Genomic DNA, 144,179 nt, shown 5'->3' on the forward strand with positions numbered 1-144,179 from the left:
ATGAATAATTTTTACAGCAACAGTAGATAAGATGGCTTTGTTTTCTGCTGAAATAACAAAAAATTGTTTCAGTGCAATATTAAAGAAAGACGATGTAGTTGGGAGTTTGATGGGACTTAAACACATAATCAATGAACAAGTATATCTATAGCTAATATAAATAATAGACCATTTATAAAGTGCCCTTTCCTAATGCACACACAACACAAGGTTATTAATCAATGACAGGCAAAAAGGGAGCTTATTTTTTCCTATCTCAGTGATTAGAAAAGTGTTATCCTAGAGGATTTGAGATTGTTTCCTTTTTAAAGAAGGAACAATTTAGAGGAAGAAAATGATGAGAATGTAAAACTTAAGTATAGGTGTGGAAGGGGAGTCACATGAGTAAACTGATGCTCTAGCAAGATTAATCTTGAGGGAATAGAGGCTTGTATGAGAAAAGTAAGACCGGAAGCAGAAACATTTGGAAACCCATTACAATAGTGTAGACATTATGACTAGACATTAAATTAGGGGTAAGACAATGGAAATAAAAGGTATTGGTAATACAGCAAAAAAAAAAGTTAAGCAGACTTTGATGATTAATTAGGTTTGAGACATGATGGGACAATAGATGCAAAAATGTGTAAAGTTGGTATCTAGAAGAACAAAAATAAGAAAATCAGCAAGGGAAATTGGTTGAGTGTTGGGGGTAAAGATGGTGTGTTAATTTACTAGGGCTGATAACAAAGTATCAGACTGAATGGCTTGAACAAGGATTTATTTTCTCATAGTTCTGGAAGCTAGAAGTCTGAATCAAGGTTTTGACAGAGTTGACTTCTTCCAAGGACTTTCTCCTTGGCTTGTAGATGGCTGCCTTTCCTTGAATTTTCCTACGAGCCTCCTTCTGAAACTGTGTCCAAATTTCCTCTTCTTATGACACTGGTCATATCAGATTAGGGCCCAACCTAATAACCTCATTTTAATTTAATTATCTCTTTACAGGCCCTATCTCTGAATAGAGTCACATTTTGAGGTATCACGGTTAGAATTTCAACATGTGAATTTTGGGGGAAGGACCCAATTCACTCTATAACAGGTGGAGGTGGCAACTTTGGGTCAAGGTGATTCATCTAAGTGGGAGAGTCCTAAAGAAAATGTGGGGATCAGGACTGAGATACAAAACAAGGAATTCTGGAGTCACATTAATTAATGAGAGTTGAAAACCTAAGGATCTTATCAATAAACTTGAATAAATGAGTTGTCTCTGAAGAAGGGAAGATGGAATGAGAAACAAAGAACAAAGATAGAATTTTGTGTTATTTTCATAAACTTGGGAGGTGGAAGACAGAATAGCCAATGAGGTAAACCTGTATAATGTAGTGTGGAATAGGCAAAAGAAGGAAAGACTTCCAAGGATTGGGTGATTAACCTTCAAAGGTTAGTGGCAACAAAGACAGAGGGAGGCCATTGAATTTTCAATCAGAAAGTCATTGGTATAATTTAAGAAAAGAGATATGGAAAGTTGAAAGATAATTGATTCAAAGGGATTCAGGAGGGAATGAAGACAGTAAATACGTATTAACATCATAGGAAATAATGATGTTGACACAAAGGAGAGAAGTAGTCTGAATAGAGATAGGACTTTCCTCTCAAGATAAGATTTGTGCATATTTGATAGCCCAAGAGAGGAAATCATTAAAGAAAGTAAAACAAATGGTTCTGAACAGGAGATAAATGAATAGGACAATATATTAAAATGTGTTGTATTTAAACTGTATTCTACAGAACACTACAGCTCTCTCTCTCCACCCAACCACCCAATATAATTATACTAGAAAAGCTTTGCATTTATTGCTTGACATAGTCAGTTTCCATCAATTATTTAATTTGACTAAAGGCTTCTGGTACAAAATACATTTCAGATCCATTTTCCTAGAAGATGGAGAAGGAAAAGAGGGATGAAAGAGAGGATGTGTTATTTAGAGGCAGAAAAAGGAGGAAGAGGTTGGAATTTATTAATGATGTCTGTCTTCATCATTAAAATGTTCAATTAAATCATATGCCAAGAATCAGATGGGGAACTGAGAGTTTATAAGGAAGAATTTTGAAACAGTTATGGGGAGATTGTTAGAAAATCAATAAGACTTGAATATGGGCAAAAACATCACCTTGCTATTCTTGCACTACCTCATCTAGTTCTTTCTTTGTCTAAATGCAGTGGTTTTAAAATATGGTCCTCTGATTAGCAGACAGCATTGCCTGGAAATCCAGTAGAAATGAAAATTCTTTGACCCTACCCCAGACGTACTGAATTAGAAACTCTCAGGATGGGGACCCGTAATCTCAGTTTTAACAAGCCCTCCAAGTGATCCTGATGCATGCTGAATTTTGAGAATCATTGGTCTAAAATACTGGCTGTGTTTTCTGACTGTATTTTTTTCCCCATACTCCAATTTTAGTTGTAAGCATCTATGGAATATGGAATATTCCTTCTTCCTCTATAGCCCCAATACAGGGATTTATTCAGATGCTGTCATTTGGTAAGTGCACTCACTCTATGGCCAATAATAAGCATCTCCCAGAAGGCTTGAGTGCAGTAGGAATTGAAATCCTCATTTCTCACCTGGAGATGGAGATGGAGAGCCCCAATCAAACCACTGCTCAGGAGTTTATCTTCTCTGCTTTCCCTTATACCTGGGGAGATCCTGTCATCTGTTTTGTTCCACTGCTCTTCATTTATGCTTTCATTGTTGTTGGAAACCCAGTCATCATCACAGTGGTCCAGCTGAATACTCACCTCCACACTCCCATGTACTTTATTAGCGCCCTTTCTTTCCTGGAGATCTGGTAAACCACAGCTACCATACCAAAGGTGCTGTCTTGCCTGCTTAGTGACAAGAGTATTTCCTTAAGTGGTTGTCTCCTGCAGATGTATTTCTTCCATTCCACAGGCATGAGTGAGGTTTTGCCTCTTGACAGCTATGGCTTTTGACTGCTACCTGGCCATCTGTAGCCCTCTTCATTATCCCATTATCATAACCCCTAAACTATGTGCCCGGCTGACTTTAAGCTGCTGTATTTGTGGCTTTATCCTGCCCCTCACTGAGACTGCCTGGATCTCCACACTGCTATTCTGTGGCTCTAATCACCTTGAGCATATCTTTTGTGACTTCCTCCCAGTGCCAAGCCTGGCCTGCCTAGACACACAAGATATCGTCATGATTCAGGCAGTGGATGTTGTCCATGCAGTGGAGATCATTACAGGTGTGATGCTCATTTTCATGTCCTATGTTGGTATTGTGGCTGTAATTCTATGTATTCGTTCAGCTGAGGGTCATTGCAAGGCATTTTCCACATACGTCTCCCACCTCACTGTCTTTCTGGTTTTCTTTGGCAGTGTGGCTCTCATGTACCTACACTTCTCTGCCACCTACTCCTTATTCTGGGATATAGCCATTGCTCTGGCCTTTGTAGTTTTGTCTCCCTTTTTTTAACCTCATTATCTGTCTGAGGAATAAAGAGATAAAGGAAGCTATTAAAAAGCACATAAGTCAAGCTAACATCATTTTTCATAAGACCAGGGACTTCAAGTAAGATCTAGTAGTTGGGAGTCTATATAATTGTTGGAGCCTTTTTATCCTCAACTCTCTGCAATACATCTTTTCCTAACAGCCTTTTGCTGAAACTGGTCTCCCAAAAGTCACCAATAAAAAAAATTCACTAATAACTGAACTCGATAGTTTATTTCAACCTTTATTCAATTTGACATATTTTGGATCTGACTTTTTTGATTAAGTTTTCTGCCACTCAATTTATTCAAGGTAAATTTAATTTGTGGAAATAATCTGGGTAAAAATTTACTAATTTTAACAGAGTCGAGACTTCTGTTTGTAAGATGTGGTAATTGAAAACCATCTTCATAAGACAAAGTTCTCTCCATGGTATTCACAATGGATATACTTGAAGAATAACCCTAATTTCTAATTGAGTATTCATGTATTGATAAATAGCAGTCTAGATGTTTTTCAGCAGGTTCTATTATGAATCTCTTGTATGATTTATATCTTGGCAGTACTACACAATATTAATTCCATGTCTGTGTCAATAACAGGCACTAAGCCCTGTGTCTACCTGTATTGAGCCTGTGTGTGTCGAGTTAGTGGAGGGTGTTTTGCTGAACCCCAAATCAACTTCATTAATATCAATGACCACTAGAAATGAGGAGAATGGATAGGCCTCTTTAAAACTGACAGAGAGAGAAACCCCATAAAAGGGTTGGTTGCAGTTCTGTGGTAGTTAAGGACTATGGCAAAGAATCCCAGGCCAAGAAGGTCACTGAAGAATATTTTAAGTGCAATAAATGAACAAACAAAAACCTTGGCTCTAAAAAAAAGTGAAGTAATAAAACTAATCCATTCATTAGCTAATCAATATTTTTTCATGATAAATTGAAAAATGTAACCCTTGGTTTCACTGTAATCAAATGTATTGTACTTATTAATTAAGCAATAATATCAATAAATACCTAGTGAGTAAATAAACCAATATCACCATGCTGCATTCTGATTGTCCCAGACAACTGACCAACCATATTGGACAACAATGCTTCCCTTTCAATCTCTTCTCCCTTGGATTTCAGGATGCTGGACTCTTTATTTTTTTTAATCTTATTTTGTTTGAGGGCTCTTTCTCTTGTGGATTCTTCTCTTTATACATGCTTCATAAAAGGTGCTTTTCTCCAAGGCTCACACCTCATGGGGATGCAATAATAAAGCTGATTACTATGCAAATGTTAGTAGATTTTCACTCTTTCCTAGCCCACCTACAGGAATCCTATGGTAGTCAGCCTCACTTCCCCACCAGTGTGCCATAGTCATGCCCTCATCCACACCCTTAAGTCTTATGATACTTAAAAGTCAGATGCAAAGACAGAAGTAAAGGGAAATGTCTTATAAGAAGAGGATAATGTTATCTAATAAAGAATTCAGATAGAGAAGAGAGAAAATGTGAGAAAAATCATAGGTTGTGGGTGGAGAGGTCTTGGTAAAGGAATGTCTTCAGAAAGTATACTTAGTGTAAGAAAATAAGGGAAGGGGGAAAATGGATATGAGAAGTGTAACTGGGTTTAAATAGTGTATATATTTTTAATGTTCTTCATAAAACATGAGGAATGAAATTACTGATAGATTAATTATTTTAACTGTACTTTTCTAAGTGCTATATTGTTACAGAATTGATTTACATAAATCTCCATAAGAAAGGGTTACACAGTTTTCTTATGTTTTGTCTGTTTTAAGATTTTGTAGTATATAATCAATTTCTCAATAAAAGTCCAATTAACAATCAAGTTAAGAAGAATTAAAGGAACTTTATTTGAGCCAAACTGAGCATTACAACGAGGGAGGCAGGCTCTCAGAAAACTCTGAGAACTGTTCCTCCTGTTAGAGGTCAAAGGCACAGTCAGATACATTTTTGAGACGAAGTATCATGCATCAAAATGACATTGATATTTTACATAAAGTTCAACAAGGATAAATAGTCCAGGTAAACAGTTACAAAACAAGCATCAAGTCATCATGATTCCCTACAGAGTTGGGAAAGAACAATATTTTTTTTAAAGAAGTTACATTGCTAGGGTCAGAAGAAAGGAAAACAAAATAAAACAAAACGATCTTTATGGTCCAGCAGACACTCCCATCTTTGAGAAGTTCTTTTTGATGTGTAATGCAGATGCACACTGCACATTAAGGAGAGAGAGAGGAGGCCCAAATGGACACACAGAGAGAATTTTATGCTGAAAAGTTCTTGTCCTGCCTTAAAATATAAAATTTATTTATCATTTTCCTAGTCCCTCAAAATTTATCATTGTCCCTAAAAATGTATATAGCTGAAACTACCTTTTCACATCCGTACTTTCTCACCTTCTATCTGCTCTCCCAACTGAGACTACTTTATTTCTCAAAACTTAGATCTTATTGCTTTACTACACTGCTTAAAAGCATTCTAAGATTAAATACGCCCTCACTCCAAATTGTGAATGTAATTTTCCTAGCTAACCTGTGTATCTGTGCATGCGTGCGTGTGTCCATGTGTGTTGAATAAAGAAGATTCCAAACTGAGAGAAAAACAAAAGGAAAAGAAACAGCATACAGCAGTGTCTGATGATCAAAAGTAAGGACAACATTCAGAGGGGAGATCACGGCGCTAATCTACTGGTGGAATTTCTTACAGTGATTTTCTTTGAATTCACATTGCTGAGGGCTGAGCAGTGAGTTCTCTCACACTGCTTTCCACCTCACCAGCCTGCTTATTATATTTTATGACATTTGGGGGAGATTATATTAAATACATAAATAAATGAACGAAAGAATATATAATCACTTACTGAAAATCCTTCATAACTAATGAAGCATGTAATCTGAAGATGGCTATTTATCTTCCCTGTTAACTACTTTCCATCATTTTTTAAATGTCAGAAACCTTATCTGCATATTGAACAATTAATTACTGAGCAAATTTTACATGTCAAGCAGTGGGGTAAATTCTGGACAAACATAGAACCTCTACCTAAAAGAGTCTCCACTAAAGAATTGGAGAGGCCCATAAAAGTACAATATAAAAAGTAATAACAACAAAATTCATAAAATCATAGCAGAAGTAGTAACTGTGCTGGAAAATCAAGAAAAATTGCAAAGAGAAATTGTATTTGTTCTGAGACATGAAAAATATTTATCATATACTTACCTTTATTTTTTAATCTTTATTTATATACCTTTAGAACTCTACTTGCATTTAATTTAGGAAGACTTTTTGGTACAAACCAACATGGGCTTGAGGACTTGAGGCTGGTTTTAATAAGAACTATGGCCTATAAGCCAAGTTTTCACTGGATTAACTCACTTAATCCTCATAACAAACTCATGCAGTTGATATTATCACATCCATTATGCAGATCAAGAAAAGAAAAAAAAATTGAAGCAAACAGACTTTTTATGTTCACATAGTTGGCTAATGATAGAGCAAGTAACAAAAATGAGTCCAGACTTCAAACTGCCATGCTTTTCTCACCACAGCAATACTTAATAGTATTGTCTCAGCATTACTGACTGTGCTGTTCTTAAACTCTCCTAATAAGCATATTTTAACTTATTCATCCCTTTAACAAATGAGAATAAATAATTATTTTGATTATAACTAGCAATTTATTTTCTCTATGTGCCAAGTACATAGTGTTTCACATCTCTTACTTTATTTAATACTTACAATATGAGTCATCTCATCATTTCTAATTTGCAGTTGAAAATACTGAGACAAAGAGCAGGTAAGAATTTACCCATAAAAGTAGCCGAACAAGGACAGGAATCCCAACACTCGGACTCCAGAGACAATGGGCAGTAACTTCTCTGAAGTTTCATTGTACTTTATCTGTACCACTCTTATGACACTGCCTGCTTTCTACCTTGAATTATCATTAATACATCCAACTTGAAGCACGGTGTCATTGGTTTATATGTGCATTGCTCCCTGTGCCTAGCACTGGGCTCTACATAATAATGACCTCAATAAATAACTATTGAATTGCTTCATGACTTCTGATTTTCTGTACTGTCACATCTATGAAGGGTGCAAAAAGGAGGAGATGCTATGAGTTACCGTTCCATTGCTGACATTATTTTGCTTGTGTTAAGTTTCCTGCAGTTTGAATAATAGATTTTCAGAGTTTTGTCTATTGAAACAGAGCATCTAGATTCCTAGAAAAAGAGAGTGTTTGTTACTCTTTTAAATTCATTTACCTTAGGGCAAGTAGGTATGAACAATCTAAAACTTAATTGCAGGCTGAAGTTTTTAAAATGTTGATCATTATACAGCTAGGAAACAATTTCTTAGATATTTTACTTATAAGTTCAGAACTTCTCCTCCCGTCACTATTCTAACCTATTCATTTGCACATATTCATAGCCTGACACAATTAACACTTTCACCACTTTTCCTCCTTAATATGAGTATGGTTACCTAATTATATCTTTTCCATCAGCCATAGGGACTTTGAACTATCTCTGTCTTAGGCATTTCAAGAAACTTGCTCTGTATGTAACAGCAACCTGAGAGGAATAGAAACAGTATATATCATATAATTCTAAAGAGGGAATTACATGCCAACTCTGTACCAATTGCTGTTCTAGGCATTACATATAAAACTATTTTAAAAACAGAAAACAATCCTTGTACTCACGGAGTCTATATATGAAAGGATGGTGGACAATAATCTAAATAAAATGCAATTATATTTTAAATGGTAGTAAGAGATGGTAGGGAGAAAAAACAATAAGATACGGTTAGCGAATAAGGAGTTTGGGGGCTGGAATGTGATTAATTTTAAGTAAGGTAATCAGGAATGGCATCTCTCAGCAAGTATTATTTGAATTATGGCCAAAAGAAGTATAAGAAAATAAGTTCTAGGCATGTGAATATTTCAAGGAAGAATGTTCTAGGTAGAGGGCAGGGAAGTGCAAAGGCTCTAATGTAAGGGCGTTCCAGGTGGCACGTGGATAGAGTGATTGGGGTGGGTGTGGAGACATAGATGATGAAGTCAGAAAAAATTTTCTTGGGCCAGATTACATAAGAACTAAAAGACCATTGTAAAGGTTTTTGCTTTTCATTTGGAGTAAAGTGGGACCCATTGGAGGGCTTTTGGCAGAGAAGCAAAATTATTTCATTTACCTTTTAATAAGATTTATCTTAGTTTGGTGCTGAGGATAGACTGAAAGAGGGCAACGACAAAAGCAGACACTCTTGGAGGTTATGCAAAATCCAGGCAAGGGTTGATGGCTTGGGCCAGGGTTGCAGTATGAATGTTTTAAGAAGTAGTTGGTTCTAAAGAAGGCAACAACATACAATGGAGAAAAGACAGCCTCTTCAATAAGTGGTGCTGGGAAAAATGGACAGCTACATGTAAAAGAATGAAATTAGAACACTACCTAACACCATACACAAAAATAAGCTCAAAATGGATTAAAGACCTAAATGTAAGACCAAACACTATAAAACTCTTAGAGGAAAACATAGGCAGAACACTCTATGACATAAATCACAGCAAGATCATTTTTGACCCACCTCCTGAAGAAATGGAAATAAAAACAAACCAAAAAAACCAAATGGGACCTAATGAAACTTAAAAACTTTTACACAGCAAAGGAAACCATAAACAAGATGAAAAGACAACCCTCAGAATGGGAGAAAATATTTGCAAATGAAGCAACTGACAAAGGATTAATCTCCAAAATTTACAAGCAGCTCATGCAGCTCAATATCAAAAAAACAAACAACTCAATCCAAAAATGGGCAGAAGACCTAAATAGACGTTTCTGCAAAGAACATGTACAGATGGCCAAGAAGCACATGAAAAGCTGCTCAACATCATTAATCATTAGAGAAATGCAAATCAAAACCACAGTGTGGTATCACCTCACACCAGTCAGAATGGCCATCATCAAAAAATCTAGAAACAATAAATGCTGGAGAGGGTGTGGAGAAAAGGGAACCCTCTTGCACTGTTGGTGGGAATGTAAATTGATACAGCCACTATGGAGAACAGTATGGAGGTTCCTTAAAAAACTAAAACTAGAACTACCATATGACCCAGCAATCCCACTACTGGGCATATACCCTGAGAAAACTGTAATTCAAAAAGAGTCATGGGGCTTCCCTGGTGGTGCAGTGGTTGAGAGTCCGCCTGCCAATGCAGGGGACACGGGTTCGTGCCCTGGTCTGGGAAGATCCCACATGCTGCGGAGCGGCTGGGCCCGTGAGCCATGGCCGCTGAGCCTGCGCGTCCGGAGTCTGTGCTCCGCAACGGGAGAGGCCACAACAGTGAGAGGCCGGCGTACCGCAAAAAAAAAGAGTCATGTACCGCAGTGTTCATTGCAGCACTATTTACAATAGCCAGGACGTGCAAGCAACTTAAATGTCCATCGACAGATGAATGGATAAAGAAGATGTGGCACATATATACAATGGAATATTACTCAGACATAAAAAGAAACAAAACTGAGTTATTTGTAGTGAGGTGGATAGACCTAGAGTTTGTCATACATAGTGAAGTAAAAGAGAAGTGAGAGAGTAGCATTGACATATATACACTACCAAATCTAAAATAGATAGCTAGTGAGAAGCAGCTCCATAGCACAGGGAGATCAGCTCAGTACTGTGTGACTATCTAGAGGGATGGGATAGGGAGAGTGGGAGGGAGGCTCAAAAGGGAGGGGATATGGGGATATATGTATACATATAGCTGATTCATTTTGTTATACAGCAGAAACTAACACTACAATAAACATGTTAAAAAAATAAAGTATATGGGAGGAAGTGCATAGGTTATATGCAAAAAAATAAACACACCTCCACACATACACACACACACACACACACACACACACTATTTTAAATAAAAAGGATGAATCCTGTGGCCTGCCATTTCCAAATATTAAGTAGTACACATATGGGTAGTAATTTTAAAAGAGAGAAGATGGTAAATGAAATCAATGTATTTTTATGAGTTTTGTTTTTAAACCCAGGATTAAACCCGACATTAAAATAGGCTACATATAAAGCCTTCTAACCTTGTGGAGTTCCATGATACACTGCAGTGTCCTTTTCTCTGTACTAGCAAGAGAGCAATTCAGCAATTTGGCCTCCTTCTGACAATTAGAATGAGAAGTCCATTTGGTCATTACATCTGAACCCTAAGAATCAGATTCCTTCAAATGTCACCAGGCATCATGAGACCCTTGGTATTGCCTCGGCTCCTAAAACCTGAGTCCCTAAGTTCATGACTCAAAAACTACTATAATATCTCAAGACTATAGGGGACTCTCTCTAACAGTACCAGGAGTGCTGTTGTGACATTCCCAGGACTTTCAGTGGCCAAGGTGACTTCTCTCTGGTTCTGTTTGAAATAATTTCTGCCCAAAACATCCAGAGATCTCAAATCATATCACAATAAACTTTTAGGATATCTGCTATGCAAAGTGAAGAGACTCCTAAAGCAGTTATATTAGGTCTATTCTTGAGGAGAGGGATATAATTTATATTGTTTCTTACTTTAAAATGTTATCTGTTGTCCAATAAGAAATTACTAAAACTCTATATAATAAAGAAGTTGTAATTTAAAAAAAAAAGTAGTTGGTTCTAGAAATATTGTGAAGGTATCACTAATTGATTTGCTCACTGATTGAATATGGGGCGTGAGAGAGGAGACAAGCTTGACTCCAAAGAATTTGGTCTAAAGAACTGGAAGAATGAAGGTTCCATTAAGTGGGTTAAGGCATTTGTTTCATTTATATATTTATTCCCTATCTTCTTCCAAAAAGGATTGGAGATCAAGTAGTCAAACACTCTTTCCAACTCCAATTACATATATCATTTTCTTCCTCCATGTTATTTGTTTGCTCCACATAGGACATGCCAACTGAGAAGAACTGAATTTATTGCACTCATCTACAGGAAAAAGGGAGATGACAAACTTTTTCTCACTTTTCAAAATTCAGGTCAAAATTGCCATAGTTGTGAATTCAGCTTGCTCAGCCATATGCTACTTACCTCTCCACTTTCAATAAAATTCATTTCCATTCATATATTTTTTATTATGTAAGTTTCAAGTGGAAAGCCTTATAATTCAACATCTGTATACGCTACAAAGAGATCACCGCCACAAGTCTACTTACCATCCATCACCATTTTACCCCCTCCCCAACTAACCCGATTAGCATTTAGCCTTCCCCTCTGCTAACCACTAATCTGTTTTCTGTATTTGTTTTTTTTTGCTTTATTGTGTTTGCTTTTTAAGATTCCATATATGAGTGAAATCATATATTATTTGTCTTTCTCCATCTGACTCATTTCATTTAGCATAACACTTTCAAGTTTCCTTCATGTTGCTGCAAATGGCAGGATTTCGTTTTTTTTATGGCTGACTAATAATCCATTGTGTGTGTGTGTATCACATCTTCTTTATCCCTTTGTGCCTCAATGGACACAGGTTGCTTCCGTATCTTGGCTATTGTAGATAATGCTGCCATGAATGTAGGGGTGCAAATATATTTTCAAATTAGAGTTTTTGTGCTCTTTGGTTGAATATCCAGGAGTGGAATAGCTGGGTCATGTACTAGTTCTATTCTTAATTTTTTGAGAAATCTCCATACTGTTTTCCATAGTAGTTGCACCAATTTACAGTCTCACCAACAGCGTACGAGGATGTCTCCTATATGTGGGCTGTGTATGCCTTTCTATTGTGTTGGAGCCATGACTGCTTAAGTGTGCTGGTGGGCAAGCCTGCCTCCTCACATTCACACATGTTTACTGAGCACTTATTAGTGTAAAACATCTGATTAAAATAGAGTATAAAAAGGAATTGGAGAAGCAGACAAGGTATTGTATTATTAGCCATGATATAGAAAGTGCAAAATTAATTGCTATGGGAGTACCACAGAGAGAAAAATTTAATCTAACTAGAATAATTCATGGGAAGCATTATTTGAGCTGAACCCTGATTTATTCTTTATTCTGAGCAGGAGAGGGCTGATATGGACGAAAGAAGTGAAGGAAATATAAAGGGGACAATTCTGCTAATTATAAAGTTGTGCTCTTGGGTAACAGAGGCAATTGCCTATATAAGCTGAATCTTATGTTGTGGCTAGCTAGGAGAAATACAGCAATTTATGCATTTGGAATATTGGTTCTTTTTAAGTGATCCCTCTCATTCGACCATATTATATGGGACATAGTAAGCTCTGACCAAATACTTGAATGAACAAATAAAAATATAATAAATGAATGAATTGATTATCCAATTACTACTTCCTTTTTTCTATTTTTTTTTTCTGCCCCACATTGAGAAGATTTTAAGTAAAAATCAGACAGCAGTGATTGAATTCATATTCACTGGATTTTTTTTTTTCATTTGCAGGAAGATGAACTCTTATTTTTATCTCTTGCTCCTAATTTACCTGTTCATCATCACTGGGACCCTTATGGTCTTCTTTTTCATCAAACTGGATTCCCACCTCCACACTCCTATGTATTTCCTCATCAGTGTCCTGTCCTTCCTGGAGATCTGGTATACTACAACCATCATCCACAAGATACTCTCCAATCAAGTCAGTGAGCAGAAGACCATTTCTCTGACTGCCTCCTGAATATGTATTTATTTTACTCTCTTGTCATTTCTGAGCTTTACAAGCTCACCACCATGGCTACGGACAGATACCTGGCCATCTGCAACCCCTTTTATTACCCCACAATCATAACATCTCAGCCTTACACTCAGCTGACTGTAGGCTGTTGCTTCTGTGGCTTCTTCATGTCACTTCCTGAGATTGCTTGAATATCTACACTATTATTTTGTGGTCCAAATCAAATTCAAAATATCTTTTGCAACTTTGATCTCATCCTGAATCTGACATGCATGAACACTGATAGATTATTTTAATCAAGGTTGTAGAAATTGTACATGCTGTGGAGATCATCATGGCTATACTGCTTGTGGTTTTGGGTTATGTTTGTATCATTGCAGTAATCCTACATTATCTGCTCTGTTGGCTGAAACCAAAGGCCTTTTTTACATATGCTTCCCACCTTGCTATTTTCTTCATATTTTTTTGGAAATGTAGCCTTTATATCCCTGTGCTTCTCTACTAAGGATTCCTTTTCCTGGGACACAGCCATCAGCCCACTCTTTGCAGTGTTATGGCCATCCTTTAACTCAATTATCTAGTCTAAGGAGTAAAGAGATCAAGGAAGCAATAAAAGTGCACACATGCCGATCTACTATCAAATAAGACAAAAGACATACCCATTAGCAAAGTATATTTATGCCAGTATCTGTATTTATGTTTTCAGTGTGTTGCTGTTTTGTTTATTTTTTCTGTGCATTGACTCTAAGTGGGACATTTATCCATCCAATCTCTGTTCACTTAGGAAATGTCCTCAGAGGTTGATTAATAATAGAATACAAAGAAAATGGGGGTGAAGACTCACACAGTCCCGTTGTTTATTCTTTGAATCCAGAAGGACTCATAAAATTCTACCTCTGTCCTGACACTGTTGCAGCAAAAATAGAAATGAGACTTTTTTGATAAACAAGGAAAATAAGGAAACAATGAACAGGCTGGGGAAACAACATAAACAGGCCTGAAAGAGTTAAGCAATCTTGGTTATTCTTTAGCTGTTACTACTAACAAACACTTGTAGCTAGACTTGTCCTTCACAAAACTGATTATTCTCTGACTCCATATGAATTACCCTTGCACTTGGCATTTCTTCTTCCCTTACAACTCTCTTGTAGCACTCTTCATTTCAGAAAGAAAGTCACGACCCATAACTTCAGTGACAACAGAGCAGGTTGCTGAGCTGCCTGATGCCAGCTTTGGCCATGAATTTGCAGAAGAAAAGAAATGCAAGACCTTCACTACTTTGATCCTTGTCACCTACCCCAGACCATGAGCCCCACGTATAAAATCTTTTCCAATTCTTCAAGGAGGGGGGCACAGTTCTTGAGGCATTAGCCTACTGTGTCTTCCCTTTTCCTGGCAAAGAAAATAAAAAGCCTCTCTATTTCTTATCTTCCAGTTCTCTGTCTCTGTATTTTTATTTGGCATCGGTGCACAGGGAGCCAGATTTGGCAAAATATCTCCTGCTATAGTTAGCTGAAACAAGAAAGAAACATTCTTTGTTTTGTGTTTCTGTAACACATTTCTTGAGCTTCTACTTAGTATGGTTTTTATTCTATCCTGTGTCATGGTTTGCATGTCTTCTGTGAGCCCTCTAGTTTGTGAACTCTTTGAAAGTAGGTATCTTATTTTGTTCATCTCTATATTCCCCATGCCTGTTAGAATTCTTTGCCCAGAGAAATGCTCAATAATGCTTCACTAAAAGAGTAAATAAACAGAGGCATTCTTTGTCTCCTGACATAATTATAATTTATAAAAAAGCTATGTTATAGAAAACTCAGACTATTCACACATTCAACAGAGGATGGCAGGGGAGCCAGCGATAATGAATAAAGATAAGATACATAGTGTATTTACACTTAGAGTAAATTTTAATAGTTAAATGAAGCAATGTCACAGATAATCCACTTAAATTTCAATGACTGGCCTTTATTTACATGTTTAATGGGATTTTATTGATATCTTGGGAATCTAATCCCTTAAATATAAGAATTAAACTTCATAGTTTAGTCATGGTTATAAAGGAAATAATGTTTAGTCCTGGCTCCTACTTTCCTTTATTCTAATAAGAAATAATTTTTTTGGTTGTGCTCTTTCTTCCCTGAGTAGGACCGTGTCACCAAAAATGCCATTTTTATAAAGTTTGTAAAGATTTAAGTTTATATGGTTTCCTTAAGGGTTGCTGTGCTCAGAGATAATTAGTACTGGACGGAAACATTCAGCAATTTTACATAAGATTTTCTAATGATACATTGCAAATCATTCTTTAAAAAATAAGCACTCCAGATTTCTGATTCAGAACAAAATAGATGACTTGAAGTAAATGAAATATATGTGCTTGGCATTATTCATAACAATAAAAATTCTTTTTTTGTGTATATTTAAATAAAGTGCTTTTTAATCAACCATCTAAATTAAGTCATGTAAAAATTCTCTGGAATAAGTAGCCTTGTCATTACTATTCCCATTATATACTTAATAAAATTTAAGCAAATTTCCAATATTCATCTGATTATAAAATGGTAGAATTGAGTCTTCAGATTAGATGGTTTCCGTTTCAAATCCAGTGCACTTTCCATTATCCCAAGGTCTTTTCCAATTATAATTACATAGTTTGTTGTTAAAGGAGACATCATGGGTTTTGTTTTTTCTTATTCAATGCAGTAATACCAAATAAATAAAACAGAAAAATAATAAAATAATAGGGAGAGTGAGAGAAGATAATGGTAAGGGAAAAAAAAGAGTTTTATTTTTTACTATAGGATTGTAAACTTTAATTATGTAATTTTCCTTATAGAGTTAAGGGACAAATAACTTTAGAGGACCCGAAAAGGTAAGAGTTAAAGTGGATACAGTTCACTACAAAAAGGTCTTGCTATTTTTCTGAATGACAATATTTAATATTTTAACCCATTTAGGAGACAACCATTTGATACCTTTTTTTTTTTTTTTTTTGCGGTACGCGGGCCCCTCACCGATGCGGCCTCTCCCGCCGCGGAGCACAGGCTCCAGACGCGCAGGCCCAGCGGCCATGGCTCACGGGCCCAGCCGCTCTGCGGCATGTGGGATCTTTCTGGACCAGGGCACGAACCCGCGTCCCCTGCATTGGCAGGCGGACCCCCAACCACTGCGCCATCAGGGAAGCCCCATTTGAGACCTTTTAAAATGAGAACTAACTCTAGAGAAACAAAAACAAAATTTTAAAAATAAAATAATGATGACTTCTATTTCATGGGAAAACTTAGTTTTACGTTAAAGTTAACATAGTTTTCCTTGTTGGTAAATGGGCTGAGAAAGTTGAACTCCAAAATATCCACAGTAAGCGTATGAATTTTAGTGTTGCAATTTGGGGAGACTTTAGAGTTTGGGCATATAAAGCATCTCTTGGAGTTTCTGAGTCCAGGAAAAGAAGATCTGATAACTGAGAAGAGACTCAGGCAAGCTGGGCAGTGCTGATAAAACTAGTGTGTGAAATACAGTTCTGCCTAGAGCTGATAACCATGATCAAATAAAACAGCTCTCCAAATTACTCCCGCCCTGTAAAACTGAATATAAGACTTCTCTTTAATGAAGCTGTCTGTCATCAGCTCACGCTTTCCCTATAACCTCTTAGCACTCATTTATGTACATGGCTACATGCAATTTTAAAGATTATACATGATTCTAAATATCCACAGTGTCTCTCATACATTCTTTACCTGTGTCCCCTGTACTCAAGGCCTCCATGTCCTCAGAGCCAATAAACATTCTTGGAAAACTATAATAGTGGCAAGAAGGTCAGAGGTCCAAGTGTTAAGCTACCAGGGTTTAAGAGTTTTTCATCACACCCTTCCATCAATCCCAAGGAGACACCCTGATACTTGTACTAATAATGGTAAACATGCTCAGAGACTGAATAAACTCTGTCCATCTAAAGGGAGTGAGAAGATAGGGTGGGACTGAATTTAAAGTCAGCAGCAGCCAGAGTGGCAGCCAGGGTGTTGGCACAGAAACTATTAGCATGAATCTCTCTTGGGTGCAAACTGAAAACTCAAAGAACACTTCTGTCTTGATGTATAAATTCTCTTCCTTGTCTCCTGTGCACTTTCACATTGATACCTGCTCTAATGACTATTGTTCTGGTCCACTTTTATTCTATTTCATGATGACCAATCCTGCTAATTGAGTCCTAATATTTCTTTGGTTACAATGCTATCACATGGTTGACACTCTTGGTGAGAAGATCCTGGAATAAGTCAACCAGAAATATTGGTGGACTAAGAGAAGATTGACTAAAACAGATGAGGGGCATGATGGTCACACTCACATGGATTTTATCCTTTGTTTAAATAATTACAAACCAAACATCCATGGGATGAGACTACCTCTCAGAGACTACTTTTGTTTTCTCATATAAAAATGAGGTTGATAATATCTGCTTCACAGAATCTTCTAAAGAGTAGAAATTAATGTAAATTAATCATGTCAATATATAAATAAGACACGGTAGATTCGAATTGATTCTTATCTCTTGGATAAAGATTAAAAATATATTTCCTCCCTAACCAACTCCAGTCAGAGTTTCCCTGGTTCATGTGATATAATGCATTCTCTAAGACTTGTGTTCATGCCTTTAGTACCCAAATTTGATTTTAATATAAAGAAACTATGTGAAAAAGTAAATATTATACTTTCAAGAAGAGAATTTAAAGCTCTCTCAATTTCATTGGGTGAGATGATCCAGGAAGAAAAGAAACTAGAAATGTAGAACCTTGATCTACCCTAGTAGACCATGAAAGCTAGATTATTCAAATTGGATTTGTATTGGAATGAAGTTTGGCATGGATAGACCCACTGTTTTTTAGGAGGGTCTGAAACCATCCCACTATTTTCTTTTGGTTTGTTTCATTTTTGTAAAGTTGCCTTTACAAACTATATGTTTGCAGAAGGATTTCTGTTTCTTTTCTCTCCATTAAAAATAATACATAGATTAGGATGTCTTTTATCCTACAGTTTAGAACTCTGTCCAATTTTCAAATATTTTATGACTTCATTAGTTTGTCAAATGAAGTATCCTAATTTTTGTTTCACAAAATACAAATAAAAAAGCATATATCTTACTTCCTTTGTTCTTTTTATTTAAATGATTAAGGGTAAGGCTAAATCAGACTTTTAAAAACCCAATCTGTGAGGCAAAGAGTAAAATTTTCTATTTTAACAAAGGTTCTACAGCAAAAAAATAGGATGTATTGTTGCTTAAAGGCTGCTAAAAATCTGTAGTTGGGTTTTGATGGAGTCGTTGATTTGCATTTCCTAGAGATAGGTTAGAGCAAGAACATATGTATGCCCTGAGTTCTTATAATTCTTCACAGAGTGTGAAGAATGGGCATCCCAGAATTCCTTCCTGATTTACAATTCTCAGATATAAAATTTAAAACTAATCAAAGAAACAAAACATCATCATAACACTGACTCTATCTCACATCTATAACTGAGTTTTTTTCTAATTTTTCATCTAAAATTTTTGCTTTCATTTTTTATAAAGTCCTGTTGAGAAACTTTGAGAGCCATAGTCCCACAGGCCGCTGAGTCACCCAGCATCTGTGAAAGTTAGCAGCTGCCTCAGCTGAATCTGTCTCCTGAAGATAATGTAGATTGTAGCTGGCGGGATTCTGGCCCAAGTGAAGGGCTACTTTTTTTCTTTGTCTTGCCACATATGTAACGTTTCTCTCATCTCTATCTGAATTAGACTAGACAACTACATGTGAATTGTTTCTCTTTCTCTCCCTTTGTCTCTCTCTCTCTCCCTCTCTCTCTCTCTGTGTCTTTTGGATACATTTTATTTTGACAGGTTCTTGACCTTTAGGAAAAGCGTAACACTTTCCAAAGGAAACCGTGAGTACAGAATTCTTTACAGTACAATTTGCCACCAATATAATTAGGAAAGCTGTCTCCTTTGACTTTTCTGTACTATCTTTGACAGGATCAGCAAGAATTGTTTCTTGATTCTTAAGAGGTAAGGAAGTTTAATTTTAACTCTTTTTATGAATGTCTCACTGTAAACAATGACCTTGAGCTTTCCAGTATACAGCACCAAAATCTAGCAATGACCTGTTTCTATGGGTTCACATGGAGAGCAACCTAGTAACTTGGAGCAAAGTAACACACAGTAAAGGTTTGAGTCTCCATAGAAGGATTTAATTCTATAGCCAAACTTGTAAAGGCCATCCACAGAATAGCAATCATGTATAGCAGAAGGAGACTAAAATTTAAACTTTATATTGAATGTTTTCATTGTGGTAAGCTAGGAAAACTGTGCTTATATCCAGAAGAATGAAGATGGACCCTATGGAGATTTTGCTGGATGTTGTCACAAATAGGTTGGATTCCACTATAGGAAAATAATATTTTATGTTGTTTGATAGTAATACAATGTTTTATATAGCAAAAGCCAATTACCAAGATGTTAATAATTTGAAGTTTGTGATAATTAGGTTGCAAATGTGCCAAACTTTTGATTTGTAGTGTTTATAAATAAAGCAAATAAAAAGAGTAAACAATATATTAGCTATATTTTTATGTAAGAAGAATTCAACCTTTTCAAACTTTGGGGTATATCATTCATCAAGTTAATTGCAAGCCATTTTTATTTATTCATTAAACTAAGTTCATCATTATCAGTACATGTTAACACCTCTTCAGCCTTTGAAAGCAATAAAATTATATTTCTTTTTTATCAATCTGAAACTCTGTGATTTTTCTAATTTAAACTTGTCTTCGATTATTAGTGCAATAATAAGCATTTATCAAACTTTATTAAGTTTATTAAATTTATTAATGTTAGCACACATTTATGTGAAAAGTTGAAAAAGTGTTCTGAATGATCAAGAATTATTAGCCTAGGTTGTAGCTGTATATGGTTAAAATTATATAAATGTACTACCATCTTTCTAAAAACAGGCTTTTATAGGCTTAAAGATATCTGAACATAAGTCCAATATGAGTAAATGCCTTGAGACATATAAAAGGACAGTATACTAGAGATCTGAGAACCAACAACAGGTAAAAGATTTTTAACTTGCAGGCTATGGAGAGTGGTGGGCCAAAGGTGCTGGAAACAGCAGAAGAGATCCAGGAGAGGCGTCAGGAGGTGTTGACCCGGTACCGGAGGTTCAAGGAACTGGTTGCTGAGAGGGGTCAGAAGCTTGAAGATTCCTATTACTACCAGGTTTTCATACGAGATGCAGATGACCTCGAGAAATGGATCTTGGAGAAAATCAAGATTGCAGGCGATAAAAGCTATGAAGACCAAACTAACATACAGGTCATTTAGTTTCATTGACTTCCCCAGAGTAGACTCTAAGATCTCTAGGGAGGGAAACATTTTCATAATGTAGGTGTACATCTGGTAAACTGTAGAGGGATGATATAACAGAAAGATTAGACTTTGGGGACTGTAATTCTGTCTTTAAATAGCACATGTCTTCAACTCCTTAAGCCTCAATGTCTTATTTACAAAGGAAACTCATTCTAAATAATATTTTATAAACTCATTCTGAAGTTAACCCATGGGCAAAACACTGAGAATTCAAAGAATTTATGACACACTATGTGATTTCAATATTTTGTGACATTAAGGATGGAATTGAGGTGAAGAGACATCAATGTTTCTGAAACAATTGCTCTCCGCTCTCCTCAGAAAGATGTGATTGAACCAGGGTTTTTACCAAATGGCTATTCATGCCTCTTGTTAAGTTCAAATGAGAGGAGTCAGGTGGAGAGCTTTGGTGGAAGCTCCCACTCCTACTTGTACAATGTTATAGAAAGAGGCACAGTCAGGATCAGTAGAAAGGCTTGCATGCCTAAAATGTGCAATGGATATTGGAGAGGAAGCACCTGGAACAAGAACAAAGTGTTATCTACTAAATGGATCAATTTATATATGACAGCAAAAACATAATCTGGCATGCATAAACCTCTCAATTAAAAATAAAAAGCCATTGTTGCCATGATCATCTTCCTCATTGTTCACTACTTTCAGTAACATTTAGTTCCTCTTTTCTGAAGAGGAAAAACTTTGTGTTACATTATTTCATTTCCACAGAAGGCAATTGAGAATTTAAAATAATATTTACTGGAAATTCCCCGAAAGCAGTGGGGGCTGGAAAAAAACTTCCACTATGGTCCTGGACATTGAGCCTAGGACCCTTTGAAAACCTAAGTGCAGTGGTGCCACCACCGTTTCTTTTAGGATAGGACTCCTCCAGGTATGGTCATAGGTTATCACTTAATCTAGGTTGGGAAACAAGTAGTTCTGACTGCAAGAAAGAAGAGGAATAAAAGAACCTCCCTTCCAGAGAGACCAGGCTGCATTAGCCATAAACTCTGATTTCTAATTTTCAGGGGAAATATCAGAAGCATGAATCCTTTGAAGCAGAGGTGCAAGCAAAATCGAGGGTCATTCCTGAGCTGGAAGAAACCAGGAAAATTCGATTTCCTGAGGGGCATTTTGCCCATGAGGACACCAAGGTAAATTTATGGCAGGGCTCTGTGAGAGATGTTTCTAATTAAGTTATCATGTTGATTATGTTATCAGAGTTTTAATTGATTACAACAGGTATAAACCTTGATATAACTGGCTTGGAACCACGGTACTTCCTTATATCTTTTACTTGGGTTAGGGCAGGAAAAATGATGGGATGTCCTAGTGTTCCTTGGAGTGGGGAGAAAAGCTATGATACAAAGCTGTCATCAAATAACATCACATTCCTGCTTATGCCACCACAGTATAGGTGGCTCAAGATCAAACCCACTTCAACCCAGATGAATTGGTTTTCTGAAATGTCCTTTCTACTTAATTCTTCTAGCCTCAGAGTCCTTGTCCCTTAAACTCTCTAAACAAGGGATGCTCTTTCTTTGAATCTTCTCTGAAATCTTTCTCCCTTTGTCTATGATGCCTCTTTCTCTTCACAGCCCACATACTATGACTACTATTGTAGTTCTCCAAACCCTCTCATTTGTTCATTTTGGGGAAAAAAAACCTCCTAAAATCCCTTGTCTTCCCTAAACCCTGAAGACTGAAGATCACCACCACTATGGAACCCACTACTAATGTATCAGCTTTTTTTCTGACTTAATTCATATACTCTTCCAACAAGTTTGTGTTGATACAGTCAATTCAGGTTCTTTTTTGTATAAGTGAACTTTTTTTACTGTTTAAATATTTCAAAAAATTCAAAAAAAAATTTGTGTTGTATTTAAAAATTAGGGCTGTAGTTCCATATTTAGCGTACAAATTCTAGTTTGCTTTACTGTCAACAAAACATGGTCAGGCGATACAGACATTAACCAGAATAAACCTTATTAGAAAGAAGACTCTAACAAGAAAATCTCAAATTTTATTTATTGTCATAAAATAGAAATCACTTTGTATAATTTATACAAAAACCAATCCCTTACATTAATTAAAATATTTGAGAAATGTTTGAAACATCTTCACGTCTATCAGAATCACTGGGGCTGTATCAATCTGTACCATGGCAGGATTCAGAGATAAATGTGGTCTACATGCTACATGTTACCTTAGGACCATGAAGTAGTTGAAAAATACAAGAATCTTGAAGGCATAACATATATGACACCTTCAATTTTACAGTATATGTAAAATCTGGTCTTCTAAGCTAACTTGGCATTAGAGCCCTCAACTATATACTCTCAAATTCTCATTGCTTTGGTGCCACTATTTCCTTTATAAGTCAGAAAAACATTGTAACTCTTATCCTTTCTGACAAACAGTCCATGCTAAGTTTTTTCTATGTCTTTTTCAGTACTTTGAACACCCTCTGCCCATTGTCTACCTATCAAAATTCTACCTATCCCTCAAGGTCCAATTCAAATGAGCACTCTTTCATGAATTCTTATTCTATCCTGTCTTATTGTCTGTAATCACTTCATCCTCTAAAACACCAAAACATTATTCACTTTTTTCTATTATGGAAGATCATATGGTTTAATTGCTAGTCACATACATGTCCTATTTCCTCCTTTAAATATTTGTTGATCAATTAATGCACGAATGAATGGGAGGAGGGATTTTTATCCAGGCCCCTCTCTGCACAGGTCTCTGAGTCTATACCTGCTGCTCCACAGCAGGTACTGTGCCTGAGTTGTTTTACTTTCCCCATAGGTCCTTCTGGAAGAACTCAGCCACCTGTGGGACCTGCTTCTGGAGCTGACTCAAGAGAAGAGCACCCTGCTGCTGCAGGCTCTGAAGCTTCAGCAGTACTTACAGGAGTGTGCTGACATCTTGGAGTGGATTGGAGACAAGGTATAGGACCAAACAGTATGCATATAGGACTTCCCATCCATCTGCCCCAGACATCCCATAGCAATTTAATGCAGGCCTTTCATAAAGAAGTTAGGATGTCTCTTTCTGGGCTTAGTTCCTTGGAAGAAAGAGGAATGTTGGCAAAGATTTAGGGGTATTCTGGAGGTAGTTAACACTGTAGGGGGATAAGTCTAAATGTATGAATCTGAATATGAAGAAGGCAAGACTTACACAAAAACTGCATTGAAAGATGATCTAGGATTGTCCCCATTCTACCTTCCATGAGCCTTCACTCCTAGATTTTTGCTCTTACTCTGTGTCCAGCTGAGAGCATTGCAGTTCTTTCCCTAATTCTTTGTCTCTCAGTACCTATAACTAGGGAGGTTTTTATTTTCTACATACTTAAAGAATAATCCTGTGGTTAGGACTGAACATTTACACAAGCAATTGCCTAGCACAATACTTTTGTAAATGCTCAGTTTGTTGAATTGAGTAGAACCAGGATGAATTTATTTTTCAGGTTCCAATACACAAAAGGGTATTCCCAGGGGCTTTTGCCAACAATGTTCCTGGTCTCTCCAAAGAATTACCCCAAAGACCACTGTTCCCTGGGCCAGAACGCCACCTCAGGAAATACACTGCTGCTTCTGGCTCTTTCCTGAAGGGTTCTCCCAAGTTCCACCAATATCTCCTTCTGAGTTATCCTGGGAATGTGAGCAAGGGTTTTGGGCATTTGAACTGCAGGAATTCCTAAATGTTTACGGGTGACTTACCAGAGTTTTCTCTGTCTACAGGAGGCTATAGTGACATCAGTGGAGCTGGGTGAGGACTGGGAGCGCACAGAGGTTCTGCATAAGAAGTTTGAAGATTTCCAAGCAGATCTGGCAGTTCGAAAGGAGAGGTTGAATGGAGTGAACCAATATGCCAATGAGTGTGCTGAGGTGAGGTGGGGAACAAGAGAGCCAAGCCAGGGAAAGGGTCTGATCTGCAAGAAGACTCTCTGGCCATTAGTAGATGGGACATGAAAGATATAGGACATTGTGAGAAAGCAGAGGTATGCCTGTCCCTGGAGCAACATGCCCAGAGCAGTTTCCTCTCCTTTCTGAATGTATCCCTTGCCAGTCCACGGAAATGGAGATGAGAGTGGGTGAGTGTATGTGTGTTTACATAAAGGAATTCAATCCACAATGGGGTTACTCCTGCACCATGCAGTACATTGATTTCTCAAGTTTATGAAGCACTCTTTCTTCGTGAAGAAGAACCAGAATAAAGTGGCAAAGAATATAAAATAACGGTGGGCTATCATAATATACATGATATAATTAAACTAATTTTTTTATGTTTTGGGGGGAAGGGAAAAGGAGGCAGATTTATCTTCATTTTCTTAAGAAAGTGCTTAAATAAGTTTTTAATTTCTGGGCATGTAAAAACTCAGTGTGTGAATAAATAATCCTAACATATGTGAGAACTGGGAAGTCAGTCTGATTTTATATGTACATGAAGGAATTAGAAATTCTAACAGTTGGCTATCGTGCTTTTCCATTTAAGGTTTCATTATCACTGCAGCTTTATAATGGGAATGATGTTTCTGTGTTAATAGAACCAAGATTTCAGGATGAACGGGCACTGGAGTAGGGGAAAATAACATATTTCTCAATTTTTTTCCAGGCCACATTTCCAACAGTCCCAAATTTTCTCCCTCTATCACCTTTTTGTTATTGTGGAGATTTTTAAGTTATCTATTACTATCTACCAAACTACCACAAAACTGAAAACAACAAACAACCTATTTTTTTCAGTGAATCAGATTCATGATTCAGTGACTCAGCTGCTCAGCTGGGTTATTCTGCTGATATCACCTGGTATTCTTAAGTCACTGCAGTTATACAATGAGTCAGTTGGGGTGGAGTGTCTAAAATGGCCTTGCTCCCATGTATGGAGATTTAGCAAGGAAAATGAAGGTTTTCTCCATATGCTCTCTCATCTTTCAGTAAATCATGCTTTTTTTATGTGTTCCAAGAAGGTAAGAACAGAAGCTGAAAGGCCTCTTGATGCCTAAGTGCTGGGGCTCATAGAATATCATTTCTATTTATAAGCAAGGAAGGAGAAGTAGAAAATTCAGTCTGATGAGGCTTCAAAATAGAAATGGAAATGGGAATAAACAGGGATAGGAGGAGTAGGGAGACTTGGGTATTTGGGAACTACTCAAAATTGCCAAGTATCAAAATGGGCTGATGCTGCTAGCTTAATCTAGTATTCATAAATCTCATTGCTTCAGTTAGTTTGCAAAAATGCGTGGAGTTTTCTGCAAAATTAAGTTTATCTGCATGTCTGTATAATTCTGCAAAGAGGGAAATAGCTCTCATTAGCTTCTCAAAGGTATTAGGACCCCAAAAGAACCAAGACCCACAGTATTAGAGTTTTGAAAAATTAAGTCAGATTTCACAAAAGGAATTTTCTCTTCTTTTCCTTGGTTTCCAGGATCTTGAAGGGAGTTAGCAGCCATCAACATGATGGAGTTCTGAAAATAATGAGGTTGGGCAAGCCTGTGTTAGTAGGCTAGTCTGGAGCTGTGGGCAAAATATCTGGCGGTTTGGTTTTCTAGATTTTGGTGAGGTGGATCAAGTAAGAGTTAGAGAGCAGGGATAAAGTGAAGTGTGAAATAAGAAGTGTTTAAATGATTTTTTGCATTAGTCCATCATTGACTTTCTCCCACAGGAAAAGCATCCTGAGCTGCCCTTGATTCAGTCAAAGCAGGAGGAAGTGAATGCAGCCTGGGAGCGGCTCCATGGTCTGGCTCTCCAACGACAGAAAATACTGTCCAGTGCTGCAGACCTCCAGCGATTCAAAAGGTAGGAATCTCACCACTGAACTGTAGGAAACTGCAATAGCACCATGCTTGTTATTTGTGTTAGCCTCTGTCTACTGTTAGCAATTAGTGGCTAATACCTCTAAAAAAAGAAACTCATGTGCTTGCCTTTAAAGGCAACAAGGGAGAGAGTAGTTAAGAAAATTGTGACCCACTCTATAGCCAAGTATGTGTCTAATGGAGCTTAAAGCAATACAAATAGCACTGGTAAATTAGTGATGGAAGCTCTGCAGAGGCAAGAAAAGCAGGTTAAGAATCGGAAGGGAATGGAGGGTGAAGTTGGGAAGAAGGACATTCGTGAAGAGCTGACCCAGGTACAGGAAATATATCTGGAGGCTCAGTTGTCATGATGCCCAAGTCTCTAACTCTCAATGGAAACCATTAAAAGCAGTAAAGAACATTTTACATTATGTTTTTTGCTAGTGTGGGGGAAGATAGGGTAATTTCTGACTGAGTGAGCTAGACTGGTCCTTGCTGTGTGCTGTTTGCCCTGGAATGCCTGCCTTCTTCCTTTGCTGGAGCTCATGGAGATGTCTGACAGGGACGTGACTGAAGCCATCCAGTGGATTAAAGAGAAGGAGCCTCAAGTCACCTCTGAAGACTATGGCAAAGACCTTGTGAGCTCTGAGGCACTGTTTCACAGTCACAAGACACTTGAGAGGAACCTTGCAGTCATGAATGACAAGGTAAGCCTGTTGGAGGAATGGCTAATCCCTTGAGCTAGAAAAGGCATTTGGTGTTCATCTCATCTCCATAGGACACAGTAAATTCACTATTTCAATGAAGGAGAAATTTTGTGCCACTTGAATATACCTCCTTATTCTAGTTTATAACTTGTACATGAATCTTGGATATCTCTTAATTTATTTAATTATTTTTATTTAAATATACATATATGTTTTATATACACTCAAGCTTTTTGTAATATATTTCATAATTTAAACCAAAATAGGTAGCTTCAAGAATGGTTTCCTAACCTCACTCAGTACCCTATGGCCAGAGAGTCTTTTCTTTTATCTAACTACACTTTCTCCTGTTGGAGCTGAACCTTGTTTCTTCTTGTCCTTCACTCAGTCGAAGAGGGAGTAAGTTTCTTCTTCCCCTTTTATAATAAACTCAGACACTTAAAACACATTACTAGCTCATGCAGCTGAATATCAAAAAACAAACAACCCAATCCAAAAGTGGGCAGAAAACCTAAAGAGACATTTCTCCAAAGAAGACATACAGATGGCCAACAAACACATGAAGGGATGCTCAACATCACTAATCATTAGAGAAATGCAAATCAAAATTGCAATGAGGTATCACCTCACACCAGTCAGAATGGCCATCATCAAATAGTCTACAAACAATAAATGCTGGAGAGGGTGTGGAGAAAAGGGAACCCTCTTGCACTGTTGATGGGAATGTAAATTGATACAGCCACTATGGAGAACAGTATGGAGGGTCCTTAAAAAACTAAAAATAGAACTACCATATGACCCAGCAGTCCCACTACTGGGCATATACCCTGATGAAACCATAATTCAAAAAGAGTCATGTACCACAATGTTCATTGCAGCTCTATTTACAATAGCCTGGACATGGAAGCAACCTAAATGTCCATTGACAGATGAATGGATAAAGATGATGTGGCACATATATACAATGGAATATTACTCAGCCATAAAAAGAAATGAAATTGAGTTATCTGTAGTGAGGTGGATGGACCTAGAGTCTGTCATACAGAGTGAAGTAAGTCAGGAAGAGAAAAACAAATACCATATGCTAACACATATATATGGAATCTAAAAAGAACAATAAAAATAGCAAGAAATGGTTCTGAAGAACCTAGGGGCAGGACAAGAATAAAGATGCAGACGTAGAGAATGGACTTGAGGACACAGGGAGGGGTAAGGATAAGCTGGGGCAAAGTGAGAGAGTGGCATGGACTTACATATAATACCAAATGTAAAATAGACAGCTAGTGGGAAGCAGCTGCATAGCACAGGGAGATCAGCTCGGTGCTGTGTGACCACCTAGAAGGGTGGGATAGGGAGATGCAAGAGAGAGGAGATATGGTGATATATGTATATGTATAGCCGATTCACTTTGTTATAAAGCAGAAACTAACACACCATTGTAAAGTAATTATACTCCAATAAAGATGTTAAAACAACAACAACAACACATTACTAAACCCACCTTTGGGTTTTCTTCTGGAAATTGGAAAACCCCGGTTCCTATACCTACAGTAGGTATAGACACACTAGAAATTGGAGCAAGCCTGTTTTCTTGAATGATTCCCATTCTTACTTCTTCCCGTCACAATTTAACCATAACTTGAACTAATTACACCTGAGCTTCTACAGTGGAGTCAGCCCACAGGAAGATCCCTACTTGTTATGCTTTAATCATAGCTCTGTACCTGGGTCGTTTCTGAAAATGATTTCACCATTCTACTTCTTTTGTTCTTCCTCATTTTTTCTCTTTGGTCTTTTTTTTTTTTCTAATTATGGATGATAAAATACCATGATTTAATGAATAATGATAATGAAATCTCAAATCCTAGACAACACCTAATTATAGTTGGGTATAGTAGAAGAACTAATGGTAACATGTGGAATTTGCCCTAGTCAAATTCCTGCTCCTCAAGAATTGTGCTCAAAACAGCCTGGCATTACTGAAATTTTCTTGTCAGAAATTTTCCTTGGCAGAAATGTCTTTCTGGTTCCCACAATAATGTTTATGGAGTTAGTATAGAGGGTAATGAAGGACAGATGTATGTCTAAACATTGCTTCTGACATTGACTAGCTCAATGACCTTGGGCAAATAAAATACTCAACCTCTCAGTTTTCACATACAAGGAGAGCAAGAATAGTTTTGCCTCACAGTATTATTAAAGGAAGACTATAAAACAAGAAAATGCATATGAAGTGCTTAGCACAATGAGAGACAAAATGTAATCAGTAAATTATTATTGTTAATATAGTTACATGAGTATATTAATATAAATATATCAATATAAAAGCACTAATAAATTATTCTAATTCTTATGATTATTATGTTACATTCTTCCCATAAAACTTTGCCAAGAGGATCAGAATGCTTGGATTTCCCACTGTGTTTCTTTATCTTTTTTTTTTAATTATATAAGTTTCAGATGTACAGCGTTATAATTAGACATCCGTATATACTACAAAGTTGCCATCCATCACCATACGGTTGACTACCTTCACATACTAGGTTTCTTTTTTATCCCAAAGGTGAAGGAGTTATGTGTCAAAGCAGACAAGTTGAAGCTTTCCCATCCTTCAGATGCAGCGCAGATCCAGCAGATGAAAGAGGATCTGGTCTCCAACTGGGGGCACATTCGCACCTTGGCTACCAGCAGATATGAAAAGCTGCAGGCTTCTTATAGGTGAGAAATCCTTCTTCTCTATTGCTTTACCTATCTCTAGGTTAAAGTATAACATCAAAAGCAGAAATAAAAGAGTGAAAGGAGTAAAATAATGAGTGACCCAGCCCTCCTGCCTGCTCAGTAGAGGCAAAAGAAATTTTAATTTGCCAGGAGAAGTCCTTTGAAGGCTGATATAATCCTCAGCGTGACACCTCCTTTCACCTGTACCGTTCCTGTCTTCCTCTGTTTGTACAGTTGTAAGAAGCTATGAAGTGGTCCATGGAACTGAAAAATTAGCTGAAGACACATGTTAAAATCCTGGCCCTAGCTAAGGAACTGGAATTAATTTCCAAGCTGAAGAACACAAAATAAATCTAGAATTATTTCTGGAATGTAGGTCAGCTTACAAAAAATTTGGACAACATTTCAGTAGTTAATTTTTATGATTAGTTATTAAATCACCAGAAAATAGTGTTTATCTTATTGATATGATTTAAAATGAACTGGTGAGCTTTTGATTTTTTTGAATAGGTAATCTTTTTTTGTAGTTTTTGTTTTTACTGGTATGGTGAAGGGTGAACTAAAATACATGAGGGCTCCTAACCCTAACTCTAGTCGTCCCTTAGGGTTCCTGTTGGTTATGTTATGTCCTTATTTATTGGCCTCCTTGTGAGTGCTTTATTCTACTTCAAATGCATCTGGGATGTGACTTTGTGATGTTGGAGATGTCATGTCCAAGTGCTTCATCACACAATGACGTATCTGCCCTAGGAATATACAACCTGGAGTGAAGGATTTACAACCTGCACTGCTAAAGGAAAAGGAAGTACATCAGAGGAATGGGAGGTGTAGGATTAGGGCAAGGCACATGTTGTACATCTTAGCCCAACCCAACCCTGACTCTTTGTTCAAAGTCCATTTGTATCTGGTTCCTCCTTCCTGTCTTTTCCCTTACCTTTCCCTCAGGTACCAGCGGTTCTTATCTGACTATGATGAGCTCTCAGGCTGGATGAAGGAGAAGACTGCTTTGATCAATGCTGATGAGCTGCCCACAGATGTGACTGGTGGGGAAGCCCTACTGGACAGGCATCAGCAGCATAAGGTAGAGAGGAAAGGTCTCCCCAGTAGGAGGAAGAGGGCGGTTTCCAACAATGCCAGAAGGTTTCTTGCTGCATTTTAAAACATTTTGTCTCGTGACCACAGCATGAGATTGACTCTTATGATGACCGATTTCAATCTGCTAATGAGACTGGTCAAGCCCTGCTGGATGCCAGTCATGAAGCATCTGATGAAGTCATGGATAAGGTAATCCAGTTTAACAGAATTTGTGAAATTTTGATACCTATTAAGCCTTCACTTAATCTCATACTAATATGACAATCTCTGAAAGAGGACAGAAGACGTATAAACATCTTAATGTGGGCTCAAATATCACCCTGCTTCCTTCACATGTTGCTTTAGCTAATTTGAGGCATTTGAAGTTCTCAGGACTTGATGTGTGCTCCCTCACCTCTGAGACATTACTTCATCAACCTAACTAATTTCATCACCTACCTTCTACCTAATTTGAAGCCTCCATACCATCTTGCCTTGTCACATGTGCTCTGTTTTATCACTTTCCCATGCTCATCTCTAGATTGTTAATTCTTTGAGGACTGCACCTTATTCATCTTTGGGTTCCCTAAGGTACCTAGCATGGTTCCTGGCACATGGATCCCTTTCTTCTCTCCTCTATACAACCTCAAATCAAACTGATTTTCCTATATCTGTGTTTCTCAAATCTCCATTAAGCAACAGGAAAGCTTTAAACACTCAGAATTCCACTGAATGAAGATTAAGGTTTGCCATCGTCCTAACCTCCTAGATCCCAAGGGCTCACGTAAACTTCCTGATCCCTGAGACATTTTACTCCAGTCACAGAGTCACAGGAACTCCTTGGGATGATAACTGAAATAAGATTTGCAGGCTCTTTTCATATCATTAGATTCCAAGCACAACCCCGAGTGCTATATGATGAAGGTTGAGATGACCATATTTTCAGTTCATCAAGAACTCTATGGGAAAATTATACTACGGATTTTTATTTTTAACTATTTCCTGCCAAAGGAATAGTGGGACCCTAAATCCTTGAAAACTTACCTATTATCCTGGGATTCTGAGAATTGTTACTGTCTTTTTAATGGAGTTAACACAGCAGCTGTTTTAATAAGCTAGAATTTCTTGGGCAGATGCTTGGGCAGAAACAAAGGCTTTTATGAGTTTGAGAATGTCACTTTCACCGTGATGGTTCTTATTTGCTTTTGGAATAGAATGCAAACTTCTCAATCTGATCATTTAAGTGCCCTATAAATTTGAATTTCATTAAATGTTTATCTTTTTGAGACACTGCACTTTTCTCTGGAGCACTTCATATAATCTAATGATTACTTGGAGTAATTACTTGCTTGTGGTACTATGTCCTCCTACAATCCCGATCCACACCTCCCTGCCCTTCAAATCTTTGTTTGATACAATACTTTCTATACTTCTACTCCCTGCTTCTTCAAATCTGAATTAATCTTTCCTTCTTTATTTATACATATTAGGTGTGGTGTACCTCTGTTATGGTATTTATCCCATTTTTCCTATACTACGGTGATTCACTTAGATGTTGCAGCCTTAAGAGAAAATCCCATTTCCTATTCATTTTTGTATCCTTCAAAAAGCCTTGCATTTATTAGATGCTCAGTGAATATAGGATAAAATAAATTAATTAGTGTCTTCCTGGCACATTATCTCTTCCTTTCCAAAGATGGCAGTACTTACCTCCCATTGGGATGCTCTGCTGGAACTGTGGGACAAGCGTTGGCAGCAGTATGAGCAGTGCCTGGAACTACACCTCTTCTACCGTGACAGTGAGCAAGTGGACAGTTGGATGAGTAGACAAGAGGTAACAAAGGGGCTCAGAAAGTGTCCAGAAGCCATTTCTCCTTCTCCTTATTTACTACTATCAACACCCTTACAACCACTTCAGTTCACCTGGGAACTGGAGGGTGAGCCACAAGGAGGAGAAAAGATTGGCCCTCTCTGTGAGACTCTTGAAATTCCCTCATGGACAAACGCACAGAAAAATACCTAAATACAAAGCAGAGAGTCTTTAAGCTCTACTGAACATGAGGTGAAATGAATATCCAGTTGTTAAGAGTTCAGCAAGAGAAAATGTAATGAGTCAGGCAGGGTTAACGAGAGATTTCCTGGAGGAGGTGAGTGGTCCTCTTGAGTATTTGAGATCTCAGAATAGTGCCTAGATTGGTTGGTTCAGACACAGAGAAAAAAGTGATAAAGTTGTATGAGAAGATTGGGAAGGGACTCTGAACGTCCTGCTGCTAAATGTTAGCCTCTATTTCCTCTCCTACTTTGTGCTAATTCCCACCTTGCTCTCTATTCCCCTCACCTCCTTCCTTACTCCTTTCTCAGAGATATTCCAAAGGGAATGTTTCCCACCAGTGAGGTACAGCTGGGATGTATCTTTCTGTCTTCTATAGGCCTTCCTGGAAAATGAGGACTTGGGAAACTCCTTGGGCAGTGTTGAAGCCCTTCTTCAGAAGCATGATGACTTTGAGGAAGCCTTTACTGCCCAGGAGGAGAAGATCACAGTAAGAAATGGGCCCTGGTTTGGGTATTGGCTTCATGTTTGTACATATCATCTCATACAATACCAATCCTTAGAATCACTCATAACTATCAGACATAACATGAGGGTTGTTCTTTAAAGAGAAAACATCCAGAAAAATAATCATACCCATATTTTATCAATACATTTGTATTCCACAAAACATATTTAGAAAGTTTTAAAGATTTTGAGCCATTTATATTTTCTGATGAAGTGCATGATTGTCTTATTTTTTCTGCAGTATAAGTAGAAACTATTGGATCCATATCCAACATAGAATCATAACTTAAAAGTTTGAATGTATTATTTACTTTTTATATTTTTTCCCCTCCGATAATATCTCCATTTGGTTTTCTTTAGTAATATCTAGATATCTAAGTAGTATCTAATTTTTCCTGTATACCTTCATCTATGTGTTTCTCATTTAATGCTACTGTAGTCTTCCTGTGAACTGTAAGTACAATGTCCCAGAAAATGTCTTATGTCAATACATAAGCAAGTCTCAGAGAAGTGTGAGGAAGACTTTATTTGTCCAATCTACTGTATGTTCCCTAGGACAGTGCTGACTTTAACCTTGTACGTGTGCATGTATACCACCACCAGCAGCAACAACCACACTAAAAACAAAATTCCAAGTCTTCTCTGTTAATCTTCAGTCAGTACAGAGCTTAATATGGTCATTCCCAGTCCATATGCTTGTTAAGTTGATTTTCACTGGTAAAAGCTAACCGTGTAAAATAAATTACAGTTCATAAAATGCTATTGTTTATTTTAGATCATTTTCTTATTCCCAATCAATTAATCCATCCTGAGCCCTAGCAATTTTGGGAATCATGAATGAATATGAGTAAAAATTCATGTCTGTAATTTGTGACTCCATTCCCCATGTAGCTATAGATATAGATGTAGATAAAAGGATATATGATATATGATGGATGGAAGGATGAATAGATAGATAGATGATAGATAGAGAGAGACTGGTGGCACTGGATGTGACTATATCAATAATGCTTCCTCTTAAAATTTTAAGACTAGATCAGATATTCACCTCGTAGTGACATCAGGATTCATTTACTGTAAACTAGATTAAAAAAAAAATTGTGACATAGAGAAGGTAATTAACCTGCCTGAGATACAATACATTTTGAGATACAATTTATAACAGAAGTCAGAAGTAGAACCTAGATCTTCTGACCCTGAAACTTGTCTACTTCCGACATTGTCATGCTTCCTTTTTAAACAGTTAGCCAAACTGTGGCCACTTACTCAGTGGCCACTGAGGGAAAACCACTCCTTTTTTTTTCTTTTTCCAGACCTTAGACAAGACTGCAACCAAACTGATTGATAATAACCATTATGATTCAGAGAACATTGCTGCCATCCGGGATGGGGTATGTCCAAGGTCCCATATGTGCCTCTGCCTGCTTATGCACGGGATCAGGGAAAGTGTTAGAGCATGATAACCTTGGTGGGCAGTGAATCTCATGTATCCATATTTGATTTTGCTGACAGTGAGTTTGTTTATGTTTTTTGCAGCTGTTGGCCCGACAGAATGCTTTACGTGAAAGGGCTGCCACTCGACGCAGATTGCTGGAGGATTCATTGCTTCTGCAGCAACTGTATCAGGACTCAGATGACCTAAAGAACTGGATCAACAAGAAGAAAAAGTTGGCAGGTGATGAAGATTACAAGGTAGGCAGGATTTGCAAACTGCAGACCCTGGACCTACTCATTGGGACTGAATTTCATGGAATTAGTCTTGGAACTGCAAGGACAATAGCGTTCAGCTGGTGAGCCTCATTTTATAGATGGAGAGACAGATACTCAAAGAAGGGCAATGACTCCTCCAAGACTGTACATCAAGTTTCTGGTTTTCCTACACCCTGTTGCCCATCACCCCTTTTCTCTGGCACAATGTCCAGTGGTCCTTAACAGAATGGAGAAAAGGAGGAACTCTCCTTATTTAGCCCTCTGTTGCCCTCTGCACGCTTATAGTAGGAAAATGTTATGTCTAATCATAATGTACATTCAAGCTACCCGGAACTCAAAAGTAACCTAATGGTTTGATATAATATAGACTTATGTGGTTTTGTAGCTGGAAAGGAACAACTCCTTATTTTACAGATGAAGAAACCAAGGATCTGAATTGTGAAGTGAGTTGCCCAAGGTTAGCCAAGAATCAATGTTTAGAATGCAGTTTAACATAAGGGGTAGAAGCATGAATTCTTTTTGGAGAAGGTAAAAACTGGGCTTGAATTCTCTCCCTCTCCTGTCTTAGTTTGTATGACTTTAAAAATTTTCTGAATTATCTCTGAGCTATACATAGGTTTCTTTACCTTCTGCTTGTGTAAAACACATACTTTTCACTCACAATATAAACTATTATGCACACACATATATACTCACAAATTTTTGCATTTATAATCAGGGCTAGAATTAGTCTCTTGATTTCTAGGCCAATATCTATTCACAGTATTTACTTTCTAGATATCATTTAGTCTTAAATGTATACCTCTGATGCTTTTGTTCTCACTTTTTTTTATAGAACTTTGAGCATCTAATCTGTACCTTTCATTCTGTAAACCTCAGCGCTATGTGCTTGTGTTCTCTTGAGGAGTTATGGTTCCAGTGTATGCAGGGTAAACAGATCTTCTCTATATGGGACAAAAGGATGGATGTTTCATATACTAGGACAGGAATGGAAAATAATCTCCATCTTTCATGACAGCTCTGATGGATTGTTAGTGCTTGCATGGGGTGTCGTATTTAAAATGGTCTTCAGACTATATCCAGACTCAACAGAAATAAATTCAGGGGTTGATTAGCCACGTCTGTCATTTGTATAGAGGAGGGATTGGTCACACAGTTTCCTAAGCCTCTTCTGCCTCTATACTTGGACTAGGACAGTTCTGCCTTATATCCTCTTCTTAGTTCAGTTAGATTTATAGTGAAAAGAAATTCCTGTCCTCAGAATGTCTGCCCCTCATTCTTCAAGGAATGGTTTTCCTTAATTGTTTTCATTTTGTCTCAGGATACACAGAACTTGAAGAGCCAGGTTCAAAAGCAGAAAGTCTTTGAAGAAGAATTGGCAGCTAATGAGATCCAGCTCAATAACATACAGAAAACTGGCCAGGAGATGATTGAGAGCAATCATTATGCCTCTGAAAGTGTGGATGCTCGTTTGAGTGAAGTTGACAAACTCTGGACGGAATTGCTGGAGGCTACAGCACAGAAAGGTTAGAAGCAGAGTCTTGTTGAAAACGAATTCCTAAATTCTGAAACCCACCTTCTTCATCTTTACCACCCTGAGTTTACCTAGTGACTTCTATAAGAAGGGATGCTACTCATTTGTTTCCCTGTGTATTCCTGTATTGGTCAAGAAATTTAAAAGTCTAACCTAAATTTATCACACTATATATTAATATAATCACACTATATATTAGTGTGATTAATATATCACACTATATATTAACACAATTTTATGTTTTCTTCATGTATGTAAGTCTTTTCAACTGAAATTACTTTTGTTTTCTTCACTTTTTTCTTCCTCTTGAATAAATATTCAGATACCATGAATTCAGTATTGGCTATGCACCTAAAACTAGTGTCCTTAAATTATATTATACATATTTTGGTTCTATAGATGAAACAAGGTTTTCTGACCCAGGGTATAAAATTAGACATTAAAATATTGTTGTGCCCCATATGATGTTCCCATGATATTTTATTCTTATGAATAGGGCTTGATGACTTATTTTACCTATCTGAGCATGTTCAGGCTTTGTTGTAAGCTCTTAGAAAATTCCCATGTCTGCTTGAAGAGCCTCTACTTAAATTTAACTTCACCTTTTATTTTGGAAAATTAATCAATTGCCATAATTAACACCAATAATGAAGTTTCTCTGTCCATATCCCCCTTGTTATAAACATCACCTATAGACATGACTCTGCCCTGGTTATAGAAAAGATACATCATACTGATTTTGTCGGATGTCATCCTGAGTTTTGGTTTAGGAAAAAAAAATTCAACTTGATTGTAACAATAAGTTGCTGCTACTCTACATCATAGTAATTGCTTCACAGAAATAACACAAATAATTGCTATAAGATCATAGAATAAAGAATTTAGCTGAGAACAATGTGGATAATCAAGATATTCTCTGGAAGAAAAAATTGTAAGGCGTGGTTGGTGATGAAGGAGAGGCACTAAGAGAGGGGCCTAGCAAAGTTCTGAGAAAGATATTTAGGAAAAGACACTTCAAAATTTCAAACTGAGCCAACCCCAAGTTTTATACTTCTCTCAGAAAACGCAGTGTTTGTGTTTGAATCCCTTTGAAAAGGAGGTCTCAATAGAGAGTAACAAGTGACATGAAAATACCCAAGATAGTTAAAATCTAACATAGCAGCACTATACCTCAACAAGAAATGAACAAATCGTTTATCTTTGTTTTGCGAACACTACTATCTTCAAAAACAAATACCATCTGAATTCTACAAATTTATGATAATTTCTTATATAATCACATGTGAAACAGTTATACTTTTTCCCACTGGAGGGTCAAAATATTATATTGCTCCTTAAATTGATGTAACATGTATTAGCATATAATGAGGATCAGTTATGACAGTTATCAGTTATCTTATACTTGCTGTCTTTTCCTAGGGACTCAGTTATATGAAGCTAACAAGCAGCTGCAATTTGAAAATAATGCAGAAGACCTGAAGCACTGGCTGGAGGAGGTGGAATGGCAGGCTAGGTCTGAGGATTATGGGAAAGGTCTGGCTGATATACAGAATCTGCTCAGGAAACACGGCCTCCTGGAGTCTGCCATGGCTGCTCGTCAGGTTTGTTGCTAGCTCTTTGGCCAATTATAGGCCAACTCACCTGTATATGTTCTGAGCACACTGATCATAAGTAATTATTGTTTAAAAAAAACAGAGAGAGAGCAGGAAACCAAAGGTAAAAATTCAAAACTTTTAGTTGGTCAACTACCTCTTTCCAATATCTCCTTTAATCCAGCCTTTCTCCTGGGTGCCTTGTGTCTTTTTTCAGAACCCCATGGCTGATGTAAGACTTTATTGACTCTTCTAAATATAACACTGTACTCTCAATCCAAAAACCTGGGTTTTATATATAGCCTTATCACTTACTAGTTCTGTGATATTTGGTGTATATTTTCACATTTTCACACCTCTGTATCCTCACCTGTAAAATAAAAGCTTTTATAAAATTTCCACTTTCTATCCTGGCATCCTGCAACTCAAAGTTTGAAAATATTTTTAATTGTACCTTTTTTTTTTTCTTAAGAAAATTGAAACCCAGAGAAGTGAAGTAACTTCCCTAATGTCACAGAGAAAATTAATAGCAGGGCCAGGACTAAGAAGCAGATGTCTAGGCTCTTAGTTTCAGAGTTACCCACTGAAATCCCACCAGACTGTTAGTTTAAATAAATTTATCCAATACGTTTCTGGAGTATCAATACTGTATGTGAGTTTCTGGAGAACTCAGTGGAAATCCACTTCCAGCTGACTCAATCTCTCGTCCCAGGAATCCTAGCTTGTATTTAAAAATTATTCTGCTCTTCCCTACAAAGTCCCACTGATTTTTCCTGTTACAATACACTTTTATTATGTCTGCTTTTTGGTTACTCTTGGTTAAAAGGAAAAGATAGAATAATCTACAGAAAATAGAAATAAACAGAGCAAACCCAGTCACTTATATAGCTCTAGGTATGGCTTAATGGAGCTTGAAGTAAAAGGCTGGAGTTAGGAAAACCATATAAAGATAGCTTTGAAATCTACATGGAGGAAGAGAGTTTGGAACAGATTTTCAAAGAAGGGAAAAGAAAAGATTTGGTGAAAAGTAACTAAAAACATACAAAGAAGAGGAACAGCATCTGTAAACATGTAATAAGTAGGAGTATTTGACCCTAGTTTGGAATTTCAACCACCAGGAATTTGTTCTCCTGTTATGGAACACAAGCTCTTGTGCCCAACACACAGTGAGGCCCAACAAACTGAAATCTCGGAGTTTGGAGAAGCGAAAGGTTGATTGCAGGGCCATGAAAGAATGGGTGGCTTTGATTTTAGATGGTCTCAGCCTGTAGCAGCTTGGAGCAAGGTTTCAGTTCCCGGAGAGATGTTGAGGTCGGACTGAGGCAGTGAGAGCACTGAATCCTAGCCACTGGACAACCAGGGACCAGTGGCCAGTGACAAGGCCCTGGCCCATCAACTGTGTAGAAATGAATTTCCACAGAGAGACGGAAAGCAGTGAAACAAGTAAAGTGTTTATTAGGAGGAAAATGAGTATGTGTGGATAGATACACGGGTGGGCTGAGAGAGAGAGTCACGCCCTCGTGATAGTTTGAATCACTTATATGGGGCATTTCTTCCGGGTTTCCTTTGGCTAATCATCTTGCTTTTTCTGGTTCTGAGTCTATATTTGGTATATCTCAGTGTTCAACCTTGTGTGCATGCACATCTCTTAGCCAAGATGGATTTTAGCAAAGAGGCCTATGGGTAGGTTGACATCACCTACTACGGGGTGGCACCCTCTTCGTTTCTACTTTCAGGGAGCCTTTCTCCACATGTGTAGTTTGGAAGGTCTCCTTGACTTCAAGAATGAGGAATATGTGGTTTTTTAGCTCTTACCTAGGCAGGGTTCAACTCCTCTCTCCTGCTATTTTGGAGTATCTGTCCACAGGGGAGAAACTGTCCAGCCTGGGGGCCATCTATCTCCTGCCTCAGCTTGAGCCCCAAAAAAACAGAACTCCCCAAAGGGTTTCAGCAAAGCATTTTTTTTTTACATCTTTATTGGAGTATAATTGCTTTACAATGGTGTGCTAGTTTCTGCTTTATAACAAAGTGAATCAGTTATACATATACATATGTTCCCATATCTCTTCCCTCTTGTGTGTCCCTCCCTCCCATCCTCCCTATCCCACCCCTCTAGGTGGTCACAAACCACCGAGCTGATTTCCCTGTGCTATGTGGCTACTTCCCACTAGCTATCTATTTTATGTTCGGTAGTATATATATGTCCATGCCACTCTCTCACTTTGTCGCAGCTTACCCTTCCCCCTCCCCATATCCTCAAGTCCATTCTTTAGTACATCTGTGTCTTTATTCCTGTCTTACCCCTAGGTTTTTCATGACTTTTTTTTTCTTAGATTCCATATATATGTGTTAGCATACAGTATTTGTTTTTCTCTTTCTGGCTTCACTCTGTATGACAGACTCTAGGTCCATCCACCTCACTACAAATATCTCAATTTCATTTCTTTTCATGGCTGAGTAATATTCCATTGTATATATGTGCCACATCTTCTTTATCCATTCATCCGATAATGGACACTTTGGTTGCTTCCATGTCCTGGCTATTGTAAATAGAGCTGCAATGTACATTTTGGCACATGACTCTTTTTGAATTATGGTTTTCTCAGGGTACATGCCCAGTAGTGGGATTGCTGGGTCGTATGGTAGTTCTATTTTTAGTTTTTTAAGGAACCTCCATACTGTTCTCCATAGTGGATGTATCAATTTACATTCCCACCAACAGTGCAAGAAGGTTCCCTTTTCTCCACACCCTCTCCAGCATTTATGGTTTCTAGATTTTTTGATGATGGCCATTCTGATCAGTGTGAAATGATATCTCATTGTAGTTTTGATTTGCATTTCTCTAATGATTAATGATGTTGAGCATTCTTTCATGTGTTTGTTGGCAATCTATATATCTTCTTTGGAGAAATGTCTATTTAGGTCTTCTGCCCATTTTTGGATTGTGTTGTTTGTTTTTTTGTTATTGAGCTGCTTGTAAATCTTGGAGATTAATCCTTTGTCAGTTGCTTCATTTGCAAATATTTTCCCCCATTCTGAGGGTTGTCTTTTGGTCTTGTTTATGGTTTCCTTTGCTGTGCAAACGCTTTGAAGTTTCATTAGGTCCCATTTGTTTATTTTTGTTTTTATTTCCATTTCTCTAGGAGGTGGGTCAAAAAGGATCTTGCTGTGATTTATGTCATAGAGTGTTCTGCCTATGTTTTCCTCTAAGAGTTTGATAGTGTCTGGCCTTACATTTAGGTCTTTAATCCATTTTGAGTAGCAAAGCATTTTTAAAGGCCAGGAGAGGGAGGGGGCATCGTGGGGGTATGTGATCAGCTCCTGCACAATTCTCTGATTGGTTGATGCTGAGCTAACATGACAGTTAACATTATTAATCCTTCAGTTCCAGAAGGTGTGGGGGCTATGTGCTCATGATCATCAAGTATTCTAGTTAATTTCTTCCATTTGGTGCTGGTATTAGCATCTGAAGAAGTCAGGAAATATGCATCAGATACTATTACCTGGCAACTTCAAAGAGGAGCTAAAACAGAGGGTATGGGAGGGATCTGTCCCGGGAAGGCCCCATAGGATTCCCCTTGGTCACACTCCTAGTTGGAGTAGCGGCTAAGATATCATGCTTGCAAAAAAAAAATTTTAGCTACGGACTATTAAAGCTGGAAAAGATCATGAATATTCTCTAGCCCAAAGTCCTTATTATATCGAGGAGGAAACTATTATGAAAACAGGTGAAGAGCTGGATAAAATGGCAATTGAGGAGCAGTCAAGTCTATCTCTTTAGTCTGAAGCCTCTTGCACTACATTAGCTTTCAACTAGTACAGTGGAACCATAATCATGATAACAATTATGATGTTTGAAAATCACTCTGTTACACAATGATGTTTTTCAAAGTTAAAATGTCCTAAGAGATGAGAACCGTTGGCTAGTAGGAAATTTTAATTTTAAGTCTTTGTGGCGCCTTTATTTCTTTATGGAGACGTGAGTATACATTTTAAGAAGCTACTGATGATCAATGGTTTGTTCCAAATTAAGAAGAGATAGATCAAACCCTGTGTAGGTTGAACACTGGATGGCAAAATAGAATAAGTAAAACCAATACCTGCTGCTCATCCATTTTTTGAAGAACTTCTCTTCTCACCACCACCCCCATTCCAACAACAAAATGAAACAAGCAGACAAACAAAAATCCTGTGTTCTGTGCTCTTGCTAGACCAGTTACAGTTGACCTCATTAATAAAGATGAAACAAATCTCTCGTCTGTATTTTACCATATAGGAATACGATTAAAATTTTATTTCTAGGAAGATCCTTCAAACTTCTGTTTCTATTTTCCTCCTTTCTCAGATACGACCCAAATGGGGACCATTATTTACTTAAATTCATACAACTAGTTAGTGGCCAAAGAAAGGCCTTTAAATTTTTCTTTCTGAGGTCCGGACATTTGTTTCTGTAACGTCACATTTCATCTCATAGGCATGGTTCCTGCTACGCAACAAACTTAAGCCTCAGAAATTTCCTTGTTATTTACAGTTCCAGCTCATTTTAAAGGGTGAGAAAGAGGCTGGAAAGGGAACTGAGATAGAAGAAGCCTCCTGCTGTTTTCTTTGGGGCCTCAATTTATCACTACTCCCAAACAAGCAAGCTTTTGTGGTTCTGGTTTCCCTGATTTCTTTGGCACACTCTACACATATTTTGTCCTTTCTAACACGTGGTTTCAGAACTACTTTCTTATAAATAGCCTTTAGCTTGAAGAATTGGTTCTTAGTGTAGCAAACTTTCCCACTCTATTTCACTGATTTGATTAGAAGTTTAAACATGAGTACATATAGAGCTGATTCTCCTCATCACCACCCACCCCCCCATCCTGCCCTCCATGCCAGATACCAAACTCTCATCCTTTTCTATTGAATGATGGGATTTTCTGACACCAATTCTATTTCTTCCTCAGGATCAGGTGGACACCCTCACAGACCTGGCAGCATATATTGAAGAACTAGGCCATCCCAATGCTGGGGACGTACGGGCAAGGCAGGAGTCCCTGGTGTCTCAGTTTGAAGACCTGAAAAAGCAGCTGGCCAACCGGAAGAATAAGCTCATTGACCTTCTCCTCCTGCACCAGATCTACAGAGACACAGAGGATGAGGAGGCCTGGATCCAAGAGACTGAACCTTCTGCAGCTTCCACCTACCTTGGTTAGTACAGCCGTACAGCCCAAGCAGGCGGAGCCATAAGGAGAAGACCAAGGTCTGCAGAGAGTTTGAGGGATCTGGGATACAGTAGCAAAGTTTGCCCTTAGGTCTTTCTCCTTAGACTCTTGAACATTTTTCCTGCTTTCCAAAAAAAAAGATTTTTTAATAATTCATACTGAGAAGTTTTCCTCCTAAAACAAGACATGAAGAATGCCATGAATTTAAGGCCTCTGGGAAGAGCTAAAGTAACCAGCTTTTTGCTACTTGCTCTAAGTTATTGCCAAGGTCCTTGGCTGAGTGGTCATGGTTAGCGTTTGAGGTCACAAGTGTTTTTGTTTATATTGTCAGTGGCTCCCTTTTATAAGGGGAGCTATCACAAGGATATGTATGAGCTATTACAAGGATAGAAGGGGTGAAGCAGCAGATAAAGTACATAATTTCCTTTCCTTTGGAATCAATCAGTCCACCATTGTTAGTGCCAGGACACTTGCATTGAAATACAGAAAAAGTGCACATAAATATAATGCAAACTTAATATACATGTATTGGGTACATCTGTGAGAGGCTGGACCATATGACAACAGAGGGGCTAGTCTGGGAAAATATCCTAGAAGAGAAAATATCTCTTTGAGGGAGAGACGGGCATAGAGGGTTTCTGGAGACATTTAGTGTGAACTATATGGAAGAAAATTTTGGAGGAAAGAGAGTTGAAGTGTGGACGGGAGACAGGGAGGATGAAGTAGATAGCTGGAACTGGGGACTTTAGAAGCAGTAAATTAACGGTACATAGTATTTATTATGTGCTTGTTAGTGTTAACCAACGAGTGAGGCACTTTTTGTAAGTTATGTCTAATCTTTACAAAGAAAACTAAAAAACAGTTATTTTTAGTTTAGAGGACTTAATAACTTTCTGGCATCCATAGAAATAAGCAAATAGAAGATCCTGCTTTTTATACCACAGTATGTTGAAAGAAAATTGGTTGCATGAAATTATTGGAAGTTTGAGCTGAAGAGTTACGTGCCTTTCTACTTATCATCCAAAGAGAAGAGTGATTTATTCATTGTCTTTTGTAGAATAATGCATTTTCTTAGTACAAAGAGGCAAGGGGAAGAACAAAGCTGAGCAGAGTTAATTCAGACGAACAGCATAAATTTTAGGAAGCCCACTTAATGAACTTCAATGGGAAGAACTTGTAGGTCCAAGAGTTAAAAAGAAGTACAGTAGCTTCTTATTATTCTGTGCACTACAACAATGACCTTGAAATTATTTTTATCTCTAGGCAAGGACCTGATTGCCTCCAAGAATCTTCTGAACAGACACCAAGTCATCCAGGCTAATATTGCCAGCCATGAGCCACGCATCCAAGTGATAACAGAAAGGGGAAACAAAATGGTAGAGGAAGGTATGTATGATTCAGATTGAATTGACCTGTCATCACTGTGGCAAATTTATGAGTTTTTTTCAATTTTAGGGCTTCATTCCTTTGTCTACTTTGATACTTTTACCTGTATAATTTTCCTTCTACATGAAGTTCCTCTAACATTTCCTGTAGTGAAGTCCTGCTAATAATAAATTCTCTGGGCTTCTGTTTTGGTCTAAAAGACTTCCTTTTGCTTTCACTTTTGAAACACATTTTCACTGGATATAAAATTCTTGGCTGATATTGTCTTTCTCCGAGCATTTTAAAGATGCTGCTGCACTGTCTTCTGACTTGCAGAGTTTCTGGTGAGAAGTCTCTCATTACTATCTTTGCTCCTTTGTATGTAATGTCTTTTTTTCCTCTGACTCTTTTATCACTGGTTTTCACCAATTTGCGCCAATTTGATTACAGTATAACTTGGTGTAGTGGTCTTTGTTTCTTTAGCTTTGCAATCGTTGAGCTTCTTGGATCTGCTTTCTTATGGTTCTTCCAGGGAAGTTTTTATTCTGGAACTAATTTAGCGACTAGTCCACTACTAAGGTATAACCCTTCTGAGGATACTACCTCATGTATTATAAAATCTTTCCACTTTGGTGGGAGCTAATTTTAATTATTCACAGCCCTATGTGACCTTAGGAGTGTTTTGGCCTACTGCTTTCCAGTCTTCTTTTCCTTACCCTTGAAGAGTTTCCTGACATATGTGTGCAAAGGAGTAATCAGTCACATACTTCACGGGACCTCTATGTGTATCCCCAAAACTCCATCCCCCGTACAGCACCCTTCTCAGTACCCTGCTCCACAAGCTCTAGCTGTCTTGTCTTCCCCCAACTCTGATCTCTGTCTCCTCAGAATGGTGTGATTGCTAGTTCTATTTGGGCTAGTCCTCCCAGCACTGCAGTCTACAGACTGCCCCAGGCATAAACTGTGGCAGTCATAAGGCACAGCTCATTTCTTTCCCTTCTCTCGGGAGTCACACTCGTCTGCCTATCTTCTGAAAATCATTGTTTCTTATGCTGTGTCTGGTTTTCTAGTTGTTTAGGATGGGAGAACAATTCCTGCAGTAATAAATCTTTTATGGGTAAAAATGAAAATCTGCTTGTGGATTTTTGCTGACACTTCACTGTATCTTCTTGGTTTATCTGTAGAGGTGTTCACCAAATTCTAAAAAACATACTTAACACAATCCTAAGAATGAATTTTAATTCATTGATGTTAAAAAAAAATGAAAATCTGCTGAATTTTTTGCTTAAGCTAGAGAATACACGTTTTTGGAACTCTGAGCAGTACCCACACATAGGTATTTTGTTTTCAGTCCGTATATCAGAGATTGTACCACCCAATTCACCACCACACATATACCCTATCCCCCATTAGCATCTATTGATGCTTAATCTCACTTATGACATCCCAGTTCCCAGGAACTTAGGTGAAATGTCACATTGGCTACATGCAGCGTCATTCTCATGGCTCCCTTTCTCTCTCCCAGCTCACCAAAAGGATTAAAGTATAGTGGATATTAATGAGGGTAAAATTCTCCTTTTCTATAACTACTCCATAGGACACTTTGCTGCAGAAGATGTGGCCTCTAGGGTCAAGAGTTTGAATGAGAATATGGAATCTCTCCAGGCTCGAGCTGCTAGACGGCAGAATGATCTTGAAGCCAATGTCCAGTTCCAGCAATACCTAGCTGACCTGCATGAAGCAGAAGCATGGATTAGAGAGAGGGAACCTATAGTAGACAACACTAACTATGGGGCTGATGAAGAAGCAGCTGGGGTAAGGTGGGCACAGGGAAGGATATTGTCTAGTACTCACCAAATTAGTACCAAATTAGTACCTGATTAGATTGTGTGACAACTACAGGTTTTCTCAGATTTTTCAGAGTTTCCAGAGTGATAACCTTTGGCCTTCATCTGCTGGGATAACCTGAGTTAACAGAAATCCCAAAAGATACACCACATTTTCCTGACCCCACAGAGAGCCACATTTCTTAGAGATTATCTAAGCCCAAAAAGGCATGACCAGACATCTATGCCTGTCTTGGTCCCATCCTAAATTTCCCAGACTGAGCTTGGGATTTCACAAACCAACCATAGTTTTAACATATACTTAATTACTTTATTGTAATAAAGCCAGGCAGACACGGACATGTTGGGGCAAGAAGAACTTCTAAGGTTATAATTACTCTTTATATCCATTTCTTTGTTTTGCTCATTGTCCTGTGATCAGCCAGTATAGTATTTCACAAACCCTATGCACTAGAAATACTTGACATGGGCATCTAAAGTTATGCCAATATTTAATCCTACAAAGCAATGTTTTCAGCAGTATCCTCTTTCAGCTGTGATGTGCATTGAGAAAACACTTGTGCAATTTGACTTTATTTTGATTAAAGCAAATATATTGATATTGTTCATTTAACTCTTATTTTCTTGATACTTGCAAATTTAGAGTTAAAAAATTTATTATATGTGGAGAGTGCCTCTTACCAGGAATTAGGACAATAAGTATAACACAAAACAATAGTTGAAACACTCCCCAGGGATGCTTAGTGTTCTTCCTGTATTTGCTTCTGATGATCTTCCCATCAACAAATTCAGGCTCTTCTAAAGAAGCATGAGGCCTTTCTAGTGGATCTGAAGGCTTTTGGAAACAGTATACAAGCTCTTCGGGATCAGGCAGAAGCCTGCCAGGTAAGAAGGACTTAGGTATGACAAGAATCACATTCTCCACCACAGAGGAAAAGGAATTAGGAGATTCTCTTTGTTACCAGTTTTTACTTTACATGGTCCAGGAAGCAACTGCAATAGAAAATAGTAAGTCTTGCGATCTTTAGGCAGGCACTGTGGTATCTTTGTAGCACCTACAGAGATTTAGTTTATAAGAATTTCTCAGTAAGTATTATCATTTATTCACTGGTATATTATTTTTTTGCTTTCCTTTTTCATTTTATACTTTCATTCTCTGTCTTTTCCTATTTCTTTTATTTGCATCTCTCCTCTTATATTCCCTCCTGATTTATTTCCTCCCTTTCTTAGTTTTTTTTTATACTGACACTTATTAAATGTCTACCATGTGCACCCATGAATAAAAAATAATCCTGACTTAGTCTATTAGGTCATAAATTTTAACAAATAATTGCATATAATAGATATATGAACAGGAAAAAGAATCTCAAAGAAAGGAGTGTTTCATTCTCTTGAAATAAGAGTGCTGGAGGATAGGAAAATCTTCATAGCTGAGGCAAACCAGTTTATTTTTTTTAAGGGTAGTTTACTATGCAGATAATGAGAAGAAGGGCTCTTCTAGTGAATAAGCTATGAGAGCAAATGCACTGAAGCACAAAATAATCAAGTGTATTTGGGAAATGGGAAATGCAAAGGATTGAGAATGTGAGAATGGCTAGACTGCAAGGTGAAAATAAGTGTCCTGAAGAGTGATGGGAGCTGCAATCAACTAAATGATATGGGTATCTCCTAGTATAGTGGAAGCAACAGAGACACACTTCTCACATTCAAGGAATTCTGTCTTATGAGGGGCTCTGAATCCATACACTGGGAGTAGAAAAGACATAGACTCACTCTGTCAAGTCAATATATATTTACAGAGCTTTGGTGCTGTGCCTTCCTCAAGCTCTGCACAGTGAGTGCCTACACAAAAACAGGTGGATTTATGAATTGTAAGTTATGAGGAAGCAGTATTTGAAGGATACAAAATCAGAGGGATATGTAAGGGGAAGTACATCTTCAGCTCCAATCTGAAGAAGATGTGGGCCATTGCTTATGAAGAGGGATTATATTTTGTTCATTCTCTGAGAGATATGATATTTGGAAAAAATGAAAATCAGAGAAGACCATACCTTAGAGGACAGGTTAAAAAGGAGAGCGAGACAAGATATTTGATCTCAGTTTATGTTCTCAATTTTTAAAATTCTGTGGCCTTTCCTGTGCTGTAGATCACTCAACTCTAAAAAAGAAAGTCCACGGTTACTCGACAAAATGCTTTAAAGACCCAGGGAATGGAGAAGGTGATGAGAGATAGTGGGTCTCTCACTTTCTCAAACATGGATGCACACAACCCTTTATTGCCTGCTTAAGAACTGGTAGTTTAGAGCATTTAATATGTTTTTGAAAACTTACATTCTTACTTGCTCACTCTGTGTTCGTATTTCCCAGCCCACCCGTCCCCTGAGAAGTGTTAGGATGGAACGATATCTCTGAAGATGGCATATTGCAATAGCTCTGTTACTGGCAGCCATGTAAGAGATTTCAGCCAGGGGCCCCTCTCTCCTGCAAGGTGCAGGGACGGCCCACCATGGGTAGGCTGTACAGGGAAATCTTTCCTATGGGTGACTGGCTTGTTCTGCTTACTGTTTTTGTTCAGCAACAACAGGCTGCACCCGTGGAGGAAGCTGCTCGAGAAGAGAGGGTTGTGGCCTTATATGACTTCCAGGCCCTCAGCCCCCGAGAAGTCACCATGAAGAAAGATGATATCTTAACACTGCTCAGTTCCATCAACAAGGTGACCTTCCCTTCTACCTTTCTTCCCATCAACAGGGTGGCTCTTGCAGTCGACTCTCCCAACCCTGCCAGATACCCATATTTTAACCAGCCAATATTTTTCTATTTCTCTCTCTCTTAAATAACCATAATTTATTGAGCAGTATCTTTCCTTCAGATGCTGTGTAGGATCCTGTACATATCTTTTGAGTTTATAATACCAATTTTACAGTTAACAAAGTGAGGACTCAAAGAGCTTAAGTAACTAGCCCAAAGACATGTAAGCCATGAGTGACAATTCTGTAATATGTTTACAGGATTAAACTGCCTCTTTCTTCTCATCTTTCCTTGCTCTTCTGACCCAATGTTCCTAGTAATGGAACAAAAATAGCTGGTGTTAAGAGGAGCCTGTTCAAGGAGAAGTCTTTTGCCAACTTAGATTTTCTTTAGCCCTTATGACTGTGAGCATACTGACAAAGTATTTTCTAGGATTTTAAATATATTTCTTATAAGAGCATGAGAAATATTTTTATATTCTAATGCTTCATTAATCTCCAAAAATGATTGAGAAGAAAAAAAGAGAGCTTGGGATTTGTTACTCTGAGGCAAAGTAATTTTTTTAGAGAAGCAAGAATTTTATTATCAAATAAGCTGTGTTCCAGTCCTCTTTTCTCTTTGCTCAGTCTTCTTCATTTCACCACATTATTCTCTGAGGATGTTAACTCCAGAGCAGTTAGTATAGCAACCCTCCTGTGGAGATCAAGGTCATACTTAAGCATAAAGCATTTGCATAGGTGAATTTCAGGGCAACACACAATTTTTAGGGGCTTTGGGAGAGGGACGGTGAGAAGTTATTATACAATATTGTCATATACAGGTGCTTCACCCACGAAAAACCCAGTTCAGTCCTGGCCCTATGGGTTTTTTGTGAATTCCTAGTGGACAAAATGCCCCATCATGAAGAGAATGGCTGTCAGTTTTTGAAAACCTCATCAAAGTTAAGGATCTAACATCAAATATCAAATTCCTTGATTTAAGAGGCTTATCTCTGCACTTCCTGCAACTTCTGATGTATGTTCTTTGTAATATATAAACATTATATGCTACCCATAAGCAATGGTTTGCTTCTTCTGGCCATCAGCCTGTCCCTTTGCCTAGAGACTTAGTTATGAGGGTTAAATTCTCCTATATGTGGCTTTTCCAAGAACTAAGGAAGAAGTGGGGTTTTCCTCTCCCTTTAGGACTGGTGGAAAGTGGAAGCTGATGATCACCAGGGCTTTGTGCCAGCTGTCTACGTCAGGAAACTTGCCCGTGATGAGTTTCCTATGCTCCCGCAACGGAGGCGAGAAGAACCAGGCAACATCACCCAGCGTCAGGAACAGATTGAAAACCAGTAAGTTCTGAAGGCTGGAGAACAGAACAGTGTTTGGCCAAACATTCCAGATTGGTCAAAAACACGTCTTACGATTCTATATCTGTTAGATTAAGGATGCTTTGCAAATTCACAGATTTTAAGAGCTGAAAGTTAACTTAGGGTAATTCAAACCCTGTACTTTTTAAATGAGGAAAGGGAACCCCAGAACCATTAAGTCAAGTGCCAGAGGTCAGACACATATTAGGGTCACGTATTCTGACTCCCTGCCTGGCAATCTTTCACTCTTTCAAGGTTATCAAAAGGTCTTCTGACTTCCGTGTGAACTTTGTTTACTATGCCAAGCTACTTCATATCCAGTTGTCAATAGGAATGTGAGATTTTCACTTCTATAGAATGAGGAAGGCGTATTGACAGTCATACTGTTGGAACATTGACATTTTTATTGTTTTTAAATGGAACACTTTTTTCTCTCTGTTCTCAATGCCATCTTTATTTCCTCTTCTCTTTACTGTTTTCTTTTGATTTTTTTCCTCCCTCTCATTTTTGTCCCTTTCATTCTCTCCCTTTCTCACCCTGCTTCTACTCTTCTGTGTTTTCTCCATCTCTTATTCCACATTTCCCGTTCTCTTTGTTTCTCCACCCAGGTACCTTTCTCTCCTGGATCGGGCAGAAGAACGCAGACGTCATCTATTGCAACGTTACAATGAGTTTTTGCTGGCCTATGAGGCAGGAGACATGCTGGACTGGATCCGAGAGAAAAAGGCAGAAAACAGCGGGGTGGAATTAGATGATGTTTGGGAGCTGCAGAAAAAGTTTGATGAGTTCCAAATGGTGAGAAAGAAGAACCAACTCCTCTAGACAGCTTTACAAGGGTTATCATCATTTCCTTTTACCCCATATCTCCTCCTTAGTAACTCCTTAATTTCATATTTGCTAAATATCCTCCCCAAAACTACTGAGACTTCCACATTTCAAATATTTCTCTGGGTATTACAAGTGGAAGGAAAATGCAGAGGAAACTAGTCACCCTGACTTTGCAGCCTGCATTTCCTGCCACTCCCACATCCTACTGGAAGTGCTGGTCTCCCAGAATCTTCACAACTTGTCCTATACTGTCTTGTGTTCCTGCTTCCCAGGTTGAGATGGGGTGTTGTGAAACTCTTGCAAGGTCTAATTATGGGGCAGAAGTTTGGATGGAAAGGTGGGAAGAACAACCTGACTTTACAACCAGACAATTTCTAATTTTCTGCCTACCTAAAACCTTTCCATTCTCCTTTATTCTCTCAGATCCATTCTATTATTTTAACTAGCAATTAGTATAAACTACTTCCTTCTTTCTTTTCCATATGGTACTTTCCTTACACATGGAATACAAAGCTATACAAAGCTATCGATCGATCAATAGATAAAGATAAAGTACATATATATACATATGGAGACAGAGAGAAGTGAAAGAAAGGGAAGGGGGAAAAAAGGGTACAATTTATAAAATACCAAGAATGAGACTTCCATGAGAAAACTCATTAAAAGGCCATTGCATAGTGGAATAAACAATGTCATCACCATAGACGTGGTGATGAGTTCCCTAGAGCTGTTACAACATCTTAATATAAGCAAATTGCAACTCAGACAATGAAATTCTACAAAAGATGGAGGAATTTGTATTGGTAGCAAAGAACATTACGTGGCTCAGGTATAGACCCCTTTGATGTTATAATTTAATCCAGGGAGAAATCTAGGAAAATTAATGTGCTCCATAATCCATATAAATAACAGCTGTCCTGTCACGTTTTTGAAAGCCACTGGGTATCAGGGAGTTTAAAGGTACTCTTCTTTGTGGCAGACTGGAGGAAGGCAGTTTGCTGTGTACTGCAAATGTGGTTAGCAATACGTTTTAACCTGTAGCCAAGTCGGGGCAAAGATGAGCAGGTAAGTATGAAAGATTCTTGAGAAGGGGATTTATACTGCTTTGGATACATTTTCCCACCTAGGATTTGAAGACCAATGAGCCTCGGCTGAGGGATATCAACAAGGTGGCTGATGATCTTCAATTTGAAGAGCTTCTGACACCAGAAGGAGCTCAAATACAGCAGGTAACTATGGCTCCTTCTTTCTTCTCACTACCAGGTTTGGGGAATCTTCATTTCATTTAAAAATGCTTAATTTCATATCCTGAAGATCAACTAGAACATGCAGAAGGTAATGGCAGTATGGAGCTAACTACAGGAAAGGTCAAAGGAAATAGTTCAGATAGTCCAGCCATGTATCCATTTTAACTGATCTGAAATCTATAAATTGCCACACACACCCCCCATCGCCACAAGAAATTCAGTGATCAAATGCATGAATACAAAGAAAAGGCAGACAGTGGGAAGTGGTTAATCAAGAAAGTTTACTGGAGGAGATACTCTGGTAAAATCTGATGAAAGAAGAATATAGGTAGTAGAGATGGGGGAGAAGGCACTCTAGACCTGACTCAGATTTGGACTTGTGGTTCCATAAGAGATGTAATGAATTAATAGAATGTCTAGTCCAGTTCTCTGAGTCATCATAAACCAGTGAGGATGAATTCTCTGCCTCCTTTTGTGGTGATTGACCTGGGGTAAGAGTGAGAAGGAAAGTGCATAGGAACAATTTGCTTACTCTCTACAGTAAAATAGGGCTCTAAGAAGCTACCTGGTTTAGTCATTTCAAGACGCAGAATGGCATTATATTTCTCATAGAGAAAGGTAATACCTTCTACCTACCGAGGCAACACTTTCCACTCACTTTTCAGAGGTTGTAATGTATCTCTGTGGCAGCCAATAGCAATTGCTGCTCTAAGGTTGATTGTTCCACCCTAGAACATCAGTTTCGGAAGAAAACTAATTCCTTTCTTAGCTACATTGGCATAGATGAGACCCAAGTTCAAGCTATCCAAGAAAGAAAGAAACCTGTGCATTTTCTAAAGGAGATAAGATGAAAACAACCAGGGTTTAAGCCCCATCTAGTCTTTTTTTAAACGTCTTTACTGGGGTATAATTCCTTTACAATGGTGTGTTAGTTTCTGCTTTATAACAAAGCAAATCAGTTATACATATACATATGTCCCTATATCTCTTTCTTCTTGCCTCTGCCTCCCTCCCACCCTCCCTATCCCACCCCTCTAGGTGGTCACAAAGCACCAAGCTGATCTCCCTGTGCTATGCGGCTGCTTCCCACTAGCTATCTATTTTACATTTGGTAGTGTATATATGTCCATGCCACTCTCTCACTTTGTCCCAGCTTACCCTTCCCCCTCCCCTTATCCTCAAGTCCATTCTCTATTAGGTCTGCATCTTTATTCCCATCTTGCCCCTGGCTCTTCATGACCATTTTTTTTTTTTTTTAGATTCCATATATATGTGCTAGAATACAGTATTTGTTTTTCTCTTTCTGACTTACTTCACTCTGTATGATAGTCTCTAGGTCCATCCACCTCACTACAAATAACTCAGTTTCATTCCTCTTTATGGCTGAGTAATATTCCATTGTATATATGTACCACATCTTCTTTATCCATTCACCTGTCAATGAGCATTTAGGTTGCTTCCACGTCCTGGCTATTGTAAATATAGAGCTGCAATGAACATTTTGGTACATGACTCTTTTTGAATTGTGGTTTTCTCAGGGTACATGCCCAGTAGTGGGATTGCTAGCACGTATGGTAGTTCTGTTTTTAGTTTTTTAAGGAACCTCCATACTGTTCTCCATAGTGGATGTATCAATTTACATTCCCACTAACAGTGCAAGAGGGTTCCCTTTTCTCCACACCCTCTCCAGCATTTCTTCTTTGTAGATATTTTAATGATGGCCATTCTGACTGGTGTGAGATGATATCTCATTGTAGTTTTCATTTGCATTTATTTAATGATTAATGATGTTGAGCATTCTTTCATGTGTCTGTAGGCAATCTGTATATCTTTTTTGGAGAAATGTCTATTTAGGTCTTCTGCCCATTTTTGGATTGGGTTGTTTGTTTTTTCGATACTGAGCTGCATGAGCTACTTGTAAATTTTGGAGATTAATCCTTTGTCAGTTGCTTCATTTGCAAATATTTTCTCCCATTCTGAGGGTTGTCTTTTTGTCTTGTTTATGATTTCCTTTGCTGTGCAAAAGCTTTTAAGTTTCATTAGGTCCCATTTGTTTACTTTTGCTTTATATCCATTTCTCTAGGAGATGGGTCTAAAAGGATGTTGCTGTGATTTATGTCATAGAGTGTTCTGCCTATGTTTTCCTCTAAGAGTTTGATAGTGTGTGGCCTTACATTTAGGTCTTTAATCCATTTTGAGTTTATTTTTATGTATGGTGTTAGGGAGTGTTCCAATTTCATACTTTTACATGTACCTGTCCTGTTCTCCCAGCACCACTTATTGAAGAGGCTGTCTTCTCTCCACTGTATATTTTTGCCCCCTTTATCAAAGATAAGGTGACCATATGTGCATGGGTTTATCTCTGGACTTTCTATCCTGTTCCATTGATTTTGTGCCAGTACCATACTGTCTTGATTACTGTAGCTTTGTAGTATAGTCTGAAGTCAGGGAGCCTGATTCCTCTATCTCCATTTTTCTTTCTCAAGATTACTTTGGCTATTCGGGGTCTGTTGTGTTTCCATACAAATTGTGAAATTTTTTGTTCTAGTTCTGTGAAAAATACCAGTGGTAGTTTGATAGGGATTGCATTGAATCTATAGATTGCTTTGGATAGTAGAGTCATTTTCACAATGTTGATTCTTCCAATCCAAGAACATGGTATATCTCTCCATCTGTTTATATCATCTTTAATTTCTTTCATCAGTGTCTTATAATTTTCTCCATACAGGTTTTTTGTCTCCTTAGGTAGGTTTATTCCTCGATATTTTATTCTTTTTGTTGCAATGGTAAATGGGAGTGTTTTCTTGATTTCACTTTCAGATTTTTCATCATTAGTGTATAGGAATGCAAGAGATTTCTGTGCATTAATTTTATATCCTGTTACATTGCCAAATTCATTGATTAGCTCTAACAGTTTTCTCGTAGCATCTTTAGGATTCTCTATGTATAGTATCATGTCATCTTCAAACAGTAACAGCTTTACTTCTTCTTTTCCAATTTGGATTCCTTTTATTTCATTTTCTTCTCTGATTGCTGTGGCTAAAGAGGATATCAGAAAATACCTAGAAACAAATGACAATGAAAACACAACGACCAAAAACCTATGGGATGCCGCAAAAGCAGTTCTAAGAGGGAAGTTTATAGCAATACAATCCTACCTTAAGAAACAAGAAACATCTCAAATAAACAATGTAACCTTACACCTAAAGCAATTAGGGAAAGAAAAACAAACAAACAAAAAAACCCCAAAGTTAGCACAAGGAAAGAAATCATAAAGATCAGATCAGAAATAAATGAAAAAGAAATGAAGGAAATGCTAGCAAAGATCAATAAAACTAAAAGCTGGTTCTTTGAGAAGATAAACAAAATTGACAAACCATTAGCCAGACTTGTCAAGAAAAAAAAGAAGACTCAAATCAATAGAATTAGAAATGAAAAAGAAGTCACAACTGACACTGCAGAAATACAAAGGATCATGAGAGATTACTACAAGCAACTGTATGCCAATAAAATGGACAACCTGGAACAAATGGACAAATTCTTAGAAATGCACAACCTTCCGAGACTGAACCAGGAAGAAGCAGAAAATATGAACAGACCAGTCACAAGCACTGACATTGAAACTGTGATTAAAAATCTTCCAACAAACAAAAGCCCAGGACCAGAAGGTTTCACAGGCGAATTCTAGCAAACATTTAGAGAAGAGCTAACACCTATCCTTCTGAAACTCTTCCAAAATATACCAGAGGGAAGAACACTCCCAAACTCATTCTACGAAGCCACCATCACTCTGATACCAAAACCAGACAAAGATGTCACAAAGAAAGAAAACTACAGGCCAATATCACTGATGAACATAGATGCAAAAATCCTCATCAAAATACTAGCAAACAGAATCCAACAGCACATTAAAAGGATCATACACTATGATCAAGTGGAATTTATCCCAGGAATGCAAGGATTCTTTAATATATGCAATTCAATCAACGTGATACATCATATTAACAAACTGAAGGAGAAAAACCATATGATCATCTCAATAGATGCAGAGAAAGCTTTCGATAAAATTCAACACCCATTTATGATAAAAACCCTGCAGAAAGTAGGCTTAGAGGTAACTTTCCTCAACATAATAAAGGCTATATATGACAAACCCACAGCCAACATCATCCTCAATGGTGAAAAAGTGAAACCATTTCCACTAAGATCAGGAACAAGACAAGGTTACCCACTCTCACCACTCTTATTCAACATACTTTTGGAAGTTTTAGCCACAACCATCTAGTCTTTAGGCACCACTGAGCTGTCTGAGTTAGCTCCCTAGCTAAAGTCTGTGTTTGCCTCTTTCAGGAGTTGAATGCCCGCTGGGGGTCCTTGCAGAGGCTGGCAGAGGAACAGCGCCAGCTCTTGGGCAGTGCCCATGCTGTCCAAATGTTTCACAGGTAAGAATTTTACCTGAAAAGCAATGCTACTCTAGAACCCACTCAAGAACTGTCAATTCTACTTAGTATAGTAGATCCATAGCTGTAAATTTAACACTTCTTCCTGGAGAAAATTGGAAATTAGTTGCTTCAGTAGTAGATTCCTCACTTGGCACATAGGCTACTCCCAGACAACCAACTCCAATTTTCTAGTACCTAGGCTTGGGCCCTGGTACATACATAATTAGCAGTCTTTATATGTTTTCATGATAGTGAATGAAAATTGAAGTTGAAACAAGAGGTTTAAGTAATTATATTTCTGAACTAGAAGTAGACAGTAGAGGGCAAGAAATATCACATTGACTCTAACTGTTGATTCAACAATTTTTTATGTTTGATTTCCAAATCTGTGTCTACACTAAGAAACACACACAACTAATTAAGCAAACAAATGAATGAACAAGCCTAATGAAAACCAAACACCTTTACTGTGTATAAATGTATTTTTGAATATTCAGAGAAGGGAAAACTGAAATTCAGACAGGTCTTGTTTAGAATGGCTTAAGATGGAAAATCATGAAACATAACAGTTAAGCATGGAGCTTTGCCATCAGGCTACCTGGTTGAAAGTTAGGCTCCACCATTTGGCAATGGTATAACCTTGAAAAAATAGTTAACTTTTTTTTCTTTCTGCTTAGCCTCTTAAGCTTTAGTTTTCTCATATGTGAATGGGACTGGTAATAGTGACTAGGCCTCAAGTAGTTGTTGTAAAGACTAAATACACCTAAGTTCTAACACATTAAAAAGGATGATGATGATGGTAGTGATGACTTCTTTGTGAGCTCAGCTTGTCTGCCTCTAGTATGCCTATTATTCTTAAACTCTTCACTCTCGTGTACCAGAGAAGCAGATGACACCAAGGAGCAGATTGAGAAGAAGTGCCAGGCCCTCAGTGCTGCTGACCCTGGCTCAGACTTGTTCAGTGTTCAGGCCCTTCAGCGACAGCATGAGGGCTTTGAGAGAGACCTCATACCCCTGGGGGAAAAGGTGAGACATGCTTTTAAGCTTTTCCAACACGTTCATCTTCATATTTATACCTATTAATGTCCTTTTCTTTGGTTTTATTGTTGAGTCTCTTATTCTTATAGTTTTATCCTACTCCATACTTGTACTTTTATCCTATTCCATACTCATACTTTTACCTTGTCCCTAAGGCAAGTCCACTAAGAGGGCATGCCCCAGAACCATTCACATGGAGGGAAAACTTTTTAAATTGTTAAAAATTATAGTTGATTTACAATGTTGTGTTAATTACTGCTGTGCAGCAAAGTAATTCAGTTATACATATATATATATATATATATACATTCTCTTATTATATTCTTTTCTATTATGGTTTATCATAGGATATTGAATATAGTTCTCTGTGCTATACAGTAGGACTTTATTGTTTATCCTTTCTATATAGAAAAGCTTGCATCTGCTAACCCCAACCTCCCATTCCATTCCTCCCCCAACCCCCTCCCCCTTGGCAACCACCAGTCTGTTCTCTACGTCCATAATTCTGTTTCTGTTTCATAGATAGGTCCATTTGTGTCATATTTTAGATTCCACATATAAATGATATCATATGGTATTTGTCTTTCTCTTTCTGACTTACTTCACTTAGTATGATAATCTCTAGCTGCATCCATGTTGCTGCAAAGGGCATTATTTCATTCCTTTTTATGGCTGAGTAATATCCCTTTATATACATACCACATCTTCTTTATCCATTCATCTGTCAATGGACATTTAGTTTGTTTCCGTGTCTTGGCTATTGTAAATGGTGCTGCTGTGAACATAGGGATGCAAGTATCTTTTGAATTATAGATTTGTCTGGATATATGCCCAGGGTTGGGATTGCTGGATCATAGGGTAATTCTATTTTTAGTTTTCTGAGGAACCTCCATACTGTTTTCCACAGTGGTTGCACCAAATTACATTGAGGGAAAATATATTGTAAATGAACTTCCTACTATCTAAGTACCTCTTTAGTGAGTTCCAATAGGCCAGAACTTACCAAAGTTAGTTGGAGGTCAGCAGCCTCAGATAAATAGGAAATGGCCAGGTCTATGCCTGAGTATGGTACAGAGTTTCCTTAGCAAGGGATTGAAGGAGATTAATCCTACTCTGACCAAAAAATGAACTCTAGAGCTTGCCAGATACACTCTGGAAAAATCAGAGACATCATAGAACTTGCATTATCATGTAAAGAAAAAAGAAGCACAGAAAATGTCTACATTGAAAAGATTTTCACATTAAAAATTAGACACTTGCCACCAACCAAGTCAATCACCCTGCCTGATAGCCTTCTTATATATTTATTTATTTGTTTGTTTGTTTATTTATTTTTACAAAGGCTTATTCTTAAATGTACAATATTTTATAAAGTAGCAAGGTGTTCTTGTACCTCATTGAAGTCTATTTGAGGAAGGAGCACCACCGGGGCTTGGAACTCTTCCTTTGTTAGGATTCAGGTGCGACTCCAGGCTGATTGTCAGAGCTCTTGACTTCCTAGGTGGCTGTATTGGGGGAGACAGCAGATCGGCTCAGTGAGTCCCACCCAGATGCCACCGATGACCTGCAAAGGCAGCGACTGGAGCTGAATCAGGCCTGGGATGACCTGCTGGGGCTTACGGAGGAACGTAAGGAGAATCTACGGGAGGACCTAAAATTCTTCCTGTTCCTCAGCCAGGCCAGGTAAAGCTCCAGAGGCAGACTTCCACCAGGTGGGGTGGGCAGTTTCCAAGTCTGGCCCATGAGTGGAGCATCTAGGAGCAGTCTATGTACAGGTGCTCTTCACTGCTGGGTTTGGAGTGTACCTCTAGGTCCAGATTGCACCTCCGGTAAGGCACAAAATTCTCATTTTCAATATTTCAAGCCAATTCCTTCAAACTGAAATATTTCAGTTTGAAGGAATGTGAGATTATCTATGCCAATTAAGTAAGTTTCTATAGCGTGTATACTATATATAGGGTGCTATAGCAGAAATTACAGGATATGGGGGGGGAGTAGTCTACTGGAGAAGCAAAGAAGAATACAGATAACCATGGTAGAACATAATACAGCCCAAAACACACATCCTAACAAATAGATGGAACTATGCAAACAAAAGTGTGAGAATAAGAAAGGTACAGAATATCCATGATGTGGGGACAGCTAGAGCCTGGGTTTTGTATGTCACAAGGGTAAGGAGAACTAGCAAGAGATAAACTCAGAAATGTTAAAATTAAGTCCTGGAGAAGTTTCACTGCCTTGCTAAAGACTTTAGACATTATCACGTTTTAGCAAATATGCACTTTATCTGTGGAACAGTTCTTACATTCTGCCCCATCATATCAGTCTGCTGAGAGGATCATTTAGAATTGAGTGTTCAGGAAGTAGTAGTTTGCAATGCAACACTTTTGAAGAAAAAAGGGGGCAACTTTGGCAAATGATTGTAGTTGCCCTTAGCAAACCCCTCCCCAATTCAGGGTCTCTGGAAAGCTATAGTTTTTCATACAGTATAAATAAATAGCATCCATACTTATTCCCCCAAATCATATATATGCTCATCTATCTCTGTATATATAGGTTCTACCTGTAATTAAGATTCCAGGTTAAATGCTGCCTCTTTCTCTTTATGAAGTCTTACTCTTCAATATTTCAAAAGTAATATCCCCACCCTCAGAGCAACTCTAACACCTTATTTTATCTCTTTAGGACAGTCTTGCTTTTTAGTACTTTTTAAAAACATGTATTAGTGTCTATGTTTTGTTTGCTTATTTTTTCTTCTTTCAATATAAAGTGTGAGGTCCTGGAAGGCACAAATATATCTCTTTCACAATGTTTGGTGCGTAGTAAACACCCAATAAAACTTAATTGTTTAAATAGTGAATAAATAAGTTTACAAAAGAAGAGACCATTCTGCCCTAAAGCTACTGATTCCTATTTAGCAAACAAGAGCAAGGGCATTCTTCATGAGATGCTTAAACTGACCATCATATATAATTTTTTAAGTCAGTGCATTATTATTTGACATTTACCATCTGGAGCAGATGGACTTGAGCTCTCCTTGCCTAATTTCTTGACTGCTGAAAGAGTGGGAAATGGCCCTGATTTAGTCAATAGCACAGGAGTAGGGGGTGGGGGTGCTATGTGTGTGTATGTGTTGGACAGAATCATGTACTGGATTCTATTGGGAATAAAAGTAAGAAGAAAGACATGCCTTCCCTGAGATTCTATACTAAAATAGATATTTAAACCCAAGATCTATGCACTTTAAAGGAACAGGACTTGTTAGGAGTAATGGAATATGTACCAGTCCAGGATTCCAGTGTCTGGGTTCTACTCCAGATGTCTGCTTTTAGTTTTAGCACATGGACAAATTGCTTACATTCTCTAGGCCAACTTCCGCATCTCCAAAATGGAAAGAAAAGAATTCCCAGAATTCTACACAAAATTATTGCAAGAATCAAAAGAGATAATAAGTGAAGAAAATTTCAAAGGCAAGGGAATGCTATTATTAAGTTATAAAGCGAAAACAGCAAGTCTAAAATTTGTGAAGTATATAAACCTGATAGAAAATACTGATATGGAAATGTTTTCTAGAGGAGAAAAAGCCCAAGGACGGACAGTTCTATAGCAAGTTACAAGGTTCTCTTGTCAATATGTCTCTTTCTCTAGGGACCAACAGAATTGGCTCAGTGGCATTGGTGGCATGGTATCATCCCAGGAGCTAGCTGAGGATTTAACTGGCACAGAGATCATGATAGAGCGACACCAGGTATGGCTTCAAAAGCCGTAGTCCCTGATCACGTGACCTCACAACCTTCCCTCATTTTACAACTTTGGTGGGATGTCACTGGCCTCACCAGTCTCTGCCCCCTTTTCGCCACAGGAGCATCTTGCTGAAATGGAGGCCGAGGCTCCCACCTTCCAAGCCTTAGAAGACTTCGGTACAGATCTTATAAGCAGTGGGCACCGTGCCAGCCCTAAAATTGAAGAAGAACTTCAAGCTGTCAAACTAGAGAGAGATGAGTTGGAGAAAGCTTGGGAACGACGCAAGAAGATGCTAGATCAGTGTCTTGAATTGCAGGTACTGCAAATTCCCAATCATTAGGCAGGATTAGCTGCACTCTGTTTCATCTATGCAATTTTATGTGGTTAATACAGGTGTTTATTTCACTGGACTTCCATGGTGAAAGCATAAGGTCATCTCTTGATTATTTGACATTGTATTTCCTGCTCTGTAGACTGTTCATTGTGGTGTTCTTTACTCCTTATTCCTGTTAAAAAAGGCAAACAAAATAGGGGTCAGTCCCAGGGCATGGGGGCATAAAATTGGGTGATTATACTTTATTGATTGATTGAGGGTTTGATTGATTTTGTTTTATTGAGAACCTACTGTGTGCAGGGCCCTGGGAACACAAAGATTAGTAAGATAGTGTCCCTTTCCTAAAAGTAATGAAATTAGACATGTAGGCAGATCATTCTCATACAGTAAGATAATTACTGATAAAATGTATGAGTGTTTTGAGATTATGGCAGATGGAGTGATTAACGCTTTTGAGGGAAGGGAGTGAGAGTGTCACAGGTTACCCTGAAAAATAGTGTTTACCAGAGTCTTAAAGAAATAACCAGCCAGTATTTATGTATAGGATATGGGAAATAGTGAGAGTATTTCCTATACTCCAAGGATGGAGTATAGCTTATATGAGATATATAGAGATATATAGCTCATATATACTTATATGAGAGTATAGCTTATATGAGAACATAAAACATGTTTTCAGGGAAGAGTAAAAGGTCCAGTATATCTAAGATTTATGGTATAAATGTTTCTTGGAAGAATATTGGCACACCTTACAGGGTCCCTTATATCAATATCACAGGAGACTGGGGAGATAATTTCCTCTGTCCACCTGGAATGAATATATCATATACATTCAACTTTATTCCCCATAGTTTTTCCGAGGGAACTGTGATCAGGCTGAGAGCTGGATGGTGGTACGTGAGAATTACCTAAGGTCAGATGATAAGGGTTCCTTAGACAGTCTGGAGGCCTTGATGAAGAAACGTGACGATTTGGACAAAGCAATCACTGCCCAGGTAATAACAACTAACATAAGAACTCCAATAATAGCTATTAGTAATAATAACAGAAATTCTACACATGTTTGTGGTTTATACTTATTTTAATTCCCATTTGATTCTTAGAGAAAACTCTGAAGTAGGCAGGGCACATGGTGGCTTAGTCTTAGCCAAGTAGCATGGGACACTGGACGTTTTACTTTAAATCCAGCTTTTTAAAACTTGACTTTTAAAATTGGAAGCTATTTTATATACTGCCTAACATCCCATCCAATGTGGGAATCATCTTCTACAATGGCCATGGGAAGTGTCTCTTCTATAGGGAACTCAGCACCATACTGAGATGGGAAGTAGCTCATTTCAGTATCATTATTGTTTCTCCTCTTGTTGAGTTAAAACCCACCTCCCCATAAGGCATTTACCTTTTGGCCTTGGTTTTGTTTCCCTTTGTGAAGCCACAAAGATATCACCGACCTTTTCTAGGAGGGAGTCTGGGATTGCATGAAGGGCCTAATTTCCGTGCATCTGGGCTTTTTCTCTTTCTTTTATCTAGGAAAAGAAGATCACTGAACTAGAACTTTTTGCTGAGCAGCTCATAGCTGATGACCACTATGCCCAGGAAGAGATTGCTGCTCGGCGCCAACGGGTACTAGACAGGTCAGGCCCGAGCAATTGTTTTGTGAGTTATAGGTAGATGTAGCAAAGTGGCCTCTTTGTTAACATTGAGGATGGTAGTAACACTGAGTTCTCATTTCTAAATGCCTAAAACTATCTTGAAAATTTGGGAAATGTTCTGATCTAGACTCATAAAATGAAAGACTTGGAAGTTACCTTAGAAATTACCTGACTTAATCACTTTATTTTATATCTGAAAATAATGAGACTGTGTTATATATAACATATGAATATATAATAATATATAATATGTAATACATAAGGAAATATATGAATAAGTAATATATAACTATGTTTATATATATGACATATAAATATATAAATAATGAGAGGAGAAAGGGCAGGTAAGCAAATAAGAAGATTCATGAATATGGCATCAAAGCTTGGTGGAAGGGTAGAGGACAGAGAGTAATCTAGCCCTGACTTCCAGATGGAAGGCTCTCAAAGAACAGCTGATTGCTGAGCGAACGAAACTTGGAGACTATGCTGACCTAAAACAATTCTACCATGACCTCAAGGACCAAGAAGAATGGATCAGTGAGATGCTGCCCATAGCCTGTGATGAATCTTACAAAGACCCCACCAACATTCAGGCAAGTTCAAGATAAGAATCTTGGAAAACTTCAACATACTCAGATTGTTAGATGAATGGTCACCTTGTGATACTGAACCCTTCCTTACTGTTCAGAGCACTGTCACTGCCTTCAGGGACTTCTGAGTCTAATGTGGAGTGAGTTCTTCAGAAGTTATCATCACCTTGGTTATGATAGAAATGTTAACTCTTCCTTTTAAACAGAATTTATCTCATCTTGCTTCCTAAATTAGGTGGTAATTTAGTTTCTGCTTTCCCTTCAGAGAAAATATCTGAAGCACAAGACCTTTGAAAATGAGGTCTATGGCCGAGCTGAACAGGTGAAAGGAGTCATCACCTTGGGGAACACTCTGATTGAGAGGAGGGCATGTGATGGCAATGAAGAGACCATGAAGGTAGGTTCTGCTCACAATGGGTTTTGGGCTACAAAGGCACACAAAGAGAAATCTTTTATACTCTTTCAATGTTTTCATGTGTAGGGATATGGAATATGTTTCATAGTTAATTGTCTTCCCTTTGATTTTTGCACAAAGGAGGAGGAAAATAGTGATGCTCAGACCTTATCACTCCCATCATACTCAGTACCTTGACCTCCAAGAAAGCTTTAGACTTAATTCCTATGTGTTATCATGCTTGCCTTATATTTTCTATCCCTACTACCAAGAGCTTTGATATTTAGGCATCAGCCTCCGTAATCAGCCCATGACCCTTTATCCAAAATTTCTTCTAACACCGCCCGCTGCTTTCTCAGATTTAAACCAGCATAACTGATTTAAAATATCAATATATAAGATTCCAGTACTGGCAGATTTTGACTAGACCCTAACTCCAGAGCCTCCCTACGTTATCCTTTCAAGTTGTCACAGGACCCTAGACACCATAATGACCACTCAATTTTGGGAGGCTAGGGTCAAGTAGAAGAGTTGGAGAAAAACTGGGACTACTTGTTTGAGAGAACAATTGACAAAGGACAGAAGCTCAACGAAGCTAGTCGCCAGCAGAGGTTCAACACAGGCATCCGGGACTTTGAGTTCTGGCTCTCAGAGGTAATTATACCTGGAAATGGTGTGGGCATGGGATCTTAATAAATACTTGTCAGATAAACAGACTTTTGCATGAACAATTTCCTTGACTCTTCTTGGGAAAAGTTGGGGGATGTATTTGCTAATCTTGGTCTCCTTAAAGACAGCTTGCGTCTGACAGCTTTATTTGTTTATCCTTCCATTCCCAGGCAGAGACACTGCTGTCCATGAAAGATCACGCCAGGGATTTGGCTTCGGCAGGAAACTTGCTAAAGAAGCATCAGCTATTGGAAACAGAGATGTTGGCCCGAAAGGTTAAGTAGTGTTGGAATCCCACTCCTCTGGCCAGAATGGAAATGTTTGTGACATTTCTCTCTCCTGTCTTAGGAGTCCATTTGAGAACATAGGCTTGCAAAACTGAACTTAGTGTTCTCATCCATCAGTCATTATAATCAGGTCAAGTCCATGGGCTTCAGAGCCATTAACCTATTTTCATTAAATTATATTGAATAGATTCTAAGACTCCAAGAAGTAGATCCTAAAAATGATCTTGTTTACTTTTTAATGACCTATGTATATAAACTCACTCTCTTCCAAAGCTGAATATCTGATCTGGTCTTTGAGAGAAAATAGAATTTTATTTTACAGAACAACTGAAAAAAAAAAATAGGGGACACATGCTGTGGAGTTGAACTATAAATACACTCTGAAAATTCTATGGAGCATTCCAGTTGTATCCTAATATCAAGCATAGATGTGTCCTGAGAGCTGTAATAAACATTCAGACAGGTGTTCATTTCACACTGTAGCATTTTATATTATCGGTTTTATTGGGTAACACAGATACCCACAGAAAGGGCAAGAAGTCAAAGGCTTTCTAAGTTCAGTTTCAGGACTTGATGATATTCCCTGTGACATCACTAGGCGGCAGACTTAGAATGCAAAGAGACACAGAAGAAGGCTGTGCTCTGGGTGGGACCAGCCTAAGAATATTACCAATAGAGTAGCTTCTTCTTGAATATTTCAATCCATCAATCTGTGTCATATTCTGCACTGTGAAAAGATAGTTCTGCGGAGACACAGCATTGTTCACCAAGGTCTTATTTTCCATATGGGGAGGAGGAAGAAAATACAGGGGAAAACATCAGAAGGCCAAATGTATAGTTCGAATAATGTAGCCATGCTATCCGTTATTGCCTCTGGTCTTGCCCTCATCCAATCTGAGTTAAAAGAGTGTAAGGTCAAATTCATTATCTTCAAAAATGATCTATTTGACCCAGTCTTTGAACTTGAACTAGTGGTGGTTAAAGTCCAGGGTCTACTTAATACCTATACTATACTATTCACTGAGGACACTTGGGCTTTCTAGGATGCACTCAAGGACCTGAATACCTTGGCTGCAGATCTGATCTCCAGCGGGACTTTCAATACTGACCAGATTGTGGAGAAAAGGGATAATGTCAACGAGCGCTTCCTGAATGTCCAGAAATTGGCAGCTGAACACCATGAGAAACTGAAAGAGGCCTATGCCTTGTTCCAGTTCTTCCAGGACCTAGACAATGAGGAATTCTGGATAGAGTATGTACTGCCAGCTCACATTGCATGGCTAGTCCAAGAAAATAGATAACCCACCAAACATGCTCTTATTTGATGCTGAAATGAAATACATAGTTGCTTCTTGCAGTTCGCATTATTTCTTAATCATGTCTGCCTTAGCCTGAAATGAACATTGGTTTTATTTTTCCCAATTTTTTTTCACTGTACGCAGGCAGAGGGAGACAGGCATGGAGGGAGTGGGGAGCAGTTCATATACATTCTGGGAGGAAAATTAAGAAACTGTATATATATATTTTTGGAAAGAATGTGTAATGCTCATTCTGAATGAGACAGCTGAGCATTTACAACTTACCGGACTGATGAGATCTTTGTCATGATTCTTTCTGTATCTTGTGTATCTATTGTAATATGCCACTGAACTTGACACTGGCATAAAATGTTACATAGTACCTGCTATGGTATTATTGCTAATTCTACTTTTGTTATAAAAAATGTGATTGGAAAATCTTAGAAATTAAATTATTTGCCCTACTTCCACCCTGCCTCATCATGCTCCTCTTCTACAAACCTGCTGATTCTTACTTGTAATCAATGAATTAGAGGAAAAAAATGTGCATAGGGCAACTAGTAGGATATTTTTGAACCTTTTTAGAAATAGTAAGATGATATAATCTTGTCTACGATGTCTTTTACCATGCTTCATGGTGATATACAAACATTTTACGCTCAGAACCTATCCAATGGCCATGATTCCTATAATGTCCCTCTTTATACCTATTTTACCTAGTTACTGATACTAATAGACAAAAATGACAAAAGTCATATATGCATATGTTTGTATGTGTATATATGTAGGTGTGTGTGTCTCTAATTTTCACATTTTTTGAAAGAGAAACATTACTGTAAGTTCTTGAGCAAAGTGGAGAATATACACACATAGACAGGCAAAGGAAGTAATGGGAAGGCTGTTACGGCTATGCATATGGTAGAGATCAGTATGTTATTTTAACTTGTATTGCCATCAGTCAGATATTTTGCTGAAAGCCTCTGCCTCTAATTAACTTTGTGATTAATGACACCACCGTGTTCCAGAATTTACCCCCACCCCACCCCCAGCCAAACACACACTCTTAGAAAACCTTCATTTTAGGATGACCTCAGATGTCTAAAGTCTACATCTTTTGTTTTTTCCTTGGTCTTAGGGAGAAGTTGGTACGAGTGCGATCCCAGGATTATGGGAGGGATCTGCAGGGGGTTCAGAACTTACTGAAGAAGCACAAACGCCTAGAAGGGGAGTTGGTGGCACATGAACCCATCATCCAGGTAGGAATATGAAACCTGAAAAGACTGGGATAATCTAATAGTAGTCCATGTTATGGATAAACGGGTTGAGGCTGCAAAACGTGAAGGTGGCATGCCAAGGTCACATAGAGAGTTAGTCGTAGAGTTCACAAGTGTTCTCCTCCACACTTTGACTCCTGTGAATAGAAGAATCTGCATGGAAACTCATGCTCTTCTATGGAAGGAGCACTTTTAGTCCAGGGCACAATTGCTGACGATTAGGTTACAGTTTGGGACATCTGGAAAATCTGTACCTGAGCTGAGCCGTATGGAAAGAGGGCAGCCCTGAGTCTTGGCTTGGCAACAGGGTCACCCTGTGACCACGAATAATGCATAAAGCAGATCCTGGAAAGTAGCCTCATGCAAACGTCAAGGTATTTGTTCGAATACTTGGCGACGTTTAGCTTGCTGGATCTTACTGCAGCTTTCTTCATTCTCCCAGGATTGTCAGGACCACCTCGAGTACCTCCAGTTTGTAAAAGAGCCAGAGGGTGTGAAGGGCTAGACACTTTTTGCCAGGAAACTGTGGATAAATGGGGAGAGGTTGCGGGGTAATGTGACATGGAGCGGGTGTGTTCTTCAGAATGTGCTGGATATGGCGGAGAGGCTGGGAGACAAGGCTGCCGTGGGGCGAGAGGAGATCCAGGAGAGGCTGGATCAGTTTGTTCAACACTGGGACCAGCTCAAAGAGTTGACCAAGGCTCGGTGAGTTGGGGCTATGAGGCCCAAATCTCTTCTTGGATTGCAGGTATTCGGTTGGTATAGAGAAGCTATTTAAGTGCTTGCTCAGCATTTCTCCCCAGCTACCAATCTCTGTCTAATTTCTAAGTGCCTGCTCAAATGCCAAGTCTTCCATGAAGCTTTCCCCATGTACCCCAGGCAGAAATGACACTGCCTCTGTGTTCTGAATATACCTCTACTCTTGTGCTTACTTGCAGCTGCTGTCTTTTATCATTGTTGCCCTACACGTGTTATCCTTCATACCACGTTATCCCCCACATCCCCGTTGTACTTTATACATCTCTCCAGTTTTAACATTACATGCAGTGCTTAGTAATAAAAGAATGAAGGGATATTTTTCTCCCTTATAACCATATAGTCCTATAGCCAATTAAAATCTTACAAGATAGTTCCACTCTGCTACATTCCCACTGCTTACTAGTTTTTTCTTATCTATTGGGGTTTACTTTCCTCTTACAGAGGGATTCGGTTGGGAGAGTCCCTAGAATACTTGGAATTCATGGAGAATGCTGAGGAGGAGGAAGCTTGGATCAGTGAAAAGGAAGCTATGGTTACCCAAGGGGATTCTGGAGACACTTTGGCTGCTACTCAGGTGAGTAACAGGCTGAATGGATCAATTTTCTTCTCTTTGAATCTTTTCTTAAGTAGTCAACATTTTCATCTGTAAAATTAGAATCTTTCTTCTGGTGGAAGAAGAAAACTTTCAGGTCAGTTCTTAGTATACGATGTTCTTGATACTTAATATTTTTCCACTAGATGGAATGTTTCCTAGAATTACGTAAATTTCAGTGTGGGGAAATCCTTATGTACTACCTTGATCAACACTCATTCCCAAATCCAGAAAAGTCTAAGGTCACATGGTAAGTTAGAAACAATGTCACTTGTATTCCTTTGGCTCTTTTTCTGGTAAGGTTGTCTTTCTGGCAAGTGAAGAGTTTGGGGAGAGGAATTTAGTGGAGCTATGCAGGAGTAAGGGGACACTCATCTAGTCTGTCAATTTAGTTGAATCATCCCTGGTGAATGGCATCAAAAGGAATCAGAATGTAAGTGGGATAGATTGTCTAGTCTTGGAAGTTTTGATTCTCACTGACTCATTTACACAGAGCTTGCTAAAGAAACTCGAAGCTTTGGAGAATGACTTCGCTGTCCATGAGATCCGAGTGCAAAATGTGTGTGCTCAAGGAGAAGACATCCTGAGCAAGGTGAGCTGCGCTAGGGGTTCCGGGTCAAAAAAGGATTTTCAAAAAGGGATTGGCCCAAATGTAGAATCATGAGCAGTGCTAAAATCATATATAGACCATTGATAATCTCTTCTAAGCTGGCTTTTTGTTATTGTTGTTATTGTTTTAGTAAATAATTTTTTATTCAATTTCTGTTTTCTGGAAGTTTTTTTTTTTCAAGTTCTTATAGGTACACTTTTTAGATTTTTAAAAAAATCATTTGTTGACACTCTTACTCTTGTCCTCTGCAGAATACGGCCTTTAAAAATATATTATACGTGACTTGCTTTGGTCATAGAGTATTTTAAGAATGTGAAGAAATTTCTTTGCATGCCTCTAGAGATGAGGACCCCACTGAAACCTCTTTGTAATTTGAGAACCATTGTTTTGTTTAACTGCGTGTTTTAACAGAGGCTCAGTGATCTAAATGCTGAATCCTAAAGAATACAAAAGAATCCTAAACAGAGATGACTCTGTACGTTCGAGATGCTTATGCCAACTAAAAAGATCACACTTATATGGACAAACATGAGAAGATTGTCCAAATGCTGGGGTAGAAATAATCATCAGGGTGGCATAGATATTATTCTATTATAGGTGAATAATAGAATAATTTCACTAGACCTAGAAGAGAGTAGCTATATATTTGGAATGGGAGAGATGAAAGCTTTTTAATAGTACTAAAGAATTCACATTTCTGGCCCTGGACACTCATCAGTATATCTGTCTCTCCTCCTTTCGGCCTTGGTGTTACAGGAGGAAAGTCAGCATAAAGAGAAGATTTCTACCAAGATAGAGGCTCTAAAAGAAAAGACCCCTTCTCTGGCCAAGGCAATGGCTGCTTGGAAGCTACAACTGGAAGATGATTATGACTTTCAGCAGTTCAACTGGAAGGCTGATGTGGTTGAGGCCTGGATAGGTATGATGTGTGAGGGCCAGGGTCTTAGGTTTGAGAAACGCCGATAATTCCATTTATAGAATGGATCCTGGGGCTCTGTTGCTTACCATGGGAATAAAGATGCTCCCTTCATTACTCACTCCTATCCCGTCTGGACACGATTACAATTACATTCACACATGGGCAAGCACACACATGCCCACACACACACAAACACACAGAGACACATGCTGAGGGGATAACTAAGTACTATAATTCCAGAGAACATCTTTTTTTGGAAACTGGTGATTTCACATGTGATATTCAGCAAGATAGGGCCATGGCAAAACATTCTAGGCAATAAACTGTGTGTTTGACTTACTTATAATTTATCTCTAGTCTGCAGTTTTCCTTATGAAACATTCAAAAGTCCTCTTGGCTCCAGCTCTGTTTCAGTCAGCTTTATCCTGCATAAGTCTAGAAAAACAATTCACTGGACCCTACACCCCCCATATTCTAATGAATCATCTAATTTGAGAGTCAGGAGGCTGTCTTGTGGCCTATAGTAAATATTCCTTTTCTCCTTACCACGGCTGATACAAGACCAACTCTATTTTCCTTCTTATTAATTATCTTTGCTCTTCAGCTGAGAAAGAAACAAGCCTGAAGACCAACGGCAACGGTGCAGACCTCGCTGCCTTCCTCACTCTCCTGGCAAAGCAGGTGAGAGCAGGGTTGCCTTGTTGATAGATGCCCGTGAAGTCCAAGACCCATATCACACAGAAGCTTCACACAGGATTATTTCATTCCTAAATTTGTGGTTTTATTGTCTGTAGGACCTGTAATATTGTTCCCCTTTCCTTCGTGATAGAGATAATTTGCTAGTTTTCTCTCCCTCATCAGTCTTGCCAGTAGGTGTTCATTTTTATTAGAGAACCAATTTTTGGCTATATAATTTTTCTCTGTTGTATCTTTGTACTATATTCCATTAATATCTTTTTATATCTTTATTATTTTTTAACTTCCTTTGATATTACTTGATTTTTTAAAATTAAAAAAAATTTGTATTCACTCTTTTGGTGAATAGTCTTTGTACAATTGAAAAGAATGTGTATTTTGCAATAATTTATATTACCTATCAGATTTTGTTACTTATGTTATTTAAATATTTTATTTTATACATTTTATTTTTATATATTTTAAAGCTAGGTTAAAAGTTGTGTTGACATTTAGAATTATGAAATAATCTTGATGAATTGATTCTTTTAATTATGAAAAGTTTCTCTTTCTCTCCAATAACACGTTTGTTTTTAACACTTCTTAAATTTTTTTTCATATATTAGTATACGATACCAATTTTCTTTTGTTTACTCTTTGCAATGTATATCTATTTCCAACCCTTTAAAAAATATTTCTATGCATTTATATTTTTTGTTTTTGTTGTTGACTTGGTACATTTATAAATTGCAAAATGGTTACCACTGTAGCATTAGCTAATACCTCCATCCTGTGACATAATTACCATTTCTTTCTTAAGGTGAGAACATTTAAGATCTACTCTCTTAACAACTTTAAAGTACATAATACAGAAATATTAGCTATAATCACCATGCTGTACATTAGCTCTCCAGCACTTGTTAATCTTATAAATGGAAGTGTGTTCCCTTTGACCAATTTCTCCCCATTTCCTTCACCTCCCAGCCCCTGGCAACCACCAATGTACTCTAAGTTTGGCTGTTTCTCTAAGTTTGGCTTTTTTAGATTCCACATGTAAGTAACATTATGCAGTATTTGTCTTTCTCTCTGACACATTTCACTTAGCATAATGCCCTCAAGTTTCATCCAAGTTGTTGCAAACAGCAAGATTTCCTTCTTCCTCCTGACTGAATAATATTCCTAATGTGTATATCACATATCTTCTTTATCTATTGTTCTGTTGACAGGCACTTAGTTTGCTTCTGTATCTTGGTTACTGTGAATAATGTTGCAATGAACATAGAAGTGCAGAGTGTCTGTAAGTCTTAGATGTGTCTTTTATAAATATAATATAGATGAGAATTGATTTATTATCTATTGATGATTTTAATGGAGTAGTGAATCCATTTACATTTAAAGTAATTAATTCATGAGTTTTATTTAAAGCTATAATTTAACACCTCCCCTACCCTATCCCCTATCTAACCCCACTTTTTCCAGTAATGATTCAAGATGTGATTTCAGTTTTCCTGAGGACTAGCCTTTTTCAGTTTGCTCTTAAACCTAGGGACTTTAGAGGTTTCAACTAAACCTCTTTCACTGCTCCTACTTGATGTGTCCTGATCACAGCACTGTGTGACTGCAGAAAATTCTTAGATTTTAGATTCTTTAGACTTTAGATTCTTTAGATTTTACATTCTTAGCTACTGTTTTCTGCTTGACTTCTAGGACTTGTGTTTAGGAACCTATAAATACCCTGATGGGGACATACAGGGAGATTATTGAGCCTCCTTTTCTGCAACTCCCTTTTCATGATTTCCTCAAACCGTGGATGCCCCAGTTTCCCAGAACTCCAATTTTTGTCCCTTTAGTTCCATGAGATGATCAAAAGATCTGAGCATCTGCTTCCTCCACTACCTCACCCTGTACAGCTTATACTTCAAAGGGGAAAGTGACAGAGAGTATTACTCTTAGTTTGCTACTATTTCCTTCTCCCTGGAATTTTGATCCCTCAAGTTATAGCTGCCTGAGTTACATTCTGATCCCTTTCAAACAGCTGATTTTTTGTACTTTTATCCAGCATTAAAAGTTGTTCTCAAAGGGAGAATTGGTCAAATACCACCCTGTTAAAGCTGGAAGTGGAACATCCTGAATTTTGTGATTCTGATATCATTTGCATACACACATGCACACACACACCATCATTTGTATAACTGGCACCTGTATAAGGTCTTTTGTTAGTTTGCATACTCCCACAATTTCTAGTGCTAATTAGAATACAAAATCTAATAAGTGATATAAAAGAGTCTTAGAATATGAGCCTTAAGAAGAATTTAGTTTTGATTTGGAAAAATTTGGAATATCACATCATGCTCCAATACTCTCTTAATATTAATTTTGTACCTAATCTAAAATCCAATTTTAAAACACTGGAATTTAACTATAATTCCAATCCCAAATGTTTACAAAATCTCTAAGTCCTATTTCATTTTCCATGGGCATCACTCTAAACTCTTGTATAGGTCCAATCGGTGGAACCCAGGTATGAATGACCCCTTGGAATCTGCATCATTTTTCTGTTCACAGCTTCTCTATGGGTCTTCCTCAGGACACACTGCATGCCAGTCTGCAGAGCTTCCAGCAAGAGAGACTGTCTGAGATAACTGACCTGAAGGACCACCTGGTGGCTGCTGAGCACAGCCAGACTGAAGCCATTAAAGAGCGCCATGCTGCCCTGCTGAGGCTCTGGGAACAGCTGCTGGAAGCTTCTGAAGCCCACAGACAGGAATTGCTGGAAAAACAGCTGCCCCTACAGAAGGTAAAAAAAAAAAAAAAAAATGATGAACCACCATCAGGCCTCGATTATCTGTACCTTAGCCATGAAATCCAGAAATAGATACTGGAAACCGTGTTTGAATACTATAGATATTTAAGTGAGTACATTGCAAAGAATCAGGAAGACATTCTTATGAGCAAGAAGTAATTCATTTTTTTAGATTGATAGGGAGTATTTTTTTGACTGATTTATCAGTTATCCATCTGACTTATGATGGAAGCCAGGTACATATAATGGAAACAGGTAGGTGAGACAAGGGATAGAAGATCTTACTGTATGGAAGAACTAATACTGACATGTAGGAGTCAAGGTTGTCCTTGTCTTTTTTGCTAACTCAAATAAAAGGAATATTAGACAAGTATAACTTGTGTTCTCATCTTTTCTAGCTAGGGGACCTTGCATGTGTCACTTAACATTTCTGAACCTTGATTTCTCTATTTATAAAATAAGGTAATATCACCATCATATCTGTTTCTATGTTATTACTATTAAAAGAGATAATAGATCTGAAAATGCAATATAAACCACCATGTTCTATATGGATATAAGTTTTAAAATGTTCTTTCTAGTGGTGGCTGCTAAGGTATTGGATGTTGATGATAAAAATATTAATAGTAAAAGGAAGTCAAGATGGTCAGTGAAATTACTGAGTATTTCTAGACCATAAGAAGTATTGTACCTGGCAACAAGGTAAGGGAAGTATTGCACCTGGCAACAAGTTAAGGTAGGGAGTTACAGGAATCAGGAAACACACTAATACAAAATCAGGCCCTTAATTAATTTCTACTCTATTGAAGGACATGGAACCTACAGAAATTAATCTTAAGTGAAAAGTTAAAGCAATTAATGGAAAACTGCATATCCATATCTATATATATATATATATACACACACACACACATATATGTACATACACACATTCTACATAAGAAGATACTTCACATTCTATTTTACTCAATTTTCAAACTGCAAAGAGTTTTATTTTATTTTATGATTTTAAAATCTTTGTAAAATATTCAGTTGATACATAATATTATGAAAATAATATGACATTATTTATAGGTTTACATGTCCTTCTTGGGTAGAGGCAATATTAGTTTTCTCTGTGTTTGGTCTATTTTAGTGTATAGATTGCTGAAATGAATACAGAGAAGGTGTAATGGTGTAATACCTTTGCAGTCTCCTTCCATTTGGGTCAATTTTCTTCTCTTTAACCCCTATATTTGGAGATGAAAACTGATTTTCATATCTGTATAACATAACTCTCTTTGAAAGTACAATCTGCTGACCCAAAATATATGATGTATTTTATTTCAATTTTTGTTACAAATTTATTTATTTATTTATTTTTGGCTGCGTTGGGTCTTCCTTGCTGCGCACGGGCTTTCTCTAGCTACGGCGAGTGGGGGCTACTCTTTGTTGTGGTGCACGGGTTTCTCATTGCAGTGGCTTCTCTTGCTGTGGAGCACGGGCTCTAGGTTCATGGGCTTCAGTAGTTATGGCTCGCAGGCTCAGTATTTGTGGTGCACAGGCTAAGTTGCTCTGCAGCATGTGGGATCTTCCCGGACCGGGGCTCAAACCTGTGTCCCCTGCATTGACAGGGAGATTCTTAACCACCAAGCCAACAGGGAAGTCCCTATGTGATATATTTTAAATCTAAAACTTTTCTATTACCTACTGTTTGGGAAAATCCATGCTATTTCTCTCATTTAGAAATTCAAAGTCATTCAGAGCATATGAATAACTCCAAAGAGTATTGCATGGATAAGGATACAGGTTAGAGGGTAGGAAATGGGTTTAAGCAGGGGATTCAGGCATGAGATGAGCCTTGAACAAGGTTCAGAAGGAAGGTAGGATGAGTACTCAGTATACGCAAACAGACATCAAAGAAGTGTGGTCTGCAGAAGATCAGAGGAGAGAAAGAAGAAATGCCTATGCCACAAATTGATATTTTTTATTCAATCAATTATCCATTCATTCATTTAACACTTATTTGTGCATGTTTACTATGTGCCAAGTAGACTTGGAACACAGACATCAGAACAAGAAATCATGAAATCTTATCATTGCAATCTACCCTTGCCACTTTTGGAATCTTATAGCTAATATAATCCTAGAAGTCATCCAACTTCATTTGTAAGTGTTGGAAGAAAAACAGAAAATGCTAGGACCAGGGCTTGTACCTTGAATTTACATGTCCATCCATCTGATCACATGGTCTCCATTGGTTTTAGTTCTGCCCTCTTAGAGTGTTGGCCCTGAAAATATTTGAAGATAGTCATTTTTTTTTTTTTTTTTTTGCGGTACGCGGGCCTCTCACTGTTGTGGCCTCTACCACTGAGGAGCACAGGCTCCGGACGCGCAGGCTCAGCGGCCATGGCTCACGGGCCCAGCCGCTCCGCGGCATGTGGGATCCTCCCGGACCGGGGCACGAACCCGTGTCCCCTGCATCGGCAGGCGGACTCTCAACCACTGCCCCACCAGGGAAGCCCCAATAGTCATTTTTCTTATCCTCAGTCTTCTTTTCTGCTGATGAGCTTTATCAGAAAAGATGGAGGTGTCTTTTTTTTTCCTCTCTAGGCCGAGGATCTGTTCATGGAATTTGCACACAAGGCTTCAGCTTTCAACAACTGGTGTGAGAATGCTGAGGAGGACCTGTCAGAGCCTGTGCGCTGTGTCTCACTGGATGCAATTCAGCGGCTGAAGAAGGACCATGAGGACTTCTTGGCCTCCTTGGCAAGGGCCCAAGGAGACTTCAACTATTTGCTAGAGCTAGACCAGCAGATTAAGGCCTTAAATGTGTCCTCTAGTCCCTATACGTGGTTAACAGTGGAGGTGCTAGAAAGGATCTGGAATCACCTATCTGACATCGTCAAGGTAGCTTGGGGCAAAGCAGAGAGTTCCTTTGGCTATAGTGAGCATGATCACTTGATATATTATCCAAGTTTGGGGACTTTTGAGAAAGAAAGGAGCACTATTAATAATTATATTGGGACAGCAGTCATGTACTGAGACAATCTAAGAAAAAATTTGGAAATATGTTCACAACAGGCATAGCCCTATGCCCTATAGGTTAGAGTCTCAAGCATCTGGGTGTTGAGTGGTGATTCAAGGAAGCAAGCACAAGCTCCAGGAGATGGCTCTAAAAATAGGTTATGAGAAGTTCATGAGGCTTGTATATATCTTTACAGTGTATACACTCCAAGGCATTCTCTATTTTATACACATCTCCAAAAGTGCCTTTTTAATGTGTTTGTGTTTAATTTTTGTCTGTATATAGTAATGCTCATTACTGAAGCTATGGAAAGTATTTTAAAAGTTTACAAAGAAAAATTTCACTATAAAATCACCAATTTCATTTGGCAACTCATTATCTTTCCTTTAAAGCTACATTTATGTTCATTTAAATGAAATTTCAACTGGAAAAAAATTGAGTTGAAGAAAGGTTTGCCTTTGTTACTAGTTTATTTGTTACTGGGCTTGGTAACACCTGTAAGTACTTATGGGAAGTTGCATAAGCTTCTTTCACATTTCTGAGATGAGAAGAGATGGGCTGGAAGAAAAGTGAGCACACAGGCAATAGTATTGGAAGATAGGTGAGATTTGGAAGAGGGAAGATGTGCAGGTGAGACTCAGAAACAGTTATTTTATTCAAAGAAAGGCCTGCAATGTGCACATTACTATCTGTGATTTGGGGTTTTAGGAAAGGGAGCAGGAGCTGGAAAAGGAAGAGTCAAGACAGGTCAAGAACTTTGAGATGTGCCAAGAATTTGAACAGAATGCCAGTGCCTTCCTTGATTGGATCGTGCAGACCAGGTGTGCTGTGATACCCCCAAACTCATGATCTCTATACTATACTTTCCATTTACTATAGGGATGAAATACATAACTGAGGGAAGGAAGGGGAACTCTTACAGTATTTATGCTGTCCTAAAATCACCATATCCTGTCTGTGCTTTGTATTTGGAATCGACTGTACTCTAAATCAATCATTGCAAAATTGAGAACTGAGAATTTCATCTCGTTGCCCATTCTGTATTCTCTCCTTGATACTTTTTTTCCCTCTTGCCTATAATTACAGTCCAAAAATAGTAACAGTCCCTTATGTTTGCCTTCCCCTTTGTACTTTACAAAGTATTTCTATGATCCATTATCTCAACTTTCAGAGCAACCTTGAAAAGTGTACAGAGCTGATCCTATTACCACTGCTTCCAAATGTGGAAAGAAGTTCAGTAGATAAATTGACTTGATCAAGGTCACATATGTATTTATTGGCACAACCAGAGCAGAGTACACTGTGAATACTTCATAGGAAATTATTATGTTGCTTGACTACTAAAACAGTGAAGAGAATCAAGTGAGATAATATATGCTAATTGCTTTTATTAAATGCAAAGTGTTCTATACATGAAAATAACATTTGTCACATCTTCTGGGGCAAATGGCCTGGAAAAGAGGAGACTTAGAGGGTATAATAAATGAGTAAATGGTCAAAGGTGGTAGACTATATTCAGCAGGTGGGTCAGCATTGTGGAGTTAAAGTGCTGTTTTAGGCAATCCATGCTACTGTTCCTATAAACCCATTGACAAGGATAAATCAGAAAATGAACAAAAAGAAATTCTGTATCATGGCTAAATAAAACATCTGACGGAAGGCAGAGGATATACAGCTCACCCTCCTCTGCCTCTGGTTTTGGTCCCTCCTCCCCTGGCAGCAGGTGCCCAACACTGAGCATATCACCTGACACCTGAGCCCTTCATCCTAAAGTAAAGAGATGCACAGAAGGCTCTGAGCTTCTCAGTGTGGGGGAATTTTGGGGACAGTGGCTGGAACAGGTTCATACTTTCTAGGTACAAAGAATTTAGAATGTATCATAAATCTGAAGAAAGAAGATCATTTAAGTAAACCATGTTAACATGTGATTTCACTTTTCTCTCTTCTGATTCCTGATCTGGACCTCCATATCCAGGGATTACTTTCTGGATGGGTCAGTATTTTATGTTATCATGTTTGTTTTGTTGTATCATTCTGAAAGAATTAGTTAAGGAGGCCTTAGTACTAAAGCATCTTCATCCCATTGCAATCTGATGGTCCCTAAGTAAAATGTGGGGTAAGAAAGAGAAGCAAAGTGTATATCATTCTGGCCCTACACCCCACTAGGTGAAGTCTTGCCTACATTAGGTTAAGGGTATATTTGAGAATAATAACTAGGTGGGAAGTATGGAAGCTTTCTCGTAGGCAGAGAAGAACTGGGAGAGCCTTACTTTCCTTTTCATTTGTTGCCAATAAACAGAGAGAGTTTGGTCTTGTGAAAATTTGGCATTGTGAAAATTCATTTCAGAAAAGCTATATAACTTGGAAGAACTATAGAAGTGTAGGGGTTTTGAGTTGGTCTGTTTGTGTAAAATACTGACCTCTGATATTATAAGTAATGTATTCCTCTGGTTCTTAACTAGATCTTTGCTGAAAGAAACAGGAACTCTAGAATCCCAGCTGGAAGCAAATAAAGTAAGTAATGTTCATTCATTAGCTCTAAATATTGCTGGAATTACAAAGAGTGCAAGAAAAACTACTCAAAGGAAACTGGTGATTCTTTTAGGTAAGTCCCCTGGCCCAAAAGTGAAAAACCTAAGTCTCTGGTGTCAACCCTGCCAACAATTTGCATTCTAACCTTTGGCCACCACTTCATAGACATGGATGTCAGTTTGCTTAAATCTCAACTTCAATTTCTGTATCTATACAATGGAGTCAATAATAGCTACATTATAGACTTACTCTAATGATTAAGTAAGGGAACAAATGCAAAAGCTCCTGGCCTACAACTTGTAACATTGACAAATTTCTGTTATTATTTGATGTGGTAAGAAAATAAAATTGAATCTAGATTATCTCTTAATAATTGAGTGAAGCAGTGGGCTACACCTCCTAGAGAAATGGAAATAAAAACAAAAATAAACAAATGGGACCTAATGAAACTTAAAAGCTTTTGCACAACAAAGGAAACCATAAACAAGACGAAAAGACAACTCTCAGAATGGAGGGAAATATTTGCAAATGAAGCAACTGACAAAGGATTAATATCCAAATCATACAAGCAACTCATGCAGCTCAATATCAAAAAAACAAACAACCCAATCCAAAAATGGGCAGAAGACCTAAATAGACATTTCTCCAAAGAAGATATACAGATTGACAACAAACACATGAAAGAATGCTCAACATCATTAATCATTAGAGAAATGCAAATCAAAACTACAATGAGATATCATCTCACACCAGTCAGAATGGCCATCATCAAAAAATCTACAAACAAGAAATGCTGGAGAGGGTGTGGAGAAAAGGGGACCCTCTTGCACTGTTGTTGGGAATGTAAATTGATACAGCCACTATGGAAAACAGTATGGAGGTTCTTTAAAAAACTAAAAATAGAACTGCCATATGACCCAGCAATCCCACTACTGGGCATATACCCTGAGAAAACCATAATTCAAAGAGTCATGTACCAAAATGTTCATTGCAGCTTTATTTACAATAGCCAGGACATAGAGGCAACCTAAGTGTCCATCAACAGATGAATGGATATAGAAGATGTGGCACATATATACAATGGAATATTACTCAGCCATAAAGAGGAACGAAACTGAGTTTATGTAGTGAGGTGGATGGACCTAGAGTCTGTCATACAGAGTGAAGTAAGTCAGAAAGAGGAAAACAAATACCATATGCTAACACATATATATGGAATCTAAAAAAGAAAGAAAGAAAGAAAATGGTCAGAAGAACCTAGGGGCAAGACGGGAATAAAGTTGCAGACCTACTAGAGAATGGACTTGAGGATATGGGGAGGGCGAAGGGTAAGCTGGTACAAAGTGAGAGAGTGGCATGGACATATATACACTACCAAATGCAAAATAGGTAGCTAGTGGGAAGCAGCCGCATGGCACAGGGATATTGGCTCAGTGCTTTGTGACCGCCAGGAGGGGTGGGATAGGGAGGGTGGGAGGGAGGGAGACGCAAGAGGGAAGAGATATGGGAACATATGTAAATGTATAACTGATTCACTTTGTTATAATGCAGAAACTGACACACCATTGTAAGGCAATTATACTCTAATAAAGATGTTTAAAAAAATAAAATAAAATGGAAAAAAAAAAAACAGTTGGCTAGAACAGTGTTTTTAACCTTAACCTTATTTTCTTTCCCCCCACCACCAGAATAAAAATTTAACTAATTAAATCTAATTTATCCCTAATGAGAGAACTTAATGCTAAAAAGATGTTGTCAGACAGGATTGATTTTTGGAGGGCCACAAACCATTGTAATATCTAATATGTTTTCACAACTACCCCCCTCATCACAACCAATTCACTCCTCCCCTCTTTAGGAAAAGACATTCCCCTGTTCAGAAAACATGACCTAAATGTAGATGTTTGGCATATAATATGCCTGAATGACAGAAGAGTCTTGTGGAAGTCTGTCCAAGCCAATGAAGGAGACTGAAGTGTGGACACTGGGAAGTTTAAGTGGACCTCAGAGCTCAACCACAATCAATAGTGCAAATAATTCATGATGCAAATCACTGGGAGCATGGATCCTGGAAATCCTACCCTTCTTTATCTGCAGTATATAACTGCTGACACTTAGATTTATATATTACAGATTACCAGAATGATAGAAGTCATATCATTTAACCTTTCCACCACTTTATAAATGAGGAATACAAATATAAGTGAGGTGGTTTTCCTGAGTAGTTCATTTTTTACAGAGGACAGGAAATTTCCTGAAGATAATTGAAAAGGAGCAATGAAGGGAAGTCTAAACTTATCAGCTTCTTACCTTCTGTATCATCCCTAGGTTTGGATCTGGTACCCTGGGTGACTGCCTCTCTTCTTTGTCTTTTTCCAGAGGAAGCAGAAGGAGATCCAGGCAATGAAGCGTAAGCTGACCAAGATTGAGGACCTGGGGGAAAACTTAGAAGAGGCTCTGGTCCTGGACATTAAATACAGCACCATTGGGCTGGCTCAGCAGTGGGACCAGCTCTACCAGCTTGGGATGAGAAGGCAACACAGTCTGGAACAACAGATCCAAGCCAGGTATTGAGAACCCATGGCCAGGGCTGGGCAAGGGTGTGGGTGGTGTTAGGTATTAGAAACTTAGCTCCAAGAACTAATGTTTGGGGTACTGTATACAGGAGTTGCTTCAGCGATAACACACTCACTATCCCCAGAACCGATATTCTCTCTCTTTACTGACCCACAGAATGACTATTTCTCTTTTTATAGGAGGCTATTATAAACTGGGACACAGTGCTCCCAAACCCCTGTGTCTACTCACCATCCATTTCTCCGAGTCTATTCACCATCTATGACCTCTTCAGAAAGCATTCCCTTTTGTAAAATTCCCACCGAAATGTCTAGAATGAAATAAATATTCAAAGTATAGAGCAGAAGAGAAAATTTTTTTTCTAAATTAATTAATTATATCAGAGCAGCCTTAGTCCTCCATAGCTTTTTTGGCAGCATTAGTTATCTGGATCAGAGATTGGCAAACTTTTTCTGTAAAGATCTTGATAATAAGTATCATACAATTTGTGAGACATATAGCCTCTGGTTTAACTACTCAGCCCTGCTGCTGTGAAGAGAAAACATCTATTGATAATTCATAAATGAATGAGCATGGACATGTTCCAGTAAAATTTTATTTATGGACACTGAAATTTGAATTTCTCACAATTTTTAATGTTTAAGGAAACAGACTTCTTCTTTTGATTATTTTTAATCATGTAAAAACCATTCTCAGTTCATTGACTATACAAAAGTGAGTGACCGACTGGATTTGGCCCATGGACCATAGTTTGCCAACCCCTGAACTAGATCACTTGACTAGCATAATAGTCGCTAAAATTCCTCTCTTATTCTTATGGCATGTCTTTTTATATTTCTCTGTTTATTTCATAGGTTAATTTTTGTTTTTCCTTTCAGAGACATCACTGGTCTGAGTGAGGAGACACTACAGGAGTTTGAAACAGCCTTCAGGTGAGTATAACTTCATAGTTGATTGGTTCTTTGTTTTCCAGACAATCAGAATGAATTTCCAAGTAACTATTATTTTTTCCCTCAGTGTGATTTAGTAGGATCTTAAATGAAGATATAGATATGTTATTTAGCTTCAAGTCTTGGCTTTTAGTATGTCTATGGGCTTCCTTGATTTTAGGAAATACATTTATTTTATGTTCAACATTTTATTCATTTCCCTCCATCGATTATGTTTTAAAAAAAAAGTGTGGAAACACAGGCAAGCTCTCCACTCAACTGATAAACTTATGGAATGTTACTAAAGCCCCAACTAGTACAAAAATAACTATTCTTTTCTTTTTTAATCTGATTCCTATTGAACTTGATAAAATGTTTTTATTCTTTAGGCATTTTGATGAGAATTTGACAGGTCGCTTAAGTCACAAAGATTTCCGGTCCTGCCTGAGAGGGCTCAATTACTACTTGCCCATGGTGGAGGAAGGTGAACCTGAGCCCAAGTTTGAGAAATTCCTGGATGCTGTTGATCCAGGGAGGTAGGAGGAAAACCAAGGGCCAGACCGTAGCAGGGAATGAGGCTTGGTGGGGGGGTCAAGCACAGAAAGTAAAATGATCCATAAAATATGAAATTAATTCATCTTGAGAGTGGGAATATACAGACTACCATAAATGAATTGAGCAGCTTTTGGTGGCCTTTTAGGATTATCTCAGAAGTTCATGGCACTAACTCCAACTCAGGCACCAGCTCTGCAATTTGTTCGATTCCTGGTTTATGTTTGATCTAGGAATTTCAGCTTGTTCTGAGAAAGGAACTTGAGAGAATAATTCCTTCCCTTGTGTAAGATCTTAACGAGACATGGATTATTCAAAGGCCAGCTCCTGCGGATGGGGTTGTTGTGTGATTGTGAGGGTGGGACAGAGTCATAGAGGGATTACGTTACTATTAGAGACCAATTCTTTCTTATACCAAGGACCAAAAAAGATCAGAAATAGAGGTCTTCAACTCAACTTGAAGAGCTTGAGATACTTAGAGACTGGTGCTAGTGGAAAATCCCCAAATTCTACTTAGAGAGTAAGGCTGACTGACCCATGTGGAAACAGAGGCTAGAACTTAGGAAACTGTTTATTTGGCTGTAAGGGCATGAGGATGTGGGTCAAATAGAGATCATAGCCCCATAGTCTCACAGAGCTGAGATGGGACAGACACTTGGAGAATCCAGCTTCTCTCTGTCTCTGAGACACTGAGTAGGATGAGAAAGGGATCTGCCTTCCTCTTTGTCTTGAGAGGGGACAATTCCTGATCTATTTCTCCCAACAGAAAGGGCTATATCTCACAAACCGACTATACCGACTTCCTGATCGTCAAGGAGTCAGAGAACATCAAGTCCAGCGATGAACTAGAGGATGCTTTCCAAGCCCTGGCAGAGGGCAAGGCCTATATTACCAAAGAGGACATGAAGCAGGTCAGATTCCAGTTTGCATCCACTCTCATTACACTCTCATCATAATCAACATTTTGCTCATCTCAGGCCTGGCTGCCTACTTACCATAGGCAACCACATTCCCCTTCCCCACGTTCTCTCAGATAGTGTTATGCACTGGATATCATTTGCTTTGATCACTCATGTTGCCTTGACACAACTCAAAAACCTACAGTCAACCTCTAACGACTATCAGTGTCAATCCCAAACATGCTACTTGGTTTTTAAGGCTATTTATTTATCCTGTTTATTTAATAAGCCAAATTTAGAGAATGGTGTAAATAGTGCAGTCAGAGTGAGATGGGACTCTTTGGATAAGAACTAAGTTGAAGAGATGAGTTGGTCTTATTCATTAGAAATTATAGATTTCTTTCTATAAGAAAAGCACGTGATAGGACCAGGACTGGCTTCTTCTTCCAAAGTCTCTCCACTTCCTGAGTTTAGGGCATATTAGAAGCCCCAAAGAGCCAGCTATTTTTAATCCTGATTACTGTATTTCTTTTTTTTTTTTTTTATGTTTCAGGCCCTAACCCCAGAACAAGTGTCATTCTGTGCCTCACATATGCAGCAATACATGGACCCACGGGGCCGAAGCCAGCCTGCTGGCTATGATTATGTTGGCTTCATCAGTTCCTACTTTGGCAAGTGATAAGCAGCTATTCCTGGGTCAGAGAATCTTGATGTTGTGGGAAGTATTGTGGGATGAAGGAGACAGGCGAGTACAGAGGGTGGAAAGATAGTCGTGTGTGTGTGTGTGTGTGTGTGTGTGTGTGTGTGTGTGGTGTGTGTGTGTGTGTGTGTGTGTGTGTGTTTTACATTTATTGCAGGACCTGAAAAAATTCTCGGGCTTGGGAGATAAAGGCATTAACAAAATTGGAGGAGAGGAGGCCATGGGTTTATTTTATATGCAACTAGTCACTGCTGAGGGGTATTAAACAAGGTCTCTATTTTTCGTTTGTTGAGTTCTACCTATCTTTATTATTTTGTGTTTTTTCTGATTATAGAATAAAGTATTTCCTTTCAAAAAAAAACATTTTTCAAAGTTCTTTTTGATAGAACAATATGAAGTAAAACGTTCCTGACTCAATTGGGTTTCTATATTTCTGAGAATTGTGCTGTCATCTAAATATAGACAGATAATTACACTGTAAATAAGTGCTTGGGTGCAGTAGATATATAAGATCCAAAATAAATTACAAACAGTGTTTCTTGAGCTTGAAGTGTGTTTAAATTCTTACATTTGAAAATGGAGATATTTGATATTCTGGGAAATCCCAATATTTTAGTCTATAAAATGGAATCACACAGAGAAGACCAGCACAGCACACATTTTCTTCTCAATCTGTCCATTTTTCATACTTCCCCATTAGAGTGAATGTTATTACTCTCAGAACAGCAAAATATGGGCATGGCAGGTCTTCTTTATGTCCTGTATGTCCCTGAATTTTCTCCAAAATTTTAATGTGGTAAAAAGAGTCTTTGTTTTGATTTACTTCTATCTCCTATTATTGTTAAGAGTCAGTAGAATTTTTATAGAATTAAGGAAAAAAACAAATGACCCAATTTTGTTCCTATTTATGGCTGTGTAATACTCCTTTATATATATATATGTACCACATCTTCTTTATCCATCCATCTTTTGATGGATATTTAGGTTGCTTTCACGGAGTGAAGTAAGTTAGAAAGAGAAAAAGGTCGTATATTAACGCATATATGTGGAATCTAGAAAAATGGTACAGATGAACCTATTTGCAGGGCAGGAATAGAGACACAGACGTAGAGAACGGACATGTGGATACAGAGGGGGAAGGGGAAGGTGGGATGAATTGGGAGATTAGGTTTGACATAAATACACTACCATGTGTAAAATAGATAGCTAGTGGGAACCTGCTGTATAGCACAGGGAGCTCGGCTCAGTGCTCTGTGGTGAGCTAGACGAGTGGGATGTGGGGGAAGGAAGTCCAAGAAGGAGGGGATATAGGTATACATATAGCTGATTCACTTTATTGTACAGCAGAAACTAACACAACATTGGAAAGCAATTATACTCTAATAATAATAATAAGCTCAAAAAGGAAAAAGAAAAGAAAAGAAAAAAAAACAAGAGGTGGTGCTATTTCCAAATAATTTCCAGACCAGGTTTGATCTGAACAGGTTTGAAAGCTGACATTCTGTTCTGACTTGTAAAAATTTATGCTGTCATTTGCCTGTGAGAAGACTTAGTTCATTTCTTTGCTCAGTATGAAACTGCTTAGCTGTTTTTGTATCCTGCAGGAACAGTCTCCACCTCCCAACCCATGTATATTGCCACTTGGTTACCATTTCAAGTCTCAATCCCATTCTTTGTATAGAAATTAGTCCTTGCTAAGGGACAAATCCTGTCACAGGAGCCATTTAAAGAAATTTTGGTTAAAACTATAAAGCTGTCTTTGCTGCTAATAATGTATAAGTGTTTCTAGTGATTTTTGCTTAAACGATTGGGTACTATGAAGTATGACAATAAAAAAAGTATCTCAAAAAATGTTCAAAAATGTCTAAATTGTGTTACCAAATTATGAGTTACCAAATATGATTACAGTTGAAAATATTCATAGCTCAGTAGGCCATCAAAAATCAGTATCATTTAATATCACACTGCCTGAATATGGAAAATCTAAAAAATGTATGTTTGTAATAACCAAAGGCAGAGGTGACTATGGTTTTATTCTTCTCCTGAACCCTGCCAAGTATCTGTAAATCCTAAATCAGATTATTAGGCATGTGGTGAGTCTTTAAGGCAAAGGACCAGTAGTACCATCTCATAAAAAGAGATTAATAATATAGAGGCTAAAGAAGATAGTATTTATCTAAAGAATCAACAAAAATTCCTCAAGAAGATGGTACTGTTAGAATTACATACAGCATCTTCTGAAATCAGATTCTGACCACCCATGCACTCAAGCAAAAAATGGTAATATGGGAATTATCATACATAATTGTGGACTATAGATATTCAATTTATAATATTATAACAATTAGAACTTGTATCAAGTTTTCCTCTTGATCTCAGGGTTAAGTTCCTCATATTTCAAACTGATCTTTTCTTGACCTTCTGTTTACTTACTTTGAACTGGAATCCCTGCTGCTCCTTGGTAACTCTCTTCTTTACAATTTATAGAGGGGAGCCTGCCCCTGGGACCCAGCCCTGTGGCTACATTCTTGATTTCTCTTTTATGATTCCTACTGCTTGGTTGGGACTCAAAAACTATTCCACTCTTAACAGAACTCTCCCTTTTACATTTTATGGGCTTCCCTGATGCCAAACATTTGCCTGGAAGCCATCTGATTCTTTTTTCCTATAGCCTGATCCATTTCCCAGTACCTACTCTTCTCGGGTCTCTGGATCTAGGTCCATCTTCCTACATTCTCCAGTCAGAGTGCCAGGTAACAGCACTTTACTCTTCTTTGGCTGGTTATATCATGAAATATAAGATGCTGGACACTGCCGGCGCTGGCTTCTGCCAGCATGAGCTAGGTAACAAATATGTCAGGCTAAAGTGATACTGCCTAGAAACTCCAAATAATAAAATATGGTCATATTGGGTGTTTCATGTATGGCCGACTCTGTTCTAAAGATTTTATCTTAATCATCACAAAAATGCCTACAAAAATAGATACTGTTAAAATTTCATTTTGCCATTGAGAATGGAGGCACAGAAATGTTAATAAACTTCCTCTAGATCACACATCTAAAAAGTGGCAAAGCTAGGCTTTAAACTCAAGAAATCTGACTCCAGAGCTTTATGGAATTAATTGGCTCTTTAAAGAACCATGAGTCGGGGCTTCCCTGGTGGCGCAGTGGTTGAGAGTCAGCCTGCCGATGCAGGGGACACGGGTTCGTGCCCCGGTCCGGGAAGATCCCACATGCCACGGAGCGGCTGGGCCTGTGACCCATGGCCGCTGAGCCTGCGCGTCCGGAGCCTCTGCTCCGCAACGGGAGAGGCCACAACAGTGAGAGGCCCGTGTACCACAAAAGAAAAAAAAAAAGAACCATGGGTTGAGCATATGTGGTCATGTTCACATCAGAGGGGCCTCTGCTTTGCTATGTGTATATGTGTGTATATACCTGGGAGGAGGATTTGTTCTTTTTAAGCACATGGCCATATTTGTAATCAAGGGAGGGAATTTGAATCACCTAGGCACATTTTGTAAACTATTCCTGCCTGTCACCCCAGATCAATTGTGTCAAGGTCTATTGAGATGGCTCCCAGGAACATATACTGAAAGATCCCTCATGTGATTTTTATACCCTTTCATACTTAAGACTACCACATTTGGAAGGTAGATTGACCTTTGAGTATTACATAGCAATTTTTAGAACATCTTTACCCATCATTGCTGAGTGTGCATTTAGGGAATGTTATGCTAGATGAACTGAATACGTTTTGGAAATGAATTTGCTCAAATACCTCAATGCAATGAGGAGATTACTTCCAGACCTAGTGAAAAGGAGCCTAGAGTACATGGCTTTTCTCCCCACTAACCCAAGTCCTTTCTGCCATTTAACTAAATCTCCTACTTCTCTACAACCTATTCTCTTCTCTTGGACTAGCTTTCTTCCGCCAAATTTGATTTCCACTGAATTCTCCCTAGAGGATGTGTTTCTTCCCTGAGAGTATGGAAGAATATGGATTCCTATCTGAAAAATATTCCCCCAATGTAAGTTCTTTCCTCTCTCTTAAGTCTTGTCCTACTTCTAACTCATTGAAGAATCACACGAATCCTACATTTTCAGAATCTCTTATGTTTCCATTTCTTTCAGTTTCCAATACCTCTATCCTTGTTCAGGTCTTTTTGCCTTTCTTTAAATGATGGCAATGAATTTCTTACTGATCTTTTTGGCTCTGTTTTCTGCTTGTTGAGATTTATCATCCTCTCTGCTGCTGGATTAATCTTCCTAAATCACTTCCCAGATTCAACCCCACTCTCTGCTCAAAGGTATACTGTGTCCTATCTTCCACTACCAAAAGCATCAAGTCGGAAGCAACATATTCACAATGCTCTCCTCAAAGAAATCTTAACCCAAGTTAACTTCACCCATCATTTGTAAGATATTTTTGTCCCTCTGGACAACTCACCACACTGTAATAAGCCTATATTGTCTTGCCACTGAGACTGTAGTTATTCTGTTCTGTCTTAGAATATATGTACTTTATTTCCACTTACTGCATTCAAAATTTACTCATTCTTTAGGAACAAGTTCAAGCACTACCTTAGACATGAAACCTGCTCTGATCCTCTACCGAGAATAACCTCTCCCTAAACTAAAAGCCAGTATCACTTTGCTTAACACATTATTAATAGTAGCAGCTGACATTTATTGGAAGATTATTATGATCCAGTTATTGCACTAAATTATTTATACGTATGACCCTGTTTAGTCAGGAACACAAAACTATGAAGTTACAACCATTTTACAGGTGAGGACTTTGAAGCTGAGAAAGATTAAATAACTTACCCAGGGTCACACTGTAAGTGGCAGAATCTGTATTCAAACTCCTTCCTGACAACTGTGTGAATTCATTCCACCTTTACTTATCCCTAGAAATGTCTGGTACCGTGCATGACATATTGTGAGTGGAAAGTAAAATAGGCAGGATAGAGAGTTCCACCATAGATTCTAAAGAGTAGTATCCATACTAGGGAGTGACACAAGTGAAGAGGTCCTTACACCCAAGATTAGGAGGCCATTAGAGAGCAACAACTATTATTGAGGAAAATAGGAAATAAATCTATTTTCTGAAATAGAAGTTACCCAACTAGAAGAGCCAATTAAAAAGAAGAGGGCAAAGTAATAATGAGCCAGAGATAAAGAAGACAACTACATAAAAAGATTAAAGACACCTTTTGGGAGAGAAAAAATAATAATAACTGACCTCTTCATTTAGGAAAGCATTCAAACTGATTTGCCAACCTGATAGTCACTGAGTTTCAGATCTTGGAAGAATATTATTGGTCAGATAATCTAATTATGTAATGATTTTAGAAATCTCTACAGTATACCTGGCAGGACCCCAGCCAGCCCTGCTTTGAACTTGGGCACTTGAAACTCCCCTCATCTTGTTCAGCTCAGTTAGAAAATTCTTAATGAACTGGGTTTCAGGAACTAAGTGTGGTGTATGGGAGGCTAAAAGTGAAAATTCAGATTCTGAGATCAGTGTGAGTTAAGCACAGTAACCAGAGCAGGAAGCCCCGCATCTGCATTCCCCAGAAGCCCTGGGGGGGGGTGGTATGCAAGAGACAGGATGGGACTCTCTTGGGGAATTGGAGGTGGGGTAGCTTTGGTCTAAAGCCCTGAATATCTGGCCCAGTGGCCTGGGTTTCTGGTGTATGTCCAGCCTACATAGAGGAAACTGTCCCATTATGGTAGCCTTCATCTTTTACCCAGCAATCTCCCTCAGAAAGCATTTCTCAGGGCTGTCTGCACAGCCCGATTTCTTAGACTATAAACAGTGGGATTGAGAAGAGGAGTTACCACAGTATAGGTGACAGCAATAAGGTGGTCCCGCTCAAGAGAGTAACTGGCTTTGGGTCTCAGGTACATGAAGGAGGCACAGCCATAGTGAACAATGACCACTGTGAGGTGTGAGGGGCAAGTAGAGAAGGGCTTCTTCCTCCCCTCATTGGAGGGGATCCTCAGGATTGCTGTCAGGATGTAGGTGTAGGAGATAGTGATGAAGGAGAAGGAGACCAGGAGGATCCCTAGCTCACTCAGGCCTGTATCTCCACAGGCCAGGCTCAGCACTGGCAGCGTGTCACAGAAAAAGTGCTGGATCTCATGGGAGCTGCAAATGGAAGGTGGAAAATGACCAGTATCATTCCCAGCCCAAAGACATATCCACTCAAGAAGGAGGTGCCAACCCGGCTTGCATAGTGTAGTGAGGCACAGATGGCTACATATCTGTCAAAGCCCATGACAGCTAGGAGGAAGCAGGTGGTACAGACCCACGAAGCAGAGAAGAACATTTAGACAGCACAGCCCACATAGAAGATGGCCTGCCCACCCCTGACCAGGCTGGAAAGCATCCTAGGGATAATGCCCAAGGTATAGCAGAGAAAGGTAAGAAGGAAAGGAAGGAAAGGAAGAGGTGCATGGGGGTGTGCAGATGGCTGTCGAGCCTGATGATTATGATAATAAAGACATTGCTGGTCAGGGTGAAAAGATACAGGGAGAGGAACAATGCGAAGAGCAGGAGCTGCAGTTCCCCAAGGCTAGAGGAGCCCAGGAATACAAAGCCCCTGCAGAAGGTTGCATTGGTCTGCTCCATTCTGAGTGACATCCCTGATAGATTTGATTCTTTCCACCTTGCCAGAAGATGCCTTGTTTCTTTAGAAGGCAAGATGAGGTGGATTCTCATTTCTTTGTACCTGTTGTAACTCAAAAAGAAAACTCTTTTTTAGACAGCAATAAACTTCAGAAATATACTTATTAGACACATGGGTGTATGGATCTATTCTCACATGTGTATATGTGCATACATGAATACAAATATACACAATATGCACATATGTGCACATACATACATGACTATACATATGCAGGCACATATATACATGCATACCCATACAAAGCACTCACACATAATTATGCACATTTTACACATTCAAAACTCTGCACTGGTTAGGGTCCGCAGGGAAGGGGAGAGGCAGCACATGGGAAGGAGGGCCTGTGGAGTGTAGAGTTCTGGAGTATGGAGGAAAAGCAGGAAACACAGTGAAAAGCCATTCCAAAGTGACCTGTTAAAAATTAAATAGAGGGGGAGGAACCAATATGGCAGAGTAGAAGGACATGCTCTCACTCCCTCTTACGAGAACACCAGAGTCACAACTAGCTGCTGGACAATCATCGACAGGAAGACACTGGAACTCACCAAAAAAGATACCCCACATACAAAGACAAAGGAGAAACCACAATGAGACAGTAGGAGGGGTACAATCACAGTAAAATCAAATCCCAAAACTGTTGGGTGGGTGATTCACCGACTGGAGAACACTTATACCACGGAGGTCCACCCACTGGAGTGAAGGTTCTGAGCCCCACATCAGGCTTCCCAACCTGGGGGTCCGCCAATGGGAGGAGGAATTCCTAGAGAATCAGACTTTGAAGCCTAGTGGGAATTGATTGCAGGAATTCAACAGGACTGGGGGAAACAGAGACTCCACTCTTTGAGGGCACACACAAAGTATTGTGCACATAAGGATGCATGGGAAGGAGCAGTGACCCCAGGGAGAACCTGCTAGTGTTGGAGGGTTGCCTGTAGAGGCGGGGGGTGGCTGTGTGGCTGTGGTTCACCATGGGGATAAGGACACTGGCAGCAGAAGTTCTGGGAAGTACTCCTTGGCATGAGCCCTCCCACAGTCTGCCATTAGCCCCACCAAAGAGCCCAGGTAGGCTCCAGTGTTGGGTTGCATCAGGCCAAACATCCAAAAGGGAGGGAACCCAGCCCCACCCATCAGCAGACAAGTGGATTAAAGTTTTACTGAGCTCTGATCACCAGAGCAACAGCCAGCTCTACCCACCACCAGTCCCTGCCAACAGGAAACTTGCACAAGCCTATTAGATAACTTCGTACACCAGAGGGCAGACAGTAGAAGCAAGAAGAACTACAATCCTGCACCCTGGGGAACAAAAACCACATTCACAGAAAGATAGACAAGATGAAAAGGCAGAGGGCTATGTACCAGATGAAGGAACAAGATAAAACCCCAGAAAAACAACTAAATGAAGTGGAGATAGGCAACCTTACAGAAAAAGAATTCAGAATAATGATAGTGAAGATGATCCAGGACCTCGGAAAAAGAATGGAGGCAAAGACTGAGAAGATGCAAGAAATATTTAACAAAGACCTAGAAGAATTAAAGAACAAACAAACAGAGATGAACTATACAATAACTGAAATGAAAACTACACGAGAAGGAATCAATAGCAGAATAACTGAGGCAGAAGAAGGGATAAGTGACCTGGGAGACAGAATGTTGGAATTCACTGCTGCGGAACAGGATAAAGAAAAAAGAATGAAAAGAAGTGCAGACAGCCTAGGAGACCTCTGAGACAACATTAAACACAACAACATTTGCATTATAAGGGTCCCAGAAGGAGAAGAGAGAGAGAGAGGACCAGAGAAAATATTTGAAGAGATTATGGTCGAAAACTTCCCTAACATGGGAAAGGAAATAGCTACCCAAGTCCAGGAAGCACAGCGAGTCCCATACAGGATAAACCCAAGGAGAAACACGCTGAGACACATAGTAATCAAACTGGCAAAAAATAAAGACAAAGAAAAATTATTGAAAGCAGTAAGGGAAAAATGACAAATAATATACAAGGGAACTCCCATAAGGTTAACAGCTGATTTCTCAGCAGAAACTCTACAAGCCATAAGGGAGTGGCATGATATACTTAAAGTGATGAAAGGGAAAAACCTACAACCAAGATTCCTCTACCTGGCAAGGATCTCATTCAGATTCCATGGAGAAATCAAAAGCTTTACAGACAAGCAAAAGCTAAGAGAATTCAGCACCACCAAACCAGCTCTACAACAATTGCTAAAGGAACTTCTTTAAGTGGGAAACAGAAGAGAAGTAAATGATCTACAAAAATAAACCCAAAACAATTAAGAAAATGATCATATGAGCACACATATGGATAATTACCTTAAACGTGAATGGAATAAATGCTCCAACCAAAAGACACAGGCTTGCTGAATGTATACAAAAACAAGACCCATATATACACTGTCTACAAGAGACCTACTTCAGACATAGGGACACATACAGACTGAAAGTGAGGGGATGGAAAAATATATTCCATGCAAATGGAAATCAAAAGAAAGCTCAGTAGCTATACTCATATCAGATAAAATAGACTTTAAAATAAAGAGTGTTACAAGAAACAAGGAAGGAGACTACCTAATGATCAAGATATCAATCCAAGAAGAAGACATAACAATTATAAATATATGTGCACCCAACATAGGGGCACCTCAATACATAAGGCAACTGCTAACAGCTCTAAAAGAGGAAATCGACAGTAACACAATAATAGTGGGGGACTTTAACACCTCACTTGCACCAATGGACAGATCATCCAAAATGAAAATAAATAAGGAAAGAGAAGCTTTAAATGACACAATAGACCAGATAGATTTAATTGATATTTATAGGACATTCTATCCCAAAACAGCAGATTACACTTTCCTCTTAAGTGTGCATGGAACATTCTCCAGGATAGATCACATCTTGGGTCACAAATAAAGCCTCAGTAAATTTAAGAAAATTGAAATCATATCAAGCATCTTTTCTGACCACAATGCTATGGGATTAGAAATGTATTACAGGGAAAAAAACTTAAAAAACACAAACACATGGAGGCTAAACAATACGTTACCAAACAACCAAGAGATCACTGAAGAAATCAAAGAGGAAATCAGAAAATGCCTAGAGACAAATGACAATGAAAACACGACGATCCAAAACATATGGGATGCAGCAAAAGCAGTTCTAAGGGGGAAGTTTATAGCTATACAAGCTTACCCCAAGAAACGAGAAAAATCTCAAGTAAACAATCTAACCATATACCTAAAGGAACTAGAGAAAGAAGAACAAACAAAACCCAATGTTAGCAGAAGGAAAGAAATCATAAAGATCAGAGCAGAAGTAAATGAAATAGAAACAAAGAAAACAATAGCAAAGATCAATAAAACTAAAAGCTGGTTCTTTGAGAAGATAAACAAAATCAATAAACCATTAGCCAGACTCATCAAGAAAAAGAGGGAGAGGACTCAACTCAATAAAATTAGAAATGAAAAAGGAGAAGTTACAACAGACACCGCAGAAATACAAAGCATCCTAAGAGAGTACTACAAGCAACTCTATGCCAATAAAATGGACAACCTGGAAGAAATGGACAAATTCTTAGAAAGGCATAACTTTCTGAGACTGAACCAGGAAGAAACAGAAAATATGAACAGACCAATCACAAGTAATGAAATTGAAACTGTGATTAAAAATCTTCCAATAAACAAAAGTCCAGGACCAGATGGCTTCACAGGTGAATTCTATCAAACACTTAGAGAAGAGCTAACACTCATCCTTCTCAAATTCTTCCAAAACATTGCAGAGGGAGAAACACTCCCAAACTCATTCTATGAGGCCACCATCACCCTGACACCTAAACTAGACAAAGATACTACAAAAAAGGAAAATTACAGGCCAATATCACTGATGAATATAGTTGCAAAAATCGTTAAGAAAATACTAGCAAACAGAATCCAATAACACATTAAAAGGATCATACACCATAATCAAGTGGGATTTATCCCAGGCATGCAAGGATTCTTCAATATATGCAAATCAATCAATGTGATACACCATATTAACAAATTGAAGAATAAAAACCATATGATCATCTCAATAGATGCAGAACAAACTTTTGACAAAATTCAACACCGTTTTATGATAAAACCTCACCAGAAAGTGGGCATAGAGGGAACTTACCTCAACATAATAAAGGCCATATATGACAAACCCACAGCAAACATCATTCTCAATGGTGAAAAACTGAAAGCATTTCCTCTAAGATCAGGAACGAGACAAGGATGTCCACTCTCACCTCTATTATGCAACATAGTTTTGGAAGTCCTAGCCACGGCAATCAGAGAAGAAAAAGAAGTAAAAGGAATAAAAATTGGAAAAGAAGAAGTAAAACTGTCGCTGTTTGCAGATGACATGATACTATACATAGAGAATCCTAAATATGCCACCAGAAAACTACTAGAGCTAATCAATGAATTTGGTAAAGTTGCAGGGTACAAAACTAATGCACAGAAGTCTCTTGCATTCCTATACACTAATGATGAAAAATCTGAAAGAGAAATCATGGCAACACTCCCATTTACCATTGCAACAAAAAGAATAAAATACCTAGGAATAAACCTACCTAGGGAGACAAAAGACCTGTATGCAGAAAACTATAAGACACTGATGAAAGAAATTAAAGATGATACCAACCGATGGAGAAATATACCATGTTCTTGGATTGGAAGAATCAATGTTGTGAAAATGACTATACTACCCAAAGCAATCTACAGATTCAATGCAATCCCTATCAAATTACCAATGGCATTTTTTATGGAACTAGAACAAATCATCTTAAAATTTGTACGGAGACACAAAAGACCCCGAATAGCCAAAGCAGTCTTGAGGGAAGATAATGGAGCTGGAGGAATCAGACTCCCTGACTTCAGACTATACTACAAAGCTACAGTAATCATGACAATATGGTACTAGCACAAAAACAGAAACATAGATCAATGGAACAAGATAGAAAGCCCAGAGAAAACCCACCCACCTACGGTCAACTAATCAATGACAAAGGAGGCAAAGATATACAATGGAGAAAAGACAGTCTCTTCAATAAGTGGTGCTGGGAAAACTGGACAGCTACATGTAAAAGAATGAAATTAGAACACTCCCTAACACCATACACAAAAATAAACACAAAATGGATTCGAGACCTAAATGTAAGACCGGACACTATAAAACTCTTAGAGGAAAACATAGGAAGAAGACTCTTTGACATAAGTCACAGCAAGATCTTTTTTGATCCACCTCCTAGAGTAATGGAAATAAAAACAAAAATAAACAAATGGGACCTAATGAAATTTCAAAGCTTTTGCACAGCAATGGAAACCATAAACAAGATGAAAAGACAACCCTCAGAATGGGAGAAAACATTTGCAAATGAATCAATGGACAAAGGATTAATCTCCAAAATATATAAACAGCTCATGCAGCTCAATATTAAAGAAACAAACAACCCAATCCATCCAAAAATGGGCAGAAGACCCAAATAGACATTTCTCCAAATAAGACATACAGATGGCCAAGAAGCACATGAAAAGCTGCTCAACATTACTAATTATTAGAGAAATGCAAATCAAAACTACAACGAGGTATCACCTCACACCAGTTAGAATCGGCATCATCAGAAAATCTACAAACAACAAATGCTGGAAAGGGTGTGGAGAAAAGAGAACCCTCTTGCCCTGTTGGTGGGAATATAAATTGATACAGCCACTATGGAGAACAGTATGGAGGTTCCTTTAAAAAACTAAAAATAGAATTACCATATGACCCAGCAATCCCACTACTGGGCATATACCCTTAGAAAACCATAATTCAAAAAGACACATGCCCCCCAGTGTTCATTGCAGCACTATTTACAACAGCCAGGTCATGGAAGCAACCTAAATGCCTATTGACAGATGAATGGATAAAGAAGGTGTGGTACATATATACAATGGAATATTACTCAGCCATAAAAAGTAATGAAATTAAGTCATTTGTTGAGGCATGGATGGACCTAGAGACTGTCACACAGAGTGAAGTAAGTCAGAAAGAGAAAAACAAATATCGTATATTAATGCAGGTATGTGGAACCTAGAGAAATGGTACAGATGAACCGGTTTGCAGGGCAGAAGTTGAGACACAGATGTAGAGAACAAACCTATGGACACCAAGGGGGGAAAACTGCGGTGGGGTGGGGATGGTTCTGTGCTGGATTGGGCGATTGGGATTGACATGTATACACTGATGTGTATAAAATTGATGACTAATAAGAACCTGCAGTATAAAAAAAAACAACCAACCAACCAAACAAACAAAAACCAAAACTCTGCACTGCATATTTACTATTAATATTACATTAATGGTAGTATTACATTACCATTACAGTGCACATACATTGTAAATGCATATATTTTCAGACACCACATACCTATGTAGATATGTACAACACACATACATTCATACCAACCTCGTACATAACACTGCCACATAATACACATGTGGACACAGACACGTTGCCTGTTAGAACTTGAGGTTGGGTGGCTTGATGGATATTATTTTATAGACTAAGCAACAGAGCCAAGATGGTAAAGTGACTTCCTTGAAGTCATAGAAAGCCAAGATCAGAGAAGATGTGACTTGAGTCCTAATCTAACATTATTTCCCCCAAACAATGATAACTCTTCTCAGACACTGTAGGACACTAACATGAATACAGAATAAGAAAGAGTTTGCTCAACAATAATCCCTTGTATCTATAACACCGTTCCACAAGCCCGTTTTCATGTGAGTCTATGCAGAGCACTGAAGGAAAAATCAGAGCTCAGGGCAAGTTGCATATCTCTTAGCCAAAGATCGGCTGTCAGGCTCCACTGTCCCTGAGAGATTAGATCGCTTCCTGGATATCTGCAACCCTCTCAGACATACATTGTTTATGATCAACATGGTATGTGGAAAACTTCTGGCCTCTGCTTGGGTTGCTGGCTTCTTTATCTCTGTGATAGAGACTACACTGATATTCAGAGGCTCTTTCTGTGGCTCCAACCTTGTCAAACACTTCTTCTGTCATATGCGGGCAGTTGTGAGGTTGTCCTGTCTAGACAGTGGCCTCACAGAATTCATTGTAACAATGATCTCAGTGTCAGGTTTGATGGGCACCTTCCTGCTCATCATCCTCACTTATATTTTCGTTCTTTCCACTGTCCTCAAGATCCCATCAGCTGAGGGCAAGCAGAAGGCATTTTCTACCTGTGCTTCCCACCTCACAGTGGTCATAATCCACTTTGGTTTTGCATCTATTGTTTATCTGAAGCCAGAAGCATCAGGAGGAGATGACACACTCATAGCAGTCCCTTACACTGTCATTACTCCTTGCCTCAGCCCTCTCATTTTCAGCCTCAGGAATAAAGACGTGAAGAATGCTTTCAGAAAGGTACTTGGAAAGGCAAATTCCTTGAATAATCTTGGATTATCACTGCATGATTGATTGTACACTGAAGTCAGTGAAGCATTTACCCTGTGACATCTGTACCATTTGCCTTTATCCAGAGGCTGGCATATGGGGATCAAGGGACTGAGTCTTGGACATAAGCCTTGACAAGCATTTACTTAGCATGTTAAGGAAGTTGTCCAACGACTTCTACATCTGTCCCTGCAGATTTTAGGCTTCTTTCAATCAACAACTAGGTGTTCTGCACCTTAGATAAAGTGGGAAAAGCAAGATTATGGAAGGAAAAATCAACACCTATGACCATGACACTAAGAGATGGTTTAAAATATCTAGAGATATAAAAGTTGAATAATTTTTCTAGGTAATGCTGTGAGGTACTGGTTTGTGCTTCTCATGACATAAACCATTTCTGATATAGGAGATACACTATGGAGTAATCAACAGCTGTATGTTTGTGCATATCAGCGTTGATGTTGTTTTATTCCCACGCCATAACAACTCTTAAAAGCTTTTAATAACACTGTTCATGATGGTGTCTTTCAATGACTCTCAGATGCTAGCTTCTGAATATATAGGATATTTTGGAGCACTGATTTAAATAAGTAAACAAGACAGTAGAGCCTGTATGTTTTATGACTGGGGAAATCCATGATGAGGGCTAGAAATAATCTCCATTTTCTATAAGATGAATGTATTAAACAGCAAATGTTTAAAAAACAAATCATGTCATGCTATTGACGGATATGACAATAAAAGGTGTTTTGAATTAATTTTGGCAGACATACAATGTGTAATGAAGGAAACCAGATAAACAAAACATCAAATGTTTATATTACCCAGAAGAAAATAAGAAGTACTTTGGCGGTTATAGATCATAGATATATAGCAAGTGGTCTTTCTGTAAATTCCAATATACAAGCCTAAGGGCTCTTCTGAATCCTTTTCTCAGTTCTGCTGCTAACATGTCCTCTCATGAAGGATACAACTACTGTACTGAGGATTGCAGTACATAAAACATACGAAAACTGTTGGAATAATTTCTGACCTATATTAATTATGGGGATGTTACAAAGATAAGTAAGATAATGGATGGAAATTATTATGTACTTACACTGATTAAAATTACCTCTTGCCATGACTCTATTTTCTTCCCTTTGACCTTTTGTGACACATGTGTAGGCAGAATATTTTCCCTCTTCATCTGTGGTCAATGTCTCAGTGAAAAAGAGTGTTTCTTCTGCTTGTATTCCACCCCTCAGAACTGGTTATTCAATCTAAGGAAACCATACAATGTTGTACGTAAATATTAACAATTTATCTGCTCATGGTGAGTGTAGTAGGTATGACATTAAGTCTAGACTCAAGTTCCTGAACTTGGAGAAGGCCTTTTCTTCCTTGGACTTCATCAGGGCAAGTAAAGCCTGCTTTATCATTGCAAAAGAAGAAGCAAAGTTCTTCTTTTTAGTATAGGTTCATTTGAACTCTATAAATTCAGTTTCTGCACCAAGGATAGGGGCATAGGAGCATAGTGTGAGGGATGAGGAAGGGCGATATCTTAGCTAGCAAAACTGAGATGCTGAAGAACAGTGGCAAAGAACAGGTTTGAGGACTGAAGGAAAGCTGTGGACTGTTTAGGTGCAGGTCACAGAGAAGATACTCCACTTCTTCCTAGCTTGATGGAGTGAAAAGACCTCCAATCAAGTGTCATCCTCAAGGGTAGGGAATAGGATGAAAAAATCTTAAGTATCATCCTAGAGGGCTTGGCTAGTCTCCTAATTATCCTCATTCTTTCCTGCAGTTCTCTGTTGGACTGACCAAAAGCAGATGAGAGAGTTTGTGGGGTTGAAGGAAAAACAGTTAAGTGCCTGTTCCACATTTGTGTGACACAGTTTTCATATCCTGTATTTGAAATGAAGTTAAAGTCAAGCTCTCTGTTGCTGGACTCAGCCAACACAATTTCTAGACCTTTAAATTTTCTAGAAATCTTTATTCTTCCTCTCCTGTGAGATAATGAAGAAAAATTCACCCTCTCTACCCTCCCTCATGAGTCAAGAGCGACTCACAGGGAGAGGTCAGAAAGGCTTGCAGGCACTTAGCATCAAGGTCTTCTTGCATTTGACTCTATTGCAGATCTCATCAGTGGCTACGGGCAGAGAAGTACCTGTTGGCAGTCCCCAGCATTTGTTCTCAGAACAGCAGAAACTCCCAAGTGAGATGATTACTGATTCAGTTTTTTATTTCCAGTTATACCATTTTCAGAGGCTACCAACAGAGATATGACAGTAGATACTGCTGCTTCCAGCAATTTTCAAATGTGCACAACAGTCCCTCCTAATAGCTGCTGAATTCCTGGATTTCTTGGACAGCTGGTCTGCTCAGTGCATCTTCCAAAATAAATATTTCCCCACGGGGTGCTGGCCAAGTCCTCAGCCTTTGTGCTGCATAAGCCTTTAAAGAAATCTGTTCAAAGACCTCTAAGGTATCGGAGCAGAAATAAATCTGAAAAATACTGCAGTTAGTCGCATTTCAGAATCACTTCTTGAAACAATTGTGGACTTAAGATAACCTCCATAACTGTATGAGCCAATTCCTGTGAATAGAATGTATATGAATACATTCTGTTCTTTGTGTTTCTCTGGAGAACCAAGACCAATACACAAAGCATACTCTGCACATAAGTGATAGATAGAAATGGAAGTGGAAAAGTGTAAAGAAGAAATCTTAAAAATTATAAAAAGAAGACTGTCATATGTTAATCAGTAGCTTTGATTTTATTGTGAATGAAGCAATCAATACAATCCAGCATAATGAAAGAGAATCTATTAGCTTAAATCACTGGGAAGTTCAAGACAAATCTCATCAGATATGGCTCAATTCAGAGACTTGCATTACAACATTATGCTGAGTCTTGACTCAGAAGTCAACCTCTGAAAAACATCCTCATCTATAATTTACTTTTTCTCTTTAACATATATCACAATTTTATGTGCATTTAAATTATATTTTTTTCATTTATATCTCTATTTTCCATCTCCATGGGAAATTTTTTCCTGTTTTGCTAAATTTTTTAGGCTCATCTCTAGGATATTGCCTGATACATAATAAGTATTCAATAAATATTTGTTGAATAAATGAATAGTTTTTCTGTCTTTCACTTACTTAGCTTCACACTTTGTGCTAGATTTCTTTTGCAATAAGGGCTTTATCCAAATAACAGGGAAAAAATGAAGATGAAATTCTTAAAACTCCACTCTTAGCCATACAATTCAAAAGATTTTCAGTCTCACACAGCTAAATCTTGAATTTAATCAATATTCTTTCTAGATAGAAGTTGGAGCGATGCATGATTGACTTCACAGGACTTTTCACCCAACATATGGCAAGGGATGGAGGAGGTAGCGTTTGTCCCTTGACTGATACATTTGAAATGGTTCCAGTATAATTTATGTCTATTGTACTATAAAAAGTGAAAAAAATTCAAGTTATATTAGAATCAGTAGATAAAAGGAATCCATTTCATCACTCCCATATCTGAACAAACATCAGAACATCAAATGATGAGTTACAGGCAAATTGTGAATAATAGGCTATGACATCACCACAGGCTCAATTTATCTGTTTTCTTAGGTCTTCTTCCTTCTCTATTTCAGTTTCATTCTCTTCTCAGTTTTCCTCATGGTAGTAAAATGGAAAGCAAAACTGAGGTCAACTTTCTTTTATCTTGCTTATATACAGAAGCAAAATAATAAGAACCTGAGTGCTGAGAGTATACTGTAAGAGTTATACTCAGTTTCAGTTTCTGCTCCCTACTTTTGTGAGTATTGTGAGAAGACAGTAAAAATATTACAGCAGCAGCAGCAGCATTTCTTTGACCTGTAGATTTCAGCTTGGTCAAGTTCTCTTAAATCAATAATTCCAGTGACAGACTTCTGATTCTTTCAAACTTTCCAATAATTTGTAGGCACACAATTTCTCAAATTAAATTTTCTTCTTAAGACACCTATATAATTTTATATTTCCTGCATTAGTTTTCAACTGAATCAATGATTCAGTAGGAATTAAGAAAAATACTTAAATTGCATAAAATATTTTATTAAAATTTTGGGGTGTAACTTTCATAAAAGTAAAGGCAAGTAAGAATTTTGCTTCTGGTCTGAATGAGTTAAGTACTAGGTGTGTCAAACATCTTGAAGATAACAACTACAAACTCTGGAAAAAACAAAAAAAGCAGCTACTTGAACACACTGGAGATAGAATAGAAGCAGGCAGGGGCTTCCCTGCTGGTGCAGTGTTTAAGAATCCACCTGCCAGTGCAGGGCACACAGGTTTGAGCCCTGGTCCAGGAAGATCCCACATGCCGCGGAGCAACTAAGCCCGTGTGCCACAACTACTGAGCCTGCGCTCTAGAGCTCGTGAGCCACAACTACTAAGCCCGCACCCCACAACTACTGAAGCCCGAATGCCTAGAGCCCGTGCTCCATGACAAGAGAAGTCGCTGCAGTGAGAAGCCTGTGCACTGCAATGAAGAGTAACCCCTGCTCGCCTCAACTAAAGAGAGCCTGCACGCAGCAATGAAGACCCAACACAGCCAAAAAAAATGAATAAATAAAATAAAAACTTTAAAATAAATAAAAGCAGAGAGATCTAGAATGCATTCAACACTTGGAAGAAGGTAAGTACACAGGATGATTTCTCTTTGATAGAGTTTTTGTTTGAATGAAGACCACAGTCACCACCGTTTGTGAAAGGCTTAAAATTTAAAATGAAAACCAACAGACTTCCTGGCATGAAGAACCAGAAAATAGAGTCTGGGGTAACTAGAATTGCTGGAAGGGGAGGAGCAAATCCTGGAAAGACAGAGCCAGAGAGATAATTTCAAAACCTCTGTATATATTTTGCCCAAATTTCTGGTTGACTCCTGAGGCACACGTGTGGAAAGACTCAAAGCAGTCCAGAAGTACAAAAGAAATAAACAGAGGGCTTCCCTGGTGGCACAGTGGTTGAGAATCCGCCTGCCGATGCACGGGACACGGGTTCGTGCCCCGGTCCGGGAAGATCCCACATGCCGCGGAGCGGCTGGGCCCGTGAGCCATGGCCACTGAGCCTGCGCGTCCGAAGCCTGTGCTCCTCAGTGGTAGAGGCCACAACAGTGAGAGGCCCGCGTACAGCAAAAAAAAAAAAAAAAAAAAAGAGCAAGGAGTACATGGCCATTCTCAAGAAATAAAGCAGTCAGTGTAGACCTAATTATATATAATTCAATTTTGAAATTAGTAGACTAAGATTTTAAAACTGCTTTGATAACTATGTCCAATGATGTAAAGGAAAATGTGCTTTCTTATAAGCATATAAGAAATTTTAGAAGAGAAATAGAAACCACAAAAAAACAACAACAAAAAAAGAAAAATGATAGAACTGAAATACATTATCTGGAAAAAAGAACTTTATTGGATGAGATTAGCAGAAGAATGGAGATAACAGAGTAAAGAAACAGTGAATGTGAAGATAGATCAGAAGAAGGAACCCACTGTGAAGAAGATGGGAAAACAATGAAAAAAATGCAAACAGAACCTCAAGCACCTGGAAAACTATGTTAAATGGTGTAACACACATGTAATTGGAGTTCTAGAAAGGAAAGATCTAGATAATAAGGCAGAAAAATTGTTTGAAAACAATAATGGTCAAAAATTTCACAAATTTTCTTAAAGACATGAATTTATAGATTCAAGAATCCCAACAAATCTCAAGCAGGATAAATATGAAGAAAATCATGCCTAGGCACATTATAGTCAAACTGCTTAAAAGAAAGGATAAAAAAAAATCTTGAAAGTACAAAAGAAAGAAAAAAAGATGAAGGACAAGCATCATACAAGGAGTGAAATAGGAATCAAATTAATGCTGGCTCTCACCAGAAAATGTGGGGGCAAGAGAACTGTGGAACACAATCCTAAACATGATGAAAGAAAAATAATTAATAAAAATACCGATTCAGGATTATATTTCCACTAAAAATATTCTTCAAGGTTAAAAGCAAAATAAAGACAGCTTTATATAGTTAAAAAAAAAGAGAATTTGTCATCAACAGATCTGTGTTATCTGAAATACTAAAGGAAATTATTCAAGAAAAGGGAAATTATACTAGACAGAAATGCAAATTGTTAGGTGTCATAAAGTGAACATTCTTATTTTTCCACTTAGTTAGGCTTTCTGAGTAAAGAAACCTGAGATCTAGCTTCAAGGACAAGTTTTGAAACCTAAAATATAGCTAAATAATTAGTGAGAGATTTATCTTCCCATAATTATGTGTTTATATTTCAATGGGAGAGGTTAACAACAATTCAATTCATACATAGGCTCCTGCTTTCTAATTTCAGGATTTCTATTATATAGTGCAGACCCTCATATATGTAGGTTGACATCTGGTTCTCATCACATAACCTCAGAAGGATTAGGTCAGTAAAAACCTATTCAGTTATTGCTGTAAATAATAATAATCTATCCTTGCTCCAAAACCTCATCTTTACATTCAGGATACTAGGAATAAGTATAGACATTAAAAACCTATCATCAAGAAGAAATGATGAGCATTAAAATCATAAATATTTGAGTAAACATAAAAGATTATTTTTTCTAAATTTCTTTAGAATATGTATGAATAAAACAAAAAGTATTACATTTTCTTATGGGTTTTTAATGTATAGAGATGTAATACACTTTAGAATAAAGAATAGGATAGGGGTAAATGGATCTATGTAATTCCAAAGCTTTTACATTTCAGGTATAGTCATACAATATTAACTCTAAGTAGACTGTGAAAATTAAGAATGTAATTGCATTTCAGTTCCAAATTTCTTTTGATTGCTCTAACTGGGATCCTGGAATATTTCTCCCTTGCCAGCTGACACTATACTAAGCTTTGTCAGTAGAAGGTGATAAAAGGACTCCAGAGTTAGAAGACAGTTCTCTACCTCGTTCTGGTGTGCTTGCTTCTGCCTGAAGACTAGCAGCATGTGAGACACCCAGTGGCACTCCCTCTCGATTTCAGCAGTACCATCCCCACAGGCATTTCCCAGAGATTTCCATACTGAAGCACCTTTGAATGGATGGCTTCCTCCAGGACCCCAGAGGGTGGCTTCCCAGCAAGTTTTGAAATATATCACCCTCTCATAGATAGCTTCCCCCAGGAACCAAGAGAGCAGAACCCAGAGGGAAATACAAGACTTATTTATAAAGTTCCGTTTAAATAGACAGCTTGTTTTTTGTATAAATGTAGACAAATAGATCAAAATATGGTGCCCAGAAATAGATCCACATTGATGTAGTCAATTAATTTTCTATTAGGCTGCCAAGGCAATTCAATGGTGAAAGTGATAGGGACAGAGTAATGAGACAAAATAGGGGCAAGAAAACTCCCCTGCCTGATGTGGAGGAGGAGCTAATAATGGAAGATTGACATCTACTCAAGAATGAGGAAGAAGGTGGTCTTTCCCTACCCACTTTTCCTTTGATTATAAAAATGTAGCCCACTAAGCTTTCGGGGCAGCACTCCCTTGCCCACCTGCTTGTATCTCTCACAAGTGTCCTATACTAATAAACTCTTTCCTCTTTTCTCTGTCACTCTGCCTCTTAATGAATTCTTTCTGTGTGGAGACAGAAGAACCTATATATATTAAGTCCCAGAATGTGTTCTGCAGTTTCAAAAGGATAATCTTTCCAACAATGGTGCATTTGGATAGGGGAATAAAAAAACTTGCACTTTTCTCACACCCTATAAAAAAATCAACTGGAAGTATATTATATCCTGCCTGCAAGAGCTAACTTCTTGAAAATAGCATTGGATAAATTTTAGTGAGCTTAGGTTTTGCAAATATTTCTTAAATATGAGACAAAACACATGAACTATAAAAGTCAATGTCAATAAAATGTACTTTAGCAAAACTAAAAAAAAAAACATTTTCGCTTTTCAAAAGACACTGATAAAAAAGTAAAAGCAAATCACAGCATGGTAAAGATATTTACATAATACATATGTAACAAAAAAATTATACCTAGAAAATACAAGACCTTACAAATCAATAAAGAGACAAATGATCCAATCTAAAAACTGGAAAGACATTCCAATTAGGAAATGTATAAAAGATTTGAGAGGCACTTAACTAAAGAAAATACAGAGATGGCCAATTGACACACAAAAAGATATTCAGCATCTTTACTCATCATGGAAATTCAAATTCCAACCACAATTAAGTAGCACTGTGCATCTACTTGAGGGATGGAATTAAGACTGGCAAGTTTTTATTGAGTATGTCAAGTAATTGGTAACCGTCATACATTGCTGTTGAGAGTGTAAGATAGCAAAACTATTTTGCCTAATTGTTTGGCAATCTCTTGTAAAGTTAACATATGCTTACTATATAAATCAACAATTCCACACTTAGATATTTGCTTAATGGAATGAAAAATATCTCCATACAGTTATGTAAATACATGTACACAAATATTTGTGTAGTTCTATTCCTAAGACCTGTAAATTGAGAAAAAACTAAATGTCAATCATCATGTGCCTGGACAAAGTGTAGTGTATTTATAAAATGAAACAAGAAGAATGAACTACTACATCATACCCAACAGGGATAAATTTCAAAAATATGTCCAGTGAATGAAACCAAAAAGCAAAAAGTAGATACCGTGTGATTCTATTCATAAGAAATTCTAGTACTGTGAAAGAATTTTAGGGACAAAAAGTAATCATTGGTTTCCTGGGACTGGTGGTGATATAGGGGACTGATAGGGAGGGAGCATGAGGGAAATTTCAGGGTGATGGATATGTGTTGTATCCTGATCATGGTGGTGGTTACACAGGTGTACAGACTCGTCAAAACACATCAAACTGTATACTTTAAATGGCTGTCTTATTGTATTTAATTATGCTTCAATGTATTTGGTTAAGAGATGAAACATAAACAAATTAAACTCACAGCATACATAAAAGTTAAAGCTATTAAACTTCTAGAAGTAAATATAAGGGAAAGTTTCTTTAACCTTGGTTTAGGAAAGTGTTTCTTAGACAAGACACAAGAAATACAGCAGATTTAAAAAGAGCTAAAGGTAGAAAAATTATAAGTAAATATATGTATATATATATATTAGTTCCCTATAAAATATATTGTAAAAATTCTTTTTTATTCATCTATTAAAAAAAGAAGGATATCCTGCCTTTTTGTAACAATATGAATAGATCTTGAAGGCATTATGTTGTGAAATATGTCAGTCAGAAAGGCAAATACCATAGGATCTCACTTATATGTGGAATCTAAAATAGTTGAACTCATAGACATACAGACTAGAAAGATGGTTGCCAGGGGTTGGGGTTGAGAGAAATGGGGAGATATTGATCAAAGGGTACAAGCTTCCATTTATAAGATGAATAGGTTCTGGGTATCTAATATACAGTATGGTGACTATGTTAACAATACTATATTATATAATTCAAAGCTGCTAAGAGAGCAGATCTTAAATGTTCTCACCAAAAAAAAAAAAGAGATAATTATGTGATATAACGGTACTGCTATCTAACCTTATTGTGGTAATCATTTTGCATCATTTTGTACACCTTAACCTTCCACAATGCTATTTGCCAATATATCTCAATAAAGCTGGATAAAAGAAATCAATACTGTGTTTTCCTGAGGTAAGGAATTAGTTGAGGTAGGTCAACTAGGAAATGGCATAAAATAATTTGCGGGTGACAAAAATCTTGTATTTGTTGATTGGCGTGGTGGTTAAATGGGTGAACGTATTTGTAAAATCTCACAAATAACTTACGCTTAAAATATTTGAATTTTATTTACATAAATTATCCCTTAATTTAAAAGTAAGATAAGGAAAAATGTAAATGCAAAAGGTAAATTAAGACCCCCAAGGCAACATCTCAAAAACAAATCAACAAAATATACTCAAGGAACTCAAAATATGGTATTAAGAATTATGAAAGAGAAAACAGAGGAAAAGAGCAATTTTTCCGGCAGTCCTAGTATCGGGAGAACAGCAAGGACAAAAAGCAATGTCCAAAGGCAATAGCTTAAACATCAATTGGCCAATCTGAGAACATCAGCTAAAACAAGGAAAGTGCACATGCTCCAATTAAGAGTTGCATACATTCTAATGACATCACAAGAGAGAGCCCTACAGTTACAAAACGAGGAATACTGTGCTAGACCAGCCTCCCCTTCTAAGAGTACAAGAAAATCAGTCTCACAGAAACATGAAGCCAGAAAAAGGGCATGCTCAGATCCCACTCAAAGTTATTATAGAAAAAAAAAAAAAAAACAGCAGAATATCCCTATAGGAAATAACAGTGCCTCTGTAGTGAAAAGTAAGATACACTGTGCAGATTCTCCTGCAAACAAAGGACTTGTTGCCCCAACTGATGGTAGTGCTGTGGGTAGGCCGGCTTCAGCTGTCTGCCTCTCCAGGTTTTTGGAAGCAACATAGACAACTCACCCGAATTACTGCCCTTACCTGTAGCAGCCCATGCCCAAACACTGACTGATGCAGGTTTTTAAACTCTTGGTCATCTTGGCCCAACTCAGGACACCTCTACAGAGCTTGCTGTCGGTCCAGCTGAGGCTGACACTAGGAGTGCCTTCAGCTTAGCTTCTCTCTCTGCCCAATACAACCCCCTCATTCCACAGGTGTTAGTCCCAGGCGTTTATTAATAAACATCCTACATGCCAAGGGCTCTCAGTGTGTGCTTCCTGGGGAACACAACCTGCAAAAGCCGGGAAGATATACTCATAAAATTAGTGAAAACTAACCAAATATTTCAAAATAAGCTAAAAGAAATTTAGAAGTGATAGAATATGTGAAATAACAACAAAGATCATAATTCAAAATCATTCAGTTATGAGTGGTCAGCAAAAGAGAAGTTTGGGAAACAGAGCAACATCAGGAAGCAGCTAGAAATGAAAGTAAAACCATTTCAGGGAATGTAAGTTCGTGCAGCCACTATAGAAAACAGTATGGAGGTGTTTCAAAAAACTAAAAATAGAACTGCCATATGACCCAGGAATTCCACTCCTGGGTGTATGTCTGGAAAAAACAAAAACATTAATTCAAAAAGATACATGCACCCCAATATTCATAGCAGCATTATTCAGAATTGCCAAGTTATAGAAGCAACCTAATGTCCATCAACAGATGAATGGGGAAAAAAAAGATGTGGTGTATATATATATATGTATAAAAAATATATATATATAATATATACATAATATATATATATAATTTTGCCATTTAAAACAACATGGATGGACATGGAGGGCATTCTGCTAACGGAAATGTCAGGCAGATAAAGATAAATACTGCATGATATCATTCATATGTGGAATCTAAAATATACAAAAAACTAGTGAATAAAACAAAAAAGAAGTAGACTCACAGATATAGAGAACAAACTAGTGGTTACCAGTGGGGAGAAGAAAGGGAAAAGGTCAATATAGGGGTAGGGGATTCAGAGGTACAAACTATTATGCATAAATTAAGCTACAAGAATATATTGTACAATACGGGGAATATAGCCAATATTTTTTAATATTGATAATAATAAAAGGAATATAACCTATAAAAATTGTGAATCACTATAATGTACCAAATGGAAGAAGTTTCAAAAAGAAAAAGGGAAACCATTTTATAAATGAAGTGTAAACCTGTAGAAAAATAAGACTGAATAAACATGATGAACAAGGCCATGACAAAAAAAGCAGATAGGAAGAGAGGGGAGAAAAAAAAAGCTGGAGAAAACTATAAAAATAGTTCTAGAGGATACATTCTCTAGAATTCTATTGTTATAAACTTTTAAACTAGGCAAATACTAATGCATGATATTAGAAGGCACGAGTGTTGTTTCTGTTGAAGAAGAGTGAATGAGTAATGAGGTATTTGTTTGTAATAGTCTATTTTTTGACCCATGCATGTTCACTTTGTGATAATTTATCAACATGTCAATCACGATTTGTCGGCTTTCCTATCAGTGTATTTTATTTCCATAAAATGTGAACATAATATACTGTACTTTCATGGATGCAATATATTTTATATGAGTATATTAATTATAATATTTTCTATTCTATGCATTTTTTTACATTTCCTCTGAGAATTTGTATGAAAATGTACAGTGTAGGGAATATAGTCAATTTTTATGTAGTATCTTTGTATGGTGTAATATCATTGGCGTCATACAACATGATCGTGGTGATCATTTTGAAATTATTAGAAATATTGAATCACTATGTTGTGTAACAGTAACCAACATAGTGTGGTAGGTCATTTATACTTCAAAAACAAATAAACAGGGGCTTCCCTGGTGGCGCAGTGGTTGAGCGTCCGCCTGCTGATGCAGGAGACACGGGTTCATGCCCCGGTCTGGGAAGATCCCACGTGCCACGGAGCAGCTAGGCCCGTGAGCCATGGCCGCTGGGCCTGTGCGTCCGGAGCCTGTGCTCTGCAACGGGAGAGGCCACAACAGTGAGAGGCCCGCGTACCACAAAAAAAATAAAAAAATAAAAATTTTTTAAATTAAAAAAAAATAAGCAAACAAACACATACCAAAAGAGATCATATTTGTGGTTACCAGAGTTGGTGGGTGGGAGGAGGGGGAATTGGTTGAATGTGGTCAAAAGCTACAAATGTCAAGTCATAAGATAATAAGTAACAGAGACTTAATGTACAACATGATAAATATAATTAACACTGCTGTATGATATATCAGAAAGTTAAGAAAGTAAATCTTAAGATTTCTCGCCACAAGGAAAAAACCTTTTCTGTCTTTAATTTTGTATGTATATGAGGTGATGGATGCTCATTAAACTTAATATGATAATCATTTCATGATATATGTTAGCCAAATCGTTTTGCTGTACACATTAAATTTATACAGTACTGTATGTCAAGATACCTCAATAAAAGGAAAAAAACAAACAAAAAAATTGTAAGTATTAAGCAACTTTTATAGAATTTGGTATTATTGAAACATCTAATCAGTGGACACATATTTTGGAACAAAGAATAGAACAGTTATGTTTTTCATTTCTTTTTTCTAACAATTCATTTTTATTGCACTTTGCTGAAGTATTGGCTTGTGATCAAATGGAAAAAGAAAACTAACTGGTCCTTCATGGCAGATGATTTAAGAAGCATTGTCTGAGAAGCTGTGTTCTTTAGGAAGACATTAAACCAATCTTACTCATTCTGTCTCATCTGAGAAACTCACTTGAGAGGAGGATGTTCTATGCTGTGAATTCATTGCTTTTCATTTATTTCCCACCTTGTGCTGTTCTATTTTCAGCACTCACTCTTCTACTTGGAACTAAATTTTTTGCTTCTATAAATTTTTAATATCTCCGGTGTGTTGTCCTTTCTTGTCTGACTTCTTAGTGAGTGATTTTATGTTTTTAATACTCCTGCTGTAATTTTGATGCATTTAGGGGTAGAATATATATGTTAAATTCCAAAAGATTTATTTAGAATTTAAAAACAGATTCTATAACAAAATTAGTAAGTCAATATTGCTAGAAATATAATAAAAAGCAAATTTGCATATGCAGTGATGTATATGGATTCAGTACCATTAAACCATGATGAGTCCCATATACAGAAAATAAAAAATAATATGCACTTTGAAAATTAATTTAATGAAAATACTTTACAAAGAATAATTTGAAAGAAACAAAAAATTGAAATCCAATAAATTCTAAAAGTAAAACTTATATAAATCATTCTCTCATTAACACACACCAAAAAAAAAATTATAAATAACAGAAATTATTTAGGTATCAGCAAGGAAATATCTATAGTAAATAATAAATATTTGGGGCTTCCCTGGTGGTGCAGTGGTTGAGAGTCCGCCTGCTGATGCAGGGGACGCGGATTTGTGCCCCGGTCCAGGAAGATCCCACATGCTGCGGAGTGGCTGGGCCTGTGAGCCATGGCTGCTGAGCCTACGCGTCTGGAGCCTGTGCTCTGCAATGGGAGAGGCCACAACAGTGAGAGGCCCGCATACCACAAAAAAATAAATATTTGGCAATAAATAACAAAAAAATATTTGGTCAATAAATAACAATTACAAAACTGTTAGGAAGGAAAAAAACAACAGAACAAAATAATGGATATGACCAATGCTGTACTTATAGAGAAATGTAGTAACTTAAACGCCTTAATTGGGGAGAGACCTTCAAGACAGCAGAGGAGTAAGATGGGGAGATCACCTTCCTCCCCACAAGTACAAGAAAAGAAATCTAAATGTGGAACAACTCCTACAGAACACCTACTGAAGGCTGAAGAAAACCTCAGATTTCCCAAAAGGCAAGAAACTCCCCATGTTCCTGGGTAGGGAAAAGAAAAAAGAAAAAACAGAGACAAAAGAATAGGGACAGGACCTGCACCTTGGAGAGGGAGCTGTGAAGGAAGAAAAGTTTCCACACGCTAGCAAGACCCATCACTGGTGGAAACAGGGGATGGGCAGCGGGGTAGCTTCGGAGCCATGGAGGAGAACGTAGCAACAGGGGTACAGAGGGCAAATCAGAGAGATTCCCACACAGAGGATCACTGCCGACCAGCACTCACCAGCCTGAGAGGCTTGTCTGCTCACCCACCAATGTGGGTGGGGGCTGGGAGCTGAGGCTCAGGCTTCGGAGGTCAGATCCCAGGGAGAGGACTGGGATTGGCTGTGTGAACACAATCTGAAGGGAGCTAGTGCACCACAGCTAGCCTGGAGGGAGTCTGGGAAAAAATTTGGACCTGTCTAAGAGGCAAGAGACCATTGTTTTGGGGTACGTGAGGATAGGGGATTCCTTCCCTGTCTGCCAACAGAAGGCAGAGCACCACCTAAACGAGCTCCAGAGACAGGCGTGAGCCACGGCTATCAGCTCGGACACCAGAGACAGGCATGAAACATTAACTCTAAGGATGCAGCCCCCCAAATCCTGTATGCAAGCACAAGTCACTATCTACATGCGCCCCTCACCCTCACCCTGTGAGCCTGTGCAGCCCGCCACTGCCAGGCTCCAGTGATCCAGGGACAACTTCCCTGGGAGAACACACGGCACACCTCAGGCTGTTGCAACATCTCGCTGGCCTCTGCCACCACAGGCTCACCCCGCATTCCAATTATCACTGCCTTACCCCTCCCTCCCCGTGGCCTGAGAGAGCCAGAGCCCCCTAATCAGCTGCTGCTTTAACCGTGTTCTGTCTCAGCAGGGAAAGTAGCCTGAGGGCAACCTACAAGCAGAGGTGGGGCAAAACAAAAGCTGAACACCAGGAGCTGCGTGAACAAAGAAGAGAAAGGGAAATTTCTCTGTGCAGCCTCAGGAGCAGTGGATTAAATCCCCACAAGTAACCTGAGGTACCCTGCATCTCTGAAATACCTGAACAGACAACAAATCAACCCAAAATTGAGGTAGTGGACTTTGGAAGCAACTGTAGACTTGGGGTTTGCTGTCTGTGACTGACTTGTTACTGATTTTTACATTTATCTTATTATAGTCTTTAGAAGCTTTGGCCTGACATCAGCCCGGAGCACCAAGACCCTGTCAGCTACACAGCTCAGAAGTCTTTAGCACTTGTTATTATTGGTGGATTTTTTTATTGGCTTGGTTGCTCTCTTCTTTTTTTCTCTTTTTTATTACTTTTTTATTTTAGTAATTTATTTTTATTCTAATTTTCTTCTGAGCTGTGTAGCTGACAGGGTCTTGGTGCTCTGGGCTGATGTCAGGCCAAAGCTTCTGAGGTGAGAGAGCAAAGTTCAGGACATTGGACCAACAGAGACCTCCTGGCCCCACCTAATATCAATCGGCGAGTACTCTCCCTGAGATCTCTGTCTCAATGCTAACACCCAGTTCCACCCGACGTCCAGCAAGATCCAGTGCTAGACTCCCCATAGCAAACAACTATCAAGACAGGAACACAACCTCACTCATTAGCAGAGAGTACACCTAAAATCATACTAAGTTAACAGACATCCCAAAACACACCACCAGACACAGCCTTGCCTCACCAGAAAGACATGATCTGGTCCCACCCACCAGAACACAGGCACTAGTCCCCTTCACCAGGAAGCCTACACAACCCACTGAACCAACCTTACCCACTGTGGGCAGACACCAAAAACAATAGGAACTATGAAACTGCAGCCTGAGAAAAGGAGACCCCAAAAAGAGTAAGTTAAGCAAAATGAGAACACAGAGAAATATGCAAATGATGAAGGAGCAAGGTAAAAACCCATCAGACCAAACAAATGATGAGGAAACAGGCAGTCGACCTGAAAAAGAATTCAGAGAAATGATAGTAAAGATGATCCAAAATCTTGGAAATAGAATGGAGAAAATAAAACAAACGTTTAACAAGGACCTAGAGGAATTAAGACACAGCAAACAATGACGAACAACACAATAAATGAAAGTAAAACTTCTCCAGAAGGAATCAATAGCAGAATAACTGAGGTAGAAGAACGGATAAGTGACCTGGAAGATAAAATACTGGAAATAACTACCACAGAGCAGAATAAAGAAAAAAGAATTGAAAGAATTGAGGACAGTCTCGGAGACTTCTGAGACAACATTAAATGCACCAATATTCGAATTGTAGGGTTCCCAGAAGAAGAGAAAAAGAAAGGGTCTGAGAAAATATTTGAAGAGATTATAGTTGAAAACTTCCCTAACATGGGAAAGGAAATAGTCAATCAAGTCCAGGGAGTGCAGAGAGTCCCATACAGGATAAATCCAAAGAGAAACACACCAAGACACATATTAATCAAACTATCGAAAATTAAATACAAAGAAAAACATTAAAAGCAGCAAAGGAAAGCAACAAATAACATACAAGGGAATCCCCATAAGGTTAACAACTGATCTTTCAGTAGAAACTCTGCTAATGAGAAGCGAGTGGTAGGACATATATACGTGATGAAAGGGAAAAACCTATGACAAATATTGCTCTATCCAGCAAGGATCTCATTCCGATTTGATGTAGAAATTAAAACCTTTACAGACACTAAGAGAATTCAGCACCACCAAAAGAGCTTTACAACAAATGCTAAAAGAACTTCTCTAAGCAGGAAACACAAGACAAGAAAAAGACCTGCAATTACAAACCCAAAACAATTAAGAAAATGGTAATAAGAACATACATATTGATAATTACCTTAAATATAAATGGGATAAATGTTCCAACCAAAAGACATAGACTGGCTGAATGGTTACAAAAACAAGACTCATATATATGCTGTCTACAAGAGACCAGCTTCAGACCTAGGGACACATACAGACTGAAAGTGAGGGGATGGAAAAAGATATTCCATGCAAATTGAAAGCAAAAGAAAGCTGGAGGGGCTTCCCTGGTGGCGCAGTGATTGAGAGTCCACCTGCCGATGCAGGGTATACAGGTTTGTGTCCCAGTCCAGGAAGATCCCACATGCCACGGAGAGGCTGGACCCGTGAGCCATGGCCGCTGAGCCTGCGTGTACAGAGCCTGTGCTCCGCAACAGGAGAGGCCACAACAGTGAGAGGCCCGAGTACTGAAAAAAAAAAAAAAAAAAAAGCTGGAGTAGCAATACTCATATCAGGCAAAATAGACTTTAAAGATTACTACGAGAGACAAAGAAGTACACTACATAAGGATGAAGGGATCAATCCAAGAAGAAGATATAACAATTGTAAATATTTATGCACCCAACATAGGAGCACCTCAATACATAAGACAAATGCTAACAGCCATAAAAGGGGAAATCGACAGCAACGCAAGCACTAGGGGAGTTTAACACCTCACTTTCACCAATGGAAAGATCATCCAAAATGAAAATAAATAAGGAAACACAAGCTTTAAATGACACATTAATAAAAAAGATGGACTTAATTGATATTTATAGAACATTCCATCCAAAAACAACAGAATACATTGTCTTCTCAAGTGCTCATGGAACATTCTCCAGGATAGATCATAACTTGGGTCACACATCAAGCACTGGTAAATTTAAGAAAATTGAAATCATATCAAGTATCTTTTGTGATGACAACACTATGAGACTAGATATAAATTACAAGAAAAAACTGTAAAAAATACAAACCCCTGGAAGCTAAACAAAGCGCTACTAAATAACCAAGAGAACACTGAGGAAATCGAAAAATATCTAGAAACAAATGACAATGAAAACACAATGACCCCAAATCTATAGGATGCAGCAAAGGCAGTTCTAAGATGGAAGCTTATAACAATACAATCCTACCTAAAGAAACAAGAGAAATCTCAAAAAACAACCTAACATTACACACATAGCAGTTAGAGAAAGAAGAACAAAAGAAACCCAAAGATAGCAGAAGGAAAGAAATCATAAAGATCAGATCAGAAATAAATGAAAAAGAAGTGAAAGAAACAATAGCAAAGATCAATAAACCTAAAAGCTGGTTCTTTGAGAAGATAAACAAAATTGGTAAACCATGAGCTAGACTCACAAAGAAAACAATGGAGAAGACTCAAATCAACAGAATTGGAAATGAAAAAGGAGAAGTAACAACTGACACTGCAAAAATACAAAGAATCATGAGGGATTACTGCAAGCAACTATCTGCCAATAAAATGGACAACCTGGAAGAAATGGACAAATTCTTAGAAAAGCACAACCTTCTGAGACTGAACCAGGAAGAAATAGAGAATATAAACAGACAAATCACAAGCATTGAAATTGAGACTGTGATTAAAAATCTTCCAACAAGCAAAAGCCCAGGACCAGATGGATTCACAGTCGAATTCTATCAAACATTTAGAGAGGAGCTAACACCTAACATTCTCACACTCTTCCAAAATATAGCAGAGGGAGGAACACTCCCAAACTCATTCTATGAGGCCACCATCACCCTGATACCACAACAAGACAAAGATGTCACAAAAAAACAAAATTACAAACCAATATCACTTATGAACATAGATACAAATATTCTCAACAAAGTACAACAAACAGAATCCAACAGCATATTCAAAGGATCATACACCATGATCAAGTGGGGTTTATCCCAGGAATGCAAGGATTCTTCAATATTCACAAATCAATCAATGTGATACACCATATTAACCAACTGAATGATAAAAACCATATGATCATCTCAGTAGATTCAGAAAAAGCTTCCTATCAAATTCAACACCAATTTATCATAAAAAACCTCCAGAAGGTAGGCATAGAGGGAACTTATCTCAACAGAGTAAAGGTCATATATGACAAACCCCACAGCCAACATCATTCTCAGTGGTGAAATATTGAAACCATTTCCTCAAAAATGAGGAACAAGACAAGGATGCCCACTCTCACTACTTTATTCAACATAGTTTTGGAAATTTTAGCCACAGCAATCAGAGAAGAAAAAGAAATAAAAAGAATCCAGATGGGAAAAGAAGAAATAAAGCTGTCTCTGTTTGTAGATGACATGATACTATACATACAGAATCCTAAAGATGTTTCCAGAAAACTACTAGACTAATCAATGAATTTGGTAAAGTAGCAGAATACAAAATTAATGCACAGAAATATCTTGCATTCGTGTACACTAATTATGAAAATCTGATAGGGAAATTAAGGAATCACTCCCATTTACCATTGCAACAAAAAGAATAAAATACCTAGGAATAAACCTATCTAAGGAGACAAAAGACCTGTTTGCAGAAAACTATAAGACCCTGATGAAAGAAAGCAAAGATGATACAAACAAATGGAGAGATATACCATGTTCTTGGATTGGAAGAATCAACATTGTGAAAATGACTATACTACCCAAAGCAATCTACACATTCAGTGCAATCCCTGTCAAACTACCAATGGCATTTTTCACAAAACTGGAATAAAAACTTTCACAATTTGTAAGGAAACAGAAAAGACCCCAAATAGCAAAAGCAATCTTGAGAAAGAAAAGCAGAGCTGGATAAATCAGGTTTCTGGACTTCAGACTATGCTACAAAGCTACAGTAATCAAAACAGTATGGTACTGGCACAAAATCAGAAATATAGATCAATGGAACAAGATAGAAAGCCCAGAGATAAACCCACAGACATATAGTCACCTTATCTTTGATAAAGGAGGCAAAAATGTACAATGGAGAAAAGACAGCCTTTTCAATAACTGTAGCTGGGAAAGCTGGACAGCTACAGTAAACAAATGAAATTAGAACACTTCCTAATACCATACACAAAAATCATCTCAAAATTCTTTAAAGACCTAAATGTAAGGCAGGACACTATAAAACTCTTAGAGGAAAACATACGAAGAACACTCGCTGACATAAATCACAGCAAGATCCTTTTTGAACCATCACCCAGAGAAATGGAAATAAAAACAAAAATAAACAAATGAGACCTAATGAAACTTTAAAACTTTTGCACAGCAAAGGGTACCATAAACAAGATGAAAATACAACCCTCAGAATGGGAGAAAATATGTGCAAACGAAGCAACTGACAAAGGATTACTCTCCAAAATATACAAGCAGCACATGCAGCTCAATATCCAGAAACAAAAAACCCAATCCAAAAGTGGGCAGAAGACCTAAATAGACCTTCCTCCAAAGAAGATATACAACTTGCCAACAAACACGTGAAAGCATGCTCAACATCACTAATCATTTGAGAAATGTACGTCAAAACTACAATGAGGTATCATCTCACACCATTCAGAATGGCCATCATCAAAAAATCTACAAACAATAAAAGCTGCAGAGGGTGTGGTGAAAAGGGAACCCTCTTGCACTGTTAGTGGGAATGTAAATTGATACAGCCACTATAGAGAACAGTATGGAGGTTCCTTAAAAAACTAAATTAGTACTATCATATGACTCAGGAATCCCACTACTGGTCATATACCCTGAGAAAACCATAATTCAAAAGAGTCATGTACTGCAACGTTCATTGCAACACTAATTACAGTAGCCAGGACATGGAAGCAACCTATGTGTCCATTGACAGATGAATGGATAAGGATGTGGCTCATATATATAATGGAATATTACTCAGCCATAAAAAGAAACGAAATTGAGTTATTTGTATTGATGTGGATGGACCTAGAGTTTGTCATACAGAGTAAAGTAAGTCAGAAAGAGAAAAACAAATACCATATGCTAACACATATATATGAATTTAAAAAAATTTAAAAAGGTTCTTAAGAACCTAGGGGCAGGACAGGAATAAAGACATAGACATAGAGAATGGACTTGAGGACCTGGAGAAGGGTATGGGTAAGCTTTGACGAAGTGAGTGAGTGGCATTGACATATATACACTACCAAATGTAAAAGAGATAGCTAGTGGGAAGCAGCCACATAGCACAGGGAGATCAGCTGCGTGCTTTGTGACCACCTAAAGGGGTGGGATAGGGAGTGGAGAGTGAGGGGGATATATGTATACATATAGCTAATTCCCTTTGTTATACAGCAGAAACTAACACAACATTGTAAAACAATTATACTCCAATAAAGATGTTTAAAATGCCTTAATTATTTAACTAGTAAATAAAAATAATATAAAAAGACCTAATCCAAAATTGAAAACAGGAGCCAAAAATAGAAATATAAGTAGTAATTTTAAAATATGAGAGCTTTATTGATTATTTTATACACTTTGATTTGAAAATCTAAGTAAAATTTCAAGGGAGAATACAGTTACATCTTACCTTGAAAATGGAGGTCACACATGAAATATGAATGTCAGTTTTATTCATTAAGCTTTAAAAAGAACATTGAAGGGACTCCCCTGGCAGTCCACTTGTTAAAACTCCGTGCTTCCACTGCAGGGGGGGTAGGTTTGATCCCTGATGGAGGAACAGATCCCCACATTCCTGTGGCGCCACCAAAAATAAATTAATTAATTAATTTAATAAAACAAAAAGAATATTGGTAATCAGCAGCATGTATAAAGGACTGCACACAAGAAGGTGAGATGTCTGAAACCCGGTCACTTGAGTAATGGGAAGGGATCAGATTATCATTGTAACTGTCTTAAACATCTGTGAACCAAAATTATACCTACTGTATGACACAAGAGACAGAAAATACTAAGATCACAAAGAGGGAAATATCAGCTTAAATGAGGGGAAATAGTAGTGAGAAATGATAACAGCAAGAATGTACATTTTGTGAAGTTACTGGTAGTCAGTGCAGGCTTGGAAATACTGATGAAGAAATTTCTGTACGGATGAATGGTAGGACAAGATGACCACTGAAGGAACGTTGAAGGAAAGCTAAATAATTCCAGCCATGCATTTTCGGCAAAGGGAAGTCAGGCCTGGTGTCCTAGAAGAGTTTGTAGAGGAATCAAACACTAGTTCTAAGACCATAGCTGTAATTCTAAGCAAATTAATTTTCATGAAGACAGAGTCCTTCTCTCTCTTATACTAGGTAGTAAGATGAGAAATTTGAAACTGGGAGCTGCTCTTCTTAATAAATTCAGTGTGGAAAGCCATGTAGACGTCTTCAGCCTGCATTGGGACTGGATAGTTATTATTTTTTTCATGAAGTTCTGTAGCATATCTTCTATGTTATGTAAGGAGTGATTCAAATGAGTGGTCAGAAAAGACACCCAGAAATATCATTTTTGGAGAATATGAAAGAAATAGAAGGTCCTTGCAGAGATGTACAAAGTCTTAACTGATATAATGAGTCTCGAGTTCTGTCCAGCTTTGCATTTTACTCATGCTTACTTTCATCTTATCCATTAGATACAAACAAAAACCATGTGAGGTAAAAAAGGAAAAACTATACTATCTCTATATTCTATATTTAAAACTTAGATTTAAAGAACAACCATAGTTTTTTTTAAAGTCATGACTTAAATAGTCTTCTAATTGCTAGTACAGCAAGTTTTTTTCCCCATCATGTCTTAGTCCTATATCCACACCACATTCAGGCCTGAGCACCTCATTTTCAGCTGGACAAAATCTTAAACAAAGAGGACAACCAGAGATTTGGGGCTAACAAGCCAAACATAGGGTAATAGATAATGGTTGTTAGGATCCTTTTGAGAACTATCTCTGAAGAAGAAGATAAGTAGGAGAGTTGTCTTTTAGTGACAGATGCTCTGGTATCTCCCTTAATTTTGCAACAACCTTGAGATAAACATGTTGCTATGTGTGCTTTACTTAAGAGAACATTACATCCCCACAGTGTCAAACAACTTATCCAAAGCCACACAGTCATACAGGTGAATAGACTAGAAACTTTTATGACTTAAACAATTAGATACATATTTGACTCAAATTTGTGTGTACTGTTGAAAAAATGTTTTAATTATAAAGTCTTAACAGAAAACCCAGTCTTTCCAATCATTTTCTGAATGGCCAGCTGTACATCTTTGTTCCTGAGGCTGTATACCATAGGGTTCAACAGTGGGGTGATGATGGTATAGGTCACTGTCACCAGCCCATCTTTGCCTGATGTATATTTGGCTGAGAGTCGCAGGTAGACAAAGGAAGCACAGCCGTAGTGGACAATGACTACAATGAGATGAGAGGCACAGGGGGAGAATGCTTTTTGCTTGCCTTCAGCTGATGAGATCTTCAGGATAGTAGAGACAATAAATTCATAGGAGATGCAGATGAAGATCAAGGGCACAAGCCCCAAGATCCCACCAATGAAGATGACAGGTTCATTAATGTAGGATGCAGCATAGGCGAGATAGATGACTGGTGAAATATCACAAAAATAGTGTTTGACCTTGTTGGAGCCACAGAAAGGGAGGCTAAAGACCAAAGTTGTTCCCAATAGAGATATTAGGAAACCACTAACAATACAAGTTACTGCCAAGGGCCCACAAACCCTCCAGCTCATGAGAATGGGGTAGTACAAAGGCTGACAGAGAGCAGCATAACAATCATAGCCCATCACTCCCAGATGCAAGGAATTGGTGACAGAAAAAACAAGGAAAACGAACATCTCTGAAGCACAACTCACGAAGGAGAGTGTCCTGAGTATGGAGAGCAGATTGATAAGCATCTTGGGCAGGATGACAATTGTTTAGAAGGTCTCAGAGGTAGAAAGGACACATAGAAAGAAGTACATCAGTGTGTGGAAACTGTGATCCAAGCAGATGATTGAGATGATTGTAACGTTTCCACTCAAGATGATCAAATAGAAGCAGAGAAAGACCACAAAGAGGACAAGTTGCAATTCCCCAAGGCTGGAAAAACCCAGCAGGAGGAATTCGGTAACACAGGAGGAATTGGCCGTGGAGAGTTGATCCCACGGAATAAAGTCAATATGATCAATTCCAGAGACCTTTAAAAGTGAGAAGTCAAGGGAATTTACCCTTCATAAAGTAGTCGGTCTCGTATGAAAGAGAAACAACAGGCATGGGAGAAAAAAAAAGGCTTGTAAACTAAGCAAAATGTATCCTAAATTAATATGCACCCACAGTGCTATTTTTCTGCCAATGATTTTAGCACTGAATTTGGGGACAAGTGTTCACATGAAATGTACAGACATTTGCTCAAAGAAAGCCTGTTCTTCAGGCCCCTTCCTTGCAGACTTATATAGTCTCTGCTTAATTTTTTGGTAATCTAATCCTCAAAAAAGCCTTTCTCTACATTAATTATGATTTTAAGTGGTCATAGTTTCATCCACATTACTGATACATATATTTCACAAGCAATACCACCAATGTCTGAAGATCTACGTTCCACCTGCTTTTAATACTTTCTTCATCTAGGTCAATAACCATTGATTTGTCTTTGTGCTGCTTGTCCTTAAAGAACAGAATTCTCTTTTTTTACTAATTATATATCACATTAAAATTGACTACAAGTTTAATGCAGTCATTCATTAAAATTAATTTGGCTTAGAACTACAGCTACTGTCTTAGAACTAGTGTTATGAATACTCTACAAACTCTTCTAGGACACCAGGCCTGATTTCCCTTTGCAGAAAATTTGTGGCTAAAATTAATTAGTTTTCCTTCAGCATTCACTGTTTTTCCACTTGGTTATGTATCTTATCCTTGATATACCTGAACTGGAGACCCAACAGACTGTCGCTCCGGTATCTGTCTCTGAATTCCTGATCAGTGATGCTCAGATACTTTCCCTGAGGCCTCTGACACAGTTCTTATTGTTGGTAATAGATTACATATTTTTATTTAAAACATTCTTATCCTCTCCAAGCTCCAACCCAAATCTTTTCCTTTACCTGGATTCTGTATATCAATAAAAAGTTTCCAAAACTTCTTAGTCATCCAAGCTGTAAATTTCTGAGGCATGTTTAAACACATGATAATTCTCATCCTCCACATACAATCCATTTTTTTTTTCTGTAATAGTTCTAGAATCCATTTCTTCTGTTCTTCCAGAAGTTAGCTCTTACCCGGATTATTACAAGAGCATTATGAATGGACTCCTAGGATTCTATCTCTTCCTACTCTAAGCCACAGTTCACTACAGCAGTAAAGTTGTCTTTCTATAGGGCAAATTCTATCCTATTAACAAAACTAAATGGCCTTCAATTATCTATAAAGTTAAAACAGCTATATTCTGACTTTCATTCTTGTCTGAAAAGTAACTTTCCACTCATAGCTTCCACTGTATATCTCTTCACATGCACTTTAGCTTTGAGAAAATTTAAACAATCATGTCCTTTTTCATACTACCCCCTACATCTGGAAATAGTCCATACTTCATGTTTGTTTTCATTTTATTCTTCTTTTAATTGTGTGACTATCTTTAAATTATCAGTTAAAATAACATGTGCTCATTGTTGTTCCTACAGCTTCTTAATTGTGCTTTATCACTTTATCTGAGTTTCCTTAGCAATCATTAGAATCTTATCTGCTTTGGCCTTAGTATTATAAGTTTATCTTTGACTACACAAATTGTAACTCACCAGAGACAGAAACTGCATCCCTGCACATAACATAGTGTCTAGTATATACCAAGTACTTGAAAACTTGTTGAAGAACCAAAGTGACCAATGACCCCAGTTTCTCTTCTGAATTATTTCAAGACTCCTGGGTAGATGGCATTTGATTTCAGGGATTTTCTAAACTTTTTCCCTTGATATTAATCTAGCATATAATATTAACCTTCTGCTTTGACATTTTGTGATGAAAAATCTCTATAACATTATTTTCTAAATGCAAAGACAAATGATCCATTAAAAATTGTTGTCATCCCCCAAAAATATAATTAACTGCTGTATGTTATATATGAAGGTTATTAAGAGAGTAAATCCTAAGAGTTCTCATCACAAGAAAAAATATAATTATTAATACTTTCCTCTATTTAATTTTTTTATTATTTTATTATTTCTTTAATTTTGTACCTATATGAGATGATGGGTGTTCACTAAACTTACTGTGGTAATCATTTCATGAGGTATGTAAATCAGATCAGTATGCTGTATACCTTAAACTTACATAGTGTTGCATGTTAATTATATCTCAGTAAAACTGGAAGAAAAAAAGTGCTGCATTTTCATTTTCTTTTCTGATTATCAAATGGTTTTCTCCATTATCTCACACTTTTAAATTTTTAATAGCATTTTACTGTTGGTCTTAAAGTACTTTACAAATAATACAATTTCTATTATTTTTGATCTTTTGCTTAGACAAAGTTTTAGTAAAATTTTGAAATGGGACTTTTGATATCTTTGAATTGCCTTATCTCTAAACTTTATAAATAAGAAGTATACCCTGTGCTTTTGACCAGAACAAAGACTCCCCTATTATTCCTCCTGGGATATCTTCTCTACATTTCCAGCTTCCTGGTCTCCTTTCTTTGAATATTTTCTCTTTTATAGGGTCATCCTCGGAAAGGACAGTGACTAGTTACCCAAAGAAAGATGGAGTTTCTGAAAGGAAAGGCCACATTACTCAATGGCTATTCCCTGACCCTCCCCTGCAAACCCCTGTAATACGTCATCTACTTTTTCAAACTTATCCACAGAACTTATGTGGGAACTGAAGTTGCAGAATAAATTAACTATGGAAAGCGTTGACTGTACTTAACCCAGTCTGGAATATGCTGCATAAAATATTTGGTAAAGAACAGGTAGTGTTTTTTGGAAATAGCTATTGATTTATTCGTTGACAAATATTTGTGGAGTTTCTATTACATGCCAGGCACTATGCTAAGTACTGTGGGTAAATAAAAGATGAAATGGCAAAGACCCTGGTTACAAGTAGCTTATAGTCTACTGGAGATAAGACCTTTACACAAAATAGAACATGAAGTGTCATAAAAGGAATATGGGAATTCTATACAGAGAAAGATTTGTTACTTACAGATTCTGGGATCTGAGACAGCTGCATGGCAGAGAGATGGCAGTTGAAATAAGCTAGGGAGAATATTTTGGATTTGGACATGCAGACATAAGCAGCAAAGAAAATAAAGGCCCTACAGACCATTTCAAGTCATTATACCTTTTATAAAAGAGCCATAGGGAGGCTGCTGCCACAGTCCTTCGGGTGTGCGGACAAACAAGTGGTATTGCTATTTTCTGAATTTGGAAAGGAGGATATTACACATTCAAAGAAAGCTTGGAGAAAATAAAAAGATGGAAAAAGAAAGGGACATATAGGGTAATTAAGTTGCCTCTTCAACAAGGGGAAAGAGCACATTGATTTTTCATTATTTTGCTCAATAACTCTTCATCACTTGTAAGGTAAAGCCAATTTCTTAAGTTGGTTAAAAAGGCAACTAATTTTACCCCTTATCTACATTTGCAACCTAAATTTTAATCACACAGGACTTGCACTAAAATACATAGAGTTTTCTATATATGGCTTTGTATTTCAAGACTTCTTGGAGAGAGAGAGAGAGAGAGAGAAATGTCAGCCTCAAATAGCCTCTAACTTTCATCTGTGATCCACTCATTCTTCACACTTTTTAAAGTCACCAGTTATTGAACTTTCTCTAATCTGTCTAGGAAGAATTTGTTGTTCCTAGTATATTTAAAGCTTAATATATTTAAAGGTTGTTTCATGTGTCTTTATCAAAATACTCAACATGCTACATCCAAATTATTGTCTCCTGATTGTCTCTCCAATAGACCAGACAGCCTCAAGGATAAATACCACAACATATGCCCTGCGAATTCTCAAAACATAACCCAATATTTAAATATATGGAATATATGAAATATAAAGTCTTGATGAATAAATAAATAGTCCATTAATGAATTAATAATGGTTTCAGTTCACTTTACAGCAGCTTGGTCCCCTTTGCACCATCATGTGCCTCCTAAGTAAAAATGCTTTTGATGTTCTCATTATGTTCCATGTTCTGTATAAATTTTTGTTTTCTTTCTTTCTTATACTCTATCCCCTTATGAAAAAATCAAAACTTACCCTGTGGCCCTGCCTTCCTCTTCATCTTGGTCTTTATCCTTACATTTTTCACCATTGAACTGCCCTTTCTATCATTTGATCACATTTTCTATTTTCCACTACTAACAACTAGGAGATAACAGATCACTGGCTCCAGGGAAAACCCAACAATTTTCAAATTTGACATAAAAATAAGTGGATTTCCCTGCTCTTCTCAACAAGGAAATAAGAGTCCCTAAATAAAAATAAAAATTTACATTTTTTTCAAATTGGAGTTTAGTGCCCAGTAACATGCAGGTGTATTCATTCTCGGACACATCCTGGAATCTTCTATGAAGGTTTCTAGGTGAAATTTGCCAAAATGATCTTCACTGTCATAATGTCCAAGGGCTCTTCTACCATTTTCTACAAACTCTGGACCATTATAAGAAAACTAGGGCTTCCCTGGTGGCGCAGTGGTTGAGAGTTCGCCTGCTGATGCAGGGGACACGGGTTCGTGCCCCAGTCTGGGAAGATCCCACATGCCGCGGAGCGGCTGGGCCCGTGAGCCAAGGCCGCTGAGCCTGCGCGTCCGGAGCCTGTGCTCAGCAACGGGAGAAGCCACAACACTGAGAGGCCCGCGTACGGCAAAAAAAAAAAGAAAAAGAAAATAAAAGAAAACTATCTACATTGCTCCACACAAAAATTTCACCTGTACCTTGGATAGTTTAGGTATGTCCTCAATGAGTACGACAATGGTCTTCCTTTATACATTAGCAATGACTTCAGTGCCTTGGTTAGTAATTTAAATGTTTATCTCCATAGGGATCTAATTACCACATTTGCACAATGCTTGTCCATAATTTCCCCAATTAGCAAGTAGAACTATGGTAATACACTATAAGAATTAGTTGGTCAAAGAAAAGGCCCTTTCTAATATACTGTGGAAATTAGTTGGTTTCCTCCCAGAAATTCTCTGGTGACTTATTAGAGAGGTGGAGGTTTTCTTGGTTCTATTTGTTAAAACAGACAGGTAATTTGTTAATTACCTCCTTTGAGTATCCCTACCTAATGACTAAGTTTTTATTCTTAGTTTTGAGAAAAATATCCATTTCATATTCACATTTCTGAAAGTTAGAAGAGAGGAAGAAAGATACAAAAAATAGAGGAAGAAAATTATAAGGGCAGAAGCAAGATAGGTCTTTCAGACACATGAGAAACTTATTTGCTCCTGGAATATAACATGAGCATGATTGATATTTGTTCAATAAATAAAGAAAAAAAATTTGGGTTCTGGAGTAAGATGTCATAGTGCCCTGTTTTAGGTATTAGCTGAGACTTCTCAGGAGTCTACCTCCTACTTTCACATTGCATATTTATTCCCTCTGCCAGTGAGTCCAGACACTTCGGGCTAGAAATGGGGAAATACTACACACTCATAGATGTCTCTCTCAGGGGCTCATGTGATCTGCTCTTGTATAAATTATATCAGAGATGCTGCAGGCATGAAGAGGAGAAGAAAATTCCAAGGTATTAAGTAAGAATTTGATGACTAGGACTTGGTGGCTTCTCTCTCCTTCAGTTATGTCACAGATTGGGACCATGGCTAGATCTTCAGGAAATCTTTCAGTGAGACGATTCATCTGAAAGCCATATATTTCCCCTGAATCTGGGTGGGCTGAATGACTATTTGTTCCAATAGATTATAGCAAAATTGATGCTATATTGGTTTATAAACTCTGGTCTCTAGAGCCTGTCAGCTTCTACTTCCTAATTCCTACTTCCTAATTCTTCAACTTATTTTTTATATATTGGAATAGAGTTGATTAACAATGTTGTGTTAATTTCAGGTGTACAGCAAAATGATTCAGTTATACATACACATGTATCTATTCTTTTTCAATTTATTTTCCCATATAGGCCATTACAGTGTATTGAGCAGTGTTCCCTGTGCTATACAGTGAGTCCTTGTTGGTTATCTATTTTAAATATAGTAGTATGTAAATGTCAATACAAAATTCCATATCTATCCCTCCCCCCAACCCTTAACCCTGGTAACCATAAGTTCATCCTTTAAGTCTGTGAGGCTGTTTCTGTTTTGTAAATAAGTTCGTTTGTATCATATTTTTTAGATTCTGCATATAAGTGATATCATATGATATTTGTCTGTGTCTGACTTACTTCATTTAGTATGATAATCTCCAGGTCCATCCATGTTGCTACAAATGGCATTATTTCATTCTTTTTAATGGCTGAGTAATAGTCCATTGTATATATGTACCACAATATACAAGTACCATATGTACTTCTTTATCCATTCATCTGTCGATGGACATTTGGGTTGCTTCCGTGTCTTGGCTATTGTAAACAGAACTGCAATGAACATTGGGATGCATATATCCTTTCAAACCATGTTTTTCTCTGGATATATGCCCAGGAGTGAGATTGCTGGATCATATGGTAGCTCTATTTTTAGTTTCTTAAGGAATCTCCATACTGTTCTCCACAGTGGCTGTACCAATTTACATTCCCACCAACAGTGTAGGAGGGTTCCTTTTTCTCCACACCCTCTCCAGCATTTATTATTTGTAGACTTTTTGATGATGGACATTCTGATCTGTGTGAGGTGATTCCTCATTTTAGTTTTGATTTGCATCTGTCTAATAATTAGTGATGCTGAGCATCTTTTCATGTGTCACTTGGCCGTATTGGAACATCAACTTTTATTCCCTACATGTTTTTTTAATGAAGTTTATTTGATTTACAATATTCTATTAGTTTCAGGTATACAACATAGTGATTCAATTTTATTGTGGATTACACTCCCTTTACAGTTATTATAAAATATTGGCTATATTCCTTCTGTTGTACAATATATACTGATAGCTTATTTATTTTATACATAGTAAGTTATACTTCTTAATCTCCTACCCCCATCTAGCCCATCCTGCCTTCTCTCTCCCCATTGGTAACCACTAGTTTGTTCTCTATATCTGTGAGTCTCTCTGTTTTGTTATAATCACTTGTTTGTTTTATTTTTTTAGATGCCACATATAAATATAACATACAATATTTGTCTTTGTCTGACTAATTTCACTAAGCATAATACCCTCCAGGTCCATTCATGTTATTGCAAATGGCAAAATTTCATTATTTTTGTGACAGTAATATTCCCTTGTATGTATATATATTTATATATATACCTCACATCTTCTTTATCCATTCATCTGTTGATGGATACATAAGTTGCTTCCATAGGTTGGTTTATTATAAATAAAGGTGCTATGAACATTGGGGTGCATGTATATTTTTGAATTAGTGTTTTCATTTTCTTCAGGTATATGCCAAGGAGTGAAATTACTGGATCATGTAGTAGTTTTATTTTTAGTTTTCTGAGGAAACTCTATAGTGTTTTCCATAGTGACTGCACCAATTACATTCCAATAAACAGTGTGCTGGGTACCCTTTTTTCCACATACTTTCCAACTTGTTATTTGCAGACTTTTTGATGATAGCCATTCTGACAGGAGTGAGGTGATATCTCGTGGTTTTGATTTGCATTTCTTTGATTATTAGTGATGTTGAGCACTTTTCATGTGCCTGTTTGTCATCTGTATGTCTTCTTTGGAAAAATGTCTATTCAGGTCATCTGCCCATTTTTTAATCTTTTTTTATATTGAGTTGTGTGAGCTGTTTATATATTTTGGATATTAACCCCTTATTGGTCACATCATTTGCACATATTTTCTCCCATTCAGTAGGGAAAACATTTTGTCAATGGTTTCCTTTTCTGTGCAAAAGCTTTTACATTTAGTTAGGTCCCATTCATTTATTTTTGCTTTTGTTTCTTTTGCTGTAGGAGACAGAGCCAAAAAAAATATTGCTACAATTTCTGTCAAAGCATGTTCTACCTATATTTTTTTCTGGAAGTTTTATGGTTTCCAGTCTTATATTTAGTTTTTAATCAATTTTGAGTTTATTTTATGGTATGAGAAAATGTTCTAATCTCTTTCTTTTACATGTAGCTGTCCAGTTTTCCCAGTGCCACTAATTGAAGAGACTGTCTTTTGTTCATTGTATATTCTTGCTTCCTTTGTTGTAGATTAATTGATCATAGGTATATAGGTATATTTCTGTGATCTCTATTCTGTTCCATTGATATATGTGTCTGTTTTTGTGCCAGTACCATACTGTTTTAATGACTATAACTTTGTAGTATGGTCTGAAGTCAGGGAGTGTGATACCTCCAGCTTTGTTCTTTTATCTCAAGATTGCTTTGGCTATTTAGGGTCTTTTGTGGTTCCATATAAAATTTAGGGTTATTTGCTCTACTTCATACTTGTTCTACTTGTGAAAATGTCATGAAAATTTTGATAGGAATTGTATTGAATCTGTAGATTGCCTTCAGTAGTATGGACATTTTAATAATATTAATTATTCCAATCCATGAACACAGGATATCTTTCCATTTCATTGTATCTTCTTCAATTCCCTTCATCATTGTTTTACAGTATTCAGAGTACAGCTCTTTCACATTTTGGTTTAGTTTATTCCTATTTATTTTATTATTTTTGATGTGGTTTTAAACAGAATTGTTTTCTTGCTTTCCCTTTCTGACAGCTTATTATTAGTGTATAGAAAAGCAACAAATTTCAGTGTATTAATCTTGTATCCTGCAACTTTACTGAATTAATTTATTAGGTCTAATATTTTTTGTGGAGACTTTAGGGCTTCCTATATATAGTATCATGTCAACTGAAAATAATGACAATTTACCTCTTTTCTAATTTGGATGAATTTTATTTCTTTTTGTTGTCTGACTGCTGTGGCTAGAACTTCTGACACTATGTTAAATTGAAGTGGTGAGGCTGGACATCATTGTCTTGTTCCTAATTTTAGAGGAAAAGCTTTCAGCATTTTACCATTGAGTATTATGTTAGCTGTGGGTTTGTCATAAATGGCCTTTATTATGTTAAGATATTCTCCCTCTATACCAACTTCAATAAGAGTTTTATAGTTTTATCATGAATAAATATTAATTTTTTTCAAATCCTTTCTCTTCATCTATTGAGGTAATCATGTGATTTTTACCCTTCCTTTTTGTTAAAGTGCTGTATCACAGTGATTGATCTGCAGATATTGAACCATCCTTGTATCCCTGGAATAAATCCCACTTGATCATGATATATGACCCTGTTTATATATTGTTGAATTAGGTTTGCTAAATTTTGTTGGGAATTTCTGCATCTACATTCATCAGAGATACTGGCTGAATTTTCTTTATTTCTGGTTTTGGTACCAGGGTAATGAGGGTCCTGTATCATAAAATTGGGGATGTTCCATCCTCTCCAATTTGGGGGAATAGTTTGATAATAGGCATTAGCTCTTCTTTATGTGTTTGATAGAATTTGCCCTGTGAGCCACCTTGTCCTGGACTTCTGTATGCTGGGAGTTTTCTTTTTTTTTTTTTTACAAATTCAATTTCACTTATAATGATGTCTGTTTAGATTGTATATTTCCTCCTGATTCAGTCTTGGGAGATGTATATTTCTAGAGATTTATCCACGTTTTCTAGGTTAGCCCATTTGATGGCATTTAACTGTTCATAGTATTCTAATGATTTGTTCGTATCTCTGTGACATCAGCTGTTATTTCTCTTCTTTCAAATTTTATTTTGTTTATTTGGGTCCTCTCTCTTTTTTCTTGTTGAGCTTGGCTTATAATTTTTTTTTAATCTTTTCAAAAAACAAGCTTTTGGTTTCATTTATCTTTTCTATTTTTTTTGGTCTCTATTTAATTTATTTTCTCTCTCATCTTTATTATCTTTCCTTCGCTGACTGACTGTGGCTTTGTTTGCTCTTCTTTTTCTAGTTCCCTTAAATGGTATATTAGGTAGTTTATTTGAGATTTTTATTCTTTCTTGAGGTGGGACTGTATCACTATAAACTTTCCTCTTAAAATTGCTTTTGTTGCATCCCTTAGATTTTGGAAGGTGTGTTTTTATTTTCATTTGTTTTGCAGTATTTTCTGATTTCTTCTTTGATTTCTTCATTGACCCACTGGGTCTTTAGTAGCATGTTGTTTTGTCTCTACATGTTTGTGGTTTTCCCATATTTCTTACCATAACTGATTTCTAGTATCATACTATTAGAACCAGAGAAAATACTTGATATAATTTCTGTCCCCTTAAATTTGTTGAGACTTGTTTTGTGGCCTAGTATTTGATCTATCCTGGAGCATGTTCCCTGTATACTTGGAAAAATATATACATATATTCTGATGTTTTTGGATGGAATGTCCTGTGTATATCTATTACATTTAACTGATTTGGCATGAGTAAGGGCATAGGCTGGGGCTGTCCCAGCATCAGGCAGAATTCTGACTACTTCTGACCTGCTGCTCCCATGAATGCCGTAATGTCTGCTAGCACCCAGTTTGAATGCTGTGCTGGGTCTGAGCTGGCTCTGTCCCCTGAAACTGTGCCCTCTCCTCTGCTGCAGCACCTTCATCCTAGTGTGGAGCTGTGTTGCAGAGCAAGAGGGACTAGAGCAGGGCTGGGGTGAGCACTGGGGTGGTTGTGGAAAACTGGCCAGAGTTCTGGGCATTGTCACTCTGCTTCTTCCACCTTGTTTTGGGTGTAAGCAAGCATGTACATGCTCTTCATGAGGAGCATCTAGGTTCTAGAGCCCTGCTGTCAGTCCTCATGGTTTTCAAACCAGCTAAGGGATCTCGTCCTCCTGGTGTCAGACCTCAGGACTGTGGCATCCAATATGTGGTTCAGACTTATTCTGAGCCTGTGTAATCTCCCCTCCGAGGGGTGCATGTCCCAACCTGATCACTTCTCTTCCCTCCCTACCCAGCCCTGTGTAGATCTTTCTTACAGTCTTGGTTGTATAACAGTCTTTCTGATAGCCTCCAGTTTGTTTTCTCTGAGAATTGTTCCACATGTATCTGTATTTTTGATGTGTGGGTGGAGCAAGGTGAGCTTGGTGTCCTCCTACTCTGCCATCTTGATATCCTACTCTAGCCACCATGCAAGCCCAAGCAGTACTTATAAAATCCATGTGGTAAGAAACCAAGACTCAATAGTCCCAGATTTGCACACAACCAACATTTAACATGAACTAAGGAGCCACATAAGTGACAAATTTTGTAAATGGCCCTTCAGCCCTAGTTGGACCAACCAAGGTGACCTTACAAAAGGTAGATACAAGCTGTCCCATGAAGCCCTGCCAAAATTTTGGATTTGTGTGTAAAATAAATAACTGTTGTTATCTTAGCTAAACTACAGGGTAGTTTGCTAATTGGAAATAAATAACTAGAACAGAATTTGGTATCTAAAGTCAGGGTGCTATTATAATTAAAACTTTAAAAATATGGCACTGAGTTTGGACTTGATGGTAGGAAAATCTGTAAAGCCTTAAGGAATCTATCACTGAAAGGTGTAAGAGCCTTGAGGCCACTGTTGGTAAGCATTTGAAGGACAGAGAGGAAGCTGCTTATTATAGTTTGGTAAAAGGGGGCATTTACGTGCTTTCTTGGAAAGTTTGCATTACTATAGCCTGGAACACAGAAAGATCATTTATTAAACTCATGAGAAATTTCTAGGAAGATTATAGAAAGTGCCGATCAATGATAACATATGAGAAGAAAGAAATGAACAAAATAAGGTGTCGTTAAGCTTCTGAGAAGAATTTAGAAGAACTATAAAGAATCCAGAACTTCCTAGGTTTGAAAATAAAGCTTTTCCCATCCAATCCCCAATCTCTCCCAGCAAATATTCTGAAAGTAAGAAATGGCTTCAAGGGAAAGATTAAACTCAAGATATTTCAGGAAACTATTGCCTCAGGGTAAAGATCTTAAGAATGTCACTATAAGACTGTAAGACTTTCTGTTAGAGCTCGGAAATATTTAACTTTATGCCAAGTAAGTTTTAGACTTTTAATTCCATGTTGTATGAAATAGAAATTTGTGGAAGTGCCTTTCTTTACAGGAATCCAAATGTATGGTTTATCCTTTGAGTGATGTTATTAGTATTAAGATTGGATTAATGCAGATGTCTTCATGTTACCTCACTCCATCCCTTTGTGAACAAAGGCATAATTTGGTGTAATGACTGAACAGATTTGGTCAAGGAGAGCACAGCTGTTGAACAGGGCTAAGCAAAATTACTCCCATAGAAATAAAATAGAATTTGGGGATCTTGTTGGGTTTGACTTCCCATGCTTCTCTTGAAGGAAAAATTCCTTTATATCTCAGAATAGTTTCAATAAAGAATATTGAAGAAAACCAAATCGTGTTGACAAGCTTGTGTTTAATATAAAATCTGTGCCTTCAGGAAATTCAGATTCATTATATTAAAAGCAACCTTGTCGACCCTGTTCCTGGTACCGTGCCTGGAACTAAAGAGAAGTTTGTGCTATGAATAGCCTTCCTTATTCTGCCATCTTCTGCTGCCGAGCTGGCTCAGCCACCTTCATGTCCTGTCTTGGTGAAGGTCAGCTCATCCATGTAGGCAGCCACACACCTGAACGTGACTTCACCACTCTTTTTTTAAAATTATTCTTCCAGAGAAGAAGCAGCACGTGAGAAAACATGGCAGACTACAGAATCATGTTACTTTGAGGACCAGCAAATAGTGGATTAGCTTCAGAGGGCACAACAAGACACATATGAGAAATGGATAATAATAATGTTAGAAATAATAATGCCACAGAGGTGGCGGGGACTAGGTGATAAATCCTTGGCTTCATCCTCTATGGACAGAGGAGTCACTGAAGAACTTTTCCATGGATTTTCTGGACATTAGGGAAGTCTTGCTCTTCATCCTATTAATATTAACTCTACCCCTTTGCTAGATTACTTGAGATACTTCAGCAATTATTCCATGTTAGCAGCTGCCTTGAAGAGAATAAATAGGTATGATATTCAGGGAATGAATTTGGGGCCTATGACAGGATGATATTAGAAGGGCATATGTATATAGGAAGGAAACTCCATAATAAGGTTCCAGTCTCAAACAAGGAAATGACAAAACAATCCCAAGTAAAGGCAAAGCCATTTCAATATGTAGATTTGGTGTGGGGTGGGGGGGGGAATCAGGGACCAAAAAGAGACACTAAAGTTTGCTGTTGAATGGAGGGGACCAAGGTTGCCTGTTTTCTTCTGGCAAGGAAGAACTAATACCAGGAGGGGTAGGAATAGATAGTCATATATTCTTCTGTTCCTCTGAACTAGACAGCTTTGGTGCATCTTTGCTCTCATCAATGGATTTATTTGTTTTTGAATAATAAATCTTTACAGCAGTAAAATGTGATGAAATTTATTCTGGAAATGAGTAATCTTTTCACATATCTACATAGCCTTCTCAGAGCATTACTCATGGCAGAAAGCCAGAATGTCTTATCTTCTTTGAGCCTCATTCTCTTCATATGAAAAATGTCTTTACATTGCAGCATGTTCTACGTTTAAATGAGAAAATATTTGAAAGCACACATTTTACTTGGCACGTAAAAGGCATACAATTAACTGAACAGTTAATAACTGGCTCTTTAATTAACAGGATATGAAGTCTGGACCATTGTTCTTCGAACGGCTGATTTGAATTCCTTATTCCTCAGACTGTAAACCATTGGATTGAACAATGGAGTGAGGATGGTATAAGACACAGATATTAGGGTGTCTTGACTTGAAGAGTAATTGGATTTGGGCCTTAAGTAGATGAAAGAGGCACAACCATAATGAACGGTTACCACAATGAGATGGGAGGCACAAGTAGAGAAGGCTTTGTATCTTCCAACAGAGGATGGGATTTTTAGAATGGCAGAGATGATACGGATATAGGAAACCAGGATAAGTAACAGTGGAATAACCAAGACAAACACACCAAGCATGAATATGACCAACTGACTGAGGCGAGAGTGATGAGATGCCAGCTTGAGAACAGGAGAAATGTCACAGAAGAAGTGGTGTAGTTGGTTAGAGGAGCGGAATGGCAAGTGAAATACCAGGGAGGTGGTGACCAGTGAGACAGTGAAGCCACAAGCACAGGCAGCAGCCACAAGTCCCACACACACCCCATAACCCATGAGCACTGTGTAATGCAGAGGGTTACAGATGGCCACATAGTGATCATAACCCATGACTGCCAGCAGGAAGGAGTGAGAGCAACCTAAGAAGAGGAAGGAAAACATCTGGATAGAACTGCCCAAGAAGGAGGTGGTCTTCTTCTGGGCCAGCAGGTCAACCAGCATCTTGGGTACAAGAATGAAGGTGTAACAAGTCTCAAAACAGGAGAGTACAGCAAGGAAGAAGTACATAGGGGTATGGAGGGCTCTGTCCAGGACAATGGTGGAAATGATGATGGCATTTGTGCCCAGGGTGAACAGGTAGATAAGCAGGAAGACAATGAAGAGCAGCCGCTGCAGCCCAGCCAGAGATGAGAAGCCAAGGAAGACAAACTCTCTCATCAAGGTCTCATTGACCCATTCCATGGTCATGTTATTAGGAGAGCCAGAGTCAGAGCCAGAGGCCAGGATCCAAGGAGGGAGAAATGCACGGGGAACTCAGCGCAAAGCCTACAGGTGGCAGGCATTTCCAGATGTTTGGTGGAACTCATTCATTTTCTCCAAAAACACCTGCCAAAATAAGAATTAAGGCTAAATATGGAACAGAACAACTGATGACCAATTAGAAGACTTTTTTCCAAAACCAAGAACATATTATCTCTCTAGCTAAGGATTAAGGAATTATCTGTTTTTTTCCCCTTGTATCTTACTTATGGATTATTGAGTTTTCCTTGCGCACTACAAGCCTAAGGAAAACAGCTCTCCAAAAGTGAAAAATATGGTAAACTTCAGCTATCTCAACTTGATCAGAAAGTGGAATGAAAGAATGAGTAATGTTCAGACATAGCAGGTGAATTTCAGTTTATCCAACCACAAATGGGGAAGGAAAAGAAGAACTAGATTATCTCTGAGCAAAACTGTGAGGGGATTTGTGTTTATTGACAACTTATTATATGATAAGATATGTGGTAAGAATATCATATACCTTATGTCAACTACTCATTATAACAATTTTATGTCAATAGGCAAAACAATATGAAAAAAAGAAAAAAACTTTAGTTTTCAGACCAGTTAGAAACATTACGGGAAGTTCCACAAACTAGAGCACTGAGACAAGGGTGGAACAGAAGATAACATTAGTTTAAAGAAAATTTTCTCCTTTTTTTAGAAAGAGAAGAATCATCATACTGTTAGAAAGAGTCTCAACACACTTCACTTTTCTTGTTCTGAGGTGCCTCAGAATAATAGAGTTTTCCAAAACTGGTTGGCAAGACCTTCCTTGTCACACAGAGTGACAGAGAATGTAACAATTGGGCAGTTTTCCAGGATTACAACTCCTGATCAAATCATAGGCTTTATATATTTTGCATATTGTTATGTCAGTAAGATTCCTTTGGGATATTCTACTAAACTCAGTTTGCAAGCTGTTAGAAAAAAATATTTCTAAAGTCGTTTTTAGAGCTTATATCAGATTATTTTCTCATGGATGTATTTCCCAACTGCCTAAGCCTAAGAAGTAAAGAAAATGTCCTTTGTATGCAAAATCATTTAACATTTATTGGTTGTACCCAGTCTTCATTTGTACACTTTTCAGTATATTTAAACGTTTACATCATTATGTGTTGAGGAATTGTTTGCATCTGCTACCAGAATTTTGTTTTTGCATTTTTCATGATAATAGGAAACCTTGGTTTCTAGACCTTAAATTAAGTGATCGGAAATTTCTGAAACTCACTGTACCTATCCTTAGAATTTGAAGATAAGTTTTGTTCTTTCTTAATTACTAGAAATTGGTCATAAACTTAGTAGGTGCAATTATTTGAAGTTAATATTAGGATAGTCACACATGCTGGTTTTAAAGTTCTTCAACACAAATAATAGGATTTTTTTTTCATTCTGTAACTCTAAAGGTATCTCCATTATATATAAATATAAAGAATGTAAATACCATATATATCCCTGTTATATACATACATTTGTATGTGTATACTTATATAAATTGGTATAATATACATATGTTTTCTATATGAAGAAAGGCGAACTAACAAGGCAGTTTCCATGTATAATACCTCCACCTGGACAAAGGGACCCTGTTTCTTTCGAAACACTGAGGGAAATCTAAATTTATGATCATTGCTTATCCTTTTCTTATTACTTTCCCAAGATTTTTCTGGATCTACTGTCAACTAATCCACACCTCATCCCCACTATATTCTCACTCCACTGAGTATGAATTATAGAGTAGACCACAGAAGGTAGAATTATCTGATGCTGAAGGAGCACCTGTTTTTCCCCAATACCAAAAACAAAAAGAAAACTGTTTAGATCATTTGTCACACAAACCCATGAGAGCAGCTGATTTCAGTTAAGGGGATTTTTACATACATTTACTATAACCCCACAGTCTAAATGAGTTGTATGATTGATATATTTTCCCTTTTCGTGGTGTATGGAGACTCACTGGCACAGTATACCTGAGAAGGCAGCCCCCATCTGCTCAAGAAGACATCAAAGACCACCAGAGAGAGTTATATCAGTACTAAGGATAGAAAGATATAAGGGCAGAAGAATAAAAAGATCTTCCAGCAAATACCCACAGGCTATAAAATTAACGTAAGAGATCCCTCAGTTTAGAGTAAGAAGATCTATATTTCAGGTCTAGTTTTGTGTGATTTCAGGCAAGGTATTTAACTTGGATATTCAGTCTTTTTCTTTTTAAAATTAAAGGTGATATGGCAATAACTGTAATAAACTGTTGGAAAGTACTTAAACAGAGGCTCCTTGAATAACATGTTGCAGAAGAAGTTTTGACTTAGGGTAAAAGTTGAATACTAACCCTTAAGATAACTTTTCAACTCAGAGACTCCAAAATTCTCTAGTTAGATGATCCCTAAATTCCCTTTATGATATTCTAGAACTAAACAATGGAATTCATGTTATGATCCTTGGAGATGACACTTCTGCACCTTATTTTTCTAACTCCTTCGATGTTCCAAAAAGTTTTATATAATTTAAGCTTAAATAGTGACTCAATAATTGAGGGTACTGGGTACCTCAAAAAGGGGGCAAATCTACAAATTTTTCTGATGCAGAATTTTGATGTTTTCAAGTACTTATCTTCAGGGAAAATAATCAGTCAAATAACTGAGAGAAATTATATACCCAGTCTCAGGTATTAAAGAAGTGGAATTTTTGTATTCTTAGAGACACATGAAAATCCTGAATTGCCTTATTAAAATGGAGCTTAAGTATTAGATTATAACTAAAAATATGCATCCATGAGTACACAGCAGATAGAGAAGTGAGGAGTTAGTTAAGTATGTGTTTCACTTAGTCCGTGAGGCAACCAGTTCAAAAAAAAGAAAAAAAAATAAAGAAAAGAAAATCTAGCTGACAGCAAAAATGACCCAATCTGATCATGAAGAAAAATTCAGAGAACTATGTGGACAATGCCAAATCACTTTTAGTACCTGGAGTTAAAAGCAGCCCATGGTTCTCCTTCTTAACCTTGCCACTTGCCAGAATTACAATGGGGTGCCAACGTTCACAAGCACTAGCCCTCACTCAGTTCTAGACCCCACAAAACCCCAGACTAGAGCAACATTCCCACTGCTCAGCAAGTACCTACATTGCTCTCCTCCTTTCAATTCAGACAGCAACATTCAGGATCTGGGATCCCTTGACAAGTAGATTCTAAGCCAAAGACCAGAACCTGAAGAAATATCAGCAAAAAAGAGTGAATCTGCCTTGAGACAGAAGCTCTCCTCTGCATCCTCCTCTATCCATCATGACTCTCAACTTGTCCAGCCAAAGTCATTATCTTTAGAAATTCTGGTGACCAACATGGGGTGTGGTTATTAGAAGTATATACTGATCATTGGACTCCTGAGACTTGATCTACTGCACTGGAGACATTGCCCTGGGGTTAATTAGAAGTCAAGGTTATTTTGGAAAATAATGTCACAAGTTTCTCAAAGGTAGCCTTAGTTGAGGTACCTGAGGAGTAGGAGCCATAAGCATAATTAGCCCTTGTCTTCACTGGAAGTTGAGCACATATGTTATGGATTCTGAAGGAAAAATCATCACAATTAAGACTGTAATGCAGAGGCCAAGTGGAAATTTTTCATTGAATTTTAAGTCAGGAAACTGGTATATTTGTCCAGTGATTCTCAAATTTAGTGTTTATGAGTCAAAAGAGGGCTTAATTGCAAATTTATCTTCTCAGGTTTTTGCCCATAGAAATTCTAATTAGAACTATTGGGGTGTTCTGCCAAACCCTAAATTTTTAACAAGTGTCTTAAACCTATTTGAATATTATCATTAAATTTCTTGTTATCTTAATTTTTTTTGCTAATATAACTATATATATAAAGTTGTCAATTTCATCCAAGCTAATCCAAAAACAATATAATTCCATTCCAAACCCCAGCATGAATTGTGAAGGCAACCTGACAATACAAATTTCTAAAGTTTACATAGAATAATAAGACATTTTTGAAAAAGGAAAAGTGATATAGAGGCTCACTCTTCCCAATAGTAATATGCCTTAGCGATAAAGAGAACTTGCTGCTGGAACAGGAAGAGTTAAATATTACAAAGAGACAGAAAGGAGAGCTCAGAAATTAATCTATGTATATTTGGAAACTTGGTTTTTAATAGAAATTACCTCATAAGTCAGTAAGGAGGCTGTATTTAGAAAATAATAATGGGAAACCTGTCTCCTTCTATGTACACATCACTCATTATTAAGTGTCATATAGAAAATTAAGTGGTTTACTGAAGGCTCAGATAGAGCACCACCTGTGTGACAACACATGTCTACTCAAGGCAGTGTATACTTTGAACTAGCAAACAATGTATTGTTCTTATTCTCCAATAACAATAATATGTAAGTCTGGGAATCAATGTAAGGGGAGACAGAAATGATTCTTTTCATTATTACCTCTAATGACTTCATAATGATGAGCTTCGTAGTTTAGAGGTGTTACTTTCCAAAGGAGTGTTGTTTCTATCAGGAAACACAAAAACAGAAATTGAGACTTGCCTTTGGTTACTTCAGTCTACTTTGTTCTATTGTACAAATACTCTACAGACAGAAAGGGGCTTTTACACCAGGTAGCATAATTGATCCTATTTTTTTAAATTATTGCTACATATTTGATTTTATTTTTCTGAAAATGTTTTGCTTAATATAAAAATTTAAACTTAAATTATAGATCTGTAAGTTATAGATAGACCATAAATGCATCGATTTAGTTCTGGGCTCTATTCTGTTCTGTTGTCTATGTGTTTGATTTTGTCAGAGGCATACCATTTTGATTACTGTAGCTTTGTAACATATTTTGAAATCATAAAATGTGCAGCCTCAAGCTTAGCTGTTCTTCTTCAAGATTGCTTTGGCTGTTCAGTGTCCTTTGTGGTTCTATATTAATTTCAAGACTTTTTTTCTATTTCTGTAAATAACGCTTATAGGATTTGGATAGGGATTTCATTTAGTTTGTAGACCA

General features: G+C 37.8%; 4 protein-coding genes and 2 pseudogenes across 4 annotated transcripts; 3 read left to right on the forward strand and 3 right to left on the reverse strand.

Moving 5' to 3' along the window:
• Positions 1-1,035: 1,035 nt before the first annotated feature.
• LOC149750598 (olfactory receptor 6K2-like) lies at positions 1,036-4,105 on the forward strand (annotated as a pseudogene).
• Positions 4,106-11,628: 7,523 nt separating this feature from the next.
• Positions 11,629-14,012, forward strand: LOC149750599 (olfactory receptor 6K2-like; annotated as a pseudogene).
• A 4,845-nt stretch (positions 14,013-18,857) lies between these two features.
• On the forward strand, positions 18,858-86,853 carry SPTA1 (spectrin alpha, erythrocytic 1). Its single transcript, XM_022559536.3, has 53 exons — positions 18,858-19,082; positions 19,171-19,203; positions 20,272-20,511; positions 21,591-21,716; positions 23,374-23,514; positions 24,309-24,455; positions 26,233-26,366; positions 26,925-27,069; positions 29,633-29,787; positions 30,733-30,868; positions 30,970-31,071; positions 32,558-32,695; positions 33,291-33,401; positions 34,732-34,809; positions 34,955-35,110; positions 36,450-36,654; positions 38,082-38,263; positions 43,204-43,447; positions 44,725-44,847; positions 46,424-46,641; positions 47,466-47,558; positions 49,249-49,386; positions 50,606-50,757; positions 51,384-51,570; positions 52,731-52,832; positions 57,201-57,292; positions 58,174-58,318; positions 59,832-60,013; positions 61,979-62,078; positions 62,193-62,390; positions 63,260-63,403; positions 63,939-64,042; positions 64,491-64,653; positions 64,916-65,047; positions 65,561-65,698; positions 65,884-65,988; positions 67,044-67,252; positions 68,434-68,554; positions 69,156-69,277; positions 69,773-69,905; positions 70,417-70,515; positions 71,290-71,452; positions 72,057-72,133; positions 74,715-74,924; positions 77,523-77,819; positions 78,646-78,758; positions 79,913-79,930; positions 80,400-80,451; positions 82,849-83,036; positions 83,925-83,978; positions 84,365-84,511; positions 85,294-85,438; positions 85,980-86,853. The coding sequence occupies exons 3-53, from the start codon at positions 20,275-20,277 to the stop codon at positions 86,103-86,105; spliced, it is 7,227 nt and encodes a 2,408-aa protein (XP_022415244.3). The 5' UTR covers positions 18,858-19,082; positions 19,171-19,203; positions 20,272-20,274; the 3' UTR covers positions 86,106-86,853.
• A 4,986-nt stretch (positions 86,854-91,839) lies between these two features.
• On the reverse strand, positions 91,840-93,375 carry LOC111167019 (olfactory receptor 10Z1-like). The gene is given in 3 exon segments (XM_089913201.1): positions 91,840-92,287; positions 92,290-92,557; positions 92,560-93,375. Coding segments are annotated over 3 exon segments (957 nt in total). The 5' UTR covers positions 92,854-93,375; the 3' UTR covers positions 91,840-91,892.
• Positions 93,376-123,600: 30,225 nt separating this feature from the next.
• Positions 123,601-126,201, reverse strand: LOC111167018 (olfactory receptor 10R2-like). The gene is given in 2 exon segments (XM_022559369.2): positions 123,601-124,587; positions 126,184-126,201. Coding segments are annotated over 2 exon segments (1,005 nt in total).
• Positions 126,202-138,156: 11,955 nt separating this feature from the next.
• On the reverse strand, positions 138,157-139,256 carry LOC111167146 (olfactory receptor 10K1). Its single transcript, XM_022559623.2, has one exon. It carries the CDS (start codon positions 139,102-139,104, stop codon positions 138,157-138,159), a length of 948 nt encoding a protein of 315 aa, XP_022415331.1. The 5' UTR covers positions 139,105-139,256.
• Between the last annotated feature and the right edge of the window lie 4,923 nt (positions 139,257-144,179).

The sequence above is a fragment of the Delphinapterus leucas genome, chromosome 1 (genome assembly GCF_059928025.1).
Source record: "Delphinapterus leucas isolate spDelLeu-1000000601 "Yukka" chromosome 1, BTC_Dleu_Yukka2, whole genome shotgun sequence".
NCBI lineage: Eukaryota > Metazoa > Chordata > Mammalia > Artiodactyla > Monodontidae > Delphinapterus > Delphinapterus leucas.

Bases quoted from the DNA above. Each gene is read 5' to 3' on its own strand.
- SPTA1 (XM_022559536.3), top strand. From the start codon at position 20,275: ATGGAGAGTGGTGGGCCAAAGGTGCTGGAAACAGCAGAAGAGATCCAG. The intron at 62,391-63,259 runs GTACTGCAAATT...TATTCCCCATAG, and splicing joins ATCAGTGTCTTGAATTGCAG to TTTTTCCGAGGGAACTGTGA. The intron at 80,452-82,848 runs GTAAGTAATGTT...GTCTTTTTCCAG, and splicing joins CCCAGCTGGAAGCAAATAAA to AGGAAGCAGAAGGAGATCCA.
- LOC111167146 (XM_022559623.2), bottom strand. From the start codon at position 139,104: ATGACCATGGAATGGGTCAATGAGACCTTGATGAGAGAGTTTGTCTTC.